The sequence below is a fragment of the Neolamprologus multifasciatus genome, chromosome 3, assembly GCF_963576455.1.
Source record: "Neolamprologus multifasciatus chromosome 3, fNeoMul1.2, whole genome shotgun sequence".
NCBI classification, from domain to species: Eukaryota; Metazoa; Chordata; class Actinopteri; order Cichliformes; family Cichlidae; genus Neolamprologus; species Neolamprologus multifasciatus.
This window is the reverse complement of record NC_140441.1, coordinates 28133894-28249258: the sequence shown is the minus strand read 5'-3', so window position 1 is coordinate 28249258 and position 115365 is coordinate 28133894. Positions and strand designations below refer to the sequence as shown.

Below are 115365 nucleotides of genomic sequence, written 5' to 3'. Positions count from 1 at the left end.
ACCCGCTTTAGCCAGCTAGCATACTGGTTTAAGATTCACAAGTAGCCAATGAAAAAGACGGGTTAGAGCTAGGACTGGTAAAAATCTGGTAAATTGAAATATCCAAATGATGAGATTCTCGAGGGAGAGACAATCGTCACAGAATCCTGATTCGAGCGGTGGTTCTGCGCATGCACTTTATGGTTATACTTATTAAAGTTAATCTAGATGTGTTAAAATTACTGAAATTTGTTTTGTTTTTTGTATGACATCACTTTTTTTTGACAGTCGTATGGTAACACTCAATTTGTCACACACACACACACACACACACAGAGAGAGAGAGAGAGAGATTTTTATTTCTTTTTTAATAACAATTCCATAGACGCTTTCCGACCGGTTCGTCTGGTCCGACTAGGCTGGTGGGCCGGCCTGTGAGCGTACGTAGGGGACGGACGGGGTGAGGCGAAGCTTTAAATGAGGCTGGGTGGCGTTGCTGTGGCGTTTATTTTGCCATGTGGAGGAGAAGGACCGGAGAAGTTGGTTTTTAGATGGTTGTCGTCTTATGTTTTTGCTGCTTCAAAGGATTGCACGCGAGCGTTTGGCTTCTACTAGCTAACTGCTCTTTTTAATAGAGTGCGCGAGGCACTTTAATTAACCTTTTAATTTAAAATAAAAGCAAACAGGGGAAGTGACAGCTTTATGTAACTTTTTAATCAACCCCTCAGGGAGTGTAAATTACTTTTTTTAAGTGTTAAAATTCCTTTAAGAAAATTAATAAACTTTTCCAGTTTACCTCGCGCCATGGAGAGGATCGACGACGGTTACTCGGCAACGCAGGAGTATCCACATCCGTTCATTCACAAAATGAAGCTGACCAGGGCGCAAAGGATCCGGGTAACGCTCAAATATATATCGATAGAAAATAAAATAGAAAAACGCATATAATGACGTGTTTAATTTTAGTGACCATCAGTCATTCAAACATTGAGTGTTAACACCTGAAACCAACCATGTGATGATTTTTACCAACACGGAAAGAGGAGCCAGTCACTAAGAGGTTATTTACGAAGTATTTACTATCAAGCGTTTTCTCGTGGGACTCTTCTGGTTTCCCATTTTCTTCTATTTTTGCCATTTCCCATATCGATACAATCTTCAGTTTAGGCTTCGACAGCTCCCTGTTTCTCTGAGATCATAAGCAAATGAGCCAAGTCATAAATGTTCCCAGCACGGATAGGCGGGGTCGATGATGAGAACAACATACCAGAGGGTTGCGCAACTTTGGAAAACGTATCAGTGTGGCTGGGAAGCAATGAGATAGGCTTTCAATTTATAAACATGTGTAAAACTGCACCTCTATGGGCATCTGAGTGTGTTCCCCTTATACACAGGTGCAAAGCTCTAATCTTAATTTTATTCAGTAGTTTCAGACTAAAGTTGTAAAACCATCAAAAAAGGCTATTTAATAGCTACGAATCAGGGTTTTCCTGTCACAAAATGGGACTTTGGTGACTGAATAAACTAACCAATCAATAAAGGAGTCTGTCTGTTACATTATTTGACAGAAATCTGTGCCTCATTTGTAAATATTTGCTAAGCAAAAATTTCCACTGTTATTCATTCTGATGAAACTAGGTTTAAACAAATGTATTTATCGCAGCGCTGCTAATTTCAAATCATGCAAAGTCCCGTTTCTGAGCGGTATGAGATTTATTGGGTCGTATGTGTGACTGCGTATTTAATGTATTTCTTCTGATCTCACAGGGTTTCATCCTTGGCAGCATCCTCTTCCCCATACGCGTCACCTTGGCGGTCCTTTTCTTCCTCATAATGTGGCCCATCGCCCGGCTGAGATTGGCCGGCCTGTCCGAGGAGGAGCGCTCCAAACCCGTAGAAGGCTGGCGCCGCTGGTTTTACCACCCAATCATCTGGCTGCTGAGCAGAGCTGTGTTCTTCTCTCTGGGTTTCTACTGGGTTAAGGTCAAAGGTCGCAGGGCAAACCTGAAGGAGGCTCCGGTGCTGGTGGTGGCGCCCCACAGCAGCTTTCTGGACATGCTGGTTTTCTGCCCGGCCCAGCTGGCGTCGGTGGTGTCGAGGTCAGAGAACGCCAGCCTGCCGGTCATAGGAGGTAAACAAGAGTAGCTCTTAGCTAGTTCTTAAGATTTATCAATATATACATTTCCTTCATGCGCATTTTTTTTTTTTTTTTTTTTTTTTTTTATTGTGGGTTGACAATAATGGGAATTTTCAAGTAAAACAGATAGAAATTACATACATTGTACAGGGATAGGTGTCAGAGAACTATGACATGACAGAAGAATAGCAGCAAGAGTGAAAGGGAAGCTTTACAAGAGGGTAGTGAGGCCTGCTGTGATGTGATGTAATGTGTGGTTTGGAGACAATGGCACTGACAGAAAGATGGAGATGCTTAGATTTTCCCCGGGAATGATCAGAATGGACTGGAGTAGAAATGAGACAAAGAGACTGAGATGGTTTAAACATGTGCAGAGGAGGAACACTGGGTATATTGGACAAAGGATGTCGAAGATGGAGCTGCCAGGCAAAGAGGAAGACCTCAGAGGAGATTTGTGGATATAGTGAAGGAGGACATGTAGAGGGTTGGTGTGACAGAAGAGGAGGATGCTAGGAACAGGGTGGAGATGGAGGCAGATGATCCATGAACTTGTTTTTGCGTTGAAGCCATCACCGTAGCCTCTGAGGAGCTAAAGCACACTCGCACATTTCTGACACCGATAATGAATAAAGAAATTAACTGTTAGATTAATGTGCGCCTCCTTTTCTTGTGAATTCTGCTGCCGCCGTGCTAGAAGCTCTGCAAACTTGCCCACACAGCTTATTGCATGCTGATGTAAGGTGCTGCTGAGCTATGGTCTTAGGGCGTACATGCTGCTTCCTTTCAGATGTCTCCATGTCTGCTGTAGGAGAGAAATCTGCCTTTGATCGCGTGTTTTATCTTTTACAGGAACCCCTCGGCTATTCTGCTGACTCAGCCTCTGATGACAACATGAAGGTCGAGGCTTCAAGTGCAGACTTCCTTGTTTACAAGGAACTTGTTACTTGTCTATCCAGTTACTTGTTTATCTAGGTTGGATTTCATAAAAGTCAAAATGTAATGCGCAGTATTTGCAGTTATAGATATAGTTATATCTTTTCTTGTTTCTCTTTTTTTCAATGAATTTCATCCTCTTGTCTTTACATCTGAATTAGCTGAATTCTCTCCACCACAGGGTAAAACAAACTCACTGCTGGGAATCCATCCTGAAACCCCTCAGGACTTCTAGTTGAGCTGTTATTTTGCAGCATTATCTAATTTAACTTTATTTCACAGGTTAAAAAACTGCACATATAGAACAACCACACGACTGATAATAAACACCTGAAAAGTTTCCCAACTTTGCCCACAAATAAGTTTTTAAGAAAGCTTTTTTTTCTCCTCTGGATTGTAAACCTATCTGCTTTTAGTCACTTGGTTGCATTTTTGTAATGACAAGTGCCTGGGTGACATATTTTCCTGTGCTGTGGAGGTATTCACAGTGCAGTGTGCTGATAACAGCAGGCATTCGCTCTCCACCTTTTTCACACAAACAATCCAGAGCAATATTTGGCCATCGGGCAGTTAGAGTAGGGGGTGGGGGAACTCCAGACCTCAAGGGCCGGTGTCCTGCAGGTTTTAGATGTGTCCTTGATCCAAAACAGATTATTTAAATGGCTAAATTATCTCCTCAACATGTCTTGAAGTTCTCCAGAGGCCTGGTAATGAACTAATCATTTGATTCAGGTGTGTTGACCCAGGGTGAGATCTAAAACCTGCAGGACATTGTCCCTTCAGGCCTGGAGTTCAGCACCCCTGTGTTAGAGGAAAGTACAAGCATGCGAGGAGATCCAAAGATAAAGAAGCGGCCCACACCGCTGGCTCCTGATCTGCTGCGTCTTACAGGGTGTCTTGCTTTCTGATTCTGATTCTTGTTCTTTTCTTAATTGTGTTTCAGCTCTGCTGGAGTTCAACCAGTCTGTGCTGGTGAGCAGGAAGGATCCAGAGTCGAGAAAAAAAGCTGTCGCTCAACTCAATGAGAGGTTGACCTCCGACGGCTACTGGCCTCAGGTGAGACACTTTGGCGGCTGACAGAATGTCACTCCTCCCTCGGCTGGGTTCTTGTTTACAGAAGTGAAATCTCTACCAAATTATCCTGTCAGACTTTGCAGCAGTTTGAGGAATGCAAAGCAGATTAAAGATAATCTTTTAATGGGAATGGTCCTTCTGTTGTTTACTGCTTGTGGTTTAGAAAAAATCTGTAGTTTGTCACAAGTGAGCAGTTGATCACGATTAGATTAGGTCCTCTTGATGGAAGAGGAGGAAAATGATCCACTTTTATGCCTCACGGGAACACATTTGTTTACATTTGTGTCCTTAACAACAGTGTACACCAGGGGTCCCCAATCCCAGTCCACGAGGGCCGGTGTCCCTGCAGGTTTTAGATGTATCCTTGATCCATCACAGCTGATTTAAATGGATAAATTACAATCAACATGTCTTGAAGTTCTCCAGAGGCCTGGTAATGACCTAATCATGTGATTCAGGTGTGTTGACCCAGGGTGAGATCTAAAACCTGCAGGGACACCGGCCCTCGTGGACTGAGATTGGGGACCCCTGGTTTACACACTGAAAAAGTCACCTCGGGGCAGCTGTTACTGCTGGTAGAAAAAGAGGGGACACAGATTAAAAGACTCAGTGTTTATGAAGAGAAAAGTAAAATAACTATGTGAAATTGTGGCTGAGAAGATAAGGGATGTTGATGTTTCCCAAAGAGCTTAAAGTGAAAGGAGCCATAAGCAGTCTGAAAGTCCCGTGTGAGGTGGCAACACTGCCATGACATCACAAGCCTGGAAATCGCTCTGTCTCAGCTCACTGCTTCTTTTTATTTCTGTCCAGATGCTGATGTTTCCCGAGGGGACAACGACTAACGGCAGTGCTCTCATCAAATTCAAGCCCGGTGAGTGGGACCTACATGTGCGACTCACGTAGGTGACATCATGCTGGTTTTCCAGCCGTTTGAACAAATGATGCAGGAATGACCTGTGTGAGCGGGAAGGGCGAAGCCGCACATTGTGCTGCTGCTGTGTGATTAACTGCTCCTCTTTCCTCCTGTCTCCATCGGTGTCATCAGGTGCCTTTCTCGCTGGAGTTCCTGTCCAACCTGTGCTGCTGCATTACCCCAACAAGCTGGTGAGTAACACCATGGGGCATGCTGCTGGTGACAGCAGACTCCTTCTTTGGCTCTTTTAGGTTATATTAATCATTTGAGCCCTTCCATATTTTACACAGGACTGCCATTTTTGTCGGCTCTGTTTCCGTTTATCGTACCTGGACCGTGTCCTCTGTCTGTGGCAGATATTCTCAAATGTTCCTGGGTCTTTGTTTTTAAAGAGGTCTGTGATCACAGCTCAGGTTTATGCCACACTGGGCTGATTTGCCTGAAACTGCAGCTGTTCATCCACAGAGAGATCTGTACCAGGGAGATGCTATTTGGGTAAACGGGCCTCAAACATTATCCAAATGTTTCCCATGCACCCCATACATGATATGATTGAATGGCTTTAATGAATCATGTCTTTAAGGATGGCCTTGGTGTTCATTAAGGGTTCGTAACGTGTCTCGTTGGAGTCTTTATATTTTGCCTATCTGAAAATCTGATTTCACTTCCTGAAATCAGATTTATCATGCTAGGAAAATAAACAAATAACTCTAACTCCTTAGTGCCTAGTGTATCATATTTCATACTTACTGTTTTTGGGAGTTTCTGACTTTTCTACATTATAAATGTATTTTATTTCTCCCATTTCTCCCAGAAATACATTTCAAAGCAAGTTTTTTTAAGGTGTGTTTTTAAAAAAAAAAAAAAAAAAAAAAAAAAAAAAAGCCAGATGTAGCGAATAGGATACAAATTAAAAGCCATGATTGGAAATTTATAGGGAATTTTTTTTTTTTAAACAAATTTGTCACTCTCCATTTTCAAAAAATGTGAATTTTGTGGCGATTATTTAATATTTCTGGTTCTAGTGGGTTAAGTGAGTGCTGCTCTGATGAGCTTCTTGTTTTGTTTTGTTTTTTGTTTTTGTTTTCACAAACCTGCATTACCTGCAGCCTAGCTCAGCTGGTACAACAGCAACAGTTGTGCAACAGTATTTACGGATGTTTTATGTCATGTTCTGCGGCCTCCCCTGTCATGTCCTCTTCCTGGGATGCGTTCGGCACACACAGTCCTGTACTTTAATCAGCTGAGGTTTGCATTTGTGAACACACTGTGATGTTTACTCAGGCACTGTGTTTGCATACTGGGTACTACCGAGGTGTGCCGGGACTGACTGGTATTATATATGCTATAAAATAAAAGAATAATAACCCCTCCCACTCTGGGAAAGCAACTGAGAGGAAAGATAAGAAAACTTTAAATGTTTATTTAAATTTGTTGTCTCTTCTTCAGGATACTGTCCGCTGGACATACAAAGGCACAGCCTGGTGAGTTCCTTCATTGCTTCACCTGCACATCTGTCACACATGTTTAATGTCAGGGTTTAGTTTAGCAAACCCCAGAAACAAATGAAAATAAAAATCTACTTAAGGTAAGCTCCAAGTAAGAACTTGGTGCTTAAAATAATTATACAAGAGCAGCTTTTCAGCATCCTTATGCTTTTTCTAGAAGCTCAATGCAGTGCTTATCATTGTCAGCTGTAACAGATCAGCAGGGCCCTGTGCTATGAAACAAGTCCAACACACCCAAGACGTCTGGCTTTATCTGGTTTCACTTATGCCAACATCTGCAATCAGGATAAGCAGTCGCACGAATGTGGCGATCACTTGAGATGAGCGCGTTCGTGTGGAAAAAGGTGGCGTTGCCAGTCTGACCAATCACGGGCACGGGTGTATATTTTTACAAAGGAAGATAAAACCGCTACATCAGAGAGATATGAAGAGAACAAACACACAATGCGTGTGAGCTTCAAGTGCTTTTGTCAGACTAGAAAAGATTTCTTGTATCAATAAAGTTTGGCCTGTTTGAAGCTGGGATGGAAAGTGGGCAAAAAGTCTGACTGCACAAGTTCAAAAGACTTCTCGGTGCCACGGCTCGAATATTAAGAGACATGTGCTTACAGTTAAGGGTCCCATCAAAGTTTTGTTTGGAAGATGGTTTGTTTTTTCCCTCCCAGCTGCAGCTCTGATGGCGTTTAACAGTCTGAGAGCAAGAAGAATCACCCCACTTTTGTAAACCTTTGAAGTTGCTTTTAAGAATCTGTATTTCTTACTGATGCTCATCAGGGAGAGAAAAAGACTTTAAAAACTGAAGTTTGTCCTATTCTCTGTACACAGAGCTCTGAGAGATCATCCAGGAATGTCGATGCAAATCTTCAGATTAGTCAGCAGCCATCGTTTTCATACCTGTCTGTCGCTAATCTCCAACATAACTTGCTCCAGACTAGCATACGTTGCCATGGTGAACCGCCCACTACACCAACAGGTTTAGCTTTTGTTTTTAACACATACAACATATCAATAATTCAATTACACTGGGGGAAAAATGCAAGGATATTGGCAATATTGTTGCAAATAATCAAGTCATTTGTAAAAAGCTTATGATGTAGACAATATAGAAGAATGGAGATCGTGTTGAGCAAAATTTAAAAAGCAGAAACCAGTGTTTTGTTTTTGTTTTTTTGTTTTTAAAAAAAAAAGCTCTTCATAAGGGTCAAGATTTTAATGTAATAAGTGTGTAAATGTAAATTAGTGAAGAAAGAAGTGTGATATTGTCAGAGCATGGTAGTGGAGGAAGCCTTCCTCCTAGAGAGCGTTTTTGTTTATGACCTTTCAGAAGCCCTTGTGAAGCATGACACAGACGGGAAGCTAAACGAGGCTGAAGCGTTCCGGACTTTGCACTCTAAGGAAATGTGCTCGTTTTTTCCAGCGTGCGCAGTAATACTGACCGCACCTGACCACTCTCACTGCTGTTATGTCTGCTGCTATGTCGTTATTGCATTTTTAGAGATTTGACACAAAATATACAACATCAAAACTCAGTATTAAATGGTAAAATGGTAAATGGCCTGTATTTGTATAGCGCTTTTACTAGTCCCGCCTAGGGACCCCAAAGCGCTTTTACACGTCCAGTCATCCACCCATTCACTCTCACATTCACACACTGGTGGAGGCAAGCTACAGTTGTAGCCACAGCTGCCCTGGGGCAGACTGACAGAAGCGAGGCTGCCATATCGCGCCATCGGCCCTTCTGGCCAACACCAGTAGGCGGTAGGTGAAGTGTCTTGCCCAAGGACACAACGACCGAGACTGTCCGAGCCGGGGCTCGAACCGGCAACCTTCCGATTACAAGGCGAACTCCCAACTCTTGAGCCACGATCGCCCACGTATTACACTTTTTGTATACCAAAACACAAGAGCAGAAAACAAAGGACAAACATAGGTGGGGGAAAATGTTAATCAAAGGTAGCTAGTGTACACAGGGAAGGGGGGATGCTGATTTTCCACTCCAATGGTCCTGCCTTCTCTCACAGCTCATCTTTGGTGGGACAGATGTGTTCTTGTCCCATCATAGCAGCCAAATATGGCGCCATTGTTATTCAGGTGAATATAATACCCCTCCAGAAATGACTCAGGACCAGACGGGACCAAAACAGGTGTTCTTAAACAGTATTATCGAGCGCTATGCACCAAGATCCCTTTAACATATTTCCGATCACAGTAGCACCCCTGCACACAGGATCCTGCCTGAACTGTGATTTAATCAAAACAAAATGCTAATTTTTCATGATGAATCTAATCTTCTGCTCTGTGTGTTAGGACCGAGGCTCTGTGGCACACGGTGTCCCAGCCGTACACCAACATGACTGTTGAGGTGAGAACTGGTCATTCAGCTTATCAGACAAAAGCGTATATATCTACAACTTGTGAAAATGTCCTTTTACACACCCACACCTCAGTGATGTGGGTGTGTACGCCCACGTGTGTGTTTAGCACAATCTGACATTACTGTTAATTGTAGTGACAGGTTACAGCCATGACTGGGTGTGGGCAGAAGTGTGACAGAGTTGGTGTGGTTTAAAAAAAAAAAAAAAGTGTGTGTGTTGACTTTTGCCTCTCTGTTGAGCTGTTACTGTGACTACACCAAACAGTGTTTATCTCTTTATTGTGCTGCAGTTCCTGCCAGTTTACAACCCTTCAGAGGAGGAGAAGAAGGACCCCAACCTGTACGCAGACAACGTTCAGAAACTCATGGCCAGGTGAGGCGCACATTTTCCCTCATTTTATGACACGTCAGCCTAACAGTTTGGCTGCAGCCGCTGATTAATTAAAGTTAAAGTGGATTTTTGAATGCCTCCCTTTTATTTTTATTTTTATTTTTTTTTAATAATCCCACTTACTGGTTCTCCCTGTTATGGGGAACCGGTTTGTTGCTCATGTTACAGTAGACATGCATTACAATGGAGGTACATTCCTGTCATTCCTGTGTCCAAGCACCAAAAAAAGTAAGAAAAACCAACAGTGGAGATTCAAAAATTGCAGTACTTCCACTGACCACATAAACTAAGTATTGTTACCAATAAAACTGAAGCACAGACTTACTGCACACGTTTAGCTTAATTGTATTTAGATAAGCCAATAGAAAGGTCTCACAAGGCCCCAGCAGCACATATGTCAATAGCAACAGGTGGCTGCCAGATGGTTGCAGACCAGTCTCTAGGCCTGTGTGACTGGAACCTTATTCACTTGATCTTACCTATCACACATCCCAGACGGCCAACAAGTAGTTAGCAGTTTACCTCAAAAGCACCAGAACGTATCTTTTACCAACAGTTGTCACCACCTGGTGGCGTGCAGAGAAACTGCAGGTTTAAACATGCCTTCTGGTCCTTGAATTTCTGTTTTTTTTAAATACTTTCTGGCTCTGTTTGGTGATTTTGTGTTTTGTGTGTTATCTCTGCAATGTCACATTTTTATTAGAGATGGACCGATCCGATATTACGTATCGGTATCGGTCCGATACTGACCCAAACTACTGGATCGGATATTGGCGAGAAATAAAAAATGTAATCCGATCCATTAAATATCAAAACAGCACCTCACAAAACTTGCTACACGGTGTAACTCGGCTCATAACCGTAGCACGTGGCAGCAGTATGCATCACGTGATTGAGCGGCTGTGTGTATTTGTAGCCTCGCTACCAAACCAGCATTTCATCTCCGAGGAAGTTTTCCCAGAGAGAAGTAAAGCAAGTGTGTAAGTTCATCTCTGAATGTATGTAAAGCATTCCCACGTTAAGCTTAACAACAGATATATAGAGCGACTGCCTCTCTCTCTCTCTCTCTCTCCTGCTGCCACTTCAATCGTGAAACTGCTTAATGATCAGCTGATCGGCTTTTCTGTCGCGAGTCCGTCTCTCTTCTTAGTTTTTGGCCCACTTCTCACCAGAAAGAGGAAACCAGCGGCTGAACAACAGCAGCACTATCAAGCTTGATAAGCTGTTGTAAGAATTTATTTAATATTACTTTCTACACCAGGATCCTTTTCTACGCAGCTGACGGCTGGTAACTGTGCAGGGGCGGATCTAGCAAAGTTTAGCCAGGGGGGCCGATAGGGCATGAACAGGGAAAAGGGGGCACAAAGACATACTTTTCTTTCTTATTCTCATTTAAAATGTCTAGCTTTTAATAAATAATTATCTGACTCTTACACCCAAAGTTTTAATCTGATGTAAAATACATAGAAGTCCATTACTGTATATAGTAACTGTTAAGTCTAATATACCCTATAAGCTATACTACTTTTTCCTTTGGGAAGATACCATCTGTGCAATTCTGTTGAAGAAAGATGTTGAATCTATTTAATTATTCTTGAAAAAATTTTTATTTTTGTGCATTTTCCCCCTGCATCAAATTAAATTTGATTACATCGATTAAGCATCATGAGGTGGGGGGTGGTTCCCTATTTTTTTTTTTTTTTTTTTTTTGCTGGGAGTTTGCAACCCTATTAGTTAGGTTGCCTAATATTTCTGCTAAGTACTCTTTAAAATACCAGAATAGGGAGGATGGAGTAGGTTTAAGTTTATTAGATTGATCAGTGTTGCTGAACTATGAAATATTTTGGGCGCAGTGTATTTTTTACATACAGGTATAACAGAATAGCTTTAGTGTTGTTATTTATTTAAACTTGAGTATAAACTTATACAAAATGCAGCAAGATATTAAAAAAAACATTTTATTGATTAAAAAACACACTATATCGGATTCATATCGGTATCAGCAGATATCCAAATTTATGATATCGGTATCGGACATAAAAAAGTGGTATTGTGCCATCTCTAATTTTTATGATGTGTAGTTACGTGTGAGCGGTCACGGGAAATTATATTTCATGTAGTTTTAGGTTGGATCTTATGTACGAGGCAGTGTTACGGATTCAAATATTGGGAATGGATACAAGAGGAAAACCAAAATAACAACACTGGTCCGGCCGGGTCAAGTCAAACGATGATTTAATGAACACACGCGTGGGAGATGGACACCATACAACAGACAGCATCAGATCTCAAAATGGTGGAGCCTTGATCAAACTCTTATAGCCTCTAGTGGCCCCCACCTAATCATAAAAGCCTAAACATTCACATTCTTTCTCTCACACAGCGCCTAAGCTACAACCTTGGCTCCCTGTTTATCTGCTCCTGCTGATGGGGCAGAATGCTCTGTTCTCTTCTAATCAGACAAATGAGACGATGACTTTCTGTGAACAATATTTTCTTATAACTCAGCAGTATAATGCATCACAAAACAATATCATTCATTCACAATAAATCAACAGTCTAATATAATGCAAATCAGTTTACCAAATGTAATAGTTATCACCTTCTTCTAATTCAGGAGCATAATGCAAACTAAAACTACATAATAATTCACAATCTTTAATTAGGGGTCTAACATGGCATAAAATAATATCATAATCCCACAATTCCCCCTGATGAGCTCTTTAGACTTAAAGAGCTCACTTACACCCTGCAATCCAGTGTTGCCGGGTTCATTTCTCCTTACTCCTTAGGCCCTTTGTCCCCCTGTTGGGTGAACCATATGTGAGATGACCTCTGTGTTTGCGCAGTTCAGATGCAAGAAAAACTTTTATTACAACAACAACAGTAGGTACAGATGATACTCCCATCACTCCCCAGTTCTCCCACAGCTTTATTTCGGTGCTACCTTATACCCTCCAAACGTACTCAGACTAGAACCTCTGTCCGAGGAGCTTTTAACCTTTATTTTATTGCTGTAGGCACCAATGTCTTCCAGTCGGGTGATCCTCGGCTCTTGTTTCCTTCAACATCAGGGGTTAGACAACCCTTCAGTCGTTGCACAGATCAGGGGATTATTCTGCCCCGATTTCAAACAATGATCTGTGTATTCTGGGGTCACAGCTGTGTTCCCCAGGAAAAGGAACAGAAAGGTGTTCTCCTTATGACCAACAGCCTCTCGAACGTCGTTGGTGTGGTGTTCCTGGATTTCCGTCAACCCCTTCATGGTTATTGCTGTGTTTATTTGATCCATCCTTTTTAGGTGACTAACTGGAGCCCAAAATGCCATGACACTTGAACCCAGTTGATGTTTCCGCAGTCACCGTAACTGTCTCTGCTGCCAAGGATCCTCGTATATCTGTGACCTCGTCTGGTGTCTGTTCCTTTCTCTGTAAGAGACAGAAAACCAAAACACCTCTCTTCCTAGCTCTAACAATCTAATGTTGCTGTCTACTGATCTTTTGGTGATTCAGAATTTGTTTAGAATATTCAGAATGTCCCAAGGACTTATCCTAATTTAGTGTATGTGTGTGTAAGCGTGTTTGCATTTAGCCTGCTGCACTCAAGGCATTTCCTACACTTTATCAGTCCGGACTATCGCCGAACGAAGCTTATGACCTTCAAAAGACCGAGTGCCAACTCATTATAAGCACATTTGCAAGATATGTATAAAAATGATTAAAACCACTCATTCTAATAAAAGACATAAACAAATTAGCCATTTCTAAATCTAACATGTGTCCATTCAATGAAGCTAGAAAATTAAAAGAAAAGGTTAGTGAGCTCATATCTTAGAAAGTATCAGACTTTCTCCTGTCCAGTGTCGTTGCTCCAGTCTTGTTATCCTGTGTTAGGGAATGAAATCAATTTAATTGTCATGTTAGATCTGTTTAACACCTGGCTCCGCCCAGAGCCTGCGTCTTCACAATTGTCTACAAACAAAACCTGTACTATTATGAACTTCACTTCAACATAAACTTGTTGACTACTTTTGACACCTGTAGATAGAAGATTAACATGGGGTTATAACAATCACTGTAATACAAATGTTAATATGTCAATAACTTCAATAAATGTTCAATGCAATGCTTGTTATATGATTCTGATGTAACAATAATGCTGATGCTAAAATAACAGTAAAACACACCCTTTTTATCCCTTACTGACCACAGCAGGGGCCTCTATGTTTTAATTCAGCCATGAAGCTCACCTGATTCATCACTGAGCCCCACCGGCACTGGCATTTGACAGGGTGGTGCTGCATATTCTTCCTTTAATGTCACTATTTTCAATCTGTTAATTAGAGTGCTTAAACATGAAGTAGACTACGTCCACTACAAGTCAATACAACTGTGAATGTGGCCAATTATCAATCTATTTACCAATCAATAACAAAAAATAGCTTTTATTTTATGCATGCTTTTAGTCAACCACTCACCCACAGGATCTCCAATCCCAGAAAATTCCTTCTCCTCATTTAATGAGTCTGTCCTCCTTCCATGCCCTGGTAACTGGTCCATCCAGAGCTGTATCATTATGAAATATACATACAACAAGCCAAACCACACTTTGGTCACACCAACCCTTTTCCGCCCTGAAGATGTCCAACGCCATCTTAGTCTGGACTGTCAAAGGTGACTTTAACGCTGATTGTTCCGACAATCCATTTATAACATTTCCTGGTCAGATTAGTCAATCCCTGCACTGGAATAAACATAATCAACATGATCAACATTTTTCCTGCGTGTTTTTTCACCATCTTATTAATTCCAATGGTCCATCCTTATGTGGTTTGCTGCATTATGTTTATCTAGAACTCCACTCTGTCTCTAAATGTTTGAAGAATTTTTCATGTTTGGGGTCAAGTTTTAAGAATTTGACCATACGTGAAATTAATAATGTTATCACCCCCATCGGGGCTTACCTTTCCCCCTTCTGATGATATTCCTCCCTATTCTTTGCAAGTACCCCTTTTGGTGGCGAGAAACTGTTGGTGTGGTCAAGTGGGTGCTGTAAAAACAAAAGCTCAGGACAGAACAGTTATCAGTCATGTACTTCATACAAAATTAGCATATATTGAATTTCATATTGATCCTCTGAGTGTAATGGTACATTTTAATTTTAATTTATCAAAACTAAACAATAATTTTTCTTTATTTTGCTCTTGTTCTTGTGCAGCACCACATCTCAGCACATGCCCCTGTCGGTTCTATCTTACTTTTCTAAATTATTGACTATTTCAATGGAGAACCTAAATGACGTGGACCAAGGTTTGTCATTACATATCTCTATTTTGAATGTGACCGTCTATCATTCCCCTGTTATTCATAGGTATCAATAGAGTTTTTTCTTGCTTTTTCTATCAAAATTGATTGACTTTTTACAGTGGCCTGCTATGGTTAATAATAACATGTTCAGTCTTGAGTGAAATCAAAGCTTCTCTTCACTTTAGCATTTAACATTCCCAACAATATAATGTGCTGCATTAATCGAAACACAGCTAATAAAACCCAATTTTCTTAATGGAAACATCAGTAGCTCAAAATTAGCAACCAAAGGGTTAAGTCTGCAGTTCACACTCATGTGAAGCTACAGCCTCCCCCTTTAGTCTCCGTCCTCCTTCTACTCCTGCAAAAACAAAACAAAGCGAGACAAAACATCCACCCTTCTTTTACAGGCTGGGTGAATTGTTTGTGGACATGTACTAATCCTAAAGTCGGTACCGTTTTTGTCTCAGTATCAAGTCAGTTAAAACTTTTAGTCGTCAGTCCATCACAGTCCAGTCACATGCATACATTCACACACATTCATACCAGATATTGCTGATAATGGAGTCTCACGCGGAACCTATTCGAGGCTCCATCACCAGCAAGATGACGTTATCATTTTAAAGGAAAAACAGTTCCTTGTTTTTTGGACTGGATTGACTCGCTGCAATCCTTTTAGGCTCAGGACTTCTCCTGTGATCAATGTCCCATATAAGTGAATTTCTCCCAAGCCCATTATAATCATGGAGAAAAATACTTTGCAACTGTTTTCAGTAAGAATATTTTATAGCGCTTTAAAGTTCAATCTCTCAGGCCTGGATTAAAGAGCTGATTTGTTAAATCAGGAACTCACAAAATACCAAAATATCACCACCGGTGGATCACTCCTCTCAGATGTTCTTATTTCAGTGCACTGTAACAAAAGCAAAAACAACGTAACCAATAAAATACTCATATAATAACAAATACTGGGGCCCGTTAGAAACATGTCCAAGCATAAAACCATCTTTCTCTCTCTTAGAGAAAGAAAACAATCCAAACCTCACTGATAAAATCAACCTAGTGTTAAGCAAAACCCAAAATCAACCAAAACTTCACCAGAAAGTTTTTCTCTGTCCAGGGACAATATTGTGTAAGCATACAGGTACCGTAACTTCTTTTGCACTGACAAAAAACATGTTGGACTTATTTGATTCAATAGTGGACACTAGTTGCACACAAATGTTTTGCTTTGGTAAAAACTTAAACAACTGAGTTAAATCAACACAACCTTTTCATATTCAGTAAACCTGTGCATTTTGAGTTCAGATTACACGATTAAGACATGTTCAGATGGAGTAAGTTGAGCTCCTGGAATATTTTAATCCTTCACAATTCTGTCATTTTATTTCAACACTATTCAATAACTTTTATCCAAATTCTACTTGGTCCCTTAAATACTACATGTTGTCTTCATATTGCCTACGGTTCAACAAAGTCTAAATTCTGGTTACCATAAAAATTGAATGGGTCTACAACAACTACCATCCTCCTATCTTTATCCTGATTGCAGGAGGGCTGGGAAATAACTCTAAAGTGATAGGTTACGAGGCAGGGTGCACCCCGAACCGGTCACCAGTCTATCACCTAGAAACAAACAACCATTTACACTTACATTCACGGATAATTTAGAATCATCAATTAACCTAACTCTAACAGCTGCATGACTTTTCACTGTGGCAGGAAACCAGAATACCCAGAGAGAAACCACTGCAAACTAGCCAGACTGTGGACTTGCACCCAGGACCTTCTTACTGTGGAGCAACAGCACTCACCAGCATGCCAACAATGTAGGAAATACAGGGAAGCTATGATTTCCTGTTGAATTTTATACAAATCTTTAAAGCCTGAGGCAATTGTGTTAAATACATGTGGGATGCTTACAGAAATCCAAGGGCTGGCCCCCTTTTCTTATTTTTATTTTATATTTTATTATTGTTATTATTTTTATTTATTTATTTATTTTTTTTAGTGTGTTCCTCCTTCAATTAAATCTCAATCACGAACATGTGACTCTCCGAAATAAGGCTCACACCGTTAATTCATCATTTTCACTCTGTACCACTGCTCCTTATCAGGCTGTGTGAAGCACGGTAAACAATTCAGTCGAGGCCTTGAGCCATAAACAGACATCACTCACAGACATTGTTTTCATAACCAAACTGCTTTAGACCCTGTCCCCTAAATCTACACAAATGCCCTCTGGGTGACATGAAATGCATTTAACCAATTAAACAATCAATGGCTTCTAGTTGTTGTAACAAATTCTGTATTTGGACGTTTGTGTGCAGCATTTTGCGTATCAGCATAGCATTTGTTAGTAAAGCATTCTTCATTGCACAAACATGTATATGTATGTGTGTATGTGTGTGTGTGTGTGGATCACTTCTCAGTGAATTGAATCAGCATTTCGATTTGTGTGCGTGTGTGTGTGTCATTTCTCAGTCAATCAACGAGTGCATATGTGTTCATATGTGTGTTTCTCTTGCTTCTGAGTCAGTGTATGTAAATGTGTGTGTTTGTGTGTGTGTTTGTGTTCATCACTTTCCTGTTCTGGTGTTCTGGGTAAACCATGGCCTGAAGCGTGCCCTGGGGTCCTGCCCTCCCCCTTTTCAGTCCGTTTGGGTCCATTGGTGCTGCTGCCCAAAGTTCTCTCCATACTAGTTCTGGCCCCAATTGAGGCAGTCCTTTTCTCCAGTGTCCTGCATCTTCTCCTTAACTTGACCCTTTTTGCTTCTGTAGGTTCTTCAGGGTTTGCTCCTGGTGTTGGAGCTTCTCGTCAGGTTTGACAACCTCCTGCTCCAGCAAGCTCCGGCCTGATTTTAAGTCCTGTATCTGGGACTCCAAGCCTGACTGATGGGTTCGATTAGCAGCCAGCTCCTCCTCAGGCATGCTCAGTTTCTGCTCTGATGTCTTGAGCTCTTACTGAGGACAGAAACCTCAGTCTTTTCCGTACACGTCAGATTGAAGTTTATTGATGTTTTCCTTGCTTTGCTCCACGGCCTTCTGCAGCTCTGCTGTTTGGCTCTTCTCAGAGGTCAGCTCCTGACCGAGCCCCGACACCTGTGCCTTCAGCTTATGTTCTTCTGCTGCTTTTGTCCAATCTGAGGTGCCTTCTGACCTCAGTTACTCCTCGTGTCTCTGGCACGCCCTTTCTGCTGCCCGATCCTCCGTGTTGGTCCGTCACTGTCCTGCACAGTTTTAATGCAGAGTTGTTAAGGTCAGCATTTTTTGCTCGGCCTCACTTTTCATCCGAGCTTAATAGGCGTCTCGTCACAGCTCTGTCAGCTGAAGCTGTCTGGAAATCTCCCCCGTGTAGTGAAACGGGCCTTGGATTTAATGTTCTCCGTCTCCGCTGCATGAGATTTCTTTTCTGCAGCACTGTTGACATTCTCAGGCTGTTGTTGTGGGTCCAGCTGCTGTAGCATTTGGTCAGGGTCACATCAAAGATGGTAGAAGGGAGAGCAAAGATGGTAGAGGGGAGAGCAGGAGTCCAGGTCAGCCTCGGCTTTCAGGGCCGACAAAGCAGCCTGTAATTAAGCATAAAGAGAAAAAACAAAAACAAAACAAAAACAGACGAACAGGAAAATGATGTTGTTTGAAAATAATGTTGTTTTGGCTATGTTATTCAGAGAGGGGCCAGGCCCTGTGTCAGCCTTCTCCCCCCCTTTTTTTTGTTTTTTCTCACTATATAATCAACTCATAACCCACCAAGTTGACAGGACAACACAGGTACACGTTAAAATTCTTAAGATCATGTTTAATAATTCAAAAAAGTAATTTTATTTCATTCAATAATCACTTATATTAATCAATCAGAGGAAAACATGTCACAATTTGACTCTTTTAACCACTAAATTTGTTGTTTCATCACTGGTTTGTGATTTACCAGTGTCTGTCTTTTTGAAGTCAAGTTGTTGTCCTGCAACCCAGAGAGTTTATTTGTTAGTAGTGGATAGACTTTATCATTTAACATCAGGTGTATGTTAAGTTTTGCTGCTTTAAGCTTGCTGGAAACTCTTCACGTGTTCATGAATGTAAGCTGTTTCTTCATTGCGTGTATGTGCGTTTGTGGGTGGGTTATTTTAACTTTTTTTTTTTTTTTCTCAAGCAAGGCATTTCTCCAATTGTATGTGTTTTTAATTTTGTTTCCCAAATTTTGATTTCCCACCTTAAATAACAGCATTCCATGTCTTCAGCCAGGAATTAGAGCTTGCTTGTGAGATTCAGGGACACATGGTGCCAAAAACAATTCAGTGAAAAACTTGCCTGAAAATTTCCAGTGATGGTAACCGATAACTGGAGGAGAAGATGTCCTTTAAACTTCTTTTTCGGGTGGGGACAAAGTGAGAGGTCAAACTGTAAAATTTTGAGCCAGAGCTTGGCATGTGTGTCGTCCCAATTTTATTAATCTATCCTTTTGCCGCTGTACTCAGGTCTCCAGGTTGAGAGAAATCCACCTGTATTAAGAGACTAAAACATTCATTTACTATTTTTCTTACAACATCCATTTAATTCATCTACCTAGATTTTACTCTCTCTCTTGGTGCATAGTTCACACAGTCAGGCAGTTGCCTTTTATGGGCATGCAAGTTTCCGGTCACTTACCCCCAGCAGCTGCGAAGCCGTCTCTCCCATATCAAAACTCAGCCAAACATTAAACATTCACCGTAGTGATTTAAAACTTTATTTGTAATATTGTAATCAGCAAAATCAGCGTTTTAATTACAGGCATGTATCATTGTTTGCAAATCATACTTATATAAAACTCAATAACACGCTAAACAGGAAGTCCTCTGTGGGCTTCACAGCAGCCACCTCATTTGCATGTTCACACACTATCTAAAAATAGCTCGCAGCGCTGCAACGCGCTGTCGTCACACACAGCCTCGTTTCACACTCAACTCTCTATTATATTACAAAGACGTCTTATATTTACAATCACTCTCAGGCCTGAAAGTTTTAGCGCCTACACAATTTTGACAAATTTAAGATAACGGGTCCAACCGAAGAAAGTCCAACTTTTTTGTAATCAATTAACCAGTATCAGACTCTAACTGTATCTGGCCTCATCTCTAAAGTCCCTACCTCAATTTAAAGTGTCCAAAAAAGCGCAGATACCGTTCAACACGGTAAGGAGACTCTAACTCCTAGTTATTCTGGAGTGCCCCAAGCTCCACAGTGACCAACTGACTATCCCTCAAAGAGGACAAGGCCTAGGCGTCCCTGGCCTTGGCAAGCGTTACCTCTGAGCACTGCGCCTCCTAGTGGACTCTAACCACCGTTCTTAAATAATTTATAATACTTTTAAACAACAGACAACACCCAAAAACAAGAGTATGACTGAGGCAGATGCAACGTTATGGACATTGGAGACTCTAACTCGCAAAATGACCAACACAGATGCAATCTTTAGACCAATGGAGACTCTAACTCACAAAATGACCAATTCCCTATCCAACTACCTGAGACTCTAACTCAGTATTATTTTCCTTTACCTTGGGACTCTAACCCAGTATTATTACCTTTACCTGAGACTCTAACTCAGTATTATTACTTTATCTTGGGACTCTAACCCAGTATTATTACTTATAAGCTTATTTCAAGTTTCAAAACTCATGAGATTTTTTCATCAAAATCAAAACAGGCCTTCACCAGTAATTTCAGTGAGTAGGCTTTTAATTTATACAGTCCAATTTGGCACAGTTTGGATTTACATTCAACAGGTTGTGCCTCACCTTTAGATATGCCGGCTTGCCCACTCACGTCAGACCACTGGCTCGTGCCTGCCCGTTCAACCACCTCGGACCGTCCAAACCTCCAAAACTTCCATCCCAATACCACAGGACGAGCCCCCAAAACTGTTACGGATTCAAATATTGGGAATGGATACAAGAGGAAAACCAAAATAACAACACTGGTCCGGCCGGGTCAAGTCAAACGATGATTTAATGAACACACGCGTGGGAGATGGACACCATACAACAGACAGCATCAGATCTCAAAATGGTGGAGCCTTGATCAAACTCTTATAGCCTCTAGTGGCCCCCACCTAATCATAAAAGCCTAAACATTCACATTCTTTCTCTCACACAGCGCCTAAGCTACAACCTTGGCTCCCTGTTTATCTGCTCCTGCTGATGGGGCAGAATGCTCTGTTCTCTTCTAATCAGACAAATGAGACGATGACTTTCTGTGAACAATATTTTCTTATAACTCAGCAGTATAATGCATCACAAAACAATATCATTCATTCACAATAAATCAACAGTCTAATATAATGCAAATCAGTTTACCAAATGTAATAGTTATCACCTTCTTCTAATTCAGGAGCATAATGCAAACTAAAACTACATAATAATTCACAATCTTTAATTAGGGGTCTAACATGGCATAAAATAATATCATAATCCCACAGCAGATAGAGGGATTTGTGTCTGCTGGTTGTTGTGACGTAGCTGTTTCTCCTGTGTGTTAGGGCCCTTGGAGTCCCTGCTACAGACCACGTGATGGAGGGTGGGGTTCCCGTCAGCAAAGTCGGCGGCCTGTCCCTCCCGCTGGAGTCTCCAGCCAGAGAAACGCTGACGCTGCTGCACAAAAACGGGTGAGAGATTACTCCCGCTCATGTTTTACTAAACTTTAAACCCTTTAGTCTCTGTCACACATCAGCTTACTTCACCTCCTTTATCCTCCTCTCCGTCAGTCTGGGAGCGCATGAAGTACAGGAGGCTCTGGACAGGATGATTGACAGGTGTCGCTCAGGAGCTCAGGGTGCAAAGGTCAGCGCAGAGGAGCTCGCCTCCATCCTCGGGCTGAGCCACCAGCAGACAGCTGTCCACATCTGCAGCCTCTACTCCAAGGTACGGTCGGGTGTACGCGCTGCAGCAGAGTCAGACCGTCCTCTTAGGTTTTATGGCTGTAAACTGCGCCTGAGTGCACACTGTGTGCACCAAATATTTGTTTTTCACAAGAACTCGCGACAGCTGAGTCAACTATACTCGGATCTGATAAGTCGATAAGCCGACAAGATTCAAAATGAAATGCTTCGGCCGCTTTCGATGAACTGATTCTTCAGGGAGGGAGGGCACGACAAAGGTTAAGCGTGTTTCTCTGTTGCCGTTAGACACTGTAGATGTTTGTGTAGCCAATTAGTGACGAGGTGAAACACAAACCCTTCCATCCATCTGTAACTCGTACTTACTGGCAGCAGGTTGAGCAGAGCATTTTAAAAGCTCGTCGGCCAGCTTCTTGTTAAAGAGTTTATGCGACGCTCGAGTGAGAATGGTACGGATGATTCTCACAATCCACAGAAAGAGCAGATCTATTCAGAGGAGCAAGGACAAACTAAACGCTGATGAATGTTAACCGATAAGTCACAAACTCGCAGCTGCTTCTTCTAACCACAGGATCCTGGATTTAAAAAGCCCTGCTGTGTTTACCGAGAGCAAACAGATCTTGGGGCATATCATAAAGAGGAGTGCATTGTGATTTCGGAGTTTTGATTTATAAATGAGGCGTTATAATAACTCATCTGTGCTTTTTCAGATAATGCGACATTTAAAAAGCTCAGAGGGAGAAGGTGCTGATGTAATCTGTGTGTTTTAGGATGACTCTGTGGACCTGAGGCACATCTATTTTAGTGTCGCACCCCTGACTGGATGTGTTGACCTGAAGACACTGCTTCGCTCTGCTTTCACTGTAAGTCCTGCTGATCGCCTCACCTTTCTCCACTTTCCCCTGTCTGCATTTAGAAATATGACACATAGTCAGGATATAATTTTAACTCCGTAGTAAGAAATTACAGAATTAAAGAGACCTGCATGTTTTAGTTTTTAAGCCTGACTCCCCCAGTGGGATTTGTGACTCTTCCCTGGGTTCAAACTGTGGAACTTAGGCTCGATCGGCTTGCACAAAAACAGTCTTCACCTCCATAAGGAGCCTTTTTGTACCTCCTGCTGTTTTCTTGATTGTTCACTGTTTGTTTTTCAGTTGTTTAACAGAGAGGGCGGAGGCAGCCTGAGCGAAAGGGAGCTGTCGGACCTGATGGAGGCGCTGGTGGGCGTCCCTCAGCACAGAATTGCCGACCTCTACGCCGCCACCTCCGATCAGAACCGGCTCACTGAAGGTGAGAATCAGCTGAACAGTGTAGATGAGCTGCAAAAGAACAAATTTCCCTCAAGAACCAGGGCGGTCAGTGAATGCCTGTTACTAGACGGTAGTAAAAAGCATCCCTGCTGTGGCTTTGTTTCCACAGAGAGTCTGCTGCGGGTGCTGACTGCCCACCCAACCTTTCAGAAAGTGACGAAAGAGTATCTGAAGCCCGAGGAGGCTGCAGGTACTCTATCCAACGGGAGGTCTGTGAACAATAACGGATCAGTTTACAACAACAGCAAGAAGTCGGAATGAGGACCTCGCAGTGGATTATTTTGGGGGGGGGGGCAGATTGAACCGAAATACTGGACAGAAGATTGTAGACATGTGAGGCGTGATGTGTTCATTGAAGTATTTATAATAGTGTATAAACTAAATGGTGTGACTAAATGATACTACAGTTCCTGTGTGTGTGTGTGTGTGTGTGTGTGTTTTAATTAGTCTGAATAAATCTTTGCTTCAGATGCTGTTAAAGTCCAAAGGTCTTGAACATGTTATTTATAAAGTTTCTTTGAATGTTTGCTGAGGTGGGGTTTTTATAGGAATCCAAAGGTTTATTTTTTCTACATGAATTTGTGTATTTTTGTTTACACGTGACAAATAAAGTGTCAAGTAAATGAGCTGCTGTCATGTCCTCCATCATTCCTGAATTCTGACTCGATTCTTTCATTCACACAGTCAAATCTTGAAGTGTTCCTTTAATCGTTTTGAGAAGTATATCCACTCACTCAAAAACAGTTGTACACGTATGCTCAATAACATGTCATCTGAATGTATAGCTCAATAAAAGACATGACAAAGCTAATATAAGTTTTAAAAAAAGTTGACTATAACCGGGGTGCACATAAGTGGTCCGCAGGTGCCCTTTCAAAATAAAAGACACGCACCAGATGAGAAGTTGCAACGCGTGTTTGCGTCCATAGGATTTTCATAAGAGGACAGACATTTGTTCAGAACTCTTAAAGATGTCGAAGAAGCAAGCGCCTTTAAGCAATTACTTTGGTGTTCGTCCACCTCCAAAGAAATGTCAGGAGTCCAAACCGCAAAAGAAGCGCGTGAGCTGGTTAACTTCTTTGTGCTCACGCTGTTACTCCACAGGGTTGTGAAAGAAGCTGAGTAATAATGAGCAAGATAATGATATTTAAAAACTGAAGAGCACAATTAAATGGATAAAAGGCTACAAAAGTAGTGCAAAACCTCTTAAAACATCTGGTGGAATATCTCACAACTGCTCACGTTAATCAGTAACACTGCCTGCTGTAAAGCGAGGATTCCCAGAGAGCATGAGCAAAGTAGCTGAACATTTAAAGAAAAAAATAAAGTCGCAAAGAGTCTGGGTTAAAAATTATCCCTGAAACACGTGTAACGCTTCCAGCTCTTCAAAAATCACAGACGCTCAGAAAGGTTGGCTTTTCACAATTTATTCCTGCAGAAGACATAAAACACACTCAACAGGTGTCTTCTGATGGTACTAGCAATTGTAGCTCCCTCACAGTGCAAGCGCGCGCTGTCTCGACAGACTTACAATTAACTTTTTAATAAAGAAAAGATGGAAAATAATAATTTCTCCCATTTTTCAGTCTGTCACACTGAACTTGTATACAAAAAAAGAAATCTTATGACTAATAAAATACATTTCACAATCGTATAAAACAAAATAACAGGATAACAGAAGTCTCAGTAAACAGTATCACCGGCTAAACATTGCCCTCTAGTGAAAAATTAATGGTAGCGCACTACATTTTCACTTGCTTGTGCTTTACAGACAAGATGACTGTTAACGGCTCACATACCTGCAGAAGACATAAAACACACTCAACAGGTGTCTTCTGATGGTACTAGCAATTGTAGCTCCTACAATGTAAAACAACATCACAAAAAGCACAGAAAAACAGTAAATCAAACACATTTCCTGCTATGCGCAGCAACCACTAGGGGGCTGACAAAAGCTTACTGCCAAAGAGCATAAATACGGCAGAAACACTGTTTAACAGCAACCAGCCTTTGTTTCGGTTACACAGAAACTTTCTAATATCAATATGAACCTATATACATCGACATGTACAACTTATGTAACAACATTCACACCAGAAACCATAAAAATGCCAGAGCCTTTCATTACAGAACTTGCACTGTGAGGAGCGGAAGCCTTAGCAGCTTCTAAACGTTAGAGTGAGATCCGGTTTCTGGGTTTTCAAAATAAAATATAATAAAAAAAATGATAAAATTCACACTTAAAATAATAATTAAGAACAGGTAAGTGCACGCTTTTCTGATGTATTTTTAACTCCGTTACACACGCACTGGATCTGGGGTATGTGACCTTTTACCCCTCGAGGGCACGCCGTCTCAAACACAAACAAAACCAGCATCGCTGCGTTTATGAGGGCGAGTTAAAACTCCATCATGCAAGGAAAGAAAAAAAAACCATATAGATAATAAAGAAGATCCAGAACCATGCTGCAGTGCTCTCTGAACTCTGAGACAGGTCGAAAAACTCGAAATCAGAGAAACCTCATCCCTAAAGAGGAGATGGACTGTCGCCCACAAACACAGTATGTTACACGCTTTGTTCCAGCCTTGCGCTTGGATAAGTTCAGCAGTAATTCAGCTCTATACAAAGAGTCCTCTCACCCTTTGAAATATCCGGCTTGTTGTGAAAAAGTTGACAATAGTTTCCAAAATTGTACATCATGAAAAAAAAAGAAAACATTAAACAACTGTTCGACATTGACATGACAACATTTATGTCATCAGTTTCCAGGACATCAGTGAAGGCTGTCTTGGCTTTAAGGAAAGCATCCAACGTCTGCTTGTTGACTTGAGGACTCTGTAAGCTGGCACGTCTTCAGCGACTTTCCCCCACTGAAAACGCTCCGTCCGCATGAACAGAATCAATGTTTTAGAACATTTGACCTGTTTTATACTTCAATTTCTTCAATTTTATACATCCGCAGGTTAATTTGGAGCATACTTTGATCTTGCTCTCTCTGCTTCTTAGCGCCTAATTATTCACGTTCAAAGGTTAAAGGTGAAAAATGAGAAAGCTAAACGTTAACCGACTTTTAACCTACAAGTCGTAACTGGCAAATCTTATATAAATATGTCTCCACGCTGAAGGCTAAAGGCCTCAGACAAATGATCAGCCAGCGTAGGGAACAATTAGTGCAGAGGGCACGCAAAAGGCAAAGTTCAAAAAGCTGGAAAGTAGGACATGAGGAAAGTGTCTAAAGAGTTTGACTGTGAGACACGAGGAGAGGAATGGTGGCGTGAGGCTGTAAACAGATAGCAAAGGAACAAAGAGAAACAGGACAGAGTGAGACGAAAAAACCATTAAAACTCGTTCCAAAATCATGACACAGTGGAACAGGGAGAGAATCGGGACAGTCTTTGATCCTGTTTCTGTAAAAAACCAAACTAGTATCTGTTCTAGGGAAGGCTTTGGGGAGCACACCGGGTCTCGTTTCAGGAAGAGAATCAGGAACATGTCACATTTTTTATGATCTATGTCTGCTTTGCAGCACTGATCAGGCAGTGATGATCAGGAGTTGTGTTTGTTTATCCCAGTCAGTGTCGGGGCTGCAATGCAAATCCCTCTGAAAACGCTTCATTGGCCACATTTATGGTCGTGTGGGCTGCGTTTTGTGTTAATTACCATGTGATTGTGTCCTCTGTGCAATTATATCTCCATAGAGATGCACATCAACAAGAAAGTTGCAGCATTGTATTTGTTTCTGCTGTCGGGGACCACATGTAACACATTGGGACACAACCATGCGGTAATTAACACAAGCTGGATCAATACATAAGTTGGTTTGTAGGATCTACCAAGACTCACTGCAGAGCTCTAAATGAGCTGTTACCGTGATCCAATGTCTGTATTCCACAGAGGGCATAAAACATGGACATAGCTGCTGTGACTTGATTTTTGGATCTAGTCTCTTCATTTTGAAGCCTCAACTTTGGTGTCTTGGCATCTGCCATTTGGGGGGTTTGGAGCCAGAAGTCACCTTACCTGGATGACACAGTTGAGTGCAGATTTATCAACTCATTGCTATCAACAGCTGATAGCAAATTGCCTCTATAAAGAGTGTACGTGTGCAACAAAAGACAGAGCTGTGAAAAATTATTTGCCAACTTTCTGATTTCTGAGGGTTTTTTGGTTTTTTTTTTTGCATATTTGTCATTCATATTTGTCATTCATGTAGGTGAAATGCCTTCATTTCACCTACATTTTTCACAAATGTAGGTGAAATGAAGGTTTTAAAGGTATCCGGAGCTTTAGTAAACTTTTACCTTCTTGTAAACCTGAAAAACTAGTCATCAAAAAAACACAAAATAAAACTGGAGTAAACAGCAAAGCAGTGCTGGGATTCAAACTGCTGAAGTTAACGCAGAAATACACACTGAAATGCTTTCCATAGAAGAAATGAAATGTGATATTATACATGTATTTTATATATAATTATATCCAGATAAGAAGTTGTTTTAAGCATCTTAGAGTTACCCTCATATTCTGGATGTCTTTTAAGCTATTTTTGATGTTTGGTAACATCCTGAAATAAAATGGTTTGGCAGTTTCTGCAAATCAAAGGTAAAACTATCATTTCCAAGGGTAAATAACCTTTTACAAACCAAAGTCAGAGACATCATTTTATCATATTTAACAGGTGTTTTTCGTAGAAGTCCAGTCAGTGTACTTTTGGTACAACAGTTCTAGTTCAGCTGCTCCCTGATTCACAGGGGTCACCACCGCAGGTACATTCTTGTTTTTGATTGGGTAGATTTTTACACCGGATCCCCTCTCTGACAAAACCCTAGACACGTTTTGTGTCAGAGTTGGAATCGAGCTGGCGACCTTAAATGTGTTCAGCACTACACTGTGAGGGAACTAAAATAAAGTCAATGTAGGCAGTTTGTTAAAATACTTGCCCAGATTGAGCTCTAGAGGCATTCAAAGCTACGAAGTGCTGTTCAGATGGTTTCAGTGTGTTTGTTTTCGAAAAGGTAAAATTCAAGCACTGCAAGGACTGGGGAGAAGGGACTTTGAGGGATATTAGATTTTATAGCATAGAAATAGTAGAGCTAGTACTTTCAATGTTTGAATCGGAGACATATATCCCGTTTGGGGTTCAGTCAGGGCATCTGGTATAAACATCAAGCTTGTGGAGCTATGTTTAAGGAAAATTAGTTTTGTTGAGACAACGCCGGTCTCTGGGATTCTTTTGGTCCTGGTAGAGATCAGGCTGAGATGTTTCCATGTTTTACACAATCCTTTTATTACCCATTATTCTTACAGATGCATCTGGAGATCAGCACACTGCATTCCTATGCAGTCCTATGCTAAAGGCTGATCTAAAGAACTCCACACAACAGTTACAGTTATAACCTCTGGTCTCCTCCCCCCTACAGTAAACACCCCCACAATGGAAATACACTAGTACAGTGGCCAAGGGTGCTGACACCCTGACCCCCACCTCCTTTTAAGGTAGTGTCCGTTTGCCCTTTGTCTGCTCCCCAGCCTCAGTAATTTTTGCTTCATGCCCTGGGGGTGGGGGTTGATTGTCCTTCTGCCCTGTACCTCAGTTCTTTGTTCCCATCCCAGGCCTATTTTCTATTTTGTATCCTTACACCCATTAACCACAATATTATAATGTTGCAAGCAATCACAAACTATATTCTCTTTAACTCTGATGTATATTACGGAATCTATTCTCAACAGTTTCAAAGATTTTTGTGATGCCTCTTGTGAGGTAGAAGTTTAAGTTTCAGGTTTAGTGAATGAAATTTTAGTAGTCTATTACACTAGGGTGACTAGATCTTACTCTTTATCAGGTCTGCACTGTGTTTTTATCCCCTTTTGTCACTGTCACGCATCTTGAGATAATGTGCCACAGTTTGAACAGCTCGTCTGGCTTTTAACCCGTGGATATGAAGGGGAGTCTTTTTATTAGAGGTATTTTATATACAGAGCTAATATGATATTTAACAGGCTGAGATGCATATAATGGGTATTTGGGACTTCTATGAAATTAAAATGACATTTTAAAGTGTAATTTGTAACTGTTCCCTGGTGTAAGTGAGCTTCTGTACCTTCACCTAGGTAATGTTTACCTCTCACCCAGTGTTGTGACTTCAGGGCTCAGTGGCGTGGGCTGAGGGACTTGTAAAGGGGCGTGACAGGTGATGAAGTAACAAACAGAGGGTATAAATTCTTTAGTATGTGTGCGGTTTGGCCACGAGGACGGTTTCTGCTAGCTTATCTTTGTTTCTAAGGCTGTTTGTTTTGCAGCGTCCGAGCTAGCATCAGCTAACACTCAGGTTTTCAAACTCCAAACTGCCGAGGACAGTTTTCCGAAAAAAGAGTGGCATTTTTAGATAAACTTTCAGCAGCTAAGGAGCCTGAATCGCTTTTTGAACTTTTTATAGTTAGTAAAACTTGTTTTTTTGCTAGTTCGCCATGCAGAGCCAGAGCAGCAGGGCTGCTACACAGGAGTACCCGAACCCTTTCATTCATGAGCTGAAGCTGACCAAGGCGCAGTGGATCAAGGTACTCATTACATGTATTGATTTTATGCTTGGAAGTAGGGCAGGATGTCAGGCAAACCTACTGCCCTGCTTTAAACAGTTAATCTTCTGCTTAACCAGAGACCCTTGCTAACTCTGGGTTTGTTTTGTTTGTTTTTGGAGGTTATAAAGGTAATCCACGAAATGCTAATTTATGCTACCAGATGTGATAGCCTGTTTTATTTTGTTTTTAAAGCTCAGTTTCCCACATATTTCTGCTTAAAATTAACTTAAAACATAATCAGAATTAAAATGATCAAAATCCAATTAAATAATCAAAGTGAGTAAATGAAACGGGAATGTTAGATGGATATTTATTTATTGAGGAAAATTATCCACTGTTATTAGAAAAAGTATGTAAAAATCTCCTTTTCTGGTCCTTTTTTGTAACTTCCTCTGTAAATATAACATTATTGATCATTTCAATATTTCTGCTATAAGTAGACAAGTCTAATGGCACTAAAAATGTTTGTGAGATCAGGTATTTGGTCATTTAATTATTCAGAAATATGTTTCATAAGCATGGTCTTTTTCTAGTCTAAATATAACTAAAAGTGTCACCTAATTTTTTGCCCCCTTTTTTTGCACAAGTAGATAAATCTAAACAAACCAAACTGGAGAAAGTATATCCATCCATCCATCCATCCATCCATCCATGTACCCTGCCTCTCGCTCTATGACAGCTGGGATAGGCTCCAGCGCCCCCCGCGACCCTGAAAAGGATAAGCGGAAGCGAATGGATGGATGGAGAAAGTATATCAAAAAACAATTTTGGTATGAATTTCTCAATTAATGTAACCTGATTTTCCCACGCTTTTACTGTAATTAGTAATCAAATTTAGCAAATAAAATTAGTTAATTACTTAATAAGTATAAGGACCCAATAGTAATTACCTAAAATTGGGAAAAAATATCTAAAAACTTCTATTCTGACCTTTTTCTCTGAATGTATAACTTGATATAACCTAAATCATAAACCAATTTTTAAATATTTTTGCTGTAAATAGATTAAAAACTAAACAAACTGAACAGATGAAATAAGGCTGAGGAAAATGCTCCATTGCTGCACATTGGTGATTTTAGAGAAGTGTGTCTCTAGGAGTAGCAGTGAATTTAAAGGTCATATTAGAGGTAAATGCTTTGATTCAGGGATGGGGTGAAACTATTTAACTTTTAGGTCTGTTCTCAGACTGTATGTTGGTGACTTTTCTTAAGACGAATGATGTAGTGAAGGTCAGACGTTAAATCTTTTGTCAGGTTTTTCATGGTCAGATCTACCCATGCCACTTATCGAGACTTATAGACCTTTTATAATGGGTTATACACCAAGTCACATTAACCTGCTAACATACAAACTCACATCTACTTTTTTAAAACTCAATTCTTCCGTAATGAGGCATCTCTGTTTTGATATAGAGATTATAAATCCAAATCATAGTGTTTCTGTACAGAGTATATAAATATTACACATCTGTAAACCAGATGTTTGTTTGGATTTTCTTTGAAAAGTTCGTTTGAACCTTGACACGGAGGAGTTCACTGTAGTTGCTTGTGCCCAGATCATCTATATTTTGCTAACATACTATTACGCATACAAACGAGAACTAAAGCTTTAATATGTGTTTTTTTCATCAATTGCGTGTTTTTTAAGAATTATTTTTCTTAAAAATGAAAGAAAGCCATGATGATGTGTTTCACTTGATGGGACCCCTGCATTATGTTTAAAGAACAATAATTTTACCCCTCTGATCCTGCAGGGCATAATCCTGGGCTGCACCCTGCTCCCCATACGGGTCTTCCTGGCGTGGATCATGTTAATCGCTGCTTGGATCGTCGCTGTGCCGAGATTGGCTGGCCTGTCTCAGGAGGAACGCTCCAAACCCTTATCAGGCTGGCGGCGCTGGTTGTTCCACCCGATCCTGTGGCTGCTGGGCCGTGCAGTGTTCTTCTGCGTGGGCTTCCATTGGGTTAAGGTGAAAGGTCGTAAGGCGGATGTGAAGGAGGCGCCGATCCTGGTAGTGGCGCCCCACAGCAGCTTCTTGGACATGGTGATCATGTTTCCAGCCGGGGTGCCGTCAGTTGTGTCGCGGTCGGAAAACATAAACCTGCCGGTCATAGGAGGTGAAGAGAGAGATTGTTTACTTTGCCATTGTTTATACACCTGGAAGCACCTGTTGGATCGCTAAAGAGTCTCTTTTTTAAGTATCCTGATGGGAGCTGTTGGTGTTTCTCTGTTTTGCTGACTGAGACACAGTTTACATTTTACAGCCTGAGCTATCACTTTAGTCATTTATTGAGGTCTAGCTTGCATTTGCAGTATAGACAGGATGCCCACGTACTGTGTAGTAATATCTAAAGTAAAAAATGAAGATGATCCAGTGACAAGATCAGGAGCTTCACTCCTCTAGCTTCTAATCTGCTCTATCTGCTCTAATAGTTCCTGATTATTAGCCTCTTTTGGCTCTCAGCGAAGGCGGTCGCACTTTTCTCCTCTCCTGCCCTTATTTTCCCTGCTTAGCCTCTTATGTCCTTGTCTTGTCTTGTGTTTTTACTTACTTTTCCCTGGAACACTCTGGGTCACACTGGGTTGGCTGGAAGACTGTTTACTTAGCCTGGCAGGGCAAAGGACACTGTCTCAGCTGAACTCTGGACACACACACACACACATACACTGATATGCACACATTGATCCCCCTCCCTTTCCAAACGCCTTCGATGCTTGTGCCCTTACCGGGGAAGACGGCAGTCGACTGGACCAGTGCAGACATGCTGCAGGACCGGATGCGCTGTCTACACCGGCTCTCTCTTACCCTTTACCCGCCCCTGTTGCTTGTCTTGTGTTTCTATGGTGTATTGATAGTCATGTGCTTTTTGTGCTGAGGTGTTTTTTCTGTTATCAAACTGTCCTCCCACTAGGAGCTCAGTCTGAGTGGAGTTTTTTTTCCTCCTCCTCTTACCTCATGTTATGTATTTTCGTTGTTTTGTTCCTATCAGCCTACCTTTCTGACATGTCTCCCCAATGTGATGTTTGTGTAAAGTTGGTCAGAAGGTTCCTTTGTAAGTGCGCATGCGCCATTAGACGCTGCCTGCTGTAACCTAATTTCCTTCAGGATTAATAAAGTATTCTGATTCTGATTCTGATTAGATTTCTGGGATTTTTTTTAAAATGTTTCAGCTCTGCTGGAGTGCAATCAGTCTGTTCTTGTGAGCAGGAGGGATCCTGAGTCCAGGAAAGAAGCCATCTCAGAGCTAAAGAAGAGGGTCACCTCCGAGGGATCCTGGCCTCAGGTGAGATGTTTTTGTGTCACTCGATACTCTTGTGGATTATGTCGTCTTTCTGCTAAAAGGGATCATTAATATATTCAAGCATAAAGACCGAAACTGCCCTTTCTTCATACCTGCATAGATACTGATGTTTCCTGAAGGAACCACAACTAATGGCCGCTGTCTGCTCAGATTCAAGACTGGTGAGTTAAATCTACACGCAGAGACAAAGAAAACCCCCTAAGACATAAATAAAATGTCACGTGATGCCATGTTTCATTAAAAACTAAACCTAATAATAATAATGATTAAAAAAAGTTAAAACCACTGTTTCTGAGATCTTAAGCACCAGATTTGGGTTGTAAAAGAACAAATACATGGAGGTTAAAAGCATATCTAATCGTGTTAAATGCTTTGAGCTTCGACTCCTCTCACTCCGTGTCTCAGGTGCTGAGCACTCGACATAATAGGAGGAATCAAAGATTGAGAAGTGAGTGAGGAGTTCTGTCTTATTTCTGTGTCTCTGTCACATCAGGTGCTTTCGTTCCCGGCGTCCCCGTCCAGCCCGTCGTGTTGCATTACCCCAACGAGCTGGTGAGTAAAATCATTAAAGCAGCAGCTTGATCTGCTAGTTATCAGCAACACAGCAGCTTTTTGTGAATTACGACGAGGACAAAACCTCCATGAAATGAAATGTAATAAATTGTAATTGTACGACAATGCAGAGGCAACATTTAGTTTCCTGCCAGTAGAGTTATGTGTTGATTTGGGGTTTTTCAGGCAAGCTTTCACTTGTTTTGCTGCCTGTAGTTAATCTGAATGAATGCAGTTAAACCTGCTGCAAATAAAGACATTTATCTGCAGTGACGTCCATACGAGTCTAGTTTGACAGGAGGCAAAGACCAGAAATGTAATTTTTCCTCCCACTACCAGGCAGGGTTTGTGAGTTATTTTAGCCGAGATGGCTGCAGTCAAAAGGTTACATCTATCTGCAGCTGTTCAGCTAGCACAGCGAAAGAGTCACAGAGCAGGCGTCTGTGAGCTGATGTTAATTTAGGCCAAATACAGCACAGAAGGAAAAGGAGGAGCTGGGGTGGATGTAGGCTGCCAAGCCCACCACCAATAATTTTTAAAATAGTCCTGCTAAAAGGAAGATGAACACACTGGAGCAATCACTTTGAGCACTTTCTACTATATGCATTGTTTACCTAGTCAAAGAGATTCATATAAGCCCTTTTTTGGGTTCAGTAGCTCCCCCATGGATAAGTAAACATGCAGACTGGGGGAGCAGAGGATCAAAACACTGCCCTTCCAGCGACTATGGCTTTCTGTGGCTCTACCTCCTGACCTCCAAGTATCCAAGAAAGTTTCTTTGTCAGAGCGATGAAACTAAACTGCTCTGCAGACACATCAGAGTACAGGCTGACCAGAGGTCCTTACACAGAGGAGGACAGTAAAGTTACATAATAAAACAAAACAACAAAACAGAATGAAGACAATCGTAGTGATAATCTTAATACTGAAGGAGAGTTAATCCCAGACTGAGAGAGCCAAATCAGCATTATTAATGTCATGTGGGAGTCTTTGATATAGTCACTGACTGACTTGTGAGGCCTTATAAAAGGAAACTGTTTGTGGTGCCAGGCACCATTTAAACACACTGTGGCGTTTGCACACGCTGGGTCCTGTCAGCGTGTGCAAACGGGGGAAATGAAATACTGTTAAAGACATGCTGTGAGAAAATGCGTCACTCAGACTGATGCTAAACAGTTCAATGCAAGCTTTTCTCTGACTCTCCCTCAGGATACTATTCGCTGGACATACAAAGGAAGCAACTGGTGAGTCTGTTCACTTCTCCAGCTCAGAATCTGTGTGTTTTATTGATGACATTTTGAGGCTGCAGAATGAATCAGCTGGAAGCCTCCTGGACTTTGGACCTTATTTTTTTTTTTAACTCTTTTACTTTCTGAACCTGCTCATGGGCCTGAGAAATGCTGCTCATGAGTTTTAACTGTCACTAATACACAGAAAGTGTGTATTAGCTTGTTAGCTTTGCATCAGTGTTATAAATCCTGAATGATTAGTTATACAGAGGGCTACTTAAAAAATAAGGAATTTAACAGACAGTTCAGACAGTTAAATCTGAGACTAAATGTAAGCACAGGTTTTTGCACAGGTCCCTTTTTTAGCATCAGCAATCAGTTTATTTAAGAAAAATATGTAATAATGAGTCACATATATCACAATGAATTACTTCTTAGGGCTGAAAGTTGTATAAGTGGAAGAAAATAGATGGATGTGTGGATTTTGAAAAAATAACCAATATCTTCCTGTTTTTGTCTCGTTAGGTTTCAGGTGCTGTTTCACACGCTTTCACAGCCGTACACCAAGATCACTATCGAGGTAAGAGCTCACTGAGGTTAACCACCACGCTTGTTATCAATCATTAGACGTTATCAGCACATCTGATGATGTAAAGGTGTACACAATGTGCCTTTGGCACAGGTGATATCAGCAGTGGAGGGTGTGAGCGGAGGTGTGGCAGAGATTATGTCTTCAGTTTTTAGAGCTGCTTTGACAGCGCACATGTCTGCAGACAAGATCCTCTGCGTGCGTTTGTGTTGATTCGTGTGGACACCCTGCCTGCCTCTCTATTGAGCTGTTACTGTTGTCTAGACACTGTAAACACACAAATCAATGTTTGCCTGTTTATTGTGCTGCAGTTCCTGCCGGTTTACACTCCCTCCGAGGAGGAGAAGAAGAACTCCAGACTGTTTGCAGGCAACGTTCAGAAAGTCATGGCGAGGTGAGACCCACGTCACACAGCTGCTTTTATTATGACTCACTCGTTCACCTGAGTGTATCAGTACTTGCTTCTGGAAACTGCCATCTGCTATCAGCCATGCCAAACTAAAACGTGTGACCCTCCAAACTAAAAGGAATCACAGAAACCACTGAACACACGATAAAAACTGCTTATTTTCTGCATCCAGTGTCCTGCAGGACTGTGCGGCTTAGCTGGGCCTTCATCTGAGACCCTGACATGTCACACTCAGCTGTTTTATTAGTATTGTGCTTTAGATAAGAGGAATCCACCTGATTACAGCCAGTTAAGACTCACTGATCGTCTCATAAGAGTTTTGGATGTTGTGTTTTTATAAGTGTACTGTCGTTAAAGATGTCTCATTATCATTCTGAAATGAAACTCAAACTAGCTTTAGCTGTTTTAAATAAAAAAGGCTTGCTGAAAGGCACCTGCTGTTGGTTTTTCTGGTATCTCAGGGACTAAATATTTGTATAATGACTTCGGTGTAGCAAGAATAAATATCTACATTAGTTGTTTTTGTTGGTGTATCTGTAAACTGCACTTTGGAGTCACATTGATCCTAACAGAACTCACAGCCAGTGTTTCCATTTAGAAAGAAGAAAATGTTAGAATAATAACAGAGTCATCCAGTAATTCAAATAGAATCACTCCAGACCTGAAAGGACTCTTCAGGCAGATTAAAGGGAAATCTTTGTTTGACTTCTGTGTGTCAGTTGTTGTAATCTGTTTGCTTTTTTCTTCTGTATGTTAGCGCTCTGGGAGTCCCTGCCTCAGACTACGTGATGGCAGGCCGGATTCCAGTCAGTAAGCTGAATGACCTCTCTGTCCCGCTTGAGTCTCCTGGGAAAGAAGCAATGGCACTTCTATACAGAAAAGGGTGAGAGCCCGTTTGGATTTACCTTTTACTAAATCTGGTTTATTTATCATGTGAGAAACTCCTCCTCATCCTCTCCTCACACTGTGGTCTTTGTCCTCCTCTCCTACCAGTCTGGGCCCACGTGATGTAGAGGCAGCGTTGGACAGGATGATTGACAGGTGTCGCTCAGGAGCCGAGGGCACAAAGGTCAACGCAGAGGAGCTCGCCTCCATTCTCGGGCTTAACAAAAAGACAGCCATCCACATCTGCAGCCTCTACTCTAAGGTACTCTTATTGTTAGAGCCAACCAAGCTCTTCGTCAGCCACAGATGTTCCAGATGTTTTGATTTTTGAGGCTTGTCAGTTTATTCAGTAGCATATGAGTTTGCTGAAGGAAGCAGAGCAGAAGAAAGGCCACCAAAATAAAAGCTCAGATGACAGAGAATGTGTTTTTGTGTGCTTGTTTTGTTTCAGGATGACACTGTGGACCTCAGACACATCTACTTCAATATGGCAGCCCTTAACGGACATGTGGACGAGATCTCTCTGTTTCACTCTGCTTTCGCTGTAAGTTCTGCTCTCTTAGATTCATATTTCAAGCAGACCTCTTGTTTTTGTCGGTGATGACACAGCCTTCTTGTGTTGCAGGCGTTCGACAGAGAGGGCAGAGGCAGTCTGACTAAAGAGGAGCTGACGGAGCTCATGGGAGCACTGCTGGGTGTTCCTCAGCAGAGCACCGAGGAGCTCTACGACGCTGCCACCGAGGACCAGGAGCAGCTCACTGAAGGTGAGAGTCAAACGGCGAACCAGCTGCTGACGGCACATCGCTGTGCAGCCGCTGGAGATTATAGAGCTGCGTGTTAGCGTTGTTGCATACAAACTACAAACTCGTGGCGAGTGTGAGGATTAGCGAAAAAGGTGCAGACACAGGAAGTTTTAGCCGCTTGTTAAGGGATGAAGCATCGACCTTGCTCGGTTGAGGCTAATATCTGCTTTAACGTGTTGTAGTGTATTGTGTTTTATTTTATTTAAATAAGCCCCTAAAAATAATCAGTGGTCACTGTGGGCTTCTCTGGCTGTTTATTAGCACCGTTTATGTGCAGCACATCTTTAAGCTCAGTGTTTAATGGCTTACAAGGTTCACGGGTCACCAGACACATAAATGAGTGCCCTATAAAAGAATCACTCTGAGTCTGCCTAAGATTTCAGTGGCTACATGAAGCAGAGGATCAGGACGTTTTGATAGCCAGTAATACAAACCACACAGCAGCATATTACTTACTAACCTTGTGTTGTGGATCGATCCTCTCAGCTGTTCTCCTGACTGTTTACCATATGATTTCATTTGCCTCTGCCCATCAGGGACCTTCACATTGATTTTTATTGAGGGGAAAACACTCATGCTCCAGCTTCACTGTGCTAATGTGTTTATATTACCCTAACCATAGCCTGTAGCTAGCCACCAGGCAGTGCACTGTTATATCCCAGCTAGCCCAACTTCAATAATCCCACAAATATAGCTGCTGTTTATTTCCTGTTGTCATTTATGTGTGAAGTAACAGCAGAGCTGCACGTTTTAGCTTATTAGAAATCCCTCAGTAAGAACGTTTTGAACTCTAGGTGATGCTGCAGTGTTTGAGCTTAGGAACCAGACAAGAGTTTGGACTCACTAACAACTAATCGTGTCAGAAAAACACGGGATAACAAAAACTTTGAAACCACAAACTGGAATATTGAGGCTGAATTTCCAACTGAATTTCGTGTTTCCAATGGGAATAATGCACGCTGACATTTGATGTGCAAAACTACATGAAACGCAAGGCTGGAAAGAAGATAACTCAAAGGATTAAGAACCCACGAGGGCCATCACATCCACCAGCAGAGAGTTACGTCTGTAAATAATAAACTATCTGCATTAACACAGGAGCATAAACACATCGTTAGTCTGCAGGACCATGTTTGTGGGCTTCTTTGATAAAGTCCTCAGTTTAATGTGACAGCTCTTTTACTCAGCTCAGGTTTTTTGTACTTATTTACTGTTGACAGTGATTAAAGTAACCTCTTTGCTCCCCGAGCCTGGGGATCTGGGCCTCTGCATCAGCCGACTGAAAAGCCAGTTTTGTCTAGTTTATTAGTAACTTTATATTTTATATTACAAATTTCTATCAGAAAAAATAATCATCAAACCTAGAGGATACATGTGTTTAACCTGAGCTTGGTCTTCACTGAGCTGTGGTGCCTTATGCTGTGTTAAACTAAACTAAGGGGGATGGGAGCAGCTAAAATGTCTTCACATTTCCACAGAGAGCTTGCTGCTCGTGTTGACAACCCACCCGATATATCAGAAAGTGACGAAGGGGATCCTGCAGCCCAAGAGATCGCCATCCGCCAACGGGACGTCTGTGAACAACAACAGAAGCCTCCTGAACAGCTCCGTTAATGAGGACAAGAAGTCCGAATGATGATCTCCTTTCTGTAATTGGACCTTCTTTGTGTTTCCCCAGAGTGCATGATGGCAGCTTTTAAGTCTTTTTTTCCAGCTGTTATGTTTCAAAAAGTGTTACATATCCTATTAGTCTGCACCGACACAGAAAAGCCAAAAAAAGAACCTCTGAGGCTTAAAGTTAGTCTGAGTGATGCTGCTGTGGCGCTCTGAGGTGTGAGGACAGCTCCTTTTTTTTTTCATCCTCATTGTGTACAGCCACTGTCATTTGTATTTATAACCTTTCCACTCATATGTGTTTTAGTGACTTTTGTGTGGTTAAAGGGATGATGATGATGATGATGATGATGATAGTAATAATGATAATTGCATGTGCAAAAACAAAGTATACTCTGGAAGATTTATTCTGTGTGAATGAACCGTGTTTACATTTGACAAATAAACTGTGAATTCATTTACAAAACCTTGTTGGTTTTCCCGCCTTAAGCGCCTGTAACAGATCAAACTGCAGCAGGAAATGGACGTTAAGTGTCCTGAGGGGTTTGTCACAAATGAACATCATTTTTCTCTTACTCGTTTATTTTTCTTTCAAACCTAGCTTCTTTTGGCTTTCCTGCTTTTTTTTGTGGGACTCTGCTCCAGTTGCTCCATTGCCGTCCCTGCGTTTTCTCCCGAGCGTCCCCTCTTCCCGCCGGCCTGCCATCCCTGAGTGTGTTTCTTCGCTGGGCTCACCATGAGGTCTGGGCTGGCTTGGTTGTTTGACGCGGGTGATTTTTGAACTTGGGGCATTGTGTCGCGAAAAATCCCTTGAAAGGTGTTTGTGCTTTCAGGGCACGTGTTTGGGAGTGATCCAGATGCTCTTGCATTGTCCTCATGTCTGACAGTAAAAGTGAGCTCACCATGCATCCCGTCCTCCATGTTGGGACTCTTGAGCTGTTTCTTCTTTGTCGGCTCCAAAAACTGCTCTGCAGTGCTCATCAGTTTTGTTTCCCGACTCCGCTTTCTCTTAAATGACTGCGTTCCTTGTTTTTTCTGCAGTTTTTTCTTCTCCTTGTCTTTCTCTGTTCCACGTGTTCTTTTAAGGACCTCAGCAAGCGCTTCGAGAATGTTGGTCTTGGGTTTGGTCTGGTTCTCCTCACTCGCCTGAACCTCCTGATCGAGAGTTTTTGTAGTCACACTTTTCTCTCCGCCATTCATGCTTGGCTGCTTCTTGTTACTCTTTGTTTCTCCTCCTCTGGAGCCAGAGTGGCTGGCTGAATCAGAGGGAGGGGAGGAGGATTGAGCAGGTGGAGCTGTGGTCTTCCTGTCCAAGAAGGACAATATGGAATTCAGTGTGTCGTCACTTCTAAAATCCTGGTCGGGAAACAAGTGCAGGATTGATGCGAAACATTCATCTTGAGAAAAAGCATCGGAGGCATCCAGAGGGTTGTGGTTGGGTGAAGGCGGTTCTTCTAAAAGGTTTGAAAGCAGGAGGGGGGAGCAGCTGATCCCAACTTCATTCTGGGCTGAATTTTGTCTGTTTCTATTGGGGCTACTTGCAAAGAGGGAGCCTGGAGCGTCCAAAAAGAGTGACTGTGAAGATACCGGAGGTGTTTCTCCGTCGAAATGATCGCTGTTTGCAGGACATGGAGGCAGCTCCTCCTGCAGGATCATCTGTAGAGCAAGAGAAAAAACAAAATATCGCCTAAACATTCATTTTCAATAAATGTTTATGTTTTTGTTTTTTAATTATTGTTACTGTACTGTATCAGTATTTAAAGGATGCTACCTCTTGCTCTTGTTCTTCAAAAAGGTCCTGGCTGGCAGAGAGGGGAGTCATGAGGGCTTCGATATTCAGCGTGGACTCCACCTGGCACAAAGAGCAAAGGCAACAGTTTGAACAACAAAACATCATAAAAAGGGCTGATACTCAGGAAGTGCTGTGAGCAAAATGTGCTGCAAGTATAGTTACAAAGCTTTTTTATGAGTGAAACATGTTTTTATTAAACATGTGAACATAATGCAAAACAAACTCTTGTAGAGGATACAAAGTTAGAGAAATACAAGGATCATGCACATCTAGTACAAGCAGAGCGTAGTGGTAAGCGGGACACAAATTTTGTGTCCTTTGCTTTAGCTAGCGGTGAGCACAGCGTAAGCTGCGTCCAATGTGAAAGGGCCTTCAGGGTCATCCAGGCAAAAACTGGACTCTAGGTAAAAATCTGTATTCACCAACTAGTTGGCAAGATTTAATGTTTACAAACAGAGGCATCGCCGCCTGCTGGCTATTACAAGTAATTCAAATCACAGGTCCCCATCAGCTTTTTCTTAACAGCTGCTAACGGCAACAAATATATAACACTTTTTACATAATTTATTGGTGTGATGCTGTCTTCCTGCTCTAAATATAATGAAAGGGTTATGCATGGACAGTTTACCTTACTGACAAACTCCTCGTCTCTGCACAGCTCATCCATATACTCCAGGAAGGAACTGTTTTCCATGTTCAGGTACCCAGCCTCCCCATGCTCCTCCTCCCTGGGGTCTTCAGCCTGAGTGGGAAGCAGCTGGAACAGACGAAGGGTAAAATATCTATACACAAACACAGCTTACAAAATTTATTTTTTCTGCTTGTGGATGACTTGGTTGAAAAAGGCTGTTTACAGTTTCAATACAACTGCTCACCTGGTCAAAGAAGCGCTCTAGGAGACTAAAACATTCCTCAATGGAATGTTTGTTCACTGCTTCCTCATCTAAAGAGGCTGTAGGTCCGGGAAAATCACAGTCCTCTGTAAGACTGGCTGGGATGTTTTCTTTGGGAGTCTTGCTTTCATTGACTGTGTTGGCATCATTGCCTGGGTCGGCTTCATTGCCTGGGTTGGCTTCATTGCCTGGGTTGCCTTTGTGTGGATTGTTCTTCTGGTCCTCTGTTAGTGAAGACAGGCATAGTAAAAACGGGACATGAACTATTAGTTTTTATTTCTCACTACTCTGCTAAAAGTCTAATTAAATTTCAATCATATTTGATTTTTTTTTCAGCTGGTGGTCAGCTTAGCTGTTCAGGTACCTTTTGCACAGCTCATTGACCCCTGACCTCCTGACCCTGCATGCACCTCTGTCCACTGTGATGCTGTTGTCACCTCTGCGGGCGAACTTATGTAGACCCTGTGGCACAAATGGTGGGGTCAGACACAATCAAGACATATCCAGTAGTAGTTACTGTAACATGTGCAGTAATAGAGCCCTTACTGGTCTGCACAGTGAGTCTGAGGGAGCAGCACGATCTGCGGACACAGAATTGGTGGGAGGTGCCCGGGCCTGGACCTGACCTCTGGCAAGGAGCTGAAGGGCAGCTGTATGTAGGGCTGGGCCTTGTAACTGTAGGTGGGCACGGGCAGCCAGTAAGACTGTTGAGAAGAGTAGGGCCTATACACGGGCTCGCCAGGCGATAAAGGCTGGAGGTGGAGCGGAGGCGGGTAAACAGCTGGCAGGAGGATATGGAAGGAGTTCTCCTGGGCTGGGAGATGCTGCACAGCATGCTGCTCCTTTCCTGGATGCCAGTCTACTCTATTTGTTTGCCTTTCTGTAGCTCTTGTTTTGGGGAGAAATGGAATTACCCTTGCGGCTGAGCTCACAGGAGAGAGCTGCTGTTGCTGAAGGTGCTGCCAGTGTTGCTGCTGAAGGTGTTGGTGGAGGTTGGGATGTTGCAGGGACAATGGAAACAACCAAGCTGGATCCATTCTGGTTCTGTGTGTTTGCTTCTTTACTGTCAGAGATAATAGGGCGATTCATATGTCAGAGGTCAAAGCATGATGGCCGGACTGGTTGGAGCTGATAAGAAGGCATCAGTAACTCAAATAAACACTTGTAGGTGCACACAAGGTAAGCAGAAAAGCATATCTGAATGCACAGAAGCAGAAGACCACATCTGGTGTCACTGCTGGCAGCCAAGAACAGGAAACTAAGGCTCTAATTTATACACAATTCCCAAAATTAGACAACTGAAGATTATAAAAACGTTGCCTCTTCTGCCCAAAGGCTCGTGTCTTATCTTAAAGCCAGCTTTCACTCTTGCAAACAGGTGCTTTGGAACTCCACGTATGGACAGCTCCACATTAACTAACATGTAAATGCTTTGGCATAAAAACAAATATGTCATTAATAACACGACGAGCTGTGACCGTGTCACCTACGTGGAAATATGTCAGAAACGACAAACAAGCCGAGCCTGAGAAGCTTAGAAGAGCGATCTGCCTTTGAAAAGACCGTAGTAAGAATAAAAACAGTGATGCTGTGGGCTGTGTGCTCTGGCAGAGTATACTCTAACTGTGTGACTGTTAGACAACAACATTACTTAGCCGGGCTCAGTGCATGCAGATAAGTTTTTATTATTAACTTAGTGTTTAGGTGAGGGAGTTTAGATGCTTAAGACTGGATTAGCTGAACTGGTGGTACAGAGTCACCTCTAATTTCAACACAGTGGCTTAATATGAGCAGTTATGACAACCTTTATGAAAACAATCAGTGCTCAGTGAAAGATATCCATACAGTGGTGTTTGCAAACACAAGACAGCCTTTCAGCGTTGCATGCACACGACAGAAACAGTGCACACTGTAGTTAATAGCATTTCTCGGTTGCCTTACCTTTGCTAGTGAAGATAAACTAATCTTCTCTTAGATGCTGTAGTAGGTGCACACTCTGCTCAGACCAAAATTCAAAAGAAACCAAATGAAGGCCAATTTTTGTACGTAAACATTCCATATTTCACCCACAGTGATGCACAAGAATCCCCCCCCCCCTCTCCCTCACCCCACACATACACACACACAAATTACTTTATTTATAGTACACCTTTTATGCATTGTAACTTTTTATGACATGTGGGCTCATTGTTTTGTTTATTTATTTATTTGTCTCTTTTTGATTGCAGATACAAAGAGCTGTAATGTTTTATGAAGGAGTACAACATAATCATTAATGGAAAAAAGCAAATTATGCAAGAAACTTCAGGTTTAAAAAGCAGTTAACATACAATTTAAAAATATTTTTATCTTATCTTTATTTTTATTTTATTTTTTAAAATTGGGTCACGTGACAATAATAAGCGATCGCGGAAATGGCAACAGAGTTCGCATCTTGTCTCCAGGGTATCGTTTGAGATTCAAACGGAATGCAGAGGGTAGAAAAAGCTAGTGAGACTTCGTTTCCCAGAATGCTCTAAGTCCTGAACCGGATATCCGCTCTTCCGTCCAACGTCCGCTGCACGTGGAAATCTAAGGGAAAAATAGCGCATTACAGCAATTTTTGAGTTGTTTTCGATATAAACAGCTCCGTATACATATTTTGAACCCCTGAAGTGTAAAAACAAACCAGCTCGGTCGGGATGTTTCTGCAGTATTACCTGAATGAAAACGGGGACAGAGTCTACACTCTGAAGGTAAAGTTGTGTTTATCTCCGACATGTTTCGCTTTATTCTTTGTAAACGTGTCTCCGCTGCTTCACGTAAGGCTGCTAATGTTAACGTAGATGTAAAGAGCTGAAACACCTGGGAAAATGCCCAACTTTAAAATATGGTCTGTTTTTTTATATTTATGTTTGTATACAGTAAACATTACAGCAAAACGTTTCGGGGATTTTATCGTCACGAAGCCACCATACGCACAGTTTGTACGAGTCGCATACGTTTAAAAACCTGAGTGGAGTATGACTCGATAATTGTCATAGCTTGAGGTAAAACTGCTTTGAAATCAAAATAAACACGACAAAATACAAGACGTATGCGTTTAACTAAAGCTATTAAGTAGTAGTTAAGTATAACATAGTGAAATATGTCAAATTGAGCAAGTGAAACATGATAAAAGTAGGTGGCTGAAAGTAGTAAAACACGACAGTTAACAGAGTTTATTGGGCAGAAGTTAAAGTAGGCTTTGGCATGTAGCTCAGGTGTGGTGGGGCAGTGTGACTTTGCAGAAAGTTGGAACAACAGTTTTCTTTAATATCTGTAGTGTAATGTTTTGTGGACAGGCTGCTATCTGCTGACAGCCCCTCTAGAGCTTGACTGGTCACAGCAGAGCCAGCTCTATAAGCAGCTGTATTAGAAGAGCTCATTATAATTGTCGTCCCTGTAAATTTTGTATAAATGTGAGACCAGCCTTAATCTAATCCAACAACGAGGACTGCACCTCTTCACCGTAGTCCAGCACTGCTCTGGAGTGTGCCACAGTAATGCAAACCAACCAGGTAACCTCAGCGAGCAACGCATGCACAGATTCAGTGTCTGATTTTCAGGTATCATGAGATGATTTGGGACGTTAAGTTTTCAGTTTTATTTGTCATATGCAAGTTAGCACAGGGTCAACATCGCAATGAAATGTATTTGACAAGCAGAAGACAGTCACTCAGCAGAATGGTACAGTAGAAAAAAATAAAATAATCAAAAAATAAATAGAAAAGCAGCAAGAGCAAAATATTAATAAGATGTAGTAAAAGAAATAAGAAATTTTCAGTTAACTGACTAAATATATATATATATATATATATATATATATGTGTATGTATATGTGTGTATGTGTATATATATATATATATATATATATATATATATATATATATATATATATATATATATATATATGTGTATGTATATGTGTGTATGTATATATATATATATATATATATATATATATATATATATATATATATACATACACATGATGTACACACTAGTGGTTAAATAAAGAAAATCTTAAATAGGAATGTGAGGGGGGGCAGATGGGATATTGCACAGGAATGAGCAACAGTACAAAAGTTTTTGTTTTTTGTGGCAGTTGTTACAGTATTGCACTTTTTAAAAAACATAAATATCAATAAAGTTGAGTGACCAGTGCAGATTATACAGAGTACTTGTGAAGCTGCAGGGTAGCTTCTGAGTGCGTCCTGTGGAGTGTGTGTGTGTTGTGGTTGAGGTGTCGTATGGCTTGATGGTAGAAACTGTTTTTAAGTCTTGTAGTCCGAGCAGACAGACTCCTGTAAAGTCTGCCAGATGGTAACAAGGAGAACCGCTGATGTGCTGGGTGGCTGTGGTCCTTGATGATGCTGTGTGCTTTACGGAGGCATCGCTGAAGATAAATGTCCTGAATGGCAGGAAGCCTCGTGCCAGTGATGTGCTCTGCTGGCAGAGCAGCTTCCGTACCAAACTGTAATGCAGCTCGTCAGCAAGCTCTCGATTGCACACCTGTAGAAATTTGAGGTGATGTTGGCGTTCAGCTTTGAATTCCCACACAGCTAAGCGGTCCTTACCTTAAAGCGTAACTCCTCTGCTTCTCCTGCGGTCCGCTCTTGCTTCCATCTTCCTCCATCTCTTGAGTGTGAGGTTATCACACATTAACTTCTAAGTAGACAGATGCTGGGTTAGGACTGCACAGACGCAGTTTCTGTGTTTGGTGGTATTCATCGGGGTGTTTTGAAATTAGCTGCGATTACAGAATAACCAGATATGTTGGGCACGTAAGAGGGTATGCGCCCACAGACGAATGTTTGGAGTTGCCCTCGATGCGTTTTGTCCACCGTAAGGACATGTCCAACACTTGGTAGTTTTTACTTAAATGCTTTTAGTTGACTTTGAGGTACCTCATGCTTTTTTTTGTCGCATTCACTGTGAACATTTTCTTGCGTGACTACCTTTTAGCTGTTGTGTAGTTTTATCTTTCTTCCTAATAAATAAATGTACATCTTGAGTTGCTTTTCATTTTAACCATGTTGTTTATTAAATCTGCCTCTGTTGGAAAGCCCTTTCAACAGCAACGGTGTCTTGCATCCTGTGACTTTCCAATCAGCTTGAAGGAAATGAGAAATTATGGGCAAGTTTTAGCTCAACAACTGTTGGTTACCTATTAGTTAGGTCACAAGTGAAGAAACTCTAGTGCTGGCTTGTAAAGTTGGGAGGTGGTCTAGTTGCCTGGGGCCAGTGAACACACAGCCTGAGGGGGGCAGAAGCAGTGTGCAGACACAGGAAATCTCAGTGATTCAATGTGAACTTGGAAATATTTTGTACACTCAAAGAAAAGGGAACTGTTGGAGCTGTTTTTTCAGATATAGGTTACTGGGGAATGGTTTTATTCCTCCAGCCCACTTAAGATCAAATTGGTCTGAATTGGGAGCTTTATTGAGGAATATAGGGCTCAGAATGGACAAACAGTGAATTCAGACAATAATACCATGACACCGACAATTGCAACAAGATTAGTGTGAAGATGTTGGACTAAATGAATAAATAAGGGATACCTGGTTACGATACATACAGTAAATAAATGGGAACTTGACAGTGTTGTGTAAATGGTATATAGACAACAAAGCGGTGTATACAGCTCGATTTGGTTCAGCAGCAGTAATAATGGATGTTTTAAGTACAAACATTATGAGAGTGTTGGTGTTACACAGAGTCACGGCCTGTGGGAAGAGACGATCCAGGTGTCTGCTTTTTTGGCATGAAGTGCTCTGTAGCGCTTACCAGTGGGGAGGAGTTGGAACAAGTTGTTTGCAGTATGTCTGTGAAGGTTCTCAGATTGTGATAGGTCTGCAGTAATTTCGCCTGCTCGTTTCCTGACTCTGGATTTGTACGAATCCTGCATGGAGGATGGGTCGGCACCAACGTTTGTTTGTTTTACCTGCAGACCCCAGTGTCTGTTATAGTCTGGCCTCGTCCTGTTAAATCCAAACCATACAGTAATGTTTTTCAGAGTACAGAGAATGAACTTCTTGCAAAAGCTCAGGCTGTTCATCCTTTGCCGTGTCTTCTTGATGATTTTGTCTGTGTTGGATCCTAGGAGGTTCTGGATCCCAGAAACCTGAAGGTTTCCACAGCACACACAATAATGCTGAGTAAGTAATTCCTGCCCCTGTGGCAAACATTACGTCTTTAACACTGGGACGTGTCGTGTCACTGGTGCTGAACAGCTCCAACTGAAGTCTCCACATTTCTGAGCATATTCAGCTCAAGATTGTTCTGATTACACCACAGGGACAGCTGTTCAACCCACATCTGTATGGAGAGTCATCAGTCATTTCATCTGCACATTTCATGATTTTGACCTACAGGTCTTTAGTGGTGCGGTTGTTTGTGTAGAGGAGAGGACACAACTCTTGAGGCCACCACAGCTGATTTTTCCAGGTGTTGAATGTGGTTCTCCTCAGCGTCATCTACAGCTTTTGCTGTCTGTGTCTCAGGGTCCAAAACTGGGCTATGAGGACCATGACTTCTGACTGCTGCAGTTCTAAACTGGTCCTGGGTCTGAATGGTTGTCTCTCTCTCTCCCTGTGACCTGCGACCCTGCCAGCTGTCATGGAGAAATCTGAAAACGCACTGAAAATCTATTTTCATGATTTGAAACCCTTAAAAAGCACAAGCAAACTCTTTTCTCTTTCCACAGAAGGTGACTCCAGATGGGGAGCCCACCAGCTCGGCCCACCCGGCTCGATTCTCCCCAGATGACAAGTTTTCCCGGAACCGGGTGATATTGAAGAAACGCTTCAACATACTGCTGACCCAGCAGCCCAAGCCTGTCATGTGAGGAGGAGGAGAGAGACATACCAGGATGGAGCTACAAGGAGAAGAGCGAGAAAACACCTGAGCCGGATTTAAAGGACTGCTCGTACCCTCCACTGATGTGATGATGGAATTTGTTCAGATTTTTTTAAGGGTGGCGGTTTTTAATTTGTTCATGCTAAATAAATCTTTGCGTCATAGCTTCTCACGTGTTGCCTGTGTGTGTCTAAAATCCAGACTGGCTGACAGCTTGTTGGACAAATGAAGCATTTAAATGCAGATAGTCTTTAATGTGCCACCAACCTACCAGCCAGGGGGCGCTGTAGTATGAAGGTTGTCCTACAGGATTTCCCTATATTCAAAATAACACGATCACGTAATTTGTGGCATTACGAAAACACACAGCCGATTATAGATTTGAGGAAGCACTTTAGCTGAGCTTGCAGATTTTCTCCATTTGTTTCCCAAGACAGCCATAACTTCCTCTCAAAGCTTTCTTTTTAAAAATCATGTCTTTTACTTTTGCAGCCAAACACTGGATCGATTTGTAGATATAGGACAGCCAGGTGACTCTTTGTGTGTGACTGCACAGGGCTTTTTTTAATTTGTTTTGTTTTTTTTAATATATCTTTTGTCCACCTGTCCCACATTCTGATTGGCTCCATTTTGAAATTCAGTGCTGTTAGAGAAGACACTTTAAGTCCTGACTGGTACTGAGTGGCTGTGATCAGAGGTCTCCAGCAGGTTAACACTTCACTTGTGTTTTGCTGCTGACAACATGTCAAAGGTGGAACTGCAAGTGACTCCAGCATCACAAGATTTGTGCACATGATGCAAACTAATAGAAAGGAAATGTAGATGTCATGGTGTTGTACCTTGGAGTAAACAAGAGGGTATTATAAAAAAACAAACTCAAACAGTATTTATGCTAAATGTTGATTACTGCTTATTTAAAAGAAGCCAATACAAAGAACTGGTACAAAGCTGACCTCCAATTGTTAAATAATGGATGGACATCGTGAGGGAAGTCACTTTTATGTCAGCTGAATAATGTGCTACCTTTTTCTAACTTAGATGGATTAGAACTATAACTTGGTGAATATAGTTTTTTTTTTTTTTTTTTTTTTAAGAATTTGTCTGCTTTATTAAAATGTGACAAAAAGTTTAGAAAGGAAAAAAGTTGTAATTCAAAAAGGTGCATGTGAACTGACACCCATGTTTTTGTGGGAAACAAACAGCAGTTATTCAGACCAAAAGGAGAAAAGTACTAAAATTCACCTCCTTATCCTCATTAAATACTGCTAAAAAAAATCAAATTTAAATTAAGGGACCCATCACAAATTAACCCAAAGTCGGTTAAACTCCAGGGAGATCAGAGTGTACGGTTTGGAAACAAATCATTTGTAGAAAGCCAGTAAGGAATCGTTTCTCAGACTATTGCTCTTTCCTTATCCCTCCTCACTGCCGTTGTCACTCCTGTTAACCTGAGGGATCACCTTGTATGATGAGATGATGAATGGTGTCCTGCTGGATCTTCTCCCAGTCCTAGATCAAGATATCTGTGGACTCCTGCACAGCATTTCTGACACGATGAAAGGTCTGGGCTCAGGTCTGAGGTGTGTGAGGGACAGTCACGTCCAGAATGCCTGAAGGCCTGATATTGTCCCACATGAGATGAACCCTGGGTTTACTGCATCAGCGTAAGGTCTGAGGATTTAACCCTAGCACCTTTTTGACCTGTTTTCAGGCTGACTCTTATAAAGACGGATTAACATGCCCGAAGTTGAACCGTTTTTCACTGAAATGATCAAGCTTTCCCTTCATTTTCTTGAGCCATATATTTACTTAGTACTTATATTTACTTAGATTAAAATCAAATTACCCGTAAAAAGTACTTAAAGCTTTCCCAGCAGAAAATACAGTGAAACAATGGAAATAACTGATTACTGAAGTATTTTTTAGAAGAACATACAATTTAATTCAGAAAATAGCAAAGGCCATAGCATAGTATTTTAATTTTACATTCTTGAATTGTTAATGCAACAATAATTCATTTTAGAGCTAGGTACTGGTTCTCAATATGTGGATTTGGGCCTAGTCCAAAGGGCCAGACAATAAGTGTGAGGAAAGAAGCAAAACTAATGTTAGCTGACAGAAGTACTTTAAAGATATTTTTAATATGTTAAGTAACTAGTAGCTACAGCTCGCAGATAAATATAAATAAAAGTACCAGAAATGTATTACAAATAGCAAAAGAGTGTGTAAAAAGTAAATCTGTATTAAATCTGGTATTGATCAAAAATATATTTAAAGAAATAAGTGATGCATTTCAAATTTTTAGCAGCACTGTTCGTATTGGATAGCTAGCCGCTGTCTATTCGAACTACATTTCCCAAGTAGCTTTTACCCCGTGTCTGTCACTACGCATGTGCAAGACGTTGGAGCGACGGCGAGGAATAGAGGACCCCCCAGGCGCTCGCGCGTGTGTATGGTTGAGTCGGTTGAACAACCAAAAAAAAAAAAACAACAAGTCCCGAGAAAACCTGGGAGACACTCCCAAATTTTTAGTGATTTAAAACAGCCATATGTGCATAGGGCCACATGGAAGCCAGAGCCAGGTATGTGTTTCATGTGATAACTGTCTGAACTCCGGGCTTTTTCTCTATCGGTGTCGGTGAGGCAGCCGGGGCTCCGCGGAGTTGACAGTATATGGCACGGCTAGTCGCTGAGCTAGCTTCGGTTAGCCGCGCCGACTGTAGACGAGCGGCTTCACCCGATACGACCTCCCCGTATGAGTGTGTGTATTTGTTACCACCTATGGATATCTGGTTGATGGGTCGGCGCTGGGCGTGATGCTCTTCGACACAAGACGCTTGGTTGAAAGGAAAATCACAACTTTGTGAGTAACGAGCTAATTACCCGGCCGGTTTATCCCGGAATAACCACGCGTTTTTGGACGTTTTTTTTACACCTTTATTTTCAAGCCGCTCACAGGTCCCCCACGTCGTAAAAATCGATCTTCGCGAGGTTTGAGTTAATGTCTGCTTTGCATTTTATCCTAACGCTGGCTCTTGCCATATCGTGTCGTCTGCAGGTGTTCAGTGACCGGTTCGAGCCAGAATTATTATGGCCAGCTTAATTGGCTTACAATGGGCGGTGGTTAGAGAGGCGAGCATCACAGCCAGCTTTAATTTCCCTAAACTGGTTAATTAAAGACTTTTCTTAATTGGTAAAGGTGTGTTTGGCCATGTCCTAGTCTCTGGATCATATTTGCTTACAGCCGCATTACCCTCGTGATGGAGGCTGCCTGCCAAAAGCGCAAGAGGATCTAATCTCCCTAATTTGACTGTAAAGTTCCTTAACGATAGTAAAATTAAGGCAGTATTTTCACTTAATTGATCTCAGACCTTGAAAAATCTTGAACTAGGTGAGGTTAAAGCCAGTTACTGCTAGTTTAGCTAAAATAATAATCTTTAGTCATGCCGGTTAGATATGTTTAGGAGGTGAGGTCAGGTAGCCTCACAGATATTGATCTGGCAGCTTGGCAAACTAATCCATGATCATTAATACTGGCCCACATTGGTAGCAAGGCATTATGACTGTCTCCTGATGCAAAGGTAACAGCTTAAAATGCAAAAATAGGCCCCGAGTTAGCAGGAAAAAGGAACAAAATGTGCTCAATCCTTATGCTTGGACAAAAAAGGTGGCTGAATATGCTGTAATGTTATCTAAGTGACACACATAAGAGTAAATGTGTGTGTTTAACACATTCTTTAAAGGAAACCAGAGCCAGGCATTTGTTTCAAATGACTAATGTTTGAGCTCTGAGGGTTTGTCTTGGGCATTTGTAAGTGTTGATAAGGCAGCATTAATAAAAAATGACCAACAAAGAGGCACCAAAATTTTGCTGGCACTGCTTGGGTAAAGGGTCACTGTAAATAAATCGCTGCTCAGTGAAAATATTGTAAACTGTATGCAGTAAGACAAGTGAAAATCAGTCAAACGAATGTACCCAAAAGTGCAGTGTTAAACATTCCAAGGTTAAAGCAATGCTATGTGTATTATAGATAAAATATTATAAGTAAATCCAGGTGTAATGGGAAGTTTGATGGCCACAGGTAGGAATGAATTTAGGTTTTCAGGTTTATTTATAAATGTTCTAGAGTCAAAACACAAGAATTCACCTCTAAGTGCTTTATATTGTGAGATAACCCTATAATAATATAGAGAAAACTCAAAAACTAGATGACTCCATATGAACAAGTACTTAGTGATAGTGGGGAGGAAAAACTCTTGGGATGAAGACGGGCCAAAAGAGACACATGATTAGTACCTTCCAACTAGTGGATGACCTGCTCTTTCTCCTTTCTCGTCCTCTGCACATTGCTAGGGTTTTTTTGTTTTGTTTTGTTTCTTTGTTTTTTTTAAACCAAGCTGTTGTCGGTGAAAACATCAATCTCGAGGTTTCAGAACAAGATTTCAGAAACAAGCTCATGACGTCATGATCACTACATCATTCTTTTCTACCGTCTATGAAGCCAACATTGGCAGTCACATAAAGGTGGTCATCAACTGGATAGGTCAGCCCAGGGCTTCCCAGTTTAGCTACTTTGGACACTCGTACTATCTGCGCCCTGAGGTTCAAGTGTTCTTCTGGGAATAGTGATGCTATTTCCCAGGGATTCCATGGTGGTGGTCAGTATCATATAGTTGGTCGTGTCACATGTCGGGAAGCTATTATTTCACTTACAAGATCATTGAACATGCAACAGTGAGGGTTACAGATGATTTATTTTACCACAGTGGTGGATCAGTATCATCACAAGCCAAAGTATCTGTGTTATATCAGAAGTGTAATAAACTGTGCATCTGTGGATTGAGGCATTCTATGCAGGGACAGATATATTTAAGATTGGGTGGATATCCACGAATTTATCAGTTTTTCTGTCTCGTTCTTTATTGATTCTTTTATGATTAATTGTGGAAAAATTTAAGCCTCCACAGGTTTGGAGAATCTGCAAAACTCTAAAGACAAGTAACAGAATTTGATAAAATCCTGCATGTGACTCAGGCATGCAAAAGCTCTGCTGCCATGAGTTTGATGGCGTCATTTAGTTACGCACAACTGTGAGAAAAACACACTGATAGAAGCATCTGATAAGCCTGGAGACATACAGCTCACATGGACTGGGTCATTTTGGAATCAGCCCTCAGTGGCAGTTTTAAAGGCCACTGCTTGCTCGTTGACCACAGCATGGTCACTGAATTGTTTCTACATTGCTCTCTGTATGTTGGCATCGCTACACATCAGCGTGAACTTAAAGTTGGGTTAGATTTAGACGGGCGTGTCGGTCTGTAGTGGGAGGCAAGGCTCAGTCGTCTATCAGTGAATGTCAGACTGAAGATTGAGGTAGTAATATCTGCGCTGAGGCTCTCTGACATGTTCTGCCAGCTCATTCTATCACCTCACTGTACGTTGTCTGCCCCCCCCCCCCCCCCCAAAAAAAAAAAAAAAATCTAGTTTTCTTATTAGAAACACATGCTGGTGAGTTATAATGGAAACTAATTTAGGTGTAGCTCAAATATGGCTGGAGGAGGCTCATGAAAACAACCTCACGCCCGCCTCAGAGCAGATGCTTTTCACACTGCAGCTTTCTTTATCTTTGAGAAACCCCCCTCTCCACCCATCTCGTCCACTTCTGAATGCAGACTGACAAAGACTGTTAGACGGGTAGCGTTATAAAACAGGAAAGAGAGGCCAAGTCTGTGAATGCAGAGTGAGAAAAAACAGCCAGGAGCTACTGGCACAACCGGTTGGAACCGCTCTCTTTTAATAATTAAATTATGATTCAAGCTAAAACAACAATTCAGATACACAATGTCCACCTGTGCTGGGTCACTTCTTTCCCTCAGGTTAGTTAGCACACTGGATATCATATTCACTAACCACTGAAGGCGCTGGACAACAGTGATGTTCACAGTGCTTACTGTTTCACACCTCCTTTACTTAGAGAGCAGTCATGCTGCTCTGAGAAGATGATACTTGTGATACACAGTCGTTTTCATAGAGTTGTTTCATTGGCATGTAGAGAAAAGGAATTGGATTGAAATGTGTGGGTTTTTTATGTTGAGTTAAGAAGCACCATGACATGCCCCCCCCCCCCCCCCCCCCCCTCCTCCCCGGTACATAGATGCATTTTATGGTACAACAGAAGAAGTGCAGAGCAAACAACTTGGTGTTAACACACACTGTATATGAAAGATGGACGCATCTTTCATATACCAATACTCATTGGTTTATGGATGCATTTAGTATTTTAGCTGCTGTTATTATCTTGTTTTTTTCAGATTTCTTTCAGTTTGTTTGTTTCTTTTAAATTTAATTCTGCTTTATGTTTTTCCTGTCTGTCTGTACCCTTCACTGTACCACTTTCTTCCCTTCCTTTGCCCTGGCTCTGACCTCTAATGTGTGATATCGTTATAAAGACATCTTTACCTCTAAGGTTGCTTGACAGACAAGTTTTACTTATGTTTACTTGAGAAATAGCAGAGAAAGACAAGTTTAATGCACTTGACTGCTGAGCCATAGGAATTGAAACAAAGTGCAGGTAGAAGAGAGAATGCACTGAGGGCAGTTTGAAGATTTAGCTTGATAATAAAAGACAGCCTCAGCTGTATGTGTCATATCATGTCTCCGTTTTTATTCTACACATTCCCAAATTTATAGCCAGGATTTTATAGCCAGGGATTTGATCATTTTGTGCTTGTGTCACTGGAAACATTTATTTGTTGTACCTTTTCTTTCACATGCCGTGTGGAAGAAGTCTAATTTGCTTAAATGGAGAATTTCAGCGTCAAAAGGGCAAATTGTAGAGGACGCCATTACCTCAGCATCAACTGCAAAATAGCCTAGCCTAGCTCAGCTCAGCTCAGCCCTGCTGGCCAGTCCGTGACTCCTCCTTCCCCTTCCCTCTTCTCCTGCATCCCACATAGTGCCCCTCCACCCCCGTCTCTTTCAAGTGAGCTATAATGGCATCGGTGCGCTTCACTGTGACGCCCACTAAGGCGGAGGACCTCCCTGGGGGGTCAGACCTGTCACCTGACATCAGCCTGCGCTCCGGTTCCCGTGTGCGCTTTGAGTCAGACAGCGCCAACCGAAGTGACCCACTAAGCGAAGTTTCTGGAGGTGTGACGACGACTTCTGCAGGAGGAGGGGCTGACACCCCGGATCACAGCAGCATAGACCAAGGTGAGGATACACACACCTAACACAAACACATTTCTTTTTAACTGATGGTGTTTATTCTATATTCTTGAGACATGACAGCTGTCACGTCCTCTTTGAAGTTTCTTCATTGGCTGCATTACGTGTGACAGGCCTGTGCAGTGTCCATGATTTAACCATTGAAAAAGGCGGACTGGGATCAGGCTTATGTTGCTTAAGTCGGTGTGTTGTTTCCTGGCTTTTGCTACGTGATGACTGGTTTTAAAAATGATGACTGATAAGGTTTCATTGATTGATTGATTGATTGACCAGTACCTAGCTTTTTTGTGGAAAAAACTTGACCTACCTAACTTTTCAGCTCTGTGTCTGAAAACGGTGTGGCAAGAGAACAGAAAAAATGTTTGACATGTCACTTCCTATGTGGCATGATGTCTGCGTCATTGACTTTGCAATGTCCAAGTGTCAGAAAAACATCCAGGCATCGATAAAAGATATTGATGAGTCTTGGAGACTTATGACTATGAAAAGTCAGGGCAGTTTGGATCCAGTTCCACCTGATTTCCAACCCTAGTCTGCTTTTTTTTTTCTTCTGAATTTTTATTTGGTCTCTAATGCCAGTCCTTTTCCTGTCTTACTTGAGCCCCAGTTCAGTTTGTTTATGTTTATATATATATATATATATATATATATATATCCACACATTCTCTAGTCAGTTAAGCTGTGTTCAAATTCATGCAGTTCACTTTAGTTCAGTTCACTTTGTTTTTGTTTTTATACCTCCAGACAGCAGCAGTAGACATCTCAGGGAACATAGTAATCTGAGATAAAGACTATGCAATATTGGTAAGGGAGCTGATAATGGTGCTTCTGTGTCTGCTTGCTAGATGCTTTTTTTTCCCAGGTTCTAGTATCTACTATGTTGTCATTCTTGGATCTTTTTTTAGTTGTCATTCTCAGGCCTTTACAGTTTTATAAGCACTAGTTGGGCTTTTAGTCCAGATTTTTATATTGATTGATATCCAATTTGATATTGATATCTATTGATTTAAAAAAAATCTGATATCAGCCGATATTTTCTGTTTTGTTTTTTCCCTTTTAGACACACAAAACATAAACAGAGTTCCCTCACATTTGTTATGTGTAGTCATTTATGAGTCCTTACTGAGATATTATGACTCACAGCTCTGCTCGACACCGCTTGGATCAGCTGGGTTGTTGTTTGTGGCGTTCCAAACACGAGTTGCCTAGAGGACGAGTGCCCCCTCTGGTGCACAACCAAAACTACAGTCATAATGTGTTGAATGGTGTTTCTCTCATCTCTCTTCATTTATCTGCCATTTAAAAAGCAATACTGATATATCAGCTGTTACATTGTTGAGGTTGTAATTAATGTTCCTGACAGGGATCAGTGGGCACATTAAGGTGAGGATGAAGACTCATTTATCGCCATTGTTCTGGACCATGCTGTAGCATGTTAATTAAGTCATGAAGGCATTTATAGAGGGTGATCTTCAGCATGTACTTCCTTTGTACTGTATGTTTGTGTATGGGTTTTTTGTTTGTTTGTTTTTCTTTTGCCTTTTTAAAATTTATTCTTTGCTTTGTTTTTTTTTTCTAAATCCAGCAACAACAACATGAAGAGCAGGGCACCCGCTGGGCGTGGGTTCATGAGGGGAACATTAGTTATGACGGCTCATGTTAAAACTAATGCTGAATTCCTATGCAACAAATTCCCACACATGAACTAGTGAGACTGATTTTCACCGGACACAAAGAAAGTCTTCTACAGATTTTTTGCCCAGACTGTTCATTTTCTAGGAAATAAAAAGGGAAATGCTATTTTTAGATTCTTGAGATGTGCTCATGCATGTCTCAAGTTGAAAAATGCATTTTTAAATAGGTTTTATGTCTCTCTGGGCTGTTAAGCTCTCCATTTGTTTTTCTAAGTGAGAACTTGAGGCCAGAGTGCTCCCCTCAGGGCTAGTCAGCCAATTGAGCAACAGTTGAACTTCACCATTATTGCGGGTTAGCAGAAACTGAGAACAATAAGAGGATTTTATGCTGTTGTGATTGTAGCGCATGTTCCACTTCCCTTACTGCCACATCACTTCTGAACTGATTCACTTCTTTCCTTAATCACAAACCCCTTCACGTGCACAGATATGTGTTTTTTTCAGAAGAATCCAGAAGAATAAATAGAGGATAATGGTAAACAGCTTCCATTTTACTGATGTGACTGTGCAGGTGTCAAAAGGGGTTATAACCGTGCAGAGATGATCCGGTAAAGCTCTTGCATAGTAGTAAGCATGGCCCACGCTCTTTAATAAGCTTCCATAAATAGATATTAAGCTAGTTAATCCGACTGAGTTTCGGTCAAGCTTTAGTGATGCTGCGGTGGCCGTTTGTGAGTCTGTGCAGAAATAGCAGAGCAAGCGTGTTAGATGAAGAAAAATGCTGTTGTAGAAGTAAATGAGCCAAAGTCCTGAAAGACAGGAGGTGTGGAGAGTTATTTTCAGAAAGGTCATAGACTCTGTGATCCATTAATGTTGACACCGATAAAGTTCCCTACTGAAGCATGCATATAGTCCACACACTGCTACATCTGGCTCCAGTAACTTTCTGCTCCACTGACTGTACATCCACACACACACACACACACACACACACACACACACACACACACACACACACAGTATCATACTCAGGTGTGGGCGGAGGACCTGTCCTCTTGGGGCCACACACACAGCTGTGTTCCCCTGTGTTGAACTGGGTGTGGATTATAGAACGAAGTTGAACAGCTGAGCACAGAGAGGACAGCAGTAAGAGCTCACATGTGTCTCTGGACAGCTTTTAGTTTGGCTAAGAGGTTTTCAGATCAGTACTGGTGTAGATAGGAGCGTATAGAACTCGATGGATATCCACCAATATACCGTCAAACTGCAGCGTTTAATACAGAGGCAAAGAGTGTTTGAACATGTGTGGAAGGAGGCACGCCGGCACTTGTATTTGCAATAGTAACATACTTGGTGACAATAAATAGTGGATTGGTGTTCAGATGCATCTCCGTCGGTGGAACGGCAGGCTGCGACAGTAGTTCTCGTTTTGCTCTGCTGCATCAGTGATTTTGGCATAGCGGCACATAAATATTAACTTGCTGCTGAGAGACTCAGCTAAATGACATCCTGCTGACACGGGCAGAGCAGGGTCTGACTGGTTAGTGCCGAGCAAGCTGTCAAAATAAAAAAATCTTAAATGACTCATGCAATTTCTTGGGTTGCAGTTTAAATACCTGGCAGCACACCCAAATAAAGCCTGTTTGTGGGGAAACAGAAATGTATACTTTCATATTTGAGGAAAAACAAACTTGGGACTTTGGGACTGTATTTGTAAGTCGAGTTGGCTGTTCGGTTGAGAAGTGTCTGACCTGAGTCACACGTTGTTGTCTGAATCACTGAACTTTTTTAAAAAGAGCAGCAGCATCTGTAAGCTGTGCACACCAAGGCTGGTCTCACAAATGACGCAACAACAAAACTAACCACATGGAAGCAGGTGGTTTCCCCCGATGCTCTCAGCACTGATGCTGACTGTCAGTGATGTTGGCCCAGACAGTGCTGCAACCTCTGCTATAAGCCAGACACCCTGTCCTGTGACAGGATTTAATAATTATGCTAGAAGATGATGGATAAGTTTTTCTATTAAAGCAAATGATTTTGCACATTTAAAAAGAGTCTTGATGGTGGATGGCTATGTTAAATATGTCCTAATTGGTCCCTGTAAGCCAAAAGCTCAGACTTCAGACTGCCCTAGATGCTGGTTTCAGTTTTTCTTTCTACTCTTGGCTTTGTATGATGTCACAGTTTACTGTGTAAACCTGCTGTTCAAACCTGTTTGTGAGGGCCAACCAATCAGAATCCCAATAATGTTGGCTTAAAGAAGTGTGTTCAAGATTATAATTGAAATGTTGATTATGCAGAGCTCATGTAGTCGAGCCAAAGAATGCAAATCTAAACGTGCCCCGCCCCCCTTTGTGAAAACTGAAAGTTCAGATGATTTCTCCACAACAGCCTGAGCAGATAGAAAGTGTGAATCTCGACAGTCCTGATTAACAGGTTAAGTGCTAAACATACTGAGGCTACATCCACACTAATGCGTTTTGTATGAAAACACATCGTTTTGGTCTCCCATCCACACTGAGACGGCGTTTCCCCAAAGGAAAATGCAGCATTTTGAAAACCCATACATTTGAAGAGGGTGCTTACGCGCCGCAGAGTGGACAGCGAAAACGATGACGCATGTTAGTCATGTGATGCAGTCATGTGACCAATTAAACTAAGATAGCGGAGGGCATTATACAGCAGTTGTTTTGTTTGCGCTCAATTTTGACAGCCCTATTAAAGATTAATATCAGTTTGCACATGCTTCATAGCTTTTCTTCAAATTCTTTAATTCTCATTCGCTTTTGCAACTTTGTACTTTTGTGTTACTCACAGCAACAACTCCACCTCATTGTTAGTCCATTTAAAAACTCTGTGCTTTTCCTCGACATTTTGCTGCGATGTTTCAGAGAGCCGGAAAGTAAATAAACAGCAGACAGAAATGAGGCAGGTGGAATCTTCTTGCGCTTCACACATGCACAGTACTGGACCGTAAGCGTTTTCGTCCGTTTCAATGTGGACGCACAACTCTGTGAAAACAACTGAAAACGCTAGTGTGGACGCGGAGCGTTTTCAGACGACAACGCCATTTTCAAATCTATCCGGGCGAGTGTGGGCTTGTTGAGATGTGGAGCATTCACGTTTATCTGTGTTCATCTGACATGGTTCAGTTTCTGTGTGTAAAGAGCAGCATCATGAAAATCAGGAGCACGCATTAGATGACCTGCCAGTTAACATTTTTTATGAACAAATGAGCGAGCTACCTGATTAGCTCGTTAGTTAAAATCTCCCAGCATGCCATTGTGCTTCAGCTGTTGATTGTTAGGAGTGAGGTTTTGCCTGTGTTGAGTCAGTATCACACTCGGTATCTTTAGCCAAATGTAGCACTGTGAACAGGATGGGAAGTTACCACCCACCACACAAATGCTGGCTTTTTTTTTTCTTTATTTCCTCCCAGGGATCGTTGATTTATTTTTTCTTTGGCACGTAACCAGCCCATGTTCTAAAATAGACAGTGAAAGCTGCTGATGCAGTTTTAGATTCACCAGCTAGTGTGAACTCATTCATAGAGTAAACACTGAAAATGAATCATGCTCTCAACCCCCCCCCCCCCCCCCCCCCCCCCCCCCCCCCCCCCCCCCCCCCGGCCGCACCACAGTTTTTACAGGTGTGAAGAGGTGGAAGTTTGCTGTGTTTACAGGAAAATGAAGTAAATATAGGAAGATTAGTTATTTATTTATTTATTGTTAGTATTTCAGTTTGGGGTACCTTTACATGTATTTAGGGGGAATCCACACCGTTATTATTTATTTTGCTTTTGGGATGTTACACAAGAAGGGAAAACTTGTCTCATCCCTCAGTCTCTGGTTTTCTTCTGAGTGCCCTTCTGTGAAGCGTGTGACCCTTGGCTGCTGTTAGCGTGAGTGTGGCGTAGCAGGGAGGGGGAAGTGATGCTGCTGACTCAGGTGCTGCCGATGCAGCGGTCTGCACCGACGGGAGGAACCGAGCCAGCGACACGGGGTCGCTGCATCAAACTGTGTCTGTGAGGGAAACAGCTGAAAGTCAACACCACCGAGCCATGATGACAGCGATTTAAAAAAAAAAAAAAAAAGGCTTCCTTTGTGCTCAGTCATATTCATGCTGCATCACCCTTTCCTTTTCTTTCCCTTTGTTTATGATTTCTCTCTGTCTTTCTTTTATTGGCTAGGTGAGGGAAATTCGAAAACCTCCAGTGTGTACATCAACAGCAATCATCAGGTGGACGATGACGACTTCTACGACAAAAACCTGGCCTTGTTTGAGGTACAAAACATTTCAGCCACTCTTTCTAGTGGCTGTATTTGCTGCTTTCTTATAATGTATTCACTCTTATGGTTTTATTATACAGCACAGGGCTAAGAATAGAAAATGATTTTCTTTATGGTTACTGTTTATTTGATGAATGTCTGCTAACTGGAGCCCAGAATAACCAGCATGTGGCTGGTGGGTGTAGATAATTTCAGGTTTTATATCTTACAGAGTTCCTTCTTCTCTCTCCCACTTCTTTATCTACCGGTTCAGTATGCCTCTTTGCCTCCTCTTCTTTTATAGCTTCTGTCTGTTGCCTTTCTCTGGTTGTCATTTTATCTTTCTTTCACTTGTTCTCCTATCTTTACTTCATCTCTACCTCACAGTAATTTCTGCCCTTCCTCCTTTTTTTAAATTTGCCCCATCTTTACTCCATCTGCTTTAATCTCTTTCTCGCTCCACCATACTTCATTGTCTCCTCTTTTTCTTCGTCCTCTACCCACAGGAGGAGATGGACACTCGGCCAAAGGTGTCCTCTCTCCTCAGCCGCCTGGTCAACTACACCAACCTGACTCAGGGGGCCAAAGAGCATGAAGAGGCCGAGAGCTTCGGCGAGAAAAAGAAACCCAGAAAGGTACAAACGAATAAACCTTGAAACACATGTAAACACAAGTGTGACCTTGTAAAACATTAAATCCCTTTAGTGTTTTAATGAGATTCACTGGATGGCGAGGCATGTTGGGCAATCTGCCCATATGCAGTGCACAATTCCAGCTGTACTTTGTCTGGCTGAACAATGATCTTTTACTGCAGTGTCATAACTAGGATGAGCCCTGGTTGTAGCAATGGTGTAGTAAGTACAAAGTTGATCTGGATGACAGTAACAATCCTCACATGGTCACTAGTTCATATGTTGCACCTGAAACAATAAAAATAAAGACATCCATTTGTTCATCAGTTTTTGAGGCCCTGTTCTAGAAAACACTCTTTCTGTCGCCCTCCTGACTCGCTGCCTCCAGCTGAAATTGCGTTCGGATGTAACCCTGGTGTGGAGCCCAATCCTTCCTGATAAGGCGCTGGCTGGCCCAGATAAGAACTGCCTGTCTGTTTTGGCGGTTTGAGAGTAATTGCACGTTTGCCGGATTGCTCGGACACATTTGCCAACAGACGGCAGGGAAAGTTAAACCAAAACATGTTTAATCCTCCCATCTGGACCCCACCGTGTGTTCAGTACAAGCATCAACATAAGTCTGGTACAGCAGGGAGGAGCTGTGCAGTGATTTCAAGACCTTACCTGGAAAGATGACAGTGGAGCAGGGCTAGTTTAAAGACCAGCTTTAAGAGATTAATATTTGGATAAGAAAACATTTGAATGGAGAAGGAGCAGCGTTAAATCCCAACTGGACCAGAGTAGAAGTGATTCATGGGTCTCCATGTATGTGTGCTTCCTGCAAGCAGATGTACAAAATGTTAAAAACATGGGTTTCCTAAAACATGGGTTTTAGGACACTAGGGTCATTCCATATAAAATCAGACACATATGGAAATAAATATTTGCCATCTGCCCCGTCACTAAATGAGGCAATTTGACCATACCAGGAAAGTTGTCTGAGTTACATACACATGGATTTGAGGGATTTTTTTTGATTGTTTCTTTGTTTGTTTGTTTGTTTTCCAGCAGTTTTGAATCATTTTTGAGCTAGCAGTAAGAGATTTAGGCTCTGTTTAAAAGCTGCAACCAAATCCATTTTACACCCACTCCAGGTCTTATGATATACAGCTAGACTCTTGTTTGTGTACAACATGATGTTTTTTCTGAACTTTGTGTGTGAGTATCATGGCATAAATAATTTCTATAGGAAAACCTCTCCGGTTGACTGTCTGTAGAGTATTGGACCCAGGCATTAGTACTGCTTTTTGGGTAAACCTTCAAAGGCCACGTCACCAAGTGGGACAGGTGGCAGGTCAAAACATGTTGCAGCGTATGAAAGGTCTGCTTACAGCAGAATGTAGATCATTCAGAATGTAAGCTTATTGGCTAATTACAGTATCTAATATTAGCTTTCTCTTTCCTCTGATGAATCTAATGTTTTTAGCAGTTAAAAGCATTTGGTTGTGGGGCTTGAGCCTGTCCCATCTGTCGGAGGGCGTGAGAGGCTGTTAAGGGGCAAACACATTCACACCTACAGCCAATTTAGAATCACCAGTTAACCTAACATGGACTGTGGGAGGAAGCTGGAGTACCCCGGGGGAGCCCACACAAATGAAGTTGTCAAATAATGGCTAAAACGATGTTCATTGAAAGTCTGAATTAACCTTTAATGTAACATCAGTTTAATGTATTTAGTGTCTTTTTATTTACAGATGAAGGTAGTATGATGGACTGAAATAAGTGAACAAATTCCAAATGTGAGCACCTCAGTGTAACATTACGTGCTGTCTTTGGATTTTGTTTCTGCTTAAACCTTTTTTCTTCTGTGTTTTTGTTTATTTGTTTATTTATAAGGAACCCCATTAGCTTCCACAACAGTGGTTGCTAGTCTTCCTGGGGCCCAAACCATCGAATACCACCAAATAAAATGTTACACAATGAGTTGGATGCAAAATGTCCACATAATTTGGCTCTTACATCCACAATAAGGTTTTACAATTCTGAAAATGTAAACATGTAAATATTAATAATTATAAAAAAAAAAAAACACTCAAACAAAATACACAATTTCCATTACAAGTGACATTACCCTCTTACAGTTTTTACAGATAAATTAAAAACTGCTTAAATAGGCTTTTAGGTGATTTTTAAAGTTATGAATAGAAGCCAATTCTCTAATTGCATAAGGCAACTTATCCCACTGAAAAGATGCTCTAAATATAACAGAGCTTTTCAAAAAGTTACTTTTAACTCGAGGAGTTGCTAAATTGTGGTTAGTTGAGAATCGTGTAGCATGATTATGTATTTCATCTGGATATTGCAACTGAGCATAAAAAAAGTGTGGTGTGTTTACCAGTATTGCTTTCTTTAAAAATACAAGTAAGCCATAGTGTAATTTAGCTTGTACAGAAAGCCAAGAAAGTTTATTGTGCATTTTATCAATACTTGTATAATATGAACACCTTAACACTAATCTGGCCGCCCTATTGTGGACTAACTGAAGTCTGTTCAGATCTGTCTTATTAGCTGCTGACCAAATGATTGAGCAGTACTCTAGATGAGATAATACTAGTGCATTAATGAGATCTTTCATAATTGAAGAAGTAATATAAAAAGAGCATTTCCTAGCTATAGCTATGCCCTGTCCCATTTTCTTAATAACAGAGTTGATGTGCTGAGACCATGAATCTTATATTTAAGGCTACAAATATTAACATGAACTACTGAAAAATCTTTACCGGAGAATCCGGGAATAAGTATAGGGTCAGACATTTGCAGACCGATCGATCTCAACAGCTACAAATGGCAACATTGCTGAAGTCTAAATATCAATTCCGGCGTTCTGTGACCTCGGTTTAACAATTAATTTGTCATATTTCAGGACGGCAATATCACCTCTGTCTCTGGCCGCTCTTAGCTGTGGTAACAGTTCTTTCCTCTTCTTCCTGATGGACTCTGAAAAATCCTCGTTGATGTAAAGATTGGTACCTTTCAGTTTTTTGGCAGATGAGAAAATTAATTGTTTATCTTTAAATCTTTGTAGTCTGACCACAATCTGCCTGGCTCGTCCATTTTCCTTGTATGGACCGACTCTGTGAGCGCGTTCAATTTGAATGCTGTCACTATCCAGGCCCAGCTTGTTCTTCAGCATATGTCGGACTTTATCCTCTGATCCTTCCCACGTTTCTGCTTTTTCATCTATTAATCCATCCACCACAATGTTGTTCCTTCTCGATTGATTTTCTAAATAATCCATCTTGGTTGTTAATTCTCTGTGTTCCTCGCGTATGCTGCTGACCGCCGATTCAAACTCTTTTAGTTTGCTTTTAATGCACCTCTCTTCAGTTTGCAGCTCAGTGACAACCCCATCCGTGAATTGCAGGCTGGATTTAACATCCTGTATTTAACATCCTGTACATCCCTTAGAATGCTGTCCAACCTTTTGTTAGTTCCATCCATGATTAATTGCACAAATGTCTTAAAGTTATCTTGCCGTTGGTGAATCAGATCTTTGTAAAACTCCCGTTGCTGTTCCAGCATAGCGTTCAGCGTGCTAACACTGACATAGCTGTCATCCTCTGCCGGTAGCGCCTTAACGGCCTTCGGGGGCATATCGACCAGATCGCTTTGCCCCCCCACCCGTGAAGATCGCTTCGTGTACAATGGAGTTCACAAAAACGTATACGTGAATCAAAAAATGTGAATCAAATTATACATGATACGGTGCGACGTTCTTTCTTTCCACGCTCGCTGGCACTTTCCGCAATGTCCAAGTTGAAATGCTGATTATGATGTTTGTGTAATCTTCCAGTCGCCACAGATGGGGACGCTGATGGGCGTGTACCTGCCTTGTCTGCAGAACATCTTCGGCGTCATCTTGTTCCTGCGGTTGACCTGGGTGGTGGGAACTGCCGGCGTGCTGCAGGCCTTCTGTATTGTTCTTATGTGCTGTTGCTGTGTGAGTATTGGAGTATTAGCAAACAGCCCCAAGGAGACAAAAACAGGAAACCTTTCTAAAACACTGCCGTCTCTCCTCTCCAGACAATGTTGACCGCCATATCAATGAGCGCAATCGCAACCAATGGAGTCGTACCAGGTATTCATTTATCTTTATGTTTCTTCCTTCATTCTGTGGACACAGTGGCCCAGGGATCCTTCCTTCTTGTCTTTCTGCTTCTTTCTCCTCATCTTCTTTACTTTTCCCTCCTTTTCTTCCCTTTATTTGTTCTTCCCTCTACTCTTTCCTCCCCTTCTCATTCTTCTTCTTCCATGTTTTTTTCCTTCCCATTTATCCACACTTAGAACCAGTATGAAGAGCACAATGGGTACTCTTAATCTATTAGATTAAGATTTACACAATGATTTACATAGATTAACTTTACATAATGAATGTAAGTTATTTCTTAACTTCATATTATTCATCCTGTAATTTATTTACACAAAGAAAGAAAATGCGCTCTTTATAAAAAGCTATAAATCCAGCAGGGTGCTGAGTTTAGGTTCACTTCTGTGTTGTCTGCTTCAGTGTCTTTGAATCGAAGTGTATTTCCACAATAAATCACATTTCTATGTGGACACTTTGCAGTGGACTGAGTCTGGTGGCCTCTGTGGATGTTGTGTTGACTTTTTTGTTTTTTGTTTTGTAGTTTGTCTTTCCTGGTTGTCCTTCTCATTTTCCAGCTTTGGGCACGCTGACGACGTTTTGCTAACGAGTGTTATTTCTGTGTCCCGTCTCTCCCTCTGTCTGCTCTCCCTCTCTGTCTGTGCCTTCATTAAAAACCTAGAATATTTATCTGCCATTGACCTTTTCTCTCGCCAAAATGCCTCGAGGCGAATATCCTGAATGTCAGAGTAGTTTGATTGACTGACTTATTTTCCAACAAGCATGCCACAGTTTGATAATTGAATGTAGAACAAGAAAACCTCTGTAAAGTAGAAAATTAATCCCTAACGTTTTCCGACTTTCACCCCACGCTCTGTCTGTCTCACCTGAGCAGCTTCCAGGTGTCATGCTTTGTAGTCTCAGATGGTAGCGATTAAAAGTGTGGGTGTGTGTGTGTGTGGGTGGGTGTGTGGAGTTTACTGAGGTCAGGCTGAACAACTAATAAAGTGTTTGGTTCCTCAAATACAGCTCAGCACTAAAAATCACTCAGCCTGTGCAGACAGAGTGACCTGAAAGTCCAGCAGGTTTTGTGGCCTCGCTCAGGAACATCTCACATTAAATATGTCTAAACCTACCACATTCATATTCAATTACATTTTTTTGTGACATCGACCCTGCTGTGTGTTCCTTTTTGTGTGATGTTCAATGCTGCTGTTTGGAAACCAAACACCAAATTATGCTCGCAGTCAGCAGAGTATTGGTATCTGCTCTTACTGCCTCATTTGTGTTATACGTGGTTCAAATGGTATCAGCAAATAGCCGCCGTTTGCCTTAGCACACTCGGAGTAGCAGTTGTGTAGAGGCAATGTTAATTTTACCATAATGCGGGCTGGGCTGTGTTACCCGAGTGTTGGCTTATTCACGTACAGCCTGGTGCATGATGTCAGAAGGTTAAGGTTGGATGCATTAAGCTCGACCTGGTCCAGCACTTGGAGTGAGCTGAGCAGCCGCTGCCGTGTGCATTTGCAGATGCCGTTTGAATGAAAGCCCGCTCTGTCTGTATTTGTGTCACATAGAACATTATGCTTACTTCTACAAGCATAGTATGACTCCTCTTTTCTCCCCTTTTGCCTCCCAACATCATAATGTTACTAACCATCCACCGCCTCCGCTCTTTCTCTTTCTTTGTCCACCCTTCTTTTTCCCCCTCCAATCTGTTTCTGTCTTCATCCCACTTTTTTCCATCCCTCTTTCTCCCTCTTTATTTCCACTTCCTCCAACCCTTACGTACACCTTCCTCCTCCTGCTTCTTTCCTCCTCCTCCAGCGGGAGGTTCCTACTTCATGATCAGCCGCTCTTTGGGTCCAGAGTTTGGGGGGGCGGTAGGCCTGTGCTTCTACTTGGGCACAACCTTCGCTGGAGCCATGTACATCCTGGGAGCTGTCGAGATCCTTCTGGTGAGTTGCTTTGTTTGCTTTGTTGCTGTTCCAGTTAGCATTGTGTTCTCCAGACTTTTTTCTGGATGTAAAGGCTTACGTTGTGATCGTTGAGTGACTCTATACCGATACCAGGTAGCAACGACTCATTGCCTTCACTATATGTGGACCTCACAAAACCCATAAGCTCAGTTATTTTAAATAAACATGTGACCTGAGTTAGGGACACAAAAGGAGGCTGACCAGTTTTATTGACAGGCTGATATTATTTATATGTGTCATCTGATTGGCTGATTTGCACTAAACGCACTTATATTACTGAACCTTCAGATAAGTGAGGCCTGCTTCTTACTCTCTTCCCTCCCCCTCTGACAGATGTACATTGCACCCAGAGCAGCGATCTTTGAAGGTGAAGGGGCAGCCATGTTGAACAACATGAGGATATATGGCTCCATCTTTCTCCTCTTCATGGCCTTGCTGGTTTTCGTGGGGGTCAAGTACGTGAACAAACTGGCCTCTGTCTTCTTGGCCTGTGTCATCATCTCCATTTTATCCATCTATGTCGGAGCGCTGGTTTCTGCCTTCAGCGTGCCGGATTTTCCGTGAGTCCTGATTATTTGGAAAAACACAGAGCTGACCGATCCTTTATGCATCACATTTTTGACTGACTGGGCTTTCATCCACAGCGTATGCATGCTGGGAAACAGAACTATCAACGCCCATGATGTTGTTGACAACCACTGTAGTAAAACTGTCCTGGTTAAAGTTCCAGCTGAGAAATTAGACAGCAACTTCACGATTAACGGTGGGTTCAGATTTCCTTCTTTCTGTTACGAGTCACGAGTCTCTCTGAGTTTTTCTGAAACGCTGTTGTTGTTTTATTCTCTCTCTGATAGAAAACAGCACAGTGGGCCCCACTTTTGACCCCAGCCATGTCCCAGAGGTGATGGTGGAGAAGACCACACATCTTTGGAAGTTATTTTGCCATAACTCACAGCTCAACACCACCTGTGACGAATACTTCACTTCAAACAACTTCTCTGAGATTAAAGGGATCCCTGGACTGACTAGTGGGACCATATCAGGTAGAGTGCATGCATGAGGAGTGCAGTGATTCTCTGAATGATAGATCATATAAAATATGGACACGGCCAATGTGATATCACCCACCTGTTACAAAGCCAAGCTGAGTGTTTTACCATTGCCTCTTTGTTTGTTTGTTTTTTAAATCTGATGAGGGTGGTCATTAGCCAAGTCTGGCTGTGTCCATCTTCTTTTTAGTCTGTGGTCTCCATGGAAGTTCCAGGAAAGTCTGGGATTGCACTGTTAGTGTTGTTTCTTGGCTGAAAGCTAGAACCTCACTTATAGCTGACCAGTATGAAATTACTTCTTATTCACCGAGTGTGCATTTTAAAAAATATAATCGATTAAAACTTTAAACCGTCACATTTAAACAGGCGTTAAATTGTTGTGCTAATGTTGTTTTTGCTAAGTGACAGTAAGAAGGATAAGTAACCAGTATCTCTCCCTCTGGCTTAAAATGTATTCTTGATTCTTCCTGATTAAAACAGGAAGAACTTAGTATTGATGTTTTCCCTTGTAGCTATTAACTTAGCTTGAGCAGCTGAATAACAGGAGTAAAATAAGTATGGGCTCAAATTGTGGTCATACATATTTTGTACTTGTAAATCAGGGTGTGTGTGTGTGTGTGTGTGTGTGTGTGTGTGTGTGTGTGTGTGTGTGTGTGTGTGTGTGTGTGTGTGTGTGTGTGTGTGAAAAATTTGTGTGTGGACTTAGCCAAAAAATACGTGTGAAACTCTGCACTCAAGTTACAAATATGAATTTTGACCCGTTTTTTCTTCCTTTTATCTGATTGGCCAATGTTATGTCAATCACAAATTTAACTATCCAATCAGAGAACAGGTGGGTTTGGCTATTGGAGGGGTGCTTTATGGAGTCCACACACAAATCTTTTTTACACGCACACAAATTCTTTTTACACATACAAAACTGATTTACAAGTACAAAATATTTATGACCACAATTTGAGCCCATACATAAATCCTGACATACTGTGTTCTGTAACAATAATGGAGCTCAGCTGGCCTGATGCAGCAGAATGCTTTAAAAGCAATCTGGTCTGAAGTTATGTTGGTGCTTTAAGGAGAAAGATGAGAAATCCAGTTTTTATCCCCCAATATGTGAACACGCCAAACATCTTAGATGAATAAAATGAACATAATATCACAGACAGGACAGAATTTCTAGGTAGAGCTGAGAGGCAGAAGGCTTCACAGCTCACAGAAATGAGAATTTGAAGGTCCAAGTCTGAGGCCATGGCCCTCAGGTGGAAGAGAGTGGAGTGACCACCCCAGGTCAGGGACGAGTCCCTCCTCTGCCCCAAGTGGAGGAGTTTAAGTAATTTGGGGGTCTTGTTCACGAATGAGCGGAGAGGGAGATCGACAAATGAACCACATCACTGCACTGCTCTGTTGTAGCAAAGAGAGAACTCCATGTAAACGTGAAGCTGCCAGTTTACTGGTCAATCTTTGACTTTACTCTATCTTAGAGAAAGGGTGAAGAGCCCAATGATCCAAGAAGGGCTCAGAGTAGAGCCACTACTACTCGTCATTGAAAGGATCCAGCTGAGGTGGTTCAGGCATCTCACTAAGATGCTTCCTGGCTGAGGTGTTTTGGGCTCGTCATACCGGAATGAGGCCCCGGGGCAGACCCAGGGCATGCTGGAGAGATTACATCTCAGCTGGCCTGAGAATGCCTCAATGTCCCCCTGGATAAGGTGGAGAAGTGGCTATGGAGAGGGAGGTTTGGACTTCTTGGCTAGGGCTGGCGCCCCTACAACTGAGCCCTGGATAAGCAGCAGTTGGAGGATGTTTTATCGAAGGAGACGGAGGCAGATATTATACCATCTTACTAATGTTACACTAATTAGGGCCTCTAAATCTAAATAAATGTGAATGTGTAGGTGAATGTGTATCCTCTGCCAATGTCAATGACTGATCTTACATGGGTTCTCCCTCTTAACAGAGAACCTGTGGAGTACATACCTCCACAAAGGGGATGTTTTGGAGAAAAGATCCCTCCACACCTCTCAAGTTGCACACCCAGCCTCTGATCGCTATCCGTACGTGTTTGCTGACATCACCACCTCCTTCACAGTGCTCGTGGGGATCTTCTTCCCCTCAGTCACAGGTACAGACGCCCCTAAAATACTAACTGGGCTCCATTCAGTGTTAATTCAGAAATATAAGCATATAAGAAACTTAAACCTAATATTGGCTTGGTTCAGTGATGAAAACCGATCACTGACAGGAAAAGCGCTGTAGGCGTGATATTGATTCCCGCTCACGGTGCAGCTGCTGATTCAGGATCAAACCTGTCAGGCATCTATTCTTGGATTTCTGTTTGTGTCTGTGCAGTTGGCTTTATTTTCACTTTTTAGCTTGAAAACACTTTAAAAAAGAAAAAATATGGAGATGGATTCTCTTTGATTTGAAATATTGATCACACATTTCACTCATGAGGGTGTTTATTAAAAAACTGGTATATTCAGTGTAACATTAAAGTTGATATTTTAAGCACAAAGCTGTTGAGTTATCACTTATCTCCTCTTCCTTTGAATGATTTTGTTTCTCAGGAATCATGGCCGGCTCCAACCGGTCGGGGGATTTAAAAGATGCTCAGCGCTCCATCCCCATCGGAACCATCCTCGCCATCCTCACCACCTCTTTAGTCTGTATCCTTTCATCGGACAATTTGATTGAACTTTCATGCACTCAAATTCAAAAGCAACTCAAAGCAAAATTTAAGATGCTACAACACAGTTCTGAAGTTTTTAACCAAAATGCTGATCATGGAAATATTTAATGAGAATAATGTTGTGTTGTTAGTGGATTAAGTCTGTCCACCTGTTTTATTTTCATGCTGTCTGTCCATCCTTACATCCATCTCTGAGAATACCTTGAATTGTGTTTTTTGTTTTTTAAAAGGTGGACTGATTGAAATTTGCTAATCAAAGGTTAAGATCAAGGTCAAAGGTCGAAAGTTCACCTTTAGTTTGCTCACCATTCTCGCTGTTACCCCATTAGAGCACTTCACTCCCAGACTGCAGCCTTACTTGTTGTTTCTAGAGTATTTAAAGGTAGACTGGGAGGCAGAGCCTTCAGTGTCAGGCCGCTCTTCTGTGGAACCAGCTTCCAGTTTTGATTCAGGAGACAGACACTATCTCTGCTTTTAAAACTTAAAACCTTTCTTTTTGAAAATAAAAAAAAATTATAATTAAAAATAATTATAGTTGGGGTTGGATCAGGTGGCTCTGAATCCTCCCTTAGTTACTCTGTAATAGTCCTAGGCTGTTGTGAGCTTCCCATGATGCACTGAGGGTTTCTTCTTCACTCATCTTTTTCACTCTGAGTGTTGGCACATGACTCGGCATTTAATTATTAGTTACTGTTAATCTCTGGCTCTCTTCCACAGCGTGTTTTTTGTCCTGTCTTCATCCCCTCAACTGGTCGTGTCTGAGGGTGAGGTGGAGATTTCTTCCTGTTAAAAGGGAGTTTTTCCTTCCTATTGTCCTCAGGTTCTTGTTTATAGGGGGGCATCTGTGCTACTGTAGGGTCTTTATATTACAATATAAAGCACCTTGAGGCGAGTGCTCTTGTGATTTGTGATTTATGTGGAGAGTCCACAGAGACTGGATGACGTATCTCGACTGGGCAGTGGAGGCGTATGACTGAGAGGCAGTCCTTCGAATTTTCTCAGCACAGTCCGATTTTCGTGGCACTGAAAGTACTTTGTATTGTTTTGTTTTGTTTTTTTCCTGACCTGCTGTTCATCCAGATCTGAGCAATGTCGTGTTGTTTGGAGCCTGCATCGAGGGGGTTGTCCTCAGAGACAAGTCAGTACACCTGCTCTTGTGTTTGTATTTGCATGTGTTGTGTTGTATGTGAAGCAGAAGGACTTGATGCTTAAACTACTTCATGTGTTGTTACTTCTGCAGGTTTGGAGATTCAGTTAAAGGCAATCTGGTGGTGGGGACTTTGGCTTGGCCCTCGCCGTGGGTCATTGTGATCGGATCCTTCTTCTCCACATGTGGCGCGGGCCTCCAGTCTTTGACTGGTGCTCCACGACTCCTGCAGGCCATCGCCAAAGACAACATCATCCCCTTCCTCCGGGTTAGAGATGCTAGTTTTCAGTTTAATTACAGGGACTGTCCAAGCACTTCTCCTTTATTCTTGTGCTCAGGATTAACTTAATGATACTGTATGATGCACAGATCCCTACTGATGTTGAATTACTGATGTATTTATGCTGCATACTTCAGTTCTTTCTACTTGCATACAGAAACATCTTGCAGCAGGGGGAAGACAGTGTGCAAATACCTTGATGGAACAGTGGTGCTTTAAAATGCTTTAAAGTGATGGTGTTTTATGTTTTCTGTCATGTACAGTGTGACCATTTATTTAGGTAGTTTGAGTGTAATTTGTAGTTACCTGGAGATGCTGTATTCTCTCCAATTCGAGCCTTTCACTGAAGCTTTTGATTATTTCTTTGATTCTCAGTGCTCAGGCTATTGCCTTCTTCCACTTTCTATGTAATAACAACCCTCAGATTTTATTTTTTCATTTGCAGTACCTGGCATTTCCTTAAACATGATTTGCTGGGTCTGTGTGTGTATATTTGAACTCTGTGTGTTTCTGGCAGGTGTTTGGCCACGGGAAAGCTAACGGGGAACCTACGTGGGCTCTGCTGCTGACAGCTCTGATAGCTGAGCTGGGGATTCTCATAGCATCTCTGGACATGGTGGCTCCTATTCTGACAATGTAAGATACAGTTATGTTACATGTGTGTGCATGTGCACACTTAGTCTGCCTTCATCACATCAGTTTGAATCTCCAACCCTCTTTCCAGGTTCTTCCTCATGTGTTACCTGTTTGTGAACCTGGCCTGTGCCCTTCAGACCCTCCTGAGGACACCCAACTGGAGGCCTCGCTTCTCATACTACCACTGGTACTACCAAAGACTCACTCACTCTCTCTCTCTCTCTCGCTCCCCCCTCCCCCCCTGACGTCTGCTCTGCTCATCTGTCCAGGAGCTTGTCCTTTCTGGGGATGACTTTCTGCCTGGCGCTCATGTTCATATCCTCTTGGTACTACGCAATCGTTGCCATGGTGATTGCCGGGATGATCTACAAGTACATTGAGTATCAAGGGTATGTTGCCATGGAGATGTACTCCCTCCACATGATTGTGCATGTACAGACTGGTGTGTAAACATGTCTGTTTCGTGTTAACATGTTTATTTTATTTTCAGGGGAACAGAGGAGTGTACAGTGTATACTGTTTGTGAATAAATAAATATACCTGTATGTTCTCTTATATTTTCTGGGTGTGGTTGTGTATCAGGGCAGAGAAGGAGTGGGGGGATGGGATCCGTGGTCTGTCACTCAGCGCTGCCCGTTATGCTCTGCTGAGGCTGGAAGAAGGACCACCGCATACTAAAAACTGGAGGTATTGAAATGTCTCACAAACACAGGATGCAAGTTGACCTGTTAGAAGTTGGTGAACTGTTTGCACTTAAGTTTGCGTGCAGTGCTGGGAGTAAAGCTGCAAGACATCATCAGAATCTGCGTCACATTTAGCATTATAAACAAGAATCCGATGATTTTAATGTGCCAAGTCTCTTTTGGTGTGCAGTACTAGGTATAGCAGATCAGTAAATTAAGCACTGCAGGTCACTACTGTCACTTTCAAAGAGATCTGGGAGAGCTCCGGGTTGCTGGACACTGGTTTTCTTTCACAAATAAATTGAATTTAAGTTTGTTGCTATGTAATTACATTTTGACATGTTAGCCAGCCATGGGGCCTTCGTGAGACTTTGTTGGGTCTCTTTATGTGCTTCAAATGATGCTGACTGAGCTGAACTGACTGCATCAAGACAGGAAGACAGGGGGTGAGCGAACTCTGAAAATGAGTTGGCTCATAGTGGTGCTGTGGTTTCACAACTGGGGAGATGCACATCAGGCTAAATGAAAGGCCTATTTATTATCCTTTCCACCGCTTCCATCATGTCTCACAGTCCACTTTTTTTTTTTTATCTGAGCACTTGGCTGTGAAGTTTTCAAAACCCATTCAAAAATGTAGACAGCATAAAGACAGACAATCTGAGGCTCTGCTGTCACTAATATTTAGGAAGAATCCACTAACGCACACACGCTCTTGTTCTTCGCCTTGTCTGTCCGTGTCCAGGCCTCAGCTTTTGGTGTTACTAAAACTGGACGAAGACGCCCACGTCAAGTCTCCTCGGCTCCTGACGTTTGCCAGCCAGCTAAAGGCGGGAAAAGGCCTGACCATTGTTGGCACTGTTGTCCCCGGGAACTACCTGCAGAGCTATGGAGAGGCGCTCGCTGCTGAGCAGGTAGGGCCGTTTGTTATTGATGGGTGGAAATGTATTTGCTTTCAGATAATGTGGAGTTGGACCTTTTATCCGTCTTTCCTCAGACTCTAAAGCACCTGATGGATAAGGAGCGCGTGAAGGGCTTCTGCCAGTGCATCGTGGCTCAAAAGCCACGTGATGGGATCAGCCACATGATCCAGTCGAGTGGCCTGGGAGGAATGAAACCCAACACTGTGGTGATGGGCTGGCCTCACGCCTGGAGGCAAAGCGAGGACCCACAGTCCTGGAAGACCTTCATCAGTGAGTCAAGAGAGGACAGCAAAGCGGTTAATGGGGTTGTTTCAGAGTTAACAAGCTAACGACGCCCTCTTTCCTCCTTCCAGACACAGTGCGGGTGACCACAGCGGCCCACCTTGCGCTTCTGGTGCCCAAAAACATCTCCCTGTTCCCTAGCAACTCCGAGCCCTGCACAGAGGGCTACATCGATGTGTGGTGGATCGTCCATGACGGCGGGATGCTGATGCTTCTGCCTTTCCTCCTGCGACAACACAAGGCAAGAAAACAAAGTGTTGATCTTAAACTCTAAACAAAGTTTCCGCTGAACCCTCTGCTCTGTCTCTGACCAGGTGTGGCGCAAGTGTTCAATGCGAATCTTCACAGTGGCCCAGATGGAGGATAATTCCATCCAGATGAAGAAGGATTTGTTAACCTTCACCTATCAGCTACGCATCGATGCTGAGGTGGAAGTAGTGGAGATGGTACGCACAAAAACCCTGAACGTCTCAATTAGTTCTTCTCAATTAGCTTTATATATCTATATATAAAAATATCTGATTTGAATCCAGCTGATCTCCCTTTAAGGTCATCCTGTTAAGCACTGCTTCAATTACATTACCGGGTCTGACCACTTGCACTTTGACTGAAATATTCACCTTTTATGGCTGCACTGGTTCGCCAGCTGAAACATGTAGATGCATAATTTTTTACAGCCTTTAAGATCGAATTTATGTTGTTGTTAAATCACAGATTTTTACATTTAAAATAAACAGGTAATACTTTCAGTGCCTTGACTAAAGAGATTCTACTGCCTATCAGCAGGAGGTGTCTCTCTCTGCACTTTAGACTACACCAGAGTTTTGTGTTGAGGCCTCTGGTGGATTGAATTCTTTAAACATGAAAACAGAAAGAAGGAACCTGCTTTAAATCCCTTCGGGCACTCCCCCTTTTCTTCTGCAGTGCAAAGACATGCGTGTTATGTTAATTCTAAACTGGATGAAGTTCTTAAAGTGTATAAACTGAACAACTGTGTGAATATAAGGTTAAATGTGGACCTGAGATCTCAGTAAAATATAAATTCCAGTCTGATTTCCACTAATCTCTACAACAGCTGTTTTCTCACCTCTTCTCAGCACGACAGTGACATCAGTGCATATACCTATGAGAGGACGCTGATGATGGAGCAGAGGTGTCAGATGCTCAGACAGATGCGACTGTCTAAATCTGATCGGGACAGAGAGGTAGGTGTGGAAAGCTTACAGCGGGGTTTTGTGTGGTGTGAAAAACACCCGTAGGTTTGCGTAGGGTTGATTAGGAGTTGTGTTTGAAACTTTATGCAAGCTGGGTCTTAACAAGCATTTGTTCACCACTTTCACCAGGAGAGCCCTAGCAGTAGCAGCAACAATGGTAGGCAGGTGGAACTACAAGGTCTCAGGTGAGGTTAGAGGTCAAGGTCAGCTGTGAGTTCATGACTTGGGAGGAGTTTAAGGAAATATAGAAATAATTTTTTTTTGTTCTGCAAAAATAAGCTGGAACAAAGTGGAGATCAGGTTCCCAGTACAGACGCCATGTTTTGTCTTTGAGGTCACCGTTTTCTTCCAAATTAAATCAGATTTAAGGAGAAAGAGCTCAGTGTTAAGGTCCAAAGGTTGCTAAAGAAACTAAAGTGCAGAGTACTGAGGTGATAGCAAAGAAATCCTGGTGGGTAACACTCATGGTAAGGGACACGGGCTACTGACAAAAAAAGCACTGCATTGAGATGATTGTTAAACGTTCATGTCGCCTCCTTTTGCCTCTCATCTCCTCAGAGGGTACGCTGGAGTTTTGATGATGTAAGTTTGCGCAGTAGAGAAGCAACAGCTGTCTGAAGTAGAGCAGATTAGACTCTGTAGAGTAGCCTGCAGTCAGGACACGCTGTCAAAGTAAAGAGTGAAACCCTCTGAACAGCTGTGAGTGCAGCTGAGCCCTTCAGATGAAGAGTTGAGAGGGAAAAAAGCGATGTGGTCACCGTGACGTCAGCCGTCGTTTTGTGAAGTGTCTTCACGAAGCTGGGACTCAAACTGCAAGCATACGCTCCTCTCACGCTCTTAGAAACAAAATTTACACAGTGAGCTGAACTCAGGGTCAGGAGGTGTCGCCCCCTGCTGGCATTTAAGGAAAACAAATCAGATCTTAGAAACTTGAGCTGTGACTTCTCTTTTCAGACCAGAGGAGTAACTTAAATGTACACCAGCACTATCACATTCACATGGAGCAGCTTTAATGTAACTGCAGCTTTAATTTTTGAAGCCTGTGCCTCCTAAAAACACTTCCATTACATGTGATGTTATCGTAATGGTAAATGGCCTGCATTTGTATAGCGCTTTACTCAGTCCCTAAGGACCCCAAAGCGCTTTACACTACATTCAATCATTCACCCATTCACACACACATTCACACACACATTCACACACTGGCAATGGCAAGCTACATTGTAGCCACAGCTGCCTAACCCTAATGTTTGGTGTTTTCTAGTGTTGATGCAGCAGTCCAGCATGATTTTCCTCTATGGGGAGACACAATAAAATAATGTGATCTTAATAATTACAGGATGGTGGGGTGAACTTTTTCCAGGGTTCTTCATTGGGGTGTGTGAGGGAAAAGTTTGAAAACCCCTGCTTTAAATAAAACACTGAATTGTTACAGAGCGAATCCTCTGACCTCCCTAATGTAGATCAAATCCACATTTATTTCACTGTCAGTCCAGTTCTTTATCTGAAGGGTTCAGTTATTAATGCTAACATGTGTCAGATGCTTCTTCCTTTAACTGTTCTGTCATCTTTGTTTCCCTCTACCCTTCACACTCATTCTCATTTCAGATTTTCAGAAGCTTTTTGTCTCGGGCCTTTTTATTTACTGCCGTGTCCCTGTAGTTGTGCTTCAGTGCCCACCAGAGTAGATGCAGGCTGTGTTTGATTTTGGGGAGTTAGGTGACCTTGTGTTTTCTGTAGGCGTATCTTTCCCCCAGGTACAAAAGTCCTGGACCCTTCACGCCAAACACCTCCAGAGGAGACAGAGACAGACAGGTACAGAGAGACGGAGAGAAGCAGGAGTCAGGAATGACTGTAGAAAAGAGAGGAGGTTTGCCAATGAGGTGGAAGAAAAGGCTGGAAAAAGAGATGAGAGAGAGCGTGTTTGTGTGTTTTCACACGCCAGGCCCAGCTGGTGAAGGATCGTAACTCCATGCTGCGTCTGACGAGCATCGGCTCAGACGACGAAGATGACACAGACGGCGGCGAGCGAGACCGGGCGGGGAGTGGCGGCGGCGGCAGCTCTGAGCACCACCGCCGCATTCAGATGACCTGGACCAAAGAGAAGACCACACAATACAGAGCGACGCACTCGGGCTGCTCCACCCCCGAGGGCTTCAGGGACATGCTGAGCATCAGGCCGTGAGCAGACACAGCAGGTTTCTCTGTGACACTGAGATCCGCGCTAACCAGGTCCTTTAACGCATCTCATTTTTCCTCCAGGGACCACTCCAACGTCAGGCGAATGCACACCGCCGTCAAACTCAACGAGGTCATCGTCAACAGATCCCACGACGCCCGGATCGTCCTGCTCAACATGCCTGGACCTCCCAGGAACACCGAAGGAGATGAGAACTGTATCCTTAACCCTGAGTCTGCACCAAATTAGATTTTAGGTGCTTGTTTTTGCAGTCACTGAGTGTACTTTTGTTACAGCAGACACCTTTATGATGGCTTAAACAGGGTTTAAAAAAATTTATTAAAAAATCACTAAAGCCTTAAAGACGAAAGCAAATTTAGTAAAATTTTGCTTACTAACATGATTATTAAAAAGTATAAGCTTTTCATTTATTTAAATGAATTCATTTATATTATCAAAGTAACATAGTATGAGAAGTTCGTTAATTCAGTGAGCAGACATGGAGTTCCTGGAGGTCCTGACAGAAGGATTGGAGCGTGTACTGTTGGTGAGAGGCGGAGGAAGTGAAGTCATCACCATCTACTCCTGATTAGACAAACACAGGAAGCCAGCATCAAGCAAGCAGCCAGTCGTGCAGGAGAGAGCAGAGTGAAGACGATGGGATCTGGGGAACCTGAAAAAGAGCGAGCCGGTGACTGTCGATTGTCACACTTCCCTGTCGTGGCGCTGGTTTCCATCCCACATGCTGTCAAAGCTACAAAAATGCCAACACAATTCCAACAAGGAGCAGAAACAAAAATAATAACAAGCTGTGTGTGTGTGTGTGTGTGTTTGTTTATGTTTGACTCACCCACCCGAGGGTCCTCTGACTCGATGAGGAAGGGAGCACTGTGGTGTTAGGAGCGATTGCGTTTGGAGGGGCGGACCACAGAGGCTAACGGTGAGAGGCTGTGGAGCGGCCGACCCACTGATGAGACTCAGGGTTGCTTTTTGTACAGAATGTAATTTGGAAGCAGACAGCAGTTTTCTGTCAGAATAGAGTATGGTTTTCTTTTTGTTGCTTCTCACAAACACATCTGTTTACTCTTACCAGCGTATCAGTACTCTTTATTTTCATATCCAGGAGTATTTGCACACAACTGACGAGAATCTGCTTTATTAAGACGCACTGACAAGGATTTATTTTTTGATTTTCGCTGCTACTACTTAGAATTTAGTCACAACAGCCTTTAACATAAAAATGTTGGGTGTTTAAAATTCAGACATCTTGCCTCAAAAATGAATTTATTCATATCAGATGAATATTTTAATAAATACAGCATATTAAGACAAAATTTCAGGCTATAAATATAAAATTTAAATAGATAAGAAGTAGAAATTCTGATAAGGTCTATTTATTATATTGGCATTCAGCAGGACTATGTTGTGTAAAAATTTGATAACGCCTGAGTTTTATTTACATTTTTAAAAATCAAATAAAAATTCAAAGGTACTTTTTGTAAATTCCTGTATTTTAAAAAGTAGTTTGAAACATCAAAAATTAACTAAAGTGACAGCCACGCAGGCCTTGTGTTGCAGGGTCAGTGTAACCTTTTATTTATTAATTATTACTATTAGTATTATTGTTATTATTTTTTACTGTGGCGCCAGGCCAAAGGCAATGCACGTTGAGGAAAGGGGGGTGGGACTAAAAATAAAAGCAGCACCTACCTGCAAACATCTCACTGGTGAAGTGCTGCCCCCTGGTGGTAAGTTTTAGCTCATTTTTGCAGAGGGTAATTACAAGAATTTCCCCTTCAGAACTTCCATAATTGGAAGAAAACCTGTCAGAGCTCAGTTTAAAATCACAAGGTTTATTCCGGAAACCCATCGAACCTTGCTGATACAGCAGTGTCCACTTCTTCTTTCTTTTCTTTTTTTTTTTTTATTGCTTAAAGAGGATTTCAGTGTTTATACACCACATTCACAGCTGTGGATGTGACACCAAAATGAAACCAGTGCAAAGGAAATGGTCAGAGGTTTTCTCTCTGCTCTCTCGTTTTCTCTCAGGCCCACGCTGGACTGCACCTGAATAGTTAGTAAGTTATTCGACGTTAGCATAGAGTTCAGTTTAGAGATGGGGGGGGGGGGGGGGGACAGTTTTCGGTTGTTGCCATAACGACCTTGTAAAGGGAAACAGTATTGTGGAGACACTGGACCATCGTGGAGAGGACCACCACACTTCATGTGTGTACATTTTTATGTGTGAGTGAAGCCCATTTGTTCGTGTGTGTGCGTGTGTGAGAGAGAGAGAGAGAGAATGTGGGCTTACAAGCTAAAATGAGGAGCTCTGAACTGCAGGTGTTTGATTCCACTCTAACGCTTTCTTTTTTCTTTTTTACAGTGTTACCGTGCAGGGTTGTTCTCTGTTCATTGTTATTTCCTAAACATTGTTTTTTTTCTTGCTTGTACATAAAAATGAAAAATCCCAAGTTTTATCTTTTTTTATTTACATTAATATAAAAAGGAATAAAAAAAAAACTTTGCTTGGAAAAAAAATGGTAATAAATAAAACAGTTTTGGAAAAAAAATGTGCACAAACTGTGATCTGTGTTTTATTGTATATTTGATGATTGATAGTGTAGGTGGTTGGATTATTTTGCCTGTTTATAGACAGACACATTTATCAAATCTTTTTATGTTTTGACTTTTTAACCGTAGACATTTCAGTGGACTTTAACAAGAACAGCTGAGCAGATGATTTTAAATTGATTAAACTGAAATGAAGATCTGTTTGTCCAAACAAAAAATTATTTGGACATAAGCTGCTTTCTTTTTGCTCATTTTCAGTCACATCCTTGTACCGGACCATTTTCAGAGGAATGTTTATAACTCCACAAAACACTCACCTATGAATGATTCAAGCCAAAAAAGGCACCTAACTAAAGGGATGAACCAGTGTATCTACTGACTACCTGTCAAGAAACGCATCACTGGTTTTCATTTTTTCAGCCAAATCAGTTAATAATACCAAATTTAACAGTTTGACGTGTTTTTTAAACTATACAACTTATAGAAAACTACAACTGGGCGTGAATGATATATTTAAATAGGCTGAATGTAGTGCAACCAGCATGAACCAGTGCAAACTGCATATGACCTGAATGACATAACAGCGGGTTAGTGTTCAACAGAGTGACAGCCCGGGGGAAGAAAGTCTGTGGCGGCTGGCTAAGGGCAGCAGCTTGAACAGTTTGTGTCCGGGATGTGAGTGGTCTGCAGAGATCTGGACATACCCTGCAGTGTACCCCAAAAAGAATCTGAGGAAACTGGACAAGTGAATAAAAAATAAGTGCCAGAACTAGAAAAAACAACTATCTACAGCAGATTAATGGTGTCTGAAAGTCATGCCCTAAAAAAACTCCAACAAAGACCTGACAGATGCATCTGAACCTTCAGCTGATGCATTTACTGTTAACTGAAGCTTCATTAAGTTGTCAAGAGGCCATTATTAGGAAAGGAAATGGGGAAAAGGCTGAGCTATTCCAAATTACACCAGAACTGAACTTAAACTCAGTGACAACAGAATTTATGGAGTGATGAATCCAAATGTAAAATTTGTGGTTCAATTTGTCAAAATGTACAGAAGAGCTCAGGAGAGAGGCCCATTGGTGAGTGTCTACAGAGTGTCCTTGATCCAATCCAAGAAACCTTGTCTAAGAGTTCAGGCTGTACTGAAGAAGAAAGACAAATATTGACTTTCAAGCTCATTAAAATGATACAAAAACTGTTTTTGCCTTATAAACTACTTTCCCGTGACCCAATTTCGTTTTTTAAACAAAAGAATAAAAAACATAACTCCTTTTTAGAACTTCCTTTTAATTGCTTTTCTGTTATCAATGCTATAAATTTCTACGTCTTATTTTGAAAGCCAAGCTTCCAACTTGTGCTTGCCGAGGTCACGTGATTCTGCACGTACAATCCGGAAGCCGGTGCCATGTTGTGATATTTGAGGAAATCACTTCTGGGTGAAGTTCCCTGGCAAAAGTGGGATTAAAAACAAACAAACAAACACAGTTAAACAGGTTTCGGGGTGAGCATGGAGGTAAGAGTGGCTGGTGTTAACAAAATAAACTGCTGCGCACGCACACAAGATTACAAAATATAGCACAGTTTGGCTGTCAGACCTCATTGGCGGCCTGCTGTACGCGCTGACCTCACTGATCATTGTTCCTCTGTTCACGGACTTCACGTTAACTTCTGCTAACACGTTCAGCCTTGTTTTAACCCAGCTGTCTGTCCGAGCGGGCGGACCTGAGGCAGTCTCACTGTTGGTGAACTTTAATCGGTTTAAACAACAAAAAAATATGCCGCTCGTGTATCCAGGAAGGAGCCACAGGACAGAGCAGTTAAATCAGCTGAAGATGGCTGTTAAACGCCAACAAACAGTCTAACATCCCCATTCAGTAAAAACCAGGCTAATGTGGGGTGTTAGTCCATGTCAGACAGGAAACCTTCTGTTAAAGGACTTAATTTAGATAACATATGAGTGCTAACCGGGTTAATTGATGCCGAACAGCAGTAGCAGCCAGATTCCCTTTAAACCTTTCAAAATAAAGGAGACATTACTGCACCATAATATTAACTCTCTAGAATCTAGACATGTTATATCAGGTGTATTAAACATAAGGGCCGGGAACCATAATCAGCCCGACAAAGACTCCAGTCCAGGCCACTGGAATGCTTTGGAGAATTTGAAGGAGTGAATAGATTTGAAACTTTCAGTGATATTCTCACAAGTTTTCTAGCTTTTCCTATTGATATTCATGCTACACCAAATAATTACCCAAGAGATAAACAATTAAATGACATAAAAGTTTTTTTTTCAATATCTACTGTAGAAATATTCTGTTTTAGGAAAAAAGAACGTCATTAAAAATACAAGACAGTGTGGGCAATTAGCTACCAGAAGTTTTTCTGTTATTTTACACATTTATCACATAGAAAAACTATAACATATTCTTGCACTTGCACTTGTTTTTCTTATATTTAGATATGCCAGGGATTAAATGTGAAGTTAAACATCTTGCTGTTCTGGCCCACTTAAGATCAGAATTAGCTTTATGTGGCCCATGATGTAAAATTAGTTTGACATCCTTGTCTTAGATACCATAAGCAAAAAAAGCATACTTTAAAATGAAGGTAAACGTGATGCACGGAGCACTGTATAGTTAGTAGTACTGTAGTACTGTGTAAATGTTTTCAGCCATGCTTCATTTCTTTATAGTTGACCTTCCAAAATAAGATGTAGTTACTGTTTGCCATAGAAATGTTTTTATGTATAGGGTTTTAGATTTATAAGGGGAGGTAAATCAAAAACCTGGAACAAGCCAGTCGAATTCCAGTGCCTGTACTGCATTAGGAAGTCAGGAGTGGTAGAGAAGTATGTGAGGGCGGTGCAGAATGTGTTTGAGGACAGTGAGACATTATTAAGATGCAAGTCTCTTGATACTTGCAAGGGTGATGGACAGGCTGACAGATGAGGTCAGGCAGGAGGTGGTAGTCTGTCCCAGACAACGTGATCTATGGTGAGAGTAGGGAGCAGGTGGAGGAGCAGGCGGTTGTGTGATCTGTCGAGAAGGTGAACGCAAATCCGTAGGTGTGAGGCAGAATACATGTGTGGGAAAAGTCATTTGCAAAGACTAGAGGTAGTGAAGGAGTGAAGTGCAGGAGTTTTTGTTACCTGGGGGCAAACTTACAAAGCAACAGACAGTGCAAAGAGAGGTAAAGAGGAGAGTGCAAGCAGGGTGGAGACAAGTGTGACGGGTGATTTGTAACAGAAGAGGTTGAGCAGTTTGGAGACAGATCAAAGGACATGTTGAGGGTGATTGATATATTGGATAAAAGATGTTGCCAGGGAGGAGGAAAAAGAGGAAGACCACAGAGACGATCCATGGATGTTGTAAAAGAGGACATGAAGCTCCAGTAATGATTTTATTTGTCCACGATTATTTTGAAATCCGCTTCGCCCTACATCCGGCTTTGCCCCAGTGTAGCTTGACCGCTGCCTGTTTATCCAACCCACGATCTGTTTCTCGGGATCCATTGAGGATCCTGGCCCGAGCCAAAGCGAAGCTTAAGAATCGGGGACTCTGTGTGTTTCCCTTGGCTGTCAGACACCTTGACACGACCGCCGTTTAAACGGTCACTGAGATGTCGGAGGAGTAGCAGGCAGGTAGACAGACAAACGAGCACCGGGCTGTCTGGCGGAGGGAGGCTGAAATGTGAGCGCCTCTGCAGGCTTGCGTCAAAGCCAGCTAACGCTAAACCGTGATAGGACAAAGTCAGCGAGAAAGACGGTTAAACGGCCACGTTACCTCGTCAGAGAGCCGGCCAGCTCACGGGCCGGGCTATTTTTGGCACGCGCACACACACATGCTCAGTTTAGCTGGCTGCCAGCCACGGCTGTCACTGTCGGCGGGTTTTTAAAGGAGAACCCGGGCTAACGGCGGAGCTGGTCGGTAACCAGCCTATCCGTCAATCTCACGCTGACAAGGGGCGGAAAAATCAGGGGAAAGGAGATCCGGTTAATAGCCTGACGTCGTATCGCAGCGAAGAAGGGGGGCCTGACAGCTCACACATGAGGCCCAGCTGAAAGGATGGATCTGAATTTTTACTCGGATTTAACGGACGGTACCGGGCAGCACGACGGGGATCCGGAGTTCCTGGATCCGCAGTCTTTCAATGGGTTTGACTCCGACAACAAGGTGACTGAACAGCCGCGCCGTGCATGCTTATTCGAGTACTGGACCCTTGAGTAATGGTGTATTTCCGTTTTTAGAGAGAGTTATAGTTTCAGCTTAGGTTAGAAACATTTAACCTATCTGTGCGACTAAAAATCATCCTTAAAACAAATCGATAAAGACACATGTTGGACTTAAGGAGCCAACATGTGAGAGTGTATGCTCCTCTCCTGTGTTGAAATAAGGCTGTTTGAAACCATATCTTCTGTTTAACCCTCTGATCTCCAGTGATGGTTTATTTGTTTTTCGTGCTTACCTGTTTCAGCTTCAGTCAATTACTTTTGACCTTGTGTACAAAAGTAATTGCCCTTTTTGTCAAATCATGAATTAACAGTGATTAATCACATTTTTTTAGAAGGCAGAGTTCAGTTTCAGTAACCACACCCAGCCCTGATTACTGCCAGGCCTGATGAATGAAGACACCACTTCAGTAGAAGCCATTGTCATCTATCAATCTGGAAAACTGTTACCCTGCCATTTCTAAAGCTTTGGGACTGTCTGAACCATGGTGAGAGCCATTATCCACAAACGAAGAAACCTTGGATCAGTGGTGAACCTGTCCAGGAGTGTCCGACCTACCAAAATTACTCGAAGAGCACGTCAACAACTCATTCAAGAAGTCACAAAAGACCCCAGAACAACAGCTTAAGAATTACAGATTTCACTTGCCTCTATTAAGGCCAGAGTCAGTGATTCAACAGTAAGAAAGAGACTGGATGAAAATAGCATCCATGGGAGGAGAGGTCAAGGAGCAAACCACCGCAGACCAAGAAGAACATAAAATCTCGCCTTATATTTACCAAATAACATCTTGGTGATCCCCAAGAATTTATGCAAATATTCTGTGGACTGACGAGATAGAAGCTGAATTTGGAAGGTTTAGGTCCCATTACATCTACAGAAAACTAACACAGAATTAAAAAGAACATCACACATGGTGGTGATAGTGTGATGGTCTCCGGTTGCTTTACCTCTTCAGGACTTGGACGACTAACCATAAAGGAGAACGTCCAACCATCAGTTCATGTCCGGAAGCTGGACAGCAGGACAACGATCAAAAACACACCAGCAAGGCCAAAAACCAGAATGAAGGTTTTGAAGTGGTCTGTTCAAAGTCTGGACTTGAACCAGATTGAGACATTTTGGCCTGACCTTAGACAGACTGTTCATGCTCAAAAACTCACCAATGCGACTGAATCAAAACAATTCTGGTAAGAAGAGGGGGCCAAAACTCCTCCAGTGACGTGAAAGACTTGTTGCAGTTGTTGCTGCTAGAAGTGGCACAAACAGTTATTAGGTTTAGGGGGCAGTTACTTCCCCACAGGGCAGATAGGTTTGAATAACCTCTTTCTCTTAATAAATGAAGTCGTCATTTAAAAACCACATTTTGGATTTGCCTCTGGCACCACAGTCTTGTTTTTACCTGCACAAACATATTTACTCTTACTAAAGTCAAATGCATCTCAGAGTGTCAATTGCAGATTTTTCAATATATTCAAACTATGTCTTCTTTACTAACCAGGTGTAAAGAGGCAGCCTCCTCTGTGACTCTCAGTTTAAGCTAGATTTGCTGGTAAATGTGTGTTTTATGGTGTGCCCCTGTTGGCGGTGCGTTTAGGTAGCTCTTTGTGTTGCTGTGATGATGGTGTCGCCCCTCCTCCCTTACTGTTACTCTCTCTTCCCCTGCGTTTCAGTTCCCCGGAGGCAGCGACAACTACCTGACGATTCCTGGTTCCGGCCACCCCTTCCTCTCCTCTTCAGAGGTAAGCCTTTATACTTGAGACACAAGCATCGGTCTGTTTCTGGTTCTGAGTTAAATACATTAGAAGTGTCTAAGAGTCCTAAAGGGGAAAAAAAGAGATGCACAGATACAATTTTGTGTCACTTCTTCATATATTTTATAGATACACAGGCTTGACGCCATCCAGCCCCACCCACGTGGCGATCCGCGGTAGCTCATTAACGGAGATTTGCCGTGTTGTGGCGTTAACATCATTTCAGATTAACGCCGACAGCGCTAGTGGGAACACATCGAATATGACTGCACATTTACTCCAACATCATCCTAGTGCAAAGACAAGTGGAAGCAGACAAGAAAAACAAGCACGCATGCTACAAACTTTACCCGAGTCATTTAGACAGCCGTTAGCACATGATTCTCCTTATGGGGACCTGATATGTTTAATATGCTGCTGAGAATATAGCCCAGAAGAAGCGTATAGTATAGCTTTTATTTTGGAAAGAGCCATTTCTCTGTAATAAACTCTCTTTTCCAAAGATGAGGGATTCCTCAATCAGATACATTTTTTTATTACTTTGTTGTTTCAGCAACATTAAATTTAAAAACTGTACTTTTGAGTTAAAATATATATTTACAATTTTAATAAATGACAAATTAAAAAAGCATGAACATTTTTTTTGTATCGAAAAAATATCGAACCGTTACACCAAAGTATCGAACCGAACCGAACTGTGAATTTTGTGTATCGTTGCACCCCTAGTATTAAACTGCCAGTGCATAATATTTTAAGTGGGAGGCTTTAATGACATTATAAAGGCATCTAAAAGAAAAACCGTGACGGTTGTAGAACACCTGCACCACTGTAAAAGTCACTGAAAAGCTCTTTCTTATCTCACCACCTGCTGCACAGTTTACCTTCCTGTTTTTTATTTTGGCGATAGGTCACCTAGAAAAGATCGTGAAAGACCAAGTCTTACTTTTGGACTCTGTTGGCGTAGCTGATGATTAACAGTTCAAAATAATCCCTGTTTATCTTCTACTGCTCTTTGAAACAAGCTGTTTCAGTTCCTCCAACCTTTAAGCCAGCCTCTTTCTGATTGGCTGCCTCCTGCAAATGTGAGGTTTGAACGGTAGGTGGGTGGGGCTTGAGCGTAGTAGATGACTATATATTAGGGCCATCCCCTTTTTTTGATGTCATAAAGATCCTGGAGTATAAACATTTAGTTCTTTTTTGGATACTTGCACATATTCAAAGGTCATTTGGTAGCTGCATTTAATGTGAGCATCCATCATTTGTAAGACTGTTTATCAACAGAAGCTGCACTGCACAGTAGGGAAGCAGAGCTGCTGTTCCACATGGCAAAAGGTCTTTTGGAAATCCTTGCCATTGATTTTGCATCAGTTTAATCAAATGTTTTGGGTATTTTTGCTAATTATATATGTATATATTTAAAATTGAAGAATGTGTGGAGACCTGAAGAGATCTAATATCCAATAATTCAAGAAAATTGTCAAACACTTTGCCATCAGTTAGAATTTTTCCACAGGGCACACTGTGAAATCTCTTATCCAAATGTTTCAAAGAGACTGTTAAGAAAACATCTGGAGAACATTGATAAGCGACTGTAAGTGACCCTGTGAGTTTTTCAGACATTTATAGTCTGTTTATTTTTGAGAAAATGGGCACTTAGCTATGAGAGTTATTTGTAGCGTGAGCTGGGGCTGGACAAGTTTACAGGGAGGGTTTGGTCCAGCTCGGAGCTAAAGTTTTCTTTGCACTTGATGGTCTGGCTCAACTTCACACCAGTTGGTTTTTTTGTCTTTGAAGATAGATCCCTTTTTTTTTTAAAAAAAAACCAAACAAAAACAACTCACTATTATTGGCTTTCCCAAAAAGCTGACTCACTAAAAGGTGAGGTTTGACATGTGCGTTGCAGGAGTGGTCTAAAAAAACCTCTGAAGAGCCTCAATGGAAAGCTGCAGGAGAGTGCCATAATGCAAAGATGCCAAAGAGCCGTTCAGCAGCCAAACCAGGTGCAAAATCAGGCAGCATCAGAGAAACTGTACCAGTTCATAAATAATCAGAAATAACCGTACCATTTACTGCCATTCATCAGATATATTATTGGGACAAAGATTGAGTGTAGAGAAATGTACATTTAACTTTAGAGAGTCATCATTGTTCCATCAGACAGGCTGCCTGAGTTTTATACTACCCAAAATAAAAAGGAGGAGAAACTAAAGTTAATACTGAGAAAAATGACACAAGAAGCCGTCGAACACTCTATTGAAAAACTATTAAAATAAGATATTTCTGCTGATGAATACACTGAGCTGGGTTATAGTGCTGCTGCTTTAAATAATAGATGGCTTATGTTGAAATCTGCTGTGCTGTAGGGGAACAGGCTGTGTTGTGTGCATGTTTGAGTTGTTCATTTCGAGATGGAGCAGGAAGAAAGGCATCCTTTCCATATCCTTCTCTGTTCTCTGGTTTTCACGATGATTATAATTATTAATACAGCACCTCTGTGACAGTAAGCTGAAGGTGACAGTGATGCTCTCTGTGAGGAGGTTTTGATACCATAAGCAAGTAAATTTAACTTGAGCCTTACGACAGCACAAATGAAGCTCAACTTGATAGCAGTTTACAATCTTGCCACGTTAAGTAGTAGCATTTTCTAACATTTACTTAAACCATCCATCTTCTGCTGCACAGAAACCCAGACCTCCCCCTCCTGCCCATCTCCTCCAGCTCTGGGGCTTTGTGTTTAGACACCAGGCCAGCTGAGACATGTAATCTCTCCAGAATGTTACGGGGCATTTTGAGGTGCCTTTGGAGGAAGCTTGTTTCCCCCCCTGCATCTCAGGAACTGCATTCATGTCCCAGAGCTCGTGGTCACAGGTGAGGGTGGGAGCATAGATGGACTGGTGAATCGCCTGTGCACCGCTCCATGCTCCTGCTCATGAAGAAGACCCTGAAACACTTGAACTTTCTCCACTTGGATCAACAACTTGTCCCAGACTTAGAGTGGGCACTGCACCCTTTCTGGTTCCACTCTCCTGGAGACAGGCTGGATTCATTTAAACCACGTTCATGTCATTTCAACCTGCTGTCCACCTGAACCTGTGGGATGTGAACTGTTTATAAAAAGGCTTTAAATGTCACACCCCACCGCCTCAAATCCCGGCACCTTTTTGATAATTCTGTCCTGTAGAAAACTGGCTTTTTATCGAGAACGAGTCATGAGACACTATTTAAAAAGCTGCAAAACTGACTCCTCTAGCGTGTGAGTCAAACGATGGGGGCTTTCAGTGATGCAGCTGCAGACACATGATGAATATGGACGTTTAGTTTGAGGCCAGTCAGAGTTTATGTGGATGTCTTTTCGCTGCTGCTCTCCCGTCAGGATAGACGGGAACCTAAAAGCAGAAGCAGGCTGCACTTTGAGGAACAGTCATTATGTAAATGTGCAAGCAGCTGCTTAGCTGACTATGGCATCATCAGGTAAAACATCTCAACAAGCACCTGGTTTTAGCCGGTTTTAAATCTGCTTTAACAGTTTCTATGCTAAAGCTGTGAGTTTTTTTGTTTATTAAAGGGAAAAACCCTGATAGAACTGAGCTTTCCTCCCTCTGATAGGTTAACTGAACAAAGATCAGCTGCCTCTGTTGGTTTTCCACTCCAGCTATTAGCAAGTTCTTGTCAAAGAGCTTCCTGTTCCCAGGCCTGAACAATCCATCATCGTCAGAACTTGTAAATGGAAAACACAGTATGAAATCGGTGTCAGAGAAAACTTTGGTAGGGGTGGGGCCTCGGGGAGGCTTAGAAGTGATAAAAGTTTGGAGTTGATTTAGTGAGATCTTCACAACATATGAGAGTTTATTTACTAAGTGTCGGAGTGATGTTAGATGCTAACTACTACTTCTTCTTCCTCTCCTCTGTCTTCCCCGTGCTCACCAGACGTTCCACACTCCCAGCCTTGGCGATGAGGAATTCGAGATCCCTCCCATCTCTCTGGACCCGGACTCTGCCCTCTCCGTGTCAGATGTCGTGTCCCATTTCGGGGAGCTGTCGGAAACTGGACCCTCGGACAGCGTGGTGGTACCTGGGAACGCCGTCGTTGAAGGTGACGACCCCTCGTTCGCGTCCACTTTTGTTAGTGCTGCCTCTCAGGGACTGGAGCACCTGACTCTTGGAGTCATGACCCAGTCAGGAGGGAATACTTTGTTAGGGTCGTCGCTGGGAATGGTAAGGAATACGTGACATTTTAACCTTTACCCACCTTCAATCTCCTCTTTAAGTAACGCCCCTTTTCTCCTCCTCCCGAACCCAGGATCTCGGTCATCCCATTGGCTCTCAGTTCAGCAGCTCGTCCCCGGTAACCATCGACGTCCCTCTAGGTGACATGGGCCAGGGTTTACTGGGGTCCAATCAGCTCACCACTATAGACCAATCAGAGCTCAGCGCTCAACTGGGGCTTGGCTTGGGCGGCGGGAACATACTTCAGCGGCCGCAGTCGCCTGAAAACCCGCTGTCGGCCACAGCCTCGCCCACCAGCTCGCTCCAGGATGATGACATGGATGACTTCAGAAGGGTGAGTCTTAAATATAACCAGCGTCTGGCACTCACCTGTTTAAAAATGCATCTCATTTATTTACTCCAACGTGCCCTTTTGCCTCCTCATCCTCCATCAGAGCGTCCTAGTCGAATCTCCGGTCTCTCTGGCCGTCTCCCCTGGAGTCATCTCCCTCGATCCCTCCCCGTCTGAATCCCCGCTGTCTGCGCCGACCTCCAGCGTCTCCTCTGCTACGGGAAGGAAAGGAGGAGCAGGAGGGGGGAAGAAGGGGAAGAAGAAGAAGGATCCCAACGAGCCCCAGAAACCTGTGTCGGCCTACGCTCTGTTCTTCAGGGACACACAGGCAGCTATTAAGGGACAAAACCCCAACGCGACTTTCGGAGAGGTCTCCAAGATCGTGGCGTCCATGTGGGACAGTCTGGGGGAGGAGCAGAAACAAGTAAGAGGGTTTCTTTGGTTCCGTCAAGGTTTTTACGATTGTGAATGTGCTCATGTAGTCATTTAATATTTATAATTTTTAGGTTTACAAGAGGAAAAATGAAGCAGCAAAGAAGGATTACTTGAAAGCGCTGGCAGAGTACAGAGCCAGTCTCATTTCTCAGGTGAGTCAAACCTTGATAGTTTGAAGCAGACAAACCACAAGTATGCTAGCATGATGTCCTGATCACACAGGGTTTAACTCGTTCCCTCATAAAGACGACATTTGACGACGGTTTTCTACACCTCAGTGTATATCAGTGAGGGGTTAGGGATGACAGGATGAATTTACTATTGCTTACTCAGTATCAGCACCCATGACTTTAATGTGGCACCGCAGATGAATAAAGTTTCCAGAGACTGGACTAGATGAGTGCTGATGCAGCTGAATTCATGAACTGTGCAGGTGCTGTGCACAGGCACACATTTCTACTAATAATTGACAAGAAGCAGACCTCTCAGTGTTCTGCACATAAACCTAAAATATTTTAGATAAGAAAAATCTCAAAGGCACCAACACCAGACCAGTTCAGATTAATACTGTAACTTTCAGCTGTATCCATGTGGATGAGTTATAACATCTTTCACTCATTATGCAGTTGTTATGAGGACATGTGGTTCAATAACTCATATCTGGATTTTATTAAAAGGAAATGATTACACGTGATGCAATATGATGAGAAACTTAAACCATGAAGAGTTTCTGTATATAAGAAGATGTGCTCTGTGCTCAGGTGTGGTGGCAGTGGGGAGTGACTGCGGTGATTAAATGATCAGAGTCTGCATAGCTCTGACCATCAGTCCAACCTTTCTACACATATTATGTACCCTGTTCACTGCCCCAGAAAGGAAGTGAAGAGCCAGCTGCTGCCATGTTACTGCAGTGTGTGTCTGCCTGAACATGAAAGGTGGCTGATATATTGCACCTGGCTCGTAGGTGCACACACATCCTACAGTTAGAGGAGAGAGGGAGCTGCTCTCACCACGAGAGCTGAAGTTCTATGATTTAAATCATGTAAACCTTGAGCATTGAGTATACACTGAATGTTTTGGGTTTGTTGTTTTGTTTTTGTTTGTTTTTTTCTGTTTTTTACTGATGATTTATCAAAGAGCTTTGCCTACCATGAGAATGGTTTTCTTACAGTTTAAAAATGTCTCGTCTCATCGAGAAACCGTTTCTATCCTGATGCTTTGGAACTCCAGCTGTAAATCTGGTAGTTCTGATGTTCTGCATCGTAAAGTTTAGGATATATTCTGCTGTCCTGGTGCGGACACACCGGAGAAACACAAATATCCACCTAAACGTTTCTCTTCCTTCTTCTTCCTCTCTTCAGGCACCTATTGAAGTCATGGAAACCACACCATCACCCCCACCTCCAGCCCCGGCTCCTGTGGTCACAGCCACGCCTATGCCTATCCTCGCCCCCACCCGGCCAACCAGGTCGCAGCACTACAACCCAGAGGAGAACACCATCACCAACATCTGTACCTCCAACATCATCCTGGACCTGCCTCAGGTCACCACCCGGTCCCGCACCGGGGCCATCAAACCGCAGCCTCCACTGGCGAGCACTGCCCTCAACACTGCCCCCGTCACCAAAATCATCATCAAGCAGACACCGCTACCCTCCGGCGGCATGTCAGCTACTGTGACGACCGCCTCCTCGCCCCGCCAGCCTCCGCCGCTGCAGCAGATGCAGAGCACCCCTCCTCCACCCCGGCTGCAGCAAATGGTGCACGCCCAGGCGCCCCCGCCTCTCCAGGCAAAACCGCGGGGTGGAGGAGGAGGGGCGGCGGCAGCCACCACTGCTCCGCCACCGCTTAAGGTAGTGCCGTCAGCACGCCAGTCAGATTCAAGCGCCTCGATCATTGTGACGTCAACGGGGGAAACCCCCACGACAGTGTCTGCCGCCACCTCTGCTCTGGCGGTGGAGGTTGGACACACGGGTGAGGTGACGGGAGGAGAGGAAGTGGCTGAAGGCGAGGAAGGGGTGAGCCGCTGAACTTCGAACATGTCGAACATTTTCTGTTAAGTGTTTGGATGAATACACATTCACATAAATTTCGGTATTTCTTTTTGTCCGCCCTCTCAGATGGAGGTGGAGGTTAATGTTGCTCCTGGCCCGAGTGTGACTCCCACCGCCAGCCCGAACATTTGCGTGCGCGCCGGCTGCACAAACCCCGCCGTGGAGAGCAAAGACTGGGACAAGGAGTACTGTAGCAACGAGTGTGTCGCCACACACTGCAGGTGCGTACAGACAGACCTAAACTCGACTCCTGGAGTGTGCGTCAGTACTTTAAATGTTTCCACAGCGTGCTCTACTTCACTTCCAGAGGTTTGTGAAGTACTTTAGGTGGTGGTAAAGATGCTGTTTAACAAAGAAACACAGAGTCAAAGCATAGTGACTCTGAGATCGGTTGGAAAAGACGATTAATAATCCACAGGTTCACCTACTGAAACCTTCAGTTTTACTTCCTCTACATTAGAGCCTTACTGGTGTGTAAGTGATGGCTAAAATTAGCAATATATCAGTATAATATATTTGACATTTATAATGGCTGTGTAACAAACCCACCACAGACCCGACCACGTTTCAACGCTTTTCAGCACTCTTTTATTTGGTTGTCGTTTCTACAGCACTCAGTCACAGCTTTTTAGCTGCACCAGCGCATACACAACACCAACCACAGGATTCACAGGACCCTAGCTCGTTGTCTTTTAAGTCGGCGAGGTGCGATTGCAGGTGCCTCTCAGATGCATCCACCTCCCTCGCAGCCGTGCTGCAGACCACGCCCCGCCACAGGCTGATTACATGAAAATTCAACAAAGCTAAATAAGAGACGAGAGAAACACTTAGACTGTATCGGATCACCAAATGTCAAAATTGGTTTAAAAAAACATGAAAATAAAATCTTGATCGTCCGCTCAACTCGTGCATATAAATTCACCAAAACACAGAAATTTAAACATTTGACCGAGATTCCTGTTTGAAAGACCAACATCTGTATGACATAAAGATGCCCCACCCTCAAATATGTCAGGTACAAAAATGTTCAGTTTGCAGCTCTGAGAACATATTTTGTTTTAAAATCGAAGAACTTCATGGTGCTCTTTGATTAAAGTTACAGTTTGACAAAAATAATTTTTTTTTTAAAATTTCTTTCTTTTTAAAGACTAAAACAATTGCCCGGGTGTTTCCATTGTGTTTCTTTAAATACCCGATGAAGGCTGGTATCAGAGGCAGGGGTGGATCTACAGGGGGGCAATGGGGCCCTTTATGTCCTCTCAATAGTTGAAAAACGAATTGCTTGTTTGTCCAAAAGCCTCTTATAGTCTGTTTTGGTTTTTTTGTTTTGTTTTTGTTTTTTAGAAGAGATAATGATACAACGTAAAAATTTCTAGTTCTGATCACAGATATACCAACCATTTATTTATTTATTTAGTGTGTTCTCACAACAAGCTCTTGAAATAAACTTTTGGTTTGCGTTGTGTAGTTTTAACAGGAAAGTATAGAGACAAGCTTCCAAACAAATTATTGGAATGTGAACAGTATGGATCTCTGTCTTCAAACCCCTAAAACTGGATTACAAGTGCATCTTACTCAGACCTGCTTGAACCTAATGTTTTCATCATCCTCTTTTCTCCACAGAGACGTTTTCATGGCCTGGTGCGCTATCCGAGGGCAGAACTCCACCACGGTAACATAGGACCGGGACACACCTGAGGGGAGGAGTGATGCTCGGAGACGGAAAAGGATGAGAATACCACATGAAATGCAAACGAACAGAGAAAAGACTGAATAATAGACTCAGGTATTGGCACATAATGGTTTGTTTTATCGTGCTCATGTCATCTTGTGGACACACAAAAAGAAAGAAAGGAAAAAAAAAAAGAAGTCCCTGTGTTGTACCTCCCACAAGAAGCTTCTCTAGCAGAATAAAACAAACTCTTGAGTCATCTGCGAATACCACGATCGCGTGGATGGCGGAGAAACCACAGAGGCTCGGCTCTGCTGCTCCAGACATTTCCTGCTCTCGATCATTGATTGTGAATTTAAAACACAGACTTGATAAAAAAAAGTAACGTTTTATACAGGCTTATGGTGTTTTTAATTGTTTTGAAAAGATGGGGAGAAAAGAAAATCATCACAGACGTATTCAGTTTATTCATTTCAGAAAAATGAACCTTTAAGTGTGTTTGCTATTCCCTTTACTCGTCACGGTGAGGAGCGATCAATGTGAACGAATTGTGGAGTTTTGAGTCATCTGTTCTTGAGTAAAGTGGGGCTGGTTTGTTTTTGTTTTTTTTTCAAGAGAAAGGGGGTTGGGTGGGGGAGCAACACGCAGGCAAAAGCACAAATGGTCTTAAAGCTACTTTGGAGTCATGAAGAGGTTGAAAGCTCTGAAGCCATTCAGAGACCCGGTGATCTGCTGTCTGCTAAATGCTGTTTGTCACCTTTTACAAGCCGCCTGAGGGGAAAAGAAACAAAACAAGGTTACTTCCAACTTGAATAAGGTGCTAAGATTCAGGAAAAGTATCTGTCTGTCATTCTCTCTTCCTGCTGGAAGGCCCTGTGTCCTGAGAGCTTTTTAAATGTGTGCTGGGTTTTTCTTAATGAGGTAAAAATTTCTGTTTGAGGAAAGACAAAAAAAATAAGAGAGATGTGTATCGCAGCAAAATAACACACCAGCTCTGACAAACACTACTTACTGTAAAGGGAAACTGGTGTCAAAGCTTTATTTTTTAACCGGGACATTGTTTCAGGTGAAACAGAAGAATGATGGCTGCTTCCAAAAAACAAACAACGCTTCCCAGTTTGATGAGATCCTGCAGCGCAGTTGTACTGGAAAAGTTTTTAATCATGAAATAAAAATATTTTATGTTTCCGTACACTCCTGGTGAGTTTGGCCTCACGTTTTATGGCTGTAGTAACAAGAATACATGATTTTATTTGTTTATGATTTTTCTTCTCATGTAACAAGGTTAGATTTGCTGCTGAATGTCTGACTTTGTTGTTGTTTTTATAATAATTTAAAGAAAAAGTTTGTGCGCCGTTCAGGAAATATAAGTAAATAAATACACAGACTGTATGACACAAAAGATAACAAAGCTAGATGCTACGGCATCGTGGCCTTGGACTCATTTTTACAACTTTTTAATAGGAAAAAAAGAGGAATTTTAATTAAAACATGTTTGACATTTGTGAAAATGTAATTTTTCCTTTATTCATTTTTTTTAAAACGTTTGTTTTGGTTTTTATTGCCTTTTGAGTCAAAAGTCTCCAGATGCAGACGTTTGGTTTCCTGGTATCGCAAGACATTAATGCAATGAAGCAGGCACCTTGAGGCGACTGCTGTTGTGATTTGGCGCTATATAAATAAAATTGAATTGAATTAGAAAAACAAACAAAAACAGCAGAAAGTGAATCTCACATGAAGCGGAGGAGCTCAGAGTTCTCTTACTATTCTAAATATCTTCAGAAGTGAGTGCAGATAGTAGTGGGAACATTTACTCAAGTACTTAAAATACATAAAGTCTGTTTCCATGTTATACTAGATTCTGCTTTGCTATATTTTGGGTATCAATACTGTTTTTCCAGCTCACTGACACTTATTTTAAAGCGTTAGTTGTTTTTGTATTATAGCTCAATAAGTGCAATAACTATGTCCCTCTGTGGGGGGAAACTCCCACTGGGTTTAAATCTGGGACTCTCCACCATTTGACCTTAGAACTGAAGAAGCTTCTCGGATGAGAGGTGAAACGTCTTCAAACAACTTAAAGAAGTCCAGACGCTTTTCTTTGCAAGCTCCTTTGACTACAATAACTATGGTACTAACTATGGTACAGTAACAATCACCTCAAGCTGCTTTATGCTGTAAGGCAAAGATCCTATAGTAATAATTTAAAAAAAAACAACCCAACAATAAACGTATGACGCTCTTTGAGCAAGCACAAGGAAAAACTCCCTTTAACAGGAAGAAACCAGGCGGGTGAGGGTGGTGGTGCTATGACGATTGTAAGACTAGCATGACCTGTGCACAGTGCAGGAAATGTGTCTGTGTGTACAGGTATGAGTATGCACACACTCATCCATGTGTACACTAGTGCAGAAAAGAAACTTGACTGTTGGACAACAACTGTTCCATGTTCTGATTATTTGAGCGATGTCATCATTTTCTGTTTCACAAATATGTGGAAGCCACAGGTTAAAAGGTTAAAGGATGTTTATCGTCTCACACAGCATGCTCTTTGAAACTTTTTCAGCGCAGCAGTTTGAGAAAATATCATAAGCTGTCTGGATATCACCGGTGAGTGTGTGAGTCAGCGGTGTGAGCAGGGATTCCTTCAATTATGTCACGAACGCAGAGCTCAGATTATGAATGACTGGGAAGAGTTACGCTCAATGGTTGCCATAGGGCTTTGGAGTTGTCATACCGCAATGCATTGTGGGAGCGCAGCACCATTTTAGCAGGCCACGAATCAAAACAAACACACTGTGTTGGAAAGAAGACCGCTACAAACCATATTTAAAAGCAGCTCAAAAGAAAAAGGACTTTATAGAGTCAGATTGCGTCCAGATGCAAAGAGACGGTACTTGCAAAAAATAGCCTGCTTTGGAAATGTGGACCCGTTTGAAATACGGCAGTGGAGTAGAAATCCTGAAGAACAACCGGTATTGACGGAGCCTGATATATTCTCGTACCTTGTCTGTGGAGTCAGCGCATACACGGCGAACCAGTTTCTAAATTATAAATCTCTGGAGGCGCATATCCAATTCACCAAGGGTTGGGTACAAGATTTGGCTATTTTTAGACCACGTGAGTACGCCGTCATTCAAACAAAGGTAAGTCAGCTTGAGTACAGCGAGTAAAATGTGTTTGATTTCCTTCCAAACATTCAGATTAGTGCAGCATAAATTCATTCATGAGGGGAAATTACAGTGAGAACATGTTGAGGCTGTTAGAGGGATAATAACGTAGTGAGTTCAGTGCATTGATGTGACAATGTCCTGAAGGATTTAGTCATTCTCTCTATGGTTAAAGAAATTGCACTAATTAATTCATATTTATTTTAAATAAATCCTAATTACACATCTTGCTTCCGCGTTTGTGTGCTGTGTTACTAAAAATACATTTTATTTTAGTTTTTTACATTGATTAATGACCTGCAGAATCTCCTTATCATATTAAGTGATTCATAATTGTCACTTAAAGTCAAACTTTATGCTCCCTCTTGAAAGTGATTACATCCTTGCATTACATACTTTAGGTTCATTTTTTGCTGGCAGGTTTAAAAACAAAACAAAAACAAAAACAGGCAGATTTATAACATGCAGCGTTCTATAGATGGATACATAAAAAGATAAAAAAAAATTACATGTATGTGGCAACTTTCTAAACACTTTATTTGTTACATTTATGATAAATGGACCTGAAAGTAGATAAAATACATTTGTGTCGGTCTTGGCTCATTAAAATTGTTGTCTTAAATTAACTTTGTGTGTTTCAGGTACTGCACTCTCAAAGACTGAATGAACCAGCATTGCGGGCATGGGTCATAGTGAGCATCACAGGGAAGGTTGAACTGCAGCTGTATGGCCGGAGTCGTGGAGACCTGCAGTCGTGGAGACCTGCAGTCGTGTCGCTGCTCTTCTGTTTAAAGTAGAAGCAACAGTGTTGATCGTGGCACAAGGACTGTTACAGATGAACCTGCATGCTGGGTTTTGCTGGGTGATATGACCAAGATACAGCCAGAGGTTGGCCATAAGATGGACTTCTCTTCCGCTGCCCAAAAAAAGGCTCTCAATCAAAACATATAACAGACCATCCGTAGTGACAGGTACAAGAAGCCGTCCTCAAAACAGAAAAATTCCACCTGTGGAGGAGTTGGATCAACTGATGGGAAAATATTTCTCCAAGCAGAGTTCTGTTCTGAATAACCCATAATGTTGTATTTGTAATATGCATTCAGTAAATGCAAATGTAAATAATTTGCATTTACTGAATATGTACTTACTAAGTACCACTGTTCAAAAAGTTGAATAAAGAAACAAACTAATGTTTGCCTTCTTTTTTATATAAATTAAACCCACTTTGTAGAAAATCACATCAGTTACAATGTAGAATCTATGTTGTTTATAGTTTACAAATGACAAAATGTTCACATAAAATCATGACAGCACTTAAAATATATCACCTGCTAATAGCATTCTGTAATTTACTGTCTCTTTTGAAAACTTATCACTACATATACAGCACAAGACCTTTAAGAGTATTTAACAAGAGCATTTTTCCCTGGTTTTACTACCACACTGGGGCACATGTTCACCAAAACGCAGAAAACCTTCACCATCTTATCCAGAAGGGTCTTCACCCTCACATGGAAGAAGTTATCTGATTGACAGGGTGGTATGTAGCATGTAGTTTGAAGCAGGGATTTCGGAGTGCCCCATGTGTAGCGTTGGAGCCCAGTCAGGATGTGTTTCATCCATTTCACAGGCTGGTTTGCTGCAATAATGAAAAACAATTAGCAACTCTATAAACAGAACGTATATCTACAAAATCACTCATTAGCATGTTTGTTCTAATTTGCTATGACCTCAGAGCGCATCGCAAATAAAACTAACAGGCTATAAAGAGTAATATGAACTTACTTAGAACTTACCTGAATGAAAAGGTCTGGAGCACCAACAGATATCTGGAGATGGTAGAGAACTGGATATCAGCTCGTCTCACAGCTGCTATCCAGGCTAGATGCTTTCTTTTGGTAACATCCGATACATACGCTCCCTCACGTTGCTTCAAGGTGGGGGAAAAAGAGAGCTCATTTTCCAGCTTATTCCCTTAACGATCGTGCGATCTAACATTACAACCGACAACACAGCAAGTCTGTAACATAGCTGATGCTATCATGTGCTTTTCTTCCTTTAGCCGTTTGTTTGGCCTGCTAGAATGGCGCCTCGGCGGCCACGCCCCCTCCCGTGACATCACGCTCCAAAGCCCTACTGGAACGAAGATTACGTGTCGCGTCACAAGGCTGAGTGCTTTGAAGTGCGGCCGTTAGGTCAGAAACCGCATTAGTGAGTCTCTGTATCGCTCATTCTGCTCTTGGTTTCTTATCGCTTTGTCCATCGGGGGGCGGAAGCCAAGTCCTTGATTGTTGCAACTTAGTTCACAGCACTTTAAGTAGCTTGGAAAGCGACAGGAGTTTTTCACATTTTTATGAAGCTTCATCAGTTCAAATTAAGAAAAGGACAAAAACGGCAGACCGGGTGGGAGGTAAGTTAGTTTTTCTTAATGGTAGACCTTATTTGCCCAATAACAATTATTTTCTCTCCAAATAACACATGACAGCAAGTTATAGCAAATATGTTATAGCAAATACGTAAATGTATGATTCCTCATCAAATGAGGAATCATACATTTAAAACATATTTGTGAGTCATTTTGTTGTGATCATGTAACCAAGCATGCTGACGTGAGGAGTCGTGCTTAAAACGAGGAATTTTGCTTAAACGCCGCCTGGTCGCGACAGATGGCCACCCCTTCCTGAGCCCGGTTCTGTGGAGGTCTGCCCCCATTAAAGGGGGGTTTGTCCTCCCTGCTGTCGCCAAGTGCTTGCTCATAGGGGATTTGGGGGCTTTTAAAAAAGGTTCACTTGCATCAAATTTAGGACTCAGCAAATATGTAAATGGATGATTTCTCATCAAATGAGGAATCATCCATTTAAAACATCTTTGCGAGTCATTTTGTTGTGATCGTGTAACCAAGCATGGTGATGTGAGGAGTCACGATTACAACGAGGAATTTTGCGGATTTTACATTTAAACACCAACAAAGATGTTTTAAATGGATGAGGAGTCATCCATTTAAAACATATTTGCGACTCGTTTTGTTGTGATCGTGTAACCAAGCATGCTGATGTGAGGACTCACGATTACAACGAGGAATTTTGCGGATTTTACATTTAAACACCAACAAAGATGTTTTAAATGGATGAGGAATCATCCATTTAAAACATATTTGCGAGTCGTTTTGTTGTGATCGTGTAACCAAGCATGCTGATGTGAGGAGCCACGATTACAACGAGGAATTTTGCGCATTTTACATTTAAACACCAACAAAGATGTTTTAAATGGATGAGGAATCATCCATTTAAAACATATTTGCGAGTCGTTTTGTTGTGATCGTGTAACCAAGCATGGTGATGTGAGGAGTCACGATTACAACGAGGAATTTTGCGCATTTTACATTTAAACGCCAACAAAGATGTTTTAAATGGATGAGGAATCATCCATTTAAAACATATTTGCGAGTCGTTTTGTTGTGATCGTGTAACCAAGCATGCTGATGTGAGGAGTCACGATTACAACGAGGAATTTTGCGCATTTTACATTTAAATGCCACCAAAGATGTTTTAAATGGATGAGGAATCATCCATTTAAAACATCTTTGCGAGTCGTTTTGTTGTGATCGTGTAACCAAGCATGCTGATGTGAGGAGTCACGATTACAACGAGGAATTTTGCGCATTTTACATTTAAACACCAACAAAGATGTTTTAAATGGATGAGGAATCATCCATTTAAAACATATTTGCGAGTCGTCTTGTTGTGATCGTGTAACCAAGCATGGTGATGTGAGGAGTCACGATTATAACGAGGAATTTCGCGGATTTTACATTTAAACGCCAACAAAGATGTTTTAAATGGATGAGGAATCATCCATTTAAAACATATTTGCGAGTCGTTTTGTTGTGATCGTGTAACCAAGCATGGTGATGTGAGGAGTCACGATTACAACGAGGAATTTTGCGCATTTTACATTTAAATGCCACCAAAGATGTTTTAAATGGATGAGGAATCATCCATTTAAAACATCTTTGCGAGTCGTTTTGTTGTGATCGTGTAACCAAGCATGGTGATGTGAGGAGTCACGATTACAACGAGGAATTTTGTGGATTTTACATTTAAACGCCAACAAAGATGTTTTAAATGGATGAGGAGTCATCCATTTAAAACATATTTGCGACTCGTTTTGTTGTGATCGTGTAACCAAGCATGCTGATGTGAGGACTCACGATTACAACGAGGAATTTTGCGGATTTTACATTTAAACACCAACAAAGATGTTTTAAATGGATGAGGAATCATCCATTTAAAACATATTTGCGAGTCGTTTTGTTGTGATCGTGTAACCAAGCATGGTGATGTGAGGAGTCATGATTACAACGAGGAATTTTGCGCATTTTACATTTAAATGCCACCAAAGATGTTTTAAATGGATGAGGAATCATCCATTTAAAACATCTTTGCGAGTCGTTTTGTTGTGATCGTGTAACCAAGCATGCTGATGTGAGGAGTCACGATTACAACGAGGAATTTTGCGGATTTTACATTTAAACACCAACAAAGATGTTTTAAATGGATGAGGAATCATCCATTTAAAACATATTTGCGAGTCGTCTTGTTGTGATCGTGTAACCAAGCATGGTGATGTGAGGAGTCACGATTATAACGAGGAATTTCGCGGATTTTACATTTAAACGCCAACAAAGATGTTTTAAATGGATGAGGAATCATCCATTTAAAACATATTTGCGAGTCGTTTTGTTGTGATCGTGTAACCAAGCATGGTGATGTGAGGAGTCACGATTACAACGAGGAATTTTGCGGATTTTACATTTAAATGCCACCAAAGATGTTTTAAATGGATGAGGAATCATCCATTTAAAACATCTTTGCGAGTCGTTTTGTTGTGATCGTGTAACCAAGCATGGTGATGTGAGGAGTCACGATTACAACGAGGAATTTTGTGGATTTTACATTTAAACGCCAACAAAGATGTTTTAAATGGATGAGGAGTCATCCATTTAAAACATATTTGCGACTCGTTTTGTTGTGATCGTGTAACCAAGCATGCTGATGTGAGGACTCACGATTACAACGAGGAATTTTGCGGATTTTACATTTAAACACCAACAAAGATGTTTTAAATGGATGAGGAATCATCCATTTAAAACATATTTGCGAGTCGTTTTGTTGTGATCGTGTAACCAAGCATGCTGATGTGAGGAGCCACGATTACAACGAGGAATTTTGCGCATTTTACATTTAAACACCAACAAAGATGTTTTAAATGGATGAGGAATCATCCATTTAAAACATATTTGCGAGTCGTTTTGTGGTGATCGTGTAACCAAGCATGCTGATGTGAGGAGTCACGATTACAACGAGGAATTTTGCGCATTTTACATTTAAATGCCACCAAAGATGTTTTAAATGGATGAGGAATCATCCATTTAAAACATCTTTGCGAGTCGTTTTGTTGTGATCGTGTAACCAAGCATGCTGATGTGAGGAGTCACGATTACAACGAGGAATTTTGCGCATTTTACATTTAAACACCAACAAAGATGTTTTAAATGGATGAGGAATCATCCATTTAAAACATATTTGCGAGTCGTCTTGTTGTGATCGTGTAACCAAGAATGGTGATGTGAGGAGTCACGATTATAACGAGGAATTTCGCGGATTTTACATTTAAACGCCAACAAAGATGTTTTAAATGGATGAGGAATCATCCATTTAAAACATATTTGCGAGTCGTTTTGTTGTGATCGTGTAACCAAGCATGGTGATGTGAGGAGTCACGATTACAACGAGGAATTTTGCGGATTTTACATTTAAACACCAACAAAGATGTTTTAAATGGATGAGGAATCATCCATTTAAAACATATTTGCGAGTCGTTTTGTTGTGATCGTGTAACCAAGCATGGTGATGTGAGGAGTCACGATTACAACGAGGAATTTTGCGGATTTTACATTTAAACGCCAACAAAGATGTTTTAAATGGATGAGGAATCATCCATTTAAAACATATTTGCGAGTCGTTTTGTTGTGATCGTGTAACCAAGCATGGTGATGTGAGGAGTCACGATTACAACGAGGAATTTTTGCAGATTTTACATTTAAACACCAACAAAGATGTTTTAAATGGATGAGGAATCATCCATTTAAAACATATTTGCGAGTCGTTTTGTTGTGATCGTGTAACCAAGCATGGTGATGTGAGGAGTCACGATTACAACGAGGAATTTTGCGGATTTTACATTTAAACGCCAACAAAGATGTTTTAAATGGATGAGGAATCATCCATTTAAAACATATTTGCGAGTCGTTTTGTTGTGATCGTGTAACCAAGCATGGTGATGTGAGGAGTCACGATTACAACGAGGAATTTTGCGCATTTTACATTTAAACGCCAACAAAGATGTTTTAAATGGATGAGGAATCATCCATTTAAAACATATTTGCGAGTCGTTTTGTGGTGATCGTGTAACCAAGCATGCTGATGTGAGGAGTCACGATTACAACGAGGAATTTTGCGCATTTTACATTTAAATGCCACCAAAGATGTTTTAAATGGATGAGGAATCATCCATTTAAAACATCTTTGCGAGTCGTTTTGTTGTGATCGTGTAACCAAGCATGCTGATGTGAGGAGTCACGATTACAACGAGGAATTTTGCGCATTTTACATTTAAACACCAACAAAGATGTTTTAAATGGATGAGGAATCATCCATTTAAAACATATTTGCGAGTCGTCTTGTTGTGATCGTGTAACCAAGCATGGTGATGTGAGGAGTCACGATTATAACGAGGAATTTCGCGGATTTTACATTTCAACGCCAACAAAGATGTTTTAAATGGATGAGGAATCATCCATTTAAAACATATTTGCGAGTCGTTTTGTTGTGATCGTGTAACCAAGCATGGTGATGTGAGGAGTCACGATTACAACGAGGAATTTTGCGGATTTTACATTTAAACGCCACCAAAGATGTTTTAAATGGATGAGGAATCATCCATTTAAAACATCTTTGCGAGTCGTCTTGTTGTGATCGTGTAACCAAGCATGGTGATGTGAGGAGTCACGATTACAACGAGGAATTTTGCGGATTTTACATTTAAACGCCAACAAAGATGTTTTAAATGGATGAGGAATCATCCATTTAAAACATATTTGCGAGTCGTTTTGTTGTGATCGTGTAACCAAGCATGCTGATGTGAGGAGTCACGATTACAACGAGGAATTTTGCGCATTTTACATTTAAATGCCACCAAAGATGTTTTAAATGGATGATTCCTCATCCATTTAAAACATCTTTGCGAGTCGTTTTGTTGTGATCGTGTAACCAAGCATGCTGACGCGAGGAGTCGTGCGTAAAACGAGGAATTTTGCGCATATTACATTTAAACGCCACCAAAGATGTTTTAAATGGATGAGGAATCATCCATTTAAAACATATTTGCGAGTCGTTTTGTTGTGATCGTGTAACCAAGCATGGTGATGTGAGGAGTCACGATTACAACGAGGAATTTTGCAGATTTTACATTTAAACGCCAACAAAGATGTTTTAAATGGATGAGGAATCATCCATTTAAAACATATTTGCGAGTCGTTTTGTTGTGATCGTGTAACCAAGCATGGTGATGTGAGGAGTCACGATTACAACGAGGAATTTTGCGCATTTTACATTTAAACGCCAACAAAGATGTTTTAAATGGATGAGGAATCATCCATTTAAAACATATTTGTGAGTCGTTTTGTGGTGATCGTGTAACCAAGCATGCTGATGTGAGGAGTCACGATTACAACGAGGAATTTTGCGCATTTTACATTTAAATGCCACCAAAGATGTTTTAAATGGATGAGGAATCATCCATTTAAAACATCTTTGCGAGTCGTTTTGTTGTGATCGTGTAACCAAGCATGCTGATGTGAGGAGTCACGATTACAACGAGGAATTTTGCGCATTTTACATTTAAACACCAACAAAGATGTTTTAAATGGATGAGGAATCATCCATTTAAAACATATTTGCGAGTCGTCTTGTTGTGATCGTGTAACCAAGCATGGTGATGTGAGGAGTCACGATTATAACGAGGAATTTCGCGGATTTTACATTTAAACGCCAACAAAGATGTTTTAAATGGATGATTCCTCATCCATTTAAAACATATTTGCGAGTCGTTTTGTTGTGATCGTGTAACCAAGCATGGTGATGTGAGGAGTCACGATTACAACGAGGAATTTTGCGGATTTTACATTTAAACGCCACCAAAGATGTTTTAAATGGATGAGGAATCATCCATTTAAAACATCTTTGCGAGTCGTCTTGTTGTGATCGTGTAACCAAGCATGGTGATGTGAGGAGTCACGATTACAACGAGGAATTTTGCGGATTTTACATTTAAACGCCAACAAAGATGTTTTAAATGGATGAGGAATCATCCATTTAAAACATATTTGCGAGTCGTTTTGTTGTGATCGTGTAACCAAGCATGCTGATGTGAGGAGTCACGATTACAACGAGGAATTTTGCGCATTTTACATTTAAATGCCACCAAAGATGTTTTAAATGGATGATTCCTCATCCATTTAAAACATCTTTGCGAGTCGTTTTGTTGTGATCGTGTAACCAAGCATGCTGATGTGAGGAGTCACGATTACAACGAGGAATTTTGCGGATTTTACATTTAAACGCCAACAAAGATGTTTTAAATGGATAAGGAATCATCCATTTAAAACATATTTGCGAGTCGTTTTGTTGTGATCGTGTAACCAAGCATGGTGATGTGAGGAGTCACGATTACAACGAGGAATTTTGCGGATTTTACATTTAAACACAAACAAAGATGTTTTAAATGGATGAGGAATCATCCATTTAAAACATATTTGCGAGTCGTTTTGTTGTGATCGTGTAACCAAGCATGGTGATGTGAGGAGTCACGATTACAACGAGGAATTTTGCGGATTTTACATTTAAACACCAACAAAGATGTTTTAAATGGATGAGGAATCATCCATTTAAAACATATTTGCGAGTCGTTTTGTTGTGATCGTGTAACCAAGCATGGTGATGTGAGGAGTCACGATTACAACGAGGAATTTTGCGCATTTTACATTTAAATGCCACCAAAGATGTTTTAAATGGATGATTCCTCATCCATTTAAAACATCTTTGCGAGTCGTTTTGTTGTGATCGTGTAACCAAGCATGTTGATGTGAGGAGTCACGATTACAACGAGGAATTTTGCGGATTTTACATTTAAACACCAACAAAGATGTTTTAAATGGATGAGGAATCATCCATTTAAAACATATTTGCGAGTCGTTTTGTTGTGATTGTGTAACCAAGCATGGTGATGTGAGGAGTCACGATTACAACGAGGAATTTTGCGGATTTTACATTTAAACACCAACAAAGATGTTTTAAATGGATGAGGAATCATCCATTTAAAACATATTTGCGAGTCGTTTTGTTGTGATCGTGTAACCAAGCATGGTGATGTGAGGAGTCACGATTACAACGAGGAATTTTGCGGATTTTACATTTAAACGCCAACAAAGATGTTTTAAATGGATGAGGAATCATCCATTTAAAACATATTTGCGAGTCGTTTTGTTGTGATCGTGTAACCAAGCATGGTGATGTGAGGAGTCACGATTACAACGAGGAATTTTGCGGATTTTACATTTAAACACCAACAAAGATGTTTGAAATGGATGAGGAATCATCCATTTAAAACATATTTGCGAGTCGTTTTGTTGTGATCGTGTAACCAAGCATGGTGATGTGAGGACTCACGATTACAACGAGGAATTTTGCGGATTTTACATTTAAACACCAACAAAGATGTTTTAAATGGATGAGGAATCATCCATTTAAAACATATTTGCGAGTCGTTTTGTGGTGATCGTGTAACCAAGCATGCTGACGCGAGGAGTCGTGCGTAAAACGAGGAATTTTGCGCATATTACATTTAAACGCCACCAAAGATGTTTTAAATGGATGAGGAATCATCCATTTAAAACATATTTGCGAGTCGTTTTGTTGTGATCGTGTAACCAAGCATGGTGATGTGAGGAGTCACGATTACAACGAGGAATTTTGCAGATTTTACATTTAAACACCAACAAAGATGTTTTAAATGGATGAGGAATCATCCATTTAAAACATATTTGCGAGTCGTTTTGTTGTGATCGTGTAACCAAGCATGCTGACTGCGAGGAGTCGTGCGTACAACGAGGAATTTTGCGCATATTACATTTAAACGACACCAAAGATGTTTTAAATGGATGAGGAATCATCCATTTAAAACATATTTGCGAGTCGTTTTGTTGTGATCGTGTAACCAAGCATGCTGATGTGAGGAGTCACGATTACAACGAGGAATTTTGCGGATTTTACATTTAAACACCAACAAAGATGGATGAGGAATCATCCATTTAAAACATATTTGCGAGTCGTTTTGTTGTGATCGTGTAACCAAGCATGGTGATGTGAGGAGTCACGATTACAACGAGGAATTTTGCGGATTTTACATTTAAACACCAACAAAGATGTTTTAAATGGATGAGGAATCATCCATTTAAAACATATTTGCGAGTCGTTTTGTTGTGATCGTGTAACCAAGCATGGTGATGTGAGGAGTCACGATTACAACGAGGAATTTTGCGGATTTTACATTTAAACGCCAACAAAGATGTTTTAAATGGATGAGGAATCATCCATTTAAAACATATTTGCGAGTCGTTTTGTTGTGATCGTGTAACCAAGCATGGTGATGTGAGGAGTCACGATTACAACGAGGAATTTTGCAGATTTTACATTTAAACACCAACAAAGATGTTTTAAATGGATGAGGAATCATCCATTTAAAACATATTTGCGAGTCGTTTTGTTGTGATCGTGTAACCAAGCATGGTGATGTGAGGAGTCACGATTACAACGAGGAATTTTGCGGATTTTACATTTAAACACCAACAAAGATGTTTTAAATGGATGAGGAATCATCCATTTAAAACATATTTGCGAGTCGTTTTGTGGTGATCGTGTAACCAAGCATGCTGATGTGAGGAGTCACGATTACAACGAGGAATTTTGCGCATTTTACATTTAAATGCCACCAAAGATGTTTTAAATGGATGATTCCTCATCCATTTAAAACATCTTTGCGAGTCGTTTTGTTGTGATCGTGTAACCAAGCATGCTGATGTGAGGAGTCACGATTACAACGAGGAATTTTGCGGATTTTACATTTAAACGCCAACAAAGATGTTTTAAATGGATGAGGAATCATCCATTTAAAACATATTTGCGAGTCGTTTTGTTGTGATCGTGTAACCAAGCATGGTGATGTGAGGAGTCACGATTACAACGAGGAATTTTGCGGATTTTACATTTAAACACCAACAAAGATGTTTTAAATGGATGATGCATCATCCATTTAAAACATCTTTGCGAGTCGTTTTGTTGTGATCGTGTAACCAAGCATGCTGATGTGAGGAGTCACGATTACAACGAGGAATTTTGCGGATTTTACATTTAAACACCAACAAAGATGTTTTAAATGGATGAGGAATCATCCATTTAAAACATATTTGCGAGTCGTTTTGTTGTGATTGTGTAACCAAGCATGGTGATGTGAGGAGTCACGATTACAACGAGGAATTTTGCGGATTTTACATTTAAACACCAACAAAGATGTTTTAAATGGATGAGGAATCATCCATTTAAAACATATTTGCGAGTCGTTTTGTTGTGATCGTGTAACCAAGCATGGTGATGTGAGGAGTCACGATTACAACGAGGAATTTTGCGGATTTTACATTTAAACGCCAACAAAGATGTTTTAAATGGATGAGGAATCATCCATTTAAAACATATTTGCGAGTCGTTTTGTTGTGATCGTGTAACCAAGCATGGTGATGTGAGGAGTCACGATTACAACGAGGAATTTTGCGGATTTTACATTTAAACACCAACAAAGATGTTCGAAATGGATGAGGAATCATCCATTTAAAACATATTTGCGAGTCATTTTGTTGTGATCGTGTAACCAAGCATGGTGATGTGAGGAGTCACGATTACAACGAGGAATTTTGCGGATTTTACATTTAAACACCAACAAAGATGTTTTAAATGGATGAGGAATCATCCATTTAAAACATATTTGCGAGTCGTTTTGTGGTGATCGTGTAACCAAGCATGCTGACGCGAGGAGTCGTGCGTAAAACGAGGAATTTTGCGCATATTACATTTAAACGCCACCAAAGATGTTTTAAATGGATGAGGAATCATCCATTTAAAACATATTTGCGAGTCGTTTTGTTGTGATCGTGTAACCAAGCATGGTGATGTGAGGAGTCACGATTACAACGAGGAATTTTGCAGATTTTACATTTAAACACCAACAAAGATGTTTTAAATGGATGAGGAATCATCCATTTAAAACATATTTGCGAGTCGTTTTGTTGTGATCGTGTAACCAAGCATGCTGACGCGAGGAGTCGTGCGTAAAACGAGGAATTTTGCGCATATTACATTTAAACGCCACCAAAGATGTTTTAAATGGATGAGGAATCATCCATTTAAAACATATTTGCGAGTCGTTTTGTTGTGATCGTGTAACCAAGCATGCTGATGTGAGGAGTCACGATTACAACGAGGAATTTTGCGGATTTTACATTTAAACACCAACAAAGATGTTTTAAATGGATGAGGAATCATCCATTTAAAACATATTTGCGAGTCGTTTTGTTGTGATCGTGTAACCAAGCATGGTGATGTGAGGAGTCACGATTACAACGAGGAATTTTGCGGATTTTACATTTAAACACCAACAAAGATGTTTTAAATGGATGAGGAATCATCCATTTAAAACATATTTGCGAGTCGTTTTGTTGTGATCGTGTAACCAAGCATGGTGATGTGAGGAGTCACGATTACAACGAGGAATTTTGCGGATTTTACATTTAAACGCCAACAAAGATGTTTTAAATGGATGAGGAATCATCCATTTAAAACATATTTGCGAGTCGTTTTGTTGTGATCGTGTAACCAAGCATGGTGATGTGAGGAGTCACGATTACAACGAGGAATTTTGCAGATTTTACATTTAAACACCAACAAAGATGTTTTAAATGGATGAGGAATCATCCATTTAAAACATATTTGCGAGTCGTTTTGTTGTGATCGTGTAACCAAGCATGGTGATGTGAGGAGTCACGATTACAACGAGGAATTTTGCGGATTTTACATTTAAACACCAACAAAGATGTTTTAAATGGATGAGGAATCATCCATTTAAAACATATTTGCGAGTCGTTTTGTGGTGATCGTGTAACCAAGCATGCTGATGTGAGGAGTCACGATTACAACGAGGAATTTTGCGCATTTTACATTTAAATGCCACCAAAGATGTTTTAAATGGATGAGGAATCATCCATTTAAAACATATTTGCGAGTCGTTTTGTTGTGATCGTGTAACCAAGCATGGTGATGTGAGGAGTCACGATTACAACGAGGAATTTTGCAGATTTTACATTTAAACGCCAACAAAGATGTTTTAAATGGATGAGGAATCATCCATTTAAAACATATTTGCGAGTCGTTTTGTTGTGATCGTGTAACCAAGCATGCTGATGTGAGGAGTCACGATTACAACGAGGAATTTTGCGCATTTTACATTTAAATGCCACCAAAGATGTTTTAAATGGATGATTCCTCATCCATTTAAAACATCTTTGCGAGTCGTTTTGTTGTGATCGTGTAACCAAGCATGCTGATGTGAGGAGTCACGATTACAACGAGGAATTTTGCGGATTTTACATTTAAACGCCAACAAAGATGTTTTAAATGGATGAGGAATCATCCATTTAAAACATATTTGCGAGTCGTTTTGTTGTGATCGTGTAACCAAGCATGGTGATGTGAGGAGTCACGATTACAACGAGGAATTTTGCGGATTTTACATTTAAACACCAACAAAGATGTTTTAAATGGATGATTCCTCATCCATTTAAAACATCTTTGCGAGTCGTTTTGTTGTGATCGTGTAACCAAGCATGCTGATGTGAGGAGTCACGATTACAACGAGGAATTTTGCGGATTTTACATTTAAACACCAACAAAGATGTTTTAAATGGATGAGGAATCATCCATTTAAAACATCTTTGCGAGTCGTTTTGTTGTGATCGTGTAACCAAGCATGGTGATGTGAGGAGTCACGATTACAACGAGGAATTTTGCGGATTTTACATTTAAACACCAACAAAGATGTTTTAAATGGATGAGGAATCATCCATTTAAAACATATTTGCGAGTCGTTTTGTTGTGATCGTGTAACCAAGCATGGTGATGTGAGGAGTCACGATTACAACGAGGAATTTTGCGCATTTTACATTTAAACGCCAACAAAGATGTTTTAAATGGATGAGGAATCATCCATTTAAAACATATTTGCGAGTCGTTTTGTTGTGATCGTGTAACCAAGCATGGTGATGTGAGGAGTCACGATTACAACGAGGAATTTTGCGGATTTTACATTTAAACACCAACAAAGATGTTTTAAATGGATGAGGAATCATCCATTTAAAACATATTTGCGAGTCGTTTTGTTGTGATCGTGTAACCAAGCATGGTGATGTGAGGAGTCACGATTACAACGAGGAATTTTGCGGATTTTACATTTAAACGCCAACAAAGATGTTTTAAATGGATGAGGAATCATCCATTTAAAACATATTTGCGAGTCGTTTTGTTGTGATCGTGTAACCAAGCATGGTGATGTGAGGAGTCACGATTACAACGAGGAATTTTGCGGATTTTACATTTAAACGCCAACAAAGATGTTTTAAATGGATGAGGAATCATCCATTTAAAACATATTTGCGAGTCGTTTTGTTGTGATCGTGTAACCAAGCATGCTGATGTGAGGAGTCACGATTACAACGAGGAATTTTGCGCATTTTACATTTAAATGCCACCAAAGATGTTTTAAATGGATGAGGAATCATCCATTTAAAACATCTTTGCGAGTCGTTTTGTTGTGATCGTGTAACCAAGCATGCTGATGTGAGGAGTCACGATTACAACGAGGAATTTTGCGGATTTTACATTTAAACACCAACAAAGATGTTTTAAATGGATGAGGAATCATCCATTTAAAACATCTTTGCGAGTCGTTTTGTTGTGATCGTGTAACCAAGCATGGTGATGTGAGGAGTCACGATTACAACGAGGAATTTTGCGGATTATACATTTAAACAGCAATAAAGATGTTTTAAATGGATGAGGAATCATCCATTTAAAACATATTTGCGAGTCGTTTTGTTGTGATCGTGTAACCAAGCATGGTGATGTGAGGAGTCACGATTACAACGAGGAATTTTGCGGATTTTACATTTAAACGCCAACAAAGATGTTTTAAATGGATGAGGAATCATCCATTTAAAACATCTTTGCGAGTCGTTTTGTTGTGATCGTGTAACCAAGCATGGTGATGTGAGGAGTCACGATTACAACGAGGAATTTTGCGGATTTTACATTTAAACGCCAACAAAGATGTTTTAAATGGATGAGGAATCATCCATTTAAAACATATTTGCGAGTCGTTTTGTTGTGATCGTGTAACCAAGCATGGTGATGTGAGGAGTCACGATTACAACGAGG

At 41.5% G+C, this 115365-nt stretch overlaps 6 protein-coding genes and 1 long non-coding RNA gene across 18 annotated transcripts; 5 read left to right on the top strand and 2 right to left on the bottom strand.

Annotated features, from left to right (window-relative positions):
* Nucleotides 1-450: 450 nt before the first annotated feature.
* LOC146522435 (lysophospholipid acyltransferase LPCAT4-like) lies at nucleotides 451-23422 on the top strand. 2 transcript variants are annotated; one of them, XM_085155505.1, is made up of 13 exons: nucleotides 451-876; nucleotides 1747-2110; nucleotides 3993-4105; nucleotides 4934-4994; nucleotides 5169-5227; nucleotides 6486-6520; nucleotides 8852-8906; nucleotides 9209-9291; nucleotides 21133-21258; nucleotides 21358-21514; nucleotides 22260-22352; nucleotides 22644-22779; nucleotides 22909-23422. In XM_085155505.1, the coding sequence occupies exons 1-13, from the start codon at nucleotides 784-786 to the stop codon at nucleotides 23058-23060; spliced, it is 1527 nt and encodes a 508-aa protein (XP_085011631.1). In that variant the 5' UTR covers nucleotides 451-783; the 3' UTR covers nucleotides 23061-23422. The 2 variants fall into 2 exon arrangements, with proteins under 2 accessions (XP_085011631.1, XP_085011632.1); XM_085155506.1 differs by lacking the exon at nucleotides 451-876 and adding an exon at nucleotides 884-1039.
* LOC146522436 (uncharacterized) lies at nucleotides 10361-21449 on the bottom strand. Its single transcript, XR_014873457.1, has 2 exons — nucleotides 21334-21449; nucleotides 10361-21244 (listed from the first exon to the last, which is right to left on the bottom strand). It is a non-coding gene; the product is annotated as an uncharacterized LOC146522436 (long non-coding RNA).
* A 5596-nt stretch (nucleotides 23423-29018) lies between the features above and the next one.
* On the top strand, nucleotides 29019-38857 carry LOC146522434 (lysophospholipid acyltransferase LPCAT4-like). The gene is made up of 13 exons (XM_085155504.1): nucleotides 29019-29355; nucleotides 31130-31493; nucleotides 32548-32660; nucleotides 32779-32839; nucleotides 33172-33230; nucleotides 34440-34474; nucleotides 34985-35039; nucleotides 35360-35442; nucleotides 36215-36340; nucleotides 36451-36604; nucleotides 36794-36886; nucleotides 36968-37106; nucleotides 38624-38857. The coding sequence occupies exons 1-13, from the start codon at nucleotides 29266-29268 to the stop codon at nucleotides 38779-38781; spliced, it is 1530 nt and encodes a 509-aa protein (XP_085011630.1). The 5' UTR covers nucleotides 29019-29265; the 3' UTR covers nucleotides 38782-38857.
* Nucleotides 38858-38956: 99 nt separating this feature from the next.
* On the bottom strand, nucleotides 38957-42481 carry LOC146522433 (uncharacterized). The gene is made up of 6 exons (XM_085155501.1): nucleotides 41991-42481; nucleotides 41809-41906; nucleotides 41427-41668; nucleotides 41180-41308; nucleotides 40531-40611; nucleotides 38957-40415 (listed from the first exon to the last, which is right to left on the bottom strand). The coding sequence occupies exons 1-6, from the start codon at nucleotides 42479-42481 to the stop codon at nucleotides 39357-39359; spliced, it is 2100 nt and encodes a 699-aa protein (XP_085011627.1). The 3' UTR covers nucleotides 38957-39356.
* A 1489-nt stretch (nucleotides 42482-43970) lies between these two features.
* On the top strand, nucleotides 43971-48495 carry nop10 (NOP10 ribonucleoprotein homolog (yeast)). Its single transcript, XM_085155509.1, has 2 exons — nucleotides 43971-44179; nucleotides 48172-48495. Exons 1-2 carry the CDS (start codon nucleotides 44126-44128, stop codon nucleotides 48310-48312), a joined length of 195 nt encoding a protein of 64 aa, XP_085011635.1. The 5' UTR covers nucleotides 43971-44125; the 3' UTR covers nucleotides 48313-48495.
* Nucleotides 48496-50722: 2227 nt separating this feature from the next.
* slc12a6 (solute carrier family 12 member 6) lies at nucleotides 50723-82072 on the top strand. Of its 10 annotated transcripts, none has more exons than XM_085155487.1 (29): nucleotides 50723-50905; nucleotides 54774-54790; nucleotides 55281-55536; nucleotides 61375-61469; nucleotides 61960-62088; nucleotides 65918-66064; nucleotides 66148-66202; nucleotides 68036-68166; nucleotides 68521-68747; nucleotides 68832-68950; nucleotides 69042-69230; nucleotides 71191-71355; nucleotides 71801-71899; nucleotides 73003-73060; nucleotides 73163-73337; nucleotides 73867-73985; nucleotides 74074-74172; nucleotides 74255-74374; nucleotides 74568-74672; nucleotides 75411-75579; nucleotides 75663-75858; nucleotides 75942-76111; nucleotides 76185-76316; nucleotides 76968-77075; nucleotides 77643-77666; nucleotides 78825-78899; nucleotides 79030-79265; nucleotides 79347-79480; nucleotides 79761-82072. In XM_085155487.1, the coding sequence occupies exons 3-29, from the start codon at nucleotides 55317-55319 to the stop codon at nucleotides 79850-79852; spliced, it is 3588 nt and encodes a 1195-aa protein (XP_085011613.1). In that variant the 5' UTR covers nucleotides 50723-50905; nucleotides 54774-54790; nucleotides 55281-55316; the 3' UTR covers nucleotides 79853-82072. The 10 variants fall into 10 exon arrangements, with proteins under 10 accessions (XP_085011613.1, XP_085011614.1, XP_085011616.1 ...); XM_085155489.1 differs by lacking the exon at nucleotides 50723-50905 and adding an exon at nucleotides 50922-51186; XM_085155488.1 differs by lacking the exon at nucleotides 54774-54790.
* A 1123-nt stretch (nucleotides 82073-83195) lies between these two features.
* Nucleotides 83196-97611, top strand: tox4b (TOX high mobility group box family member 4 b). 2 transcript variants are annotated; one of them, XM_085155503.1, is made up of 9 exons: nucleotides 83196-83347; nucleotides 87740-87808; nucleotides 91748-92035; nucleotides 92121-92381; nucleotides 92482-92802; nucleotides 92885-92965; nucleotides 94175-94831; nucleotides 94934-95088; nucleotides 96491-97611. In XM_085155503.1, exons 1-9 carry the CDS (start codon nucleotides 83342-83344, stop codon nucleotides 96546-96548), a joined length of 1896 nt encoding a protein of 631 aa, XP_085011629.1. In that variant the 5' UTR covers nucleotides 83196-83341; the 3' UTR covers nucleotides 96549-97611. The 2 variants fall into 2 exon arrangements, with proteins under 2 accessions (XP_085011629.1, XP_085011628.1); XM_085155502.1 differs by lacking the exon at nucleotides 83196-83347 and adding an exon at nucleotides 83354-86009.
* Nucleotides 97612-115365: the final 17754 nt, after the last annotated feature.

Bases quoted from the DNA above. Each gene is read 5' to 3' on its own strand.
- LOC146522435 (XM_085155505.1), top strand. From the start codon at position 784: ATGGAGAGGATCGACGACGGTTACTCGGCAACGCAGGAGTATCCACAT. The intron at 877-1,746 runs GTAACGCTCAAA...CTGATCTCACAG, and splicing joins CCAGGGCGCAAAGGATCCGG to GGTTTCATCCTTGGCAGCAT. The intron at 4,995-5,168 runs GTGAGTGGGACC...CGGTGTCATCAG, and splicing joins TCTCATCAAATTCAAGCCCG to GTGCCTTTCTCGCTGGAGTT.
- LOC146522434 (XM_085155504.1), top strand. From the start codon at position 29,266: ATGCAGAGCCAGAGCAGCAGGGCTGCTACACAGGAGTACCCGAACCCT. The intron at 35,040-35,359 runs GTAAGAGCTCAC...ATTGTGCTGCAG, and splicing joins ACACCAAGATCACTATCGAG to TTCCTGCCGGTTTACACTCC. The intron at 37,107-38,623 runs GTGAGAGTCAAA...ACATTTCCACAG, and splicing joins CCAGGAGCAGCTCACTGAAG to AGAGCTTGCTGCTCGTGTTG.
- LOC146522433 (XM_085155501.1), bottom strand. From the start codon at position 42,481: ATGGATCCAGCTTGGTTGTTTCCATTGTCCCTGCAACATCCCAACCTC. The intron at 41,907-41,990 runs GTAAGGGCTCTA...TTTGTGCCACAG, and splicing joins CAGACTCACTGTGCAGACCA to GGTCTACATAAGTTCGCCCG. The intron at 41,309-41,426 runs GTGAGCAGTTGT...CGTCTGTTCCAG, and splicing joins TAGAGCGCTTCTTTGACCAG to CTGCTTCCCACTCAGGCTGA.
- nop10 (XM_085155509.1), top strand. From the start codon at position 44,126: ATGTTTCTGCAGTATTACCTGAATGAAAACGGGGACAGAGTCTACACT. The intron at 44,180-48,171 runs GTAAAGTTGTGT...CTCTTTCCACAG, and splicing joins ACAGAGTCTACACTCTGAAG to AAGGTGACTCCAGATGGGGA.
- slc12a6 (XM_085155488.1), top strand. From the start codon at position 55,317: ATGGCATCGGTGCGCTTCACTGTGACGCCCACTAAGGCGGAGGACCTC. The intron at 62,089-65,917 runs GTACAAACGAAT...GTAATCTTCCAG, and splicing joins AGAAAAAGAAACCCAGAAAG to TCGCCACAGATGGGGACGCT. The intron at 71,900-73,002 runs GTATCCTTTCAT...CTGTTCATCCAG, and splicing joins CCTCACCACCTCTTTAGTCT to ATCTGAGCAATGTCGTGTTG.
- tox4b (XM_085155502.1), top strand. From the start codon at position 85,902: ATGGATCTGAATTTTTACTCGGATTTAACGGACGGTACCGGGCAGCAC. The intron at 92,036-92,120 runs GTAAGGAATACG...TCCCGAACCCAG, and splicing joins TAGGGTCGTCGCTGGGAATG to GATCTCGGTCATCCCATTGG. The intron at 92,803-92,884 runs GTAAGAGGGTTT...TATAATTTTTAG, and splicing joins TGGGGGAGGAGCAGAAACAA to GTTTACAAGAGGAAAAATGA.